General features: G+C 57.9%; 6 protein-coding genes across 13 annotated transcripts; 2 read left to right on the top strand and 4 right to left on the bottom strand.

The window, feature by feature from the left end:
- Positions 1-46,809: 46,809 nt before the first annotated feature.
- Positions 46,810-49,212, top strand: CCDC188 (coiled-coil domain containing 188; the record flags this gene model as incomplete). Its single annotated transcript, XM_079762311.1, has 9 exons — positions 46,810-47,343; positions 47,538-47,645; positions 47,805-47,909; positions 48,040-48,096; positions 48,186-48,245; positions 48,368-48,432; positions 48,623-48,671; positions 48,888-48,937; positions 49,026-49,212. The coding sequence occupies 9 exons, from the start codon at positions 46,810-46,812 to the stop codon at positions 49,210-49,212; spliced, it is 1,215 nt and encodes a 404-aa protein (XP_079618437.1).
- A 1,215-nt stretch (positions 49,213-50,427) lies between these two features.
- Positions 50,428-65,335, bottom strand: ZDHHC8 (zDHHC palmitoyltransferase 8). 2 transcript variants are annotated; one of them, XM_079762771.1, is made up of 11 exons: positions 65,077-65,335; positions 58,140-58,261; positions 57,810-57,967; positions 57,531-57,703; positions 57,255-57,357; positions 56,793-56,884; positions 56,483-56,624; positions 56,208-56,328; positions 56,025-56,134; positions 53,469-54,469; positions 50,428-50,668 (listed from the first exon to the last, which is right to left on the bottom strand). In XM_079762771.1, exons 1-11 carry the CDS (start codon positions 65,178-65,180, stop codon positions 50,443-50,445), a joined length of 2,352 nt encoding a protein of 783 aa, XP_079618897.1. In that variant the 5' UTR covers positions 65,181-65,335; the 3' UTR covers positions 50,428-50,442. The 2 variants fall into 2 exon arrangements, with proteins under 2 accessions (XP_079618897.1, XP_079618896.1); XM_079762770.1 differs by lacking the exon at positions 50,428-50,668 and adding an exon at positions 51,245-52,484 and having other exon boundaries at positions 65,077-65,334.
- A 3,427-nt stretch (positions 65,336-68,762) lies between these two features.
- RANBP1 (RAN binding protein 1) lies at positions 68,763-76,605 on the bottom strand. Its single transcript, XM_079762524.1, has 6 exons — positions 76,439-76,605; positions 75,053-75,189; positions 72,354-72,511; positions 70,417-70,545; positions 69,545-69,610; positions 68,763-69,018 (listed from the first exon to the last, which is right to left on the bottom strand). The coding sequence occupies exons 1-6, from the start codon at positions 76,451-76,453 to the stop codon at positions 68,897-68,899; spliced, it is 627 nt and encodes a 208-aa protein (XP_079618650.1). The 5' UTR covers positions 76,454-76,605; the 3' UTR covers positions 68,763-68,896.
- Positions 76,606-76,831: 226 nt separating this feature from the next.
- On the top strand, positions 76,832-83,306 carry TRMT2A (tRNA methyltransferase 2 homolog A). The gene is made up of 13 exons (XM_079762523.1): positions 76,832-77,264; positions 77,448-78,007; positions 78,266-78,374; positions 78,618-78,799; positions 79,002-79,116; positions 79,214-79,329; positions 79,405-79,516; positions 80,160-80,282; positions 80,469-80,544; positions 80,865-80,981; positions 81,138-81,234; positions 81,343-81,610; positions 83,098-83,306. Exons 1-12 carry the CDS (start codon positions 77,226-77,228, stop codon positions 81,572-81,574), a joined length of 1,878 nt encoding a protein of 625 aa, XP_079618649.1. The 5' UTR covers positions 76,832-77,225; the 3' UTR covers positions 81,575-81,610; positions 83,098-83,306.
- A 153-nt stretch (positions 83,307-83,459) lies between these two features.
- DGCR8 (DGCR8 microprocessor complex subunit) lies at positions 83,460-109,447 on the bottom strand. Of its 5 annotated transcripts, none has more exons than XM_079762520.1 (15): positions 109,312-109,445; positions 104,853-105,067; positions 103,443-104,440; positions 102,844-103,003; positions 100,313-100,455; positions 99,876-100,158; positions 96,666-96,863; positions 96,303-96,404; positions 95,457-95,555; positions 93,515-93,597; positions 88,610-88,710; positions 88,181-88,287; positions 86,886-87,013; positions 85,449-85,562; positions 83,460-84,486 (listed from the first exon to the last, which is right to left on the bottom strand). In XM_079762520.1, exons 3-15 carry the CDS (start codon positions 104,160-104,162, stop codon positions 84,403-84,405), a joined length of 2,322 nt encoding a protein of 773 aa, XP_079618646.1. In that variant the 5' UTR covers positions 104,163-104,440; positions 104,853-105,067; positions 109,312-109,445; the 3' UTR covers positions 83,460-84,402. The 5 variants fall into 5 exon arrangements, with proteins under 5 accessions (XP_079618646.1, XP_079618647.1, XP_079618645.1 ...); XM_079762521.1 differs by lacking the exon at positions 109,312-109,445 and adding an exon at positions 109,066-109,082; XM_079762519.1 differs by lacking the exon at positions 104,853-105,067 and having other exon boundaries at positions 109,312-109,447.
- A 7,016-nt stretch (positions 109,448-116,463) lies between these two features.
- Positions 116,464-135,688, bottom strand: TANGO2 (transport and golgi organization 2 homolog). 3 transcript variants are annotated; one of them, XM_079762436.1, is made up of 10 exons: positions 135,664-135,670; positions 130,595-130,671; positions 127,853-127,949; positions 127,205-127,293; positions 125,180-125,299; positions 124,484-124,598; positions 123,898-123,968; positions 120,885-121,038; positions 119,444-119,548; positions 116,464-117,524 (listed from the first exon to the last, which is right to left on the bottom strand). In XM_079762436.1, the coding sequence occupies exons 3-10, from the start codon at positions 127,906-127,908 to the stop codon at positions 117,404-117,406; spliced, it is 831 nt and encodes a 276-aa protein (XP_079618562.1). In that variant the 5' UTR covers positions 127,909-127,949; positions 130,595-130,671; positions 135,664-135,670; the 3' UTR covers positions 116,464-117,403. The 3 variants fall into 3 exon arrangements, with proteins under 3 accessions (XP_079618562.1, XP_079618561.1, XP_079618563.1); XM_079762435.1 differs by lacking the exon at positions 130,595-130,671 and having other exon boundaries at positions 135,664-135,688; XM_079762437.1 differs by lacking the exons at positions 130,595-130,671; positions 135,664-135,670 and adding an exon at positions 129,093-130,523.
- Between the last annotated feature and the right edge of the window lie 2,093 nt (positions 135,689-137,781).

Below are 137,781 nucleotides of genomic sequence, written 5' to 3'. Positions count from 1 at the left end.
ACAGAAGGTCCTGGATCCCCACATGAATGACTAGCCAGCAAGGGATAGCAACTCAAGGATGGACTGAGGCTAGCAGCCTGAAGGGGTGCGGTCTCCTCTCCCACATGGAGATTATGCCCCATTTAATGAGGGGAAACTGAGGCTTGGGAGTGGGAGGCCGGACCAAGGAGCCAAGGGTTACTGTGGGACCTCAGCAGGAACCGCTACTCAAACCTCCCAGTGAATGCCAGAAACCCTGGCGAGGTGCACGACCCTGGCGGGCTCCCTTCCCTGCGAAGATGAGGGTGCCTGAAGGTGGACTTAACGACAGGAAGTCCAGCAACGGCACACACATGACCCAGGTGGGGACTGGAGCTAAGCCCAGGAGGAGCAGGTGCTGGGGGGGCACCGGCTGGAGGGCAGCGTGGGCCCAGGTCGTCTGGCCCAGGTAGTGCGGTTGCTCCATGGACAAGGCGGGGTTTGCACCCAGCTCCCCAGACTCAGTTCCACGTGGTCCAGGACTCCCAGGGCCCCGGGACCAGCACGGCCCCTTCAGGCCCCAGGCCCCTGTGCATGGAGCCTTTGCACCGCCTCCCGTGTGGCAGAGCTGCCGGTACCGCACAGGCGATCGTGGTTCTGGCTAAGCGCCCCTGAGAGAAAGGCCCCTGGGACCACCCAAAGCCAAGCGATCCCGAGTCCCCGCAGTGCCCTAAAGAGACAGGAGCTGCAGGGCCAGGCCGGCCACCCCTCCTCATGCCGGCCCACAGCCTGTGCTCGACGGGCTTCCACACCTCAGCCCACCTCTCCTTATCTGGAGCCTGGGGGCGCAGCCTGGTGGTCGGCCACGGGACACGGGGGAGGCCCAGCCGAGGGTCCCACCCTGCCTCCCGGGGGCCAGGACCCACTGCAGGCCGTGCCCTTGGCGCTCGCCCATTCCCTGCAGAGCTGGCCATGCCCCCCAAAGTGGTGAGCCAGACAGCACCCTATTCTTTCCAGGTGCAAAACGCTGGAGCCGGCAGCCGCTCTCTCCTCCCGTTTCCTAAGAATTCTCAGCCTTGTGTTTGCAGATTGCCACGTGGGCCTTGCGCCCTCTCTGTCCCTTTTCGTCCCAGGCCTCCGGAGCAGAGTGGAGCTCACACCGCCTGGTGAGACCTCCGGAGGTCAAGCTCATGGCGCTTGCTATGCCCTAGGCCAGTGGTTCGGCAAACTCGTGAGTCAACAGAGCCAAATATCAACAGGACAGCGATGGAAATTTCTTTTTGAGAGCCAGATTTTTTAAACTTAAACTTCTTCCAACGCCCCTTCTTCAACATAGACTCGCCCAGGCCGTGGTATTTTGTGGAAGAGCCACACTCGAGGGGCCAAAGAGCCGCCTGTGGCTCGCGAGCCGCAGTTTGCCGACCACGACCCTCGGCAGCCAGTATTTCTTCCCAAGAAAATCTTCCTACTGGTCCTTGCCGTGACCTCAGGGTCAGACACCCTGGGAGGCCGGCCCTATGCCAGCTCGGGCGGTGACACCATGTGTCTCCCACCCCTGGAAACGAAGACGGAGTCTGCAGGTGACATTTGGCAGCAGAATCAAGTCCGGGAATGGTGATGGCAGCAGAGCCACCACGAGCCGTCTCAGCCCCTTCTCAAAGCAGCCACGGGTCAGGCTGCCAGGAGCGGTGCCAGGACCCCAACACACCTGGCTAACACCCCCTCAGCCTGGAGCCATCAGGCGCCCCACCTGATGCCTGTCCAACAGGCAAAGCCCCGTCCCAGGACCAACCCTGGGTCTCTGGCCGTGGTGCTGCCAGCCGATGTGGACACCGCCTAGGCCCAGCCACCGTGCCTGCCCCGGACACCCTGCCTCGTGGCTCCTGCCGGCCAGTGCCGGTGCTGCCTCAGTCACTCCCCACCGCCCCAGGCGACAGCGGCTCCCTGAGTGGCAGCAATTAGGGCCGTGGCTGCCAGAGCAGCCGCTCCCCCCAACGCATCTGACGTGGCAGTGGCTCCCCGGGGGCCGCTGCGCTCTGGCTGCGGCTGAGGCGCTTGGAATATGTTGCTTTCTGCTGTAAAAATGGAAACATCCCCAACGTGAGACACAAGCTGGCAAGGAGAACGCCACTGTGAAATTTCTCACCCCGAGGCGGACGGGCAGGCATGGGGCGGGGGCCGGGGGGAGGCGTGATGGGCAGAGATACCAGGCAAGAAAGGCTACACAGGGGAGCCAGGAACCAGGGGGTGCAGGAGCAAGACATGCACACGCCCAGCCCGACAACCCTGCTGGGAACACGGGTTCGGCCGTTCCTGCCTCGGTGGGCCGTTTTCCAAAAACACCAACTGAGCCAGCGCCTCCAGTTATCAACACCTACTGGGGCTGCTGGGATAGCTGTGAGGGAGGTGGGCCTGGGCATGCAGTTGGAGGGGAGGGGTCACCCAAATCAGAGAGAGTAGCTTCCCCGGGTCCAGAGGCCGGGGGGCGACCAGGTGTCTACAGTCCCGCTGCCAGGCGGGGTGTAAGGCCAGGGACGGCGTGTCTGTGTGGCCAGGAGTCTCTGAGTGGCACCAAGCCATCCTGCCAGGGGCTTCGGAACCAAACAGGCAAGGCAAGCACGCCGGACCTTGGCCCGTGTCCCCCAGACACTGCCAGGCTGGCGCGAGGCGCCCTCACGATTACCTGGCAGCACAGCCCCCCAGGGCTAAGCCTCTGGCTGTCTTGGTCAAGACCCTCCTTCCCAGCGCCCTCCCCGCAGCACTGCTCAGCCCCAGGCTCGGCGCCTCAGCCTCCATCGCCTCTGTGCTAACTACAGCGGCGCGGACACCCACCAGCTCCGCCAGCCAGCTCTGCTGTGAAACGCCCCCGGCCGGCCGGCTGTTCTCGCCCCAGATTCACAGGGAACACAGAGCGGTGCCCATTGCTCTGCTGACGGTGGACATTGGCCAGCGGAGGCCGGGATCACGGGGGCAGGCCCTGGGCCGTGTCCCCTGGGTGGCCTGGCCGGAAGCGCAGCCGCCTCTGCGGAGTGTCTGTCGTGGGAGTGCCCCCTGGCAAGCCCGCACTGTTGACACTTCCCCTGCAAGCTGCTGATCATCACGAGGCCGAGAGGAAGGCCAGGGGTGTGTCCTCCCGCCCCGGAGCCTGTGCCACCTCCCAGGCTGGTCATGGCCACCCTGCCGACGCGGATGGGCCAAGGGCTCCCCTCAGAGGGATCCTGGACTGTCACCCCATTCCAGACGAGGCATCGGAGCCTTAAGACTGCCTGGGGGCTCAGCCACATCTTCGGACCAACGCAGCTGTCCAAGTCATTCCTAGAAGCCGAGTCACGCAGATGTAAAAGCTGGACCCTCCCCACCACACACACACACACACACATTTGTACACTCACATATGTTGGCTAACACATGCTGACTCACATGCACACTCACATGCTCGTCATAAGTAAAAAACACTCGTGTGCACATATACACAGTCACTCATGCACATTCACCCACAACACACTGGCACACCCACAGGCTCACTCACATGCAGGCACGCACATCACGCCTGCACGCTTCTAGGCTTGTTCACTCACATGTTCTCACACACCCAAACATGCACGCTCACACAGGGGTACACTGGCATGCTCGCATGCACATACACCCTTGCACACGCGCATGTTCACGCTCATGTTCCCATGCACACACACAAGCACAGTCTGTCCTTCGGTTCTCACGCTGGCCCTTTGCACAGACCCCTCGCTGACATTCGGAGGCGGGTGTCCCACCTGTGGCTGCCGCCTCCCATGTGTCAGGGGAGCAACGTGGGCCCACCCGCTGCTCCAGACCTTCTCCCTGCACCGCAGTGACGCCATGTCTGCCCTCATCACCCACCGAGGCTCTGGGCCAACCAGTGAGCGGGCTGTGGGCAGTGACTTCTGAGGCCTGGCAGCCAGCCAGCATGTCTGCTCAGCTGCCCGCCTGCTCAGCGGCTGTGGAGACTGGGCCCATGGGGCTGGGCACTCTGGAGCCCTCCCTGGAACTGGGGCCCCAGGCAGGCGGGCGATGGGGAATGAGACAAGCAAGGACTTGGGCTCTGCCCTATGGGATTGTGGGGGAGGGGGGGCAGAAATAAGACAGCAAAGATGGAGACAAAGACCTCTTCTCACATGAACCTCACCCCTGAGACTTCTAAAGGCCTGGAAACATGTGATCCAGGGGACTTGTGGCAAGTGGCTGCGCTGGCCCGGGCAACAGAGGCCAGAAGGAGACAGTGGGCAGGGGGTTCTGTGCCAAGACAGGACAGGAGTCAAGGTCAACCTCCTGGGCCCAGACCCTGGGAGCCACACAGAGGGAGGTCTTCGGGTGACAGGGTGGAGTAGGAGCTGCACACAGACTTCTATCCCTGGGTGGCGCTGTAGGGTTCCAGGTGGCACTAGGGCTGCCCAGCCAGGGGGAGAGTCAGCACAGGCAGGTCTGGGGGCTGCGAGGGCCCAGGCCAGGGGGTGAGGGGCTAAGTGTGGGGAGAAGCTAGTTAACAGTGGAGAGCCGGAGGGCGCTGGAGGGCACTGCAGGCCGTGCCCCCGCTGTGGCAGCAGGAGAGTTGTCGGTCCGCATGGCCCCCCGTGCCTCTGGCTGCCGGCCTGACGTGACTTTGAGGGTGATGGCAGCTCTGAGACCCTCAGGGCCAGGTGCTGGCATGGAGGGATGGGCCCGGCAGGCCAGCTCCCCTGGGTGCCAGGCCACAACCCTGATCAAGGACGGAGGCACAGCCAGGAGGGTCTCCTGCTCCACCAGGGGCAGCCCGGGCCCTGCATGCGCCAGGCCGGAGCTGAGTGGCAGCTGAGCCTGCAAGACAGGTGGGGTGGGTGGGGGGGAGCAGTCAGGGCAAGGCCAAGCAGAGGAGGGAAAGGAGGCTGGGGGACGTGCCACTGGTTGGCTGTCAGCTCAAGATCCACCAAAGCAGCCATGCCTGGAGCGGGACTCCAGGAGGCAAGTGAGGGAGGCTGTACAGGGGAGGGGAGCTGAGCAGAGATGAGCATTCAGCAAGGCTGAGGCCGGCCTGACCCCAGGGGAGCCCAGCGTGTGAGCAGCATCCGGAGTTGTCGGCTCTGCGGCAGGGGCCAGCTCTTGTGCCCACACCAGTCAGAGGCTGCTGCGGGTCAGCCTGAGGAGAGCCCTGCCAGGCCTGAGCCCCCTGGCCAACCCCCCGCCCCCCAACACCGCCTGCTTGGCCCCTGCCCATACCTGAGTGGCCCTCAAGCATCTGGCCCTGAGCCAACAGGCTTGTTCATCGAGGTTGCACCAGGTTTGCTCAGCACCCAGGCCTCCCACAGCAGCCCACCTACAGCTTCAGGCCTTTCCCGGGGCCCGGGCTCCACCCAGCACGGCCCTGGCCACTCCCAGCGCATGGGGCCTGGTTCAAACTTGGATGTCCATGGGGGCTGCCCCACCCCCAGGCAGAGGCCCAGGCTTATGGTACAGCCTGGACGGGCAGGACCTTCCACCACCGGGAAGTTCTAGCTTTAATAAGGGGAGGTTTGGGGGTCTCAGGACAGCACCTCAGGACCACCCACACCTATGCTCCCAGGGCAGGAGTGGGAGAAGCTGACTCAGCTCTCGAGGGCTGGGCGGGGCAGGTGGAGTTTCTGGCTGGCGTGGCAGGTTGCCCTCATCCCCTGGGGGAGCCCTGGACCCAAGAGTGAGCTGAGGGAGCAATGGGGGGACACGGTCTCCCCATGTGCACAAAGGTGTGCCATGCTGCAGGGACGGAGGGAAGCAAGCCTGGACGGCATGACAGCCAACTGTGGTCCCCACAGCGGTAGGGAGCAGCCCGGGGGCCTGGACCTTCTTTCTTTCCGATTGTCACGACTCCCAGGCTATCTGGTTGTGAGGAGGGTCTCTGACCTGAGGAAGGGGCCCGGGCAGAGGCCACAACGCCAGCGGACCGTGCATTCAGAGCTGGGGCTGGGTCTAACGCCGTGGTCGGCAAACTGCGGCTCGCGAGCCACATGCGGCTCTTTGGCCCCTTGAGTGTGGCTCTTCCACAAAATACCACGGCCTGGGCGAGTCTTTTTTGAAGAAGTGGCGTTAGAAGAAGTGTAAGTTTAAAAAATTTGGCTCTCCAAAGAAATTTCAATCGTTGTACTGTTGATATTTGGCTCTGTTGACTAATGAGTTTGCCGACCACTGGTCTAACGCACTTCCCCCATTGCCTGGTGGGTCACACCCACAGCTCAGAGGCCAGAGCTGCTGGAGATGGCGTGGCCAGCCTGGTGGGGCCTCAGCTCCCACCTGGCTGGCATCATGGGCACCCGGTCTCCTGCCCGTCCTGGGCACTGGGCTGCTTGTCACTGCTGCCCTATCCCAGCCCAGCTCCTGCGGCCATCAGGTCACCTCAGCATGCCCTTTGCTCTCCCAACTCAGCGCTTCGGCTGCAGTCAGTCCATGGGGCCACCAGAGGCCACAGTCTGATTGGGTCACCTCTGCCGACAGCCAGGAGGGGCTGCCAGAGACCACCGGGCGGGTACACAGGAGCCCTCTCTCGCCCTGGGCGAGGGTCTGCAGCCTGTGGTTTAATGAGGGGCAAGGGGACTCTTGTTGTTTCTCTGCACCCCTAAGCCAACCTTGCGGGTCAGGTTGCCAAATGGAGGAGGAAACGGAGGCTCGGGCACACACCTGACAGGAACCAGCATCCTTGGCCAAGAGGTGGACAACAGGACTTCCTGGAGGGCCTGGGCCCAGGAATCCCAGCCATCGCCCGGGCTGGCTTGCTCCCTGTCACCAGGATTTTATTTGTGCCCCTTTTTTGGGGGGAGCTGTATGTATTAAGGGTGTCCAGTGATGAACTTAACCCCAGAGTCCCCAAGGCGGAGCCCCATCCAGGCCCCCAGGGACTCACCTGCCACCCTGGGCCTCTCTGGCCCCTCCCAGACTCCCAGGGTCAGGCTGACCTGGGCCTGTGGCACCGAGACCAGGCCCAGCACCGGGTCACCTGCCCTTCCTCAGCCAGTGCCCGCCAACACCACCCGTCACAGCTGCCAGGCCCAAGGTAGGGCACAGCAGACACCACACTCCGGCGGCTCGGAGCCCCAGACCAGGCATCCCGCAGCCCAGGGCTGCCTGTGGTGCCCAGCCTCACTTCCAGGCTCAAGCAGCTGGGACAAGGGAGTGTCCACCCTGCCTAACTCAAGCCACGCCTGCGCCCCAGCAGGAGAAGGGTGGCAGGCTGGGGTGGGACTGCAGGGCAGAGGGCACAGGAGAACGGCAGTGGGCGGAGGTGGTATGTTGGGGTCCCCCCCACACACCTGGTCTGGACTGTCATGGGGGCACAGGGATTGTCAAATGCATGCATGAATGAGTGAGTGATGAGCCACTGGCTCTCCCTGGGTTACATCAAGGCCACTGAGGCCCCACAGGGATGGGACTGGCCTGGCGTCCCACAGCCCTTGGTGGGGAGTGGGGGGACCTCATTGTCTGGAGGAGAAGGGACTCCACACAAGGTTCCTCCCGAAGGCTGGGCCGAAGCCTGACCTGCCTCTGCTCCCAGGGCCAGCCCTACGCGGGAGTTCTCACCTGACTGAGAGCAGCATTTAAGCGCCCAGGGAGAAAAAAATCAATTCTCCTGGTTCCACTTTAATCCATCCGTTCCATTTCTGATTCATTTCCCAGTGCCCAGGGTCGCCACTGAGCTGCAGTCCCCAGCGGAGATTAGCTGCCAGGTCAGGACAGCACAGGTGGCAGGGGCTGCCCCAGGTGCCCAGCTCCTCCCACACGTGTACAGTCCACGCATGCACAAGGCCACCCCAAAGCCCAGGGCCTGCCTGTCAGGGGCCACTCGCTCTCTCTAAGGTGTGAGTGACTAGCCCCCGGCCTCGCACGGGTGGGCCTGGAGAATAAGGGCCTGAGAAATGAGGGAATGCCCCTTGCTCTGCTCAAGGTGCTTTAGGGGTGCCACTCAGGGCGACTTCTAGGGTGCTGGGCCAGAGGGCCACTGAGGTGGGGCCTGGCTGTCCATCCTGTGTCTGACCAGGAACTGGACTCCAGGCCCCCCCACGGTGCTCCCGGCCTGGGTTGTGCACTGAACCCCGATAGGCATGAGGGGCTCACATGTGGCCTGGCAGAGGCACTGTGCTCCAGCCCCTCCCTGGCCCCCTCCACTCCACCCTGGGCCTTGAAGCCCCAGACAGAGTCCAGGAGTCTCAGGCAAAGATGCTGAGGGCAGAGTTGTGTGGCTGGATAAAGGAGAGGGGAGCCCCAGCAGAGAGGAGCTGCCCCAAGAAGGGGCAGGAGGAGCTGGGTCAGATGCTGAGCCCCTGCCGTGTACCCAGGGCATGTGGGCCTGTCCTGCTGCCTGCCTGGCAAACGCTTTCCCCAGTGGGCACTCCAGAGTGGCTTTGTCCCGGCCCCATCCAGCCACCAGATCCTGCTGACATGCTCACACAGGCCTGGACTCTGGATAGGGCTGGGCTCACTCAGCTCCCCTCCAGGGTCCAGGCAGAGCCCCCTGGCCCCTCCCCAGCATGCCTCTGGCCTGCCAGGCATGGTTGGCCCTCGGCTGACCTGAGCCCCACATCCCTGGCACACTCCATGGCTGTTGGTGGCCAGCCTGGGGCCGCGTTCAGACCCCAGCTCTGGCCCCACCTGCTGAGGGCCCTGCAGAGCCTCCGCTCCTTCACTGTGACCCGCTGACATTGTCGGGCCCGATTAAGCAGGTTGACTCGGCTATCGCTCTGGGTATCTCAGAGGAGCGAGCAGCGCTGGAGGGCGAGTGGCTTAGACAGCGGTCAATATTTGTGGAATTGAATTGAATCCGTCAACTGGAAGCTACACGTGTTTTGGTTAGTCTCACGGTCTCTGCCGCTGGCAGGCAAAACCCAGCAAGAGGGCTCCTGGAAGACCCCTGTCTACCAGGTTCCGCAGGCTGGAGGTGCGGGGACAGGGGGTTGGGCAGAGCGCTGAGGCCAGGGCTGGCAGCGAGGGACCAGGAGATCCAGGAGCCCTGGCATTGGGGTGGGGGAACCGGAAAGGAGGGAAGGCGGGCTCAGCTGGGGTCTCAGGCTGAGGGGCGTGTGCCCTGGCCGAGTGATGCTGAGGCCCCAAAATGCAGGCCCCACCCACACTCCTGGGTCCCTGCTGGTTCTTCAGGAAACGGGGTGCATTGGGCCTGGTCTCCCAGTGATCCATCCAGCTGCAGGGCCACATGGTGCACCTGCCAGTCATCATCCCCGACAGGCAGAGGGATGGACCGTGGGGACAAGGGGTGTGTGGCCCAGGGTGGGGCTGGGCCCCGGTCAGGGTGAGCCCTGGCCAGGCTGCAGCAGGCTCTGCCTCTGTGAGACCCTCATAGCTGCCCTCCTCCGTGGCCAGGCTTCTATGTCCGGGGAGGGGACTCACGAGGACCCGGGCCCAGGCCCCGCCCTTGCTGCCCCAGCCCTGGGTCCTCCTAGGATTGTCTGATCGCCGGCGCCGCCCACCTCCGATCCCCAAAACCCAAATTGGATTAGCTGTGTTTAGTAAGCGGCAAAGCTGCTTATATTTGAGCAAGAGCTCAGCAGATTATGCCGGGCCCAGGGAGTGCCCGGCGGTGTGAGGGGAGATTTGGAGGAGGAAAGCTGCACTAAACAAGTGTTAATTGGAAGCAAACTCGAGGGGATGATCCGCCGCGGCTCAGCCTTCCCCCGCCTGGTAAACGCCTTCCCGGGGGCACTCCGGGGGCCACAGGGAGCAGCCGCAGTCAGGGCTCCGGGACAGCCCACAGGAGAAGGGTGCGGTGCGAATACGGGGCAGCGTAGGTCACTTCAGGTACCTCCCTATGACAGTCACTTGCCCTTGAGCCTCTCAGGGGACCTGGGGGCCCAGGAGCATGAGGGTGGTGTGATATGTGTTTTATGACCGTGTCCATTCAGCACCTGGGACAGCCCAGAGCCAATGTCCAGGGACCCCGACCACAGGCCTGGCCTGGAGGGGACACTGAGTGTGTAACCCATGTCCTTGGCAGGGAGTGGCCCTCAGGCTGCTGGAGGGTGGGCAGGCAGAGAGGAGAAGAGAGAGCACAACGTGGGGGCAGGTGTATCCAGCAGGTGGGGGTGCGCCTTGGAGGGAGGTCGAGGCTGCCAGGAAAGGGGGTGCTCAGGGGTACAGAGCCCACCCCCATCCCTTCACCCTCCACTCGCCTCCCATGGCTCCCATGGCTGAGAACAGAGCCCAGAAGCCTGACGGGACCACCTCCAGCCACGGGGTTAGGGGGTGAGGAGCGGGTAGGCCAACCCTGGGGTCCTCCGAGCTCTGCTCCTGAAGACACGCGCCGAGGTGTCTGTGACCCCTGGGTCCCCGAGTCGCGTCGGGGTCCTCCATTCCTCTGGCTCACTTCCCGGCTCTCCGAGGTCATCCCGCCCCCAGACCCGGCTGCTTCCGCGGATCCCGGAGCACGAGAGCAAGCGAGGACCATCAATTATTTAGCTTCTGCCTCTCAGCCTCCGCTCCGTTAGTGCCTCATAAAGTTGGGGAGGATAAATCTCTCGCTTGCATCCGCCGCTGACAGGGGGCGGGCAGGTGCCGGGCGATGGCGGCCCCGGCCCTGGCCCCCCGGCCCTGAGCCAGCACGGAGCACCCAGGCGGCCTGCTCGCCTCTCTGCTATTAAATCCATAATTCAGGAGAGATGAAGCCGCTCCACGCATCCTGGTTCCACGATGAGCAGAGGACGGCCCACCAGTCCTAACGGCGAGGCTGTGGTGAGGGCGACGCTCCCAGCCGCACCCGGGCCGACTTCCCCGGGAGCCCAGGTTTCAGGAGCTGCGCTTACTTACGTCTGTGCCCAGTGGGAAGTTCCTGGCACCCCCCAACCCCGGAATCACGGAGCCCCTGCTGACAGGGGAGGACCCAGCGGGCCGGACAGCTGAGGAGCACAGCCCAGGACCTGCAGAGGCCAAGGAGGGGCAGGATGCCTTGGTGGACCAGCCACAACTTTCAGGAGAGAGCCATCCCCCTTTGTGGGGAGCTGTGGGGCCCGGGGGCAGCTGGGAGAGGACCAACATCTGCCCAGGTGCCCTGAAGTCTCACACCTCCAGCAAGGAACTTGTTGCAATAAAAATGAATGGTCAGTGAGGGTCCAGGTCAGCACCCCCGTCAACCCCCTCTCACTGCACAGCCTGGAAAGAGCTTGTTGATCCACTGAGTGAGTCTGCGTGCCCTCACCTCTGCAGGTCTTGAGGTGGCCCCTGCGGAAAGGGGAGAGTGGGCAATGGAGAGTCACAAGACGGGCAGGGGAGGGACCGAGGCCAGAACAGGACATACTCTCAGAGCCCTGCCCTCAGCAGAGCCACGCCCACCCTACAGACTCTCTGCCCAGGGGTCCCCTCTTAACCCCCTTGGGTGCCTGGCAATGCAGGGGCTCTACGAATCCTGGTGATTCCAGGCCAGTGGACCCAACTGCATGCAGCGCAGAGGGGCCTGGCCCGGCCCAGTGTGGGGAGTCGGGCAGCCGGATGGGGGCTCTGTGAGGAGCTGCCCCACTCCAGCTCCGGTCCCTGACTGCCTGCCCTCCCCCCACCCCACCCCCACCACCCATGGACCTCCACAGGGCAGGAGCTGAGATCCGGGTGACAGAGGCCAGAGGGACCACCAGTCCTTGCAATTAGCAGTAATGAGTTGACAGGAGCCCAGCACAGGCCACAGGTCAAGTGCTAGTGGAGGCTGATAATGAACTTGACAAGGCTAGGCAGTAGAACAGCCCCTCCTCTCTAGCCATGAATCCTCCGGATCCGCCCAGGAGCTGACAGGGCCAAATTTCAGCCATAAGGGATGAGGCTGCTGCACAGAGAAAGGCTGGGCCAGCAAGAGACACATGGAGCCAAGCTGGGGCCTCAAGACCACCACCCCCATCAGCCCCCAGCCCCAGGGGGTCTCCCTGCCTGCTCACTAGCTCCCTCTCAGAGGGCTATCCCTCCATTTTTCAGCGATCCCAGCTCACCCCGCCATGCTCTCCTGCAGCCCCCAACTCCAATTTCTTAGGAGGGAGGGAGGGAGAAACGGATCCCACGGGTCCTCTGGATCAGAGCGTGGGACCCAAAAATGTGGCTGGAGTATAAGGTGGCGCTGACAGAAAATGAACCAACACTGGTGAAAGGAACTGGATGTAAACAGAGGCAAACGCTGACCGAACTCCCCACGGGAAAGAACTTTCTGCGAGCGAAGGCAAGGATGAGCACACTTTGTGTAAACCTCAACTCTCAGGTGGCCGACCTGCAACCAGTCAATCAGCAATCAGTTCCAAAGACACCAGGCAGTTAAAAGTCAAGCGAGGAATAGGGGCAATTAATCTCATCAACGTAGCACGCGCCTCCACGAAGCCCAAACACCAAGAACGTGAGCACATTGCAGAGAAGGCAACACCTCGCCGGCATGAGAAATGAACCCGGGGCGTCCGCTTTCCCCAGCCCCAGCCCCACTCCCCTGCCCCTCCAGCCAGGCCCCACAGAAGTCCCTCATTTGCTGAGGAGGCGGGGAGGGGGGGCGGGGGTCAGTGGGCCAGGTTCTCAGTGTCCTGAACCTTCTCTGGGTTCTGTGCTGATGGCGTCTGACTCAGACGGGCAGACCCAGCTGAGTGGACTCAGGTGTGGCCACAATGTTTACTTGTAACGCAGACAAGGTGCGAACAGCTGCAACATCCAACGATGCAACGTGAAAATGCAGAACAGACGAGCACAGAGAGGCACCTGCGAACTTGGAAGAAAGGGTGCGTGCACACGGCAAGAATGGAAGGACATCAACTATCCTTCGTCACGGGAGGTCTCCATTATTTGGAATAAATCTATGAAATAGACAGACAGGAGGAAGGACTTCCTGGGGGAGGAAGCCCAGGACAAGAGCCCTTGGGCACCCTGGGAAAGCCCCAGCAATAATGTCAGCCTCTTCTGGGTGATGATGTGAGTCGCTGAGACCTTCCCAGGCTTGAGTCATCTCTGGGGACTAAAGGGACAGCCCTGATCCTAGATGAGGGGTAGCTCTGTGGGGTGGGGGGGGAGGGGATGGGGAGACAGATAGACAAGTGGGCAAGAGGATGGAGGGAGAATGAATGGGTGAGCAGACGGAAAAGTCTGATAGGTGGGTGGGTGAACAGATGGGTGGATGAATGGATAGATGGATGGATGGACTGGTGTGTGGATGGATAAGTGAGTGTGTGGGTGATGGATGGGTGAGTGGAGAGAGGGATGGATAGGTGGTTGTGTGGGAGGATGGCTGGGTGGCTGAATCAGTGGGTGGACAGGTGGATGAATAGAGGGGTAGGTGGGGACTTCTGAAGGGGGCTCCTGGTGTGTAAGCCATAGCTACGGACCTCCCCCCTCGTCTGACCCTTCCCCCTTTCCTGCCAGGAGCTGTGCGGGGCCTGGGAGCACACAACCCCTTTGCTGAGGCCTCTGCCTCGGCACCCCCAGAACAGCCCCTCGCCCCGGGGCTATGAGCCAACCCTCTGCCCAGAGCCCTGGGTCCCAGGTGGCCGCCCCTCCCCGCTGCCCACCTTCTGGGCCTGTGGTCGGCAAACTCATTAGTCAACAGAGCCAAATATCAACAGGACAACGGTTGAAATTTCTCTTGAGTTCCAAATTTTTTAAACTTGAACTTCTTTAACGCCACTTCTTCAAAATAGACTCGACCAGGCCGTGGTGTTTTGTGGAAGAGCCACACTCAAGGGGCCAAAGAGCCGCATGTGGCTCGAGAGCCGCAGTTTGCCGACCACGGTTCTGGGCTGTTCAGTGTTTAGGACAGGCCCCGGCATGGCCACCGTAAATACTTTCCCCTCCTGCAGCCAGTCCATCACCCATCAGTTCCAAAGTCCTTGGATCAGAACGTGGGGCCCAAAACAGTGGGCTGGAGGACACGGTGGTGCCGACAGAGAGGAACGGAAGCCGCCGCCGCCGGAGGGAACTGGATGGAGCAGAGGCAGCGGGTGTCTCCGGGGCCCAGCCTACGCGGCCGCGCGGCCCTGCCACTGAGCCGCAGCTGCAGCTGGCTCTGGATGCCGTCGGCTACATACATTGAACGTGAAGCATCGGATTACATGTTTGTTCAATAGCAATAAACTCCCAAAGTTTTATGGGGTCATAAAACCGCTGCCTCGGCTCCCACTTAGGCGGTGCGTAATGTGCGCAGGCCGGTTTCCCTGCTAATGGGGCGAGTGATTTGGGGCTATTAGCTAGAAACAGCGCATCTGCATCTCCCAAATCCTCAGAAAGCAGTCCCGCTGGATCACACCAGCCCCAGCCTTGAGGTTCGAGGGAAACAGAGTGAGCTGGAGACATGAGAAATGGTTGGGGGGCGGGGGACAGGCCAGGTGGCGGTGATGGAGCTGTGGGAAGCAGCCAGAGTGACCGTGAGCAGGCAGGGGTGCCTCCTGGAGTGTGCGTTTGGGGAGGGTGCCCTCTCTGTGTCCCAGGAGCCATGGGGAGGTGTTGCGAGGGGCAGAGATGGGAAAGGCAGCTTAGGAGGTGGTGAGCTCCCCATCTCAGGGGCATGCCACCAGCAGGACAGCCGGGGCCACAGAGAGAGCCCCGAGGGAGGCTGTCTTGTCAGGGTTCTTTGCTCTGGCCTAGACCCATAGCCACAGGGACAGACCTGCTGAGGTGCCCACAAGAGATGCCTAGACAGGCATGGGGATGGGGGAGGGGGGAGGCAGGCACCATTTGAGCTGGGAGCTTGGCACAGGCAGGGGCATAGAGGGGCCACTGGGTGCTACCTGTCAATGCCCCCTCCATCGTGGCCAGGTGAGGGTGAAGGATGGGTTTCTGCTGGAACCTTGGGTGGACCTGGCCCCTGGTGCGGGCCCCCTTGCTGTGTGGCCAGTACATTTACGTCCAGGCTCGTAGCAACACAGACGTTAGCGCATGGACGACTTTGCCCTGATCTTTGTAACTTTGCTATCGATCCAGGTCCTCGGAAACACATTGATTTTCCTGAATCAATATTTATTGCAGCTTCAAAGGATAGGGTTGGGGACCTGCAGGCTGATGAATGGGAGCAAAGCAGCCGGAGAGGGCAGAGCCTCAACGCCCCGCCCCCTGTCCCCCATCCCCCGCCCCCCACCACGCACACCTCAGCACAGGCCCTGCCCCATCCAGGGACAACCTGGCTCAGGCGCAGACACACCCTGACATTCCACATCCCAAGTGTCCTGTTCCCTGGGGTGAGGTGTTGCTAGGGGCAGAGATGGGAAAGGCAGCTTAGTAAGTGGCGAGCTGGTGTCCTGGGCGGGGGGTTCAACCTCTGTTGGCTTGTTTTGGTGAGTTTCCCAGGCAATCCAGGGTTCGTTTTCCCCAGTGGGACCCCCTCCCTTCTGGAATCCACTTTATGGGACAGCCCCAGGGGGCTCGGAGGCCCTGGGGGGGGGGAGGAGGACAGGCTCCCTGCAGCATCCCCGGATGCCGGTGCCAGGAGCACCTTCTGTCCACACGGGCACCTGGGCAGGCATCTACCTCAGCTCTGGGCCAGCAGTCGGCACGCCGGACAAGTAAGTGACGTGTCCACCCCGTGGAGTTTCCCGTTCCCTGGCAGAGGGCTGCGCTAGACCCGTGAGACTTTTTCAGGGGTGACCCTGGTGCCTAGTGAGCCCCGAGAAAGGCCAGCGTGGGAGGGGGCTTCCCTGGGCCATGAGGAGCGGGTGCAGGCTTCCTAACTGGCTGGGACAGGCCAGGGGCTCTGATTTTGAGCATTTGCCGATGACGAGGGTGTATACCTTCCCCCCACTTGGAGTTGGGGAGACTCCTCCAGCACAACACTGCGCGAGCAAACCTACCCCAGTGCGGCTGCTGCTGCTGCCTCCGGGAATGCCACGGCCTGGGACGCAGAGACGCTCCAGGGGCCCAGAGGGCCAGGAGGACAGGGCTCGGGGCCATCAGGGCGCTGGAGAGGCTTCAGGCCCCGGCCCTAAGGGCAACACGAAACCCGTTCCAGGAGGCTCCAGGCCCTGCTCACCGACGCGGAACCAAACAGAATGGGCGGCCGAGAAGCACAGGTGCACGTGAGGAGGCCAGGACTCAAAACACGTGCTCCCTCGCGGAGGGAAACCCTCCAGCCCGAGGTCAGCCCAGCTCAGTCCTGGGGGCCCAGGACCGAGGTCAGCTCAGCCCAGCTCAGTCCTGGGGGAGTGGGCCCATGGGGACCCAGGACCGAGGTCAGCCCAGCTCAGTCCTGGGGGCCCAGGACCAAGGTCAGCTCAGCCCAGCTCAGTCCTGGGGGAGTGGGCCCATGAGGGGCCCAGGACCGAGGTCAGCCCAGCTCAGTCCTGGGGAGAGTGGTCCCATGGGGAGCCCAGGACCGAGGTCAGCCCAGCTCAGTCCTAGGGACCCAGGACCGAGGTCAGCTCAGCCCAGCTCAGTCCTGGGGAGAGTGGTCCCATGGGGGGCCCAGGACCGAGGTCAGCTCAGCTCAGTCCTGGGGGCCCAGGACCGAGGTCAGCTCAGCCCAGCTCAGTCCTGGGGGGAGTGGTCCCATGGGGGGCCCAGGACCGAGGTCAGCCCAGCTCAGTCCTGGGGGCCCAGGACCGAGGTCAGCCCAGCTCAGTCCTGGCGGCCCAGGACCGAGGTCAGCTCAGCCCAGCTCAGTCCTGGGAGAGTGGTCTCTTGGGGGGCCCAGGACCGAGGTCAGCTCAGCCCAGCTCAGTCCTGGGGGAGTGGTCTCTTGGGGGGCCCAGGACCGAGGTCAGCCCAGCTCAGTCCTGGGGGAGTGGGCCCATGGGGGCCCAGGACCGAGGTCAGCTCAGCCCAGCTCAGTCCTGGGGGAGTGGTCTCTTGGGGGGCCCAGGACCGAGGTCAGCCCAGCTCAGTCCTGGGAGAGTGGTCTCTTGGGGGGCCCAGGACCGAGGTCAGCTCAGCCCAGCTCAGTCCTGGGGGAGTGGTCTCTTGGGGGGCCCAGGACCGAGGTCAGCCCAGCTCAGTCCTGGGGGAGTGGGCCCATGGGGGCCCAGGACCGAGGTCAGCTCAGCCCAGCTCAGTCCTGGGGGAGTGGTCTCTTGGGGGGCCCAGGACCGAGGTCAGCTCAGCCCAGCTCAGTCCTGGGGGAGTGGTCTCTTGGGGGGCCCAGGACCGAGGTCAGCCCAGCTCAGTCCTGGGGGAGTAGTCTCTTGGGGGGCCCAGGACCAAGGTCAGCCCAGCTCAGTCCTAGGGGAGTAGTCTCTTGGGGGGCCCAGTACCGAGGTCAGCCCAGCTCAGTCCTGGGGGAGTAGTCTCTTGGGGGGCCCAGGACCGAGGTCAGCCCAGCTCAGTCCTGGGGGAGTGGTCCCATGGGGGGCCCAGGACCGAGGTCAGCCCAGCTCAGTCCTGGGGGAGTGGTCCCATGGGGGGCCCAGGACCGAGGTCAGCCCAGCTCAGTCCTGGGGGGAGTGGGCCCTTGGGGGGTCCAGGCCCCAGGAGGCAGCTCATGAGGACCAGGAGATGGCACAGCCCCGACCCGTAGGGAGCACAGGGCCCGGGCAGGCAGGCCGCCCTGCAATGCCAGTGCTGCCACGTGTCCCCAGGGAGCTGCCCGCCCCCACAACTGGTTTATGGACTAAGAAACTGAGGCTGAGAGAGGTTGAAAACCCCGCCCAGGTCACCAGCAGGAGGCCTCGGAGCTGCCCCAGCAAGGATCGGGCACCTCCTGCGTGTACTTCCTAGCAGGCCAGGGGCGAGTGCTCGCTGCCCTCCGGGGCTGGCAGGGCCCGTGCTAGGGTTTTGGAAGGTGCTGGGGTAGGGGTGGGGGTGGGGAGCACACTGCTACCACTGGGAGAAGCTAGTGGGACCCGGAGCCATGTAGACCAGCCCCTCCTCCTGACCCTGGAGCCTGAGCTCAGGAATGTCTGGGCCCCGGGGAGAGGGGGGGAAGGGCCAGTGACAGGACATGTCCACCAGTCACAAGCTTTGTTTACGTGCCCCCCACACACACACACCAGTGATCACTTCCTGCTGAGGGGCCACCAACTACGCCTCTGGCGGGTCTGTCCTCCTTTTCTGTGGGCATCGATTTCTGTGTTTCCAACAGAGCCCGGAATGAATACCTGGCATTTGGTTGTTTGGGCAAAAACAGCATCAATGTTGTCTGTGGGGCGTCCAGGCCTCTGAGAGGCCTGTTCCCAGTGGGAGCCTGGACCACAGGCCTAGCACCTGACTGCACGGTCCCGGAGCAGGAGGAGGCAGGACCTGCCCTGCATGGGGTGGAGGATGGTGTGGTCTGGGTGTGGCAAGAGGAAGTGGATTGGGGGGTCTCGCTTGAGAGTCTGCAGTGGGAGTCACCCTCCACGTGGAGGGAAGTGGGCGTTGGGCTGGGGCTTGCTGCACGGGAAGCTGACAGGCCTGGGTTGTGCCCGGCTCTGTCACCGGCTCTTGGTCAGGCCCAGGAAGGTGACTTGATGACTCTCCTCAGTTTTCTCATCTGTACAATGGGAGGCTGAAGGCTGAGTGACCGGAGGCTATGGGCTCAGGACTCCCCGACCCACTGCCTGCGAGCATCATCCGGGCTCTGACAGCCCCACCCACCTCGGAGGCGACAGCTGGGTGCCCTGAGGCCAGAGCCCTGGCCTGGAGCTCTGTGCTCACTGAAGGGGCAGAGACAGGACTGGAACCCAGGACTGCAACTTCTGGTGCCCAGGGTCCTGAGCTGTCCCCTCAGTCCAAGGGTTTATACCCCCGAGAATGTCCATTCTAGACCCTGCTCATGTGACCTCCAGCCAGGCCATGTGACCTCCAGCCACAGGCAGAGTTTGCACGGGGGCCCCAGCCAGTCCACCCACCCCATTCACCCTCTCTACTCCACCCATCAGGAAAGGAGTCAGAACAGGGTGACGACACAAGTCCCAACACACTAGACTGAGGGGGGCACACAGCCCCTGAGATGCCCACCAGCCAGACACCCACACACCTGCTCTGGGCACAGCCACGTCAGCCCATTTTGGGGGGCAGAAAGGTCAGGGCCTGTTCCCTTACCAGGCCGTGCAGCCTCGGTTAAGGGGTGACACCCCGAGCCTCAGTTTACCCTCTGTGCAATGGCTGCCCCTTGTCATTGCCCATGTGGGTCCGTGGGAGGAAGACTCCGACCAAGCTGGGCTTTAGAAGCAGCCCGCTGCTGACTCATGGCACCCCAGACTTCCCCTGAGACACCCCATTTTCTGCCACCTTTCCAATGAATAAATATGCTGGAAGGTTAACTGGCAAAAAAAAACAAAACAAAAAAAAAGGCGCAGCTGGACACAGGTTCAAGGGCACAAGTGGTCCTGAGACCAGGGCGACCTTGGGAAGCCAGGGCTGGACAAGCATGGCCATGGCCACCTCTAGCAAGCGGGCAGCCAATAGCAGCCGTGGCTGAAGGACAGCAGCCAAGGGGGCCAAGCTGGTCTGGGCAGCAACAGAGGAGGTGTCCTCTCCCTGCTCCCCTCCCCCCACCCCGCCTGCGCGCCCCCAGCCCACACAACGCCCTGCCGAGGCCCACGTGCCACTCCATCCTGCGTCTGCCCACCTGCTTCACTATTGTTTACTGGAGAGTTTCCTTCAAATGGATTTTTCTTTTCTTTTTTTTTTTCTTTTTTTTTACTTAAGTGATTATATTTTGAAAGGAAATCTTACAGCACCACTGGAAATGGAAAACAAGCATTGAAGGAGGCAAATAGAAGGTATCCGTACAAACAATGAAAACAAAACATGTTCTAAAATCCCACGAGGCCCAGGACCTGCAGCGGCTGGAGCCCTCCCCGGCAGCATCGGCTCCGCAGAGCGGGGAGGGGCCCTGGTCCCAGTCACTCCTCAGTCACAAACCTGGTCCCGTCACATCTCAGAGGACAGGGCTCCCTCACCTACAGGGAGAGCACCCCGACCCGAGGGTCAGTGCAGCATTCATAGGGCATCTCCTGGGAGCCCTGTCAGGTGGGGACATGAAATGACAGAATCCCAACCCCAGTTCAGAGGTGACGTCTGAGAACAGGGACTTCCACCTCCTTCTGTTTGTCCCAGGCAGCTCCAGTCTCATTCCAATTCCCTGCACAGGGCCCCTGGGTAGAGCAGTAATACGGCAACCCTGCCTGGCGGCATCCACATGCAGGCTACCCCGGTCTGTTAGACTCCCTATAGCTCACATACTCAAGGCGCTGAGAAGTCCTGCAGGGAACCTCCCCACTTTGTCTAATGCAGGGTTTCCCCAGGGACCTTTCCTCCCCTGGCTCTCCCCTGGATCTGGAGAGGTCTTCAGGGTGGACAGACAGACAGGCAGCTCTCCTGGACCGATCACACCTGTCCCTGGTGAGTACGCTTACGAATCCAGCTTCACCCCAACAGTGAAATGATTCCCACCCAGGTGGTATCTTCTGCTCTTCCTACTGTGCCCAGCCACGCCACGGGCCGCACCGGGCCACCGTGGCTTCACTGATCCAGGCCGGGCGCTATAGCCTCGCTCAGCCCCGCCACCCCAGCCTAAGTGAAACCAGACGCCGCCGGGAGTCCCAAGGGCCACTCTAGTGGGCCATGGGTGGCCCCACAGCTCAATGCCAGCATCTCCTCCCTAAGCCCTCGCCCACCCCAAAAAGCCTCTTGTGGCCACGGTGGCAGCTCCATCCCATAATGCCAGCAGGGGACAGAGGCTGCATTCCCGTTGGGGGTGGGGTGGGGGGGTGGCCCTGGGGGCTGTGGAGGCCTGTCACCGAGGAGAACAAGACTCAGTCCAATGCGACTTAGTCACTGGCTCTGACATTCGCAGTTGGCATCTGCCGTGACGGCGCCGGGTGGCGAGGGGCCAGGGCGAGGGCGTGCGTGCTCCAGCAGGCGGTTTGTTCGCCTTCAGACTGGCCCCACGAGCCCCGTGACAGGCGCTCGCGGATGGGCGTCCGGGGTAGCCTGGCTGGTGGCTGGGATGGAGAGCCAACCTCAACCTCTTCCTCCAACGCCCGTCCCTGCCAATCCGGGGAGGCCGGGGGAGGCCTGGGCCGGGCCTGGCATGGCAAAGAGCTCCCTCCTCGACGCCCTACCAGGCCCCGAGGGGCCCCACACAGACCATGGACTCAAAGCCCCTTTTCCTGGCACACTCACGGTCTGGCCCTGAGGACAGCCTCACGTGTTCGCTCAGAGGGTGCTCAGAGGCTCCCGCCCGCGTGGCACTGCCAGCCCCCCACAAACAAGGACAGGAGGCAGAGGCTGGATTTGAACCCGGGGCCCTACCCCCGCACACTCAGGCCTGAAGGCCTTCTTCTGTGACACCTGAGGAGGCCACCTGGCAGGTGCCACAGGAGATGCTTGGGGTGAAGGCCCCAAAGGCTGGCCGGGCTGGCAAGGGCACCGGCGGGGCTGGGTCTCTGGCGGGCCTGGCCTGGCGGGCCTGGCATGGTGGGCCTGGCATGGTGGGCCTGGCCTGGCGGGCCTGGCATGGTGGGCCTGGCATGGTGGGCCTGGCCTGGCGGGCCTGGCATGGTGGGCCTGGTATGGTGAGCCTGGCATGGTGGGCCTGGCATGGTGAGCCTGGTATGGTGAGCCTGGCATGGTGGGCCGGGCATGGTGGGCCTGGCATGGTGGGCCTGGCCTGGCGGGCCTGGCATGGTGGGCCTGGCCTGGCGGGCCTGGCATGGCGGGCCTGGCATGGTGGGCCTGGCATGGTGGGCCTGGTATGGTGAGCCTGGCATGGTGGGCCTGGCATGGTGGGCCTGGCATGGTGAGCCTGGCATGGCGGGCCTGGCATGGTGGGTCTGGCATGGTGGGCCTGGCATGGTGAGCCTGGCATGGTGGGCCTGGCATGGTGGGCCTGGCATGGTGGGAGAGGCGCTGAAGGCAGCGAAGCTTTCTCTTCCCAGTGGTGGCGCTGGCAATGCTGTGGGGCCGGCCAGGTCCGCCCTGCCCTGTGCGCCGCCGCCAGGAACCGCCCCTCAGCAGACACAGGCGGGCAGGTGTGTCCCAGGGCTGCCTCTGCCGGCTCGCGGGCCACACGCAGCTGTGGGCACACACCCGGCCAGGGGAGCTGGGCTCCACGCAGGAGGGAACACAGGCGCCATGAGCCCATGTCCGGGGGGTCTCTGGGCGCAGCGCTTGAGGTCATGTGCACGGAAAAGCGGGGCCCAGACTCGAATGCAGCCGCCAGGCATCGGGGGGTTGTGGGGCCGGCCCAGCGAGACGGAAGGGAAGTCCACGCCCAAGAGCGGCAGGCCGGGGGTCGAACTTTCTAGTTTCTCTATCGTTTTCAGAATCATTATGATTTAATTTCCACACACACACACACACACACACACACACACACACACACAAAGTGCCTCTTTAATAGTTATGAAAATCAATGAAAAGTTAAGGCTGGACATGTCTGGAACCCTCTGCACTCCTGGGCCCAGCCCCACTGTGGGCTTCAAGCCTCAACCACAGGCCCCGAGCGTCCCCAGGCCCCTGGCCACCCCCAGACCTGGCTCCTCGGGGTTTGCCGGAAGCCTTGCTCCATGCCGGCTCGGGACAGCTGGTCTCACAGTGTGGGGGCACATATCCTGCCAAGAGCCATCTGTCCCCACTGTCCTTGCTGGGGACTTCAAAACAGCCACCTGTCCCTGCCTCGCCAGCCCTGAGTCCCCCGGGGCCAGGAGCCGCCCAGAGCCCTGCACAGAAAGATGAGGCCGGGCTGTGGACCCCGGGCCGCGCTCAGTGCGGCTCTGAGCCAGGCACTGCTCTGTGGAGACCTCGAGTCTGACTTTGGGCAGAGCCTGGACCAGCTTGGGAGGAGGGTGGGATGGGTGGACATTGCCCGAGATCTTGGACTCACCCCGGGCCTCCTCAAGACACACAGAGACAGAACAGGGAGGTACCTGCCAGTGGGTGTGGGTGCTCTGACCAGTTCAGGGCCACATGGGACAGACACAGGGCAGAGCTGAACCCATTTCAGGGTGGCCAGACCTGTGGGAGTAAAGAGTGACCGCTGTCAGACATCCCCAGGCCAGCCTGACCACCACGTCCAAGACAGATGCTCAGCTCAGGGGGCGAGCAGGTAGACTGAGGCACAGGTGGGGCCAGGGAGTGCAGGAAGCGTGTGAGCTGGGACTGGGCCCAGGGCAGCATGGGTACAACGTGTATGAGTTTGAACGATCCCACGTGGCCCGAGGGCCAAGAAGAGACAGGTCCAGATCCAGGGTAGAGACATGAGTCCAGGGAAGAGGGGACATGGTCACCTGGGTGGGTGACAACATGAAGCAACACCGAGAGGAATGAGAGGTGGAGACAAGGAACAGAGAGAAAAAGACAGAGGCGGGGGAGGTGTGGGGCCAGTGAAGCCCAGAGGAGGAGCTCAGGGGCCAGGGCCTGGGGAGGGAGCTGAGGTCTCAGGCTGAAAGGCGGCCACGCCCAGCCCCCCTCCCTCCTGCCCCGGAGCACAGCCTGTGTGATGACAACACTTGGATCCGGTCCTGCTCCTTGTCATTCAACTGTAGGGACAAAAGGAAACCTATTTCGGAACCACTGGCAAGGGAAGGGCCTCTCTCCAAGGAGGGCCAAGGCCTGGGGGCCGGCCGCTGGGGACCCTCAGCGAAGACAGGACCAGGGAGGCCGCCAGGAGGGACTCCGATGTGGGTGGCCAGAACACAGGAAGGTGGTGCCCACAGGGGACCTGAGCCCAGCAGTGTGGGCAGGAGGGGGCAGCCAGGCTGGGTTTTGCAAAAAAATGTGGCGGGTGGACCAAGTTGCAAGCGAGGGGTCTTTCCTGATGCCCCAGGCCCATGTCTTCCCCTGCCCGTCTGGGTCTCGCCCCCTGGCTCCTCCAGTTGTCTGATCACTGTGCTACCCGGTGCCTCCACCCCACAGCCCCCGCCTGAGCGTTTGTCTCCCGTCCCTCTGACCCCTCCCCCGCACAGGCCCTTCCACCGACCTCCTGGCCTCTCTGCCCCACCCATGACCCCCCGCGGCCCACAACTCCCTTGCCACAGCCCACTGTATGCCCATCACGGGGCTTGGTCCAGGCCCCGCCAACCAGTAACCCAAGTGCCTCCACCGGGCACCAGGCCTCCCCACCACTCTTCCAGCCTGACACCGTTCGTTCTCGGGGACCATGGTGGCGGCTGCCAGCAAGGGCCCCCAGGGAAATCAGTCGACGCCAATAAACCTCCCTCAGATACCCCACAGTCCCAGGTGCACCATCACTCTTCTGCATCGACCGCCCACCAGGGCTGCGAAGCTGGCCTGGACGGGCCTCTGTCCATCAGGGTTTCCCCTTGGGGGCTGGCCCCCTCCCCTCCCCGAGGGGCTCTCGAACCGCAGTGTCAGCCTGGCTCCGTCACTGAGGCCAAAGCCCGTTTCTAGCATCATCCGGTAGGAGCCGGGCAGTGGGGGTGGGGGTGGGGTGTACCCGCTGCCCCACAGCCTGACATCTCCAAGCAGGCTGGCCGCACCTCCTCAGCCAGCAGAACACGCTCCGTCAGAGGCTCCCGGCTCCCCGTGCCAACGTGGCTGCTCGGGCGTGGAAGGGAGAGGCCAGGCCGCCCGGGACCAGCACGTGCAGCCATGGGTGCTGTGGGGACCCTGGGGCTCATCTCCTCAGCACACCCACCCTGCGGAGGGCACGCTCCCGCCCCTGCTGAGTGTGGCAGGGTCGGCCGGCCTCCTGGCCCCAAGACCACCCCCACCCTCCTCCATGGCAAGCATCTGCTGTAGCTGGGGCAGGGGTGGGGCCTGGCCCTGGTCCTCCCCACACCCCTGCGCTGGAGGCCAGAGCAGCCCCTCCAGGGACCCCTGTGGCCCAGGAACCAAAGCCACGCCCACCACAGGAAGCTTCCGCAGCCGGTTTGGGAGAGGTGTGCCCAACGCCCATGCCTAGGACGGAAGAGCTGCCTTCCTTCCAGCTCTGGCTGTCTCCCCACCCCCACCCCCGCGCCCGCTACCCCCCACCTCCCCCACCCCATGACCCTCAAGGGAAGGGAGCAGAAGGGGCTCTTCCCAGGGAAGGACAAGAGGCTTTGGCCCCCCACATTAGACTCCTAACCACACCAGGGTCAGGACGGGGCCAGGTCTGCTGCCCTTGCCCTGGAGGACGGCTCTGCCCCCCGAGGGGTCCTCTGGGATCCGGGCACCCCACCCGCTAACACGCTGCCAGCCCCAAGCGTGAGCAGTTAGCGGCTGATTGATGGGTAATTGTTTTACCTCTGAACAGCCCAAGCCCCGTAATTTGGAGGCATAAATCCCAGCCTGGCGGGCTCGGCTGACGTGGAATGACACCCAGAATTAAATGGAAGCATCACAATTAACAGCCCATAAACGTGTTCAGAGCAGACCTGCCACCAGGCAAGCGCATCTCCACCTCCTCCGCGGGGTCCTGGGGACGGGTGGGCACCCCCACGTGGTCCGAGGAGCTGCCTGTCCCCTCTCTGCTCCTGAGTGTGCCAGGGCTCTCCATCCCCTCATCCCCCCAGAAGGGGTGAGCTCCCCTGGCTCCCTGGAGCCCCAGCAGACTGAGCCTAGCAGCCCCCAGCACCCCACTCGCCGGCATGACCAGGTCACCCCCTGCCCTCCCTGCCCCTGCCCCTGGCTTCCCAGACAAGCTCCCAGCCGCGGCCTAGGGTCAGGGTTCACCTTGGGGGACCCACACGAAGATGGCAGCACACTCTCCACATGTCTGAGGACTGACTAGTCCCTGTGTCACCCCTGAACTCACACTTCCCCCAAGCCTCCCCTGGGCCCATCCCTCAGACTGAGGGTCTGAGGCCGGTGGGAGGGGGCCTGGCCTCCCCGGCCTCGGCTTCCTCCTGTGGGGCTGCAAGCACCTCGCTGGTCAGGGTGCCCTGGCCCTGGACAAGAGGCGACGGAAGAGAAAACCCTCCCAGGCTCTCCGAAGCGTGAGCGCTGTCGATGAGCTAGCACAGTGGTCGGCAAACTCATTCGTCCACAGAGCCAAATACCAACAGGACAACGATGGAAATTTCCTTTGAGAGCCCAATTTTTTAAACTTAAACTTCTTCTAACGCCACTTCTTCAACATAGACTCGCCCAGGCCGTGGTATTTTGTGGAAGAGCCACACTCAAGGGGCCAAAGAGCCGCATGTGGCTCGCGAGCCGTGGTTTGCCGACCACGGAGCTAGAGGATGAGGCCTCGGGGGTTGGGGAGGGTGCCCCCAACACCCCCTGGGCCGGGAAACCCAACGGCCGAGTGTGTTCTTGGTCTCGGCGTTCCCCGTGCCCGTGTGCATGAGGATGGGCTGTGGTCTTGATGGAGGACGCTTGCCAGCGCACCATGGTGCCCAGATGGTGCCCAGGTGCCAGCCAGAGCGGAAGACTCTGTCTGTCAGGAGAGGGGCCGAGACCCCAGCCCAACCCCGTGTCTGAGGATGAAGCCTGAGGCACTGGAGGGGACCAGCCCAGCCAGTTCCAGCAGGCAGGCTAGCGGCCCCCAGGAGCCATGCTGACCTCTGCCCAGGGGACCCCGGCCCCACCAGGCCCATGAGACAGATGCCTCCTGGGCCTGTCCCAAGTCAAGCGGGGTCCCACCTGCCAGAGGGGGCTGGATGGGGCCCCAACACGTGGCCGGAGGTTTAACACCAAAAAACTCTTCCTGACGATGTAGAGCCCCCTTTAAGAATCCACTTCATAAAAGGCCACTTGCTTGGCATTGGGGGCAGTCAAATGGCTGCCATAACCTAATTGTCTCTGAGCTCGCTGCTTCGTAACTCAATGACTGTGATTCTATTTTCTTATTAATGTCATTGTTTTAAAGCGCCTCCCTCACCTGTTGGGCCTCGGGGTGCAGAGCAGAGGAGGGGCTCCCCAAGGCTTCCCCTGAATGGGCCCGTGAGTAGTTCCGCAGAGACTGGCTCCCCTAAAACTGCCACCCCAGTGGGGAGCTCACCGAGGGGGACGTGGGAGCAGGGTCTCAGGGACGGGAGAAGATCACCAGGCGAACGAGGGCCGAGCGTGCTCTGGGCAGGGGAGAGGCCTGGGCCAAGTCAAGGAGACACGAAGGTGGTGCCGAATGGAGGTTTGGTGAAGACCGGACGCTGGGGAGGGGGAGTCACGGGGGCAGTGCCGCCAACAGGGGGAGGGTGCCCTTGACCTTGGATGTGTCGCCCGTGAGCTGGTGGGGAGGGTTCATCCAGTGTCCCTGGGGGGCCCTGCAGCCAGAGGGTCCTGAGGGGGGTCCTGGAGGTAGCCGTGCCTGCCAGAGCCAGGGTGGGGGAGCCCCAGGCCGCCCTGGGCTCCGAGGCCCACAGACACCACCGCCCTCTCCCCGGGCCCCAGAGGGAGGGGACACCACATTAGAGATTCGGGGCAGGTCCGGCCTGCATGCTGCGTCGGAGAAATGCAACACAATTAATTAGCCCCTAAAAAAAAAAAAGCGTTTGAAGTGTTTATTGCAGGACAGAGCTGCTGGTTTTATAAGCAGAGAGGGAAATAAAGCGGTGGGGATGACAAGCCGGGAACAGCTGCACAGGGACCCGGAACCTAATTCATAATTCAGCAGACTAATCAGAGAACATCTTCTGCAGGCGCCGTAATGAAGGGACGTGAGGCTGCAACTGATGAGCCTGCTCCCCGCTGCGCCCGGCTTCCCTGCGCAGCCAGACCCCAGGCAGCCCCTGGGTCCGGCCCGGTCGCTCTGCCCCCAACCCTGGGCCACGGTGCCCTGTGTCAGCCTCTTGAGAGGCATTTTCTCAGCAGTGACCTTCGTTATGAGCCCATTTTCCAGGAGAGGAAACTGAGGCTCAGAAGGACAGGCTGTGCTGGGGCCACAGGAGCCCTGGTCCTCCAGCCCGGCGGGCAGAGCCCCTCTGGCCTCAGTGGGGTACCTCCCATAGGAAGGGAGCCTCTGGCTGGGAGCTCACGTGGATTGATGAGCCCTTGCCTTCCTCACAGGTGGGGGCAGAAGTGGGGAGAGACTAGATGGGGTGCAGCGTTTGGAGTCTGGCCGGGCGGCTATGCCCCAGGGTAGCAGGTAAGGGTGTGAACAGCACCTGGGAAGCAGGAGGGACCAGGCTTCTCCCCTGAGGGTGGGTTGGGGTGGGGCTGAGGCAGGCCGGGGGTTCTGGGGGTGGCTACCTCGGGTGATGGAACATAAAAATTCACACACGTTCTAGGAATCTCCCGGCTCCAAGAGGAGTCCAGTGTTCGCAGCAGCTGAGGGCCGTAAAAGGCACAGGATGAAATATCTGCACCAGCGATACAGGCCTGGTTTTCTTCTTCGCTGCCTCTGCCTCTCCCGGTGGGTTTGCTCTGCTCCCCCTCCACTCCCCACTGGGACCTTCCCCCCAAAGGATCTGCCTTCCCATCGGTGTGCCTGGCAAGATATGGGATCCAGAGAACGCAATCCACCCTGCTCTGAGCAGCTCATGACCTCCCCGGGCAGACGGACGGGGCCAACTAAACCTTGAACGGCCTTTGTCTTAAACACATAAAACCCACAAACAACATCAAAGTGGTTGGTGCCGGCAGAGGCAGGCACAGGTGCTGTGGGGCCCCCGTGGGGGAGCAGGGGCTCTGTGGAGTGGGCTGTGAGGCATCGGTAGGAGTTCGCCAGTGTGAGAATTGTCAGTCCTCGGCCTCTGAGCCACCTGGGGCTGGACGGGGTCCAAACTCAGGTTAGAAAGGGACCCCAGATTCAAACCCGGACCCCAATCCCATTGAATCTCCCCAGGGCTGGCCAGACTGGGATTCTTTCCAGGGATCCTGGCCCTTGGGCACAAGCTTCCAGCCCTTGGACCAGCGTTCCCTCCCCACAGGCTGCAAGAGGAGAGCAGAGGAATGGGAGAACTGGTGCCCAGTTACCTACCTGTACGGGCTGCCGGTAACGAACCAGCCCAGTGGCTCCTGTGTGCTCAGTGGGAGGGTCTGGAACTGGGCAGGGCTGAGGATCTGTTCCACGTGATGTCTGCAGGGGGCCCCCAGTGGCACTCGGTGCACACCCTGACTTTCACCAAGGCTCGCAGGCGGGGCTCAGGGGCGGCCCCTCCCCAAGGCGGTCAGACTCCCTACGTGACAGCGCAGGGCCAAGAGCAGCAGGCGGAAGCAATGGGCTCAGAAGACCTGGGCCCAGCCCGGCGCCACGGCCACCCAACGCTAATGACCAAAGGCGGCCCAGGTGGCTTGGGTCGAGGGCGGGATTAACCGTGTAACGGGTGGTCAAGGAGTGTGTGGCCATCGGCAGCGGCCTCCTGAGCCCCGCAGGCTGGGCCCGGCACAGTGTGCTGGAGACGGCAAAGGGGCGGACGCCCACCCAGACCCAGCAGGACCCCTGGAAAACAGGACCAACAGCCCTAGCCAGTTCGGCTCAGTGGATAGAGCATCAGCCCGTGGACTGAAGGGTCCTGGGTTCGATTCCTAGTCAAGGGCATGTGCCTCGGTTGCAGGCTCAATCCCCGGCCCTGGTCCAGGTGCGTGCGGAAGGCAACCAATTGATGTGTTTCTCTCTCTCTGTGTGTCTCTCCCCCTCCCTTCCACTCTCTCTAAAAATCAATGGAAAAATATCCTCAGGTGAGGAAAAACAAAAAAACAAGAAGAGAATGTAGGCCAACTGAAGTGCCCTAAAGTTCCAGGCAGATTTCCTCTTGGGGTCTTTTCCAGAAAAAAGGATAGGGAGTGACCCCAAGATTGTAGCTGAGCTACTTTATCTGAACACTGATGGGGATGAACCCCCGCCGCCCCCCCCCCCCAGGGGCTCCTCTGAGTAAATAAGAGGTGCAATAATCCTGGATTGACCACGCTCAGGAGGTGGGGCCACGGGGACCCTTGTGCAGGTGGGGTCTTGGTGCTCAAGTGGGGTGCTCAAAAGAGGGCTGGCTGCCTTCAGTGTCCCCTGGATGCGCCCCCCCTCAACCTGCTCCCTGGCAGCTATTTGTTGGGGACGCCTAGGGCCCAGACCATGTGGAGCCAGCATGTTGCTCATCCTCCCTGTGGGGCATATTCATTCCTCTTTGTCCCCCGCCCACTGCTCAGACATGGAGACCCACCTGCCTCAGGTCCCCCAGTTTGTACATGGCAGAAATGAGGACATGAACCCAGTGTCCCTGGCTCCAGAGTCATATTTTGGCCACAGGCTGGCCCCACCCATCCCCCTCATCAGGCCCCCAGAGCATGCACATCTGCTGTCCACACCCGCCACCTCCCACTCCTTCAACGCCCCTGGTCTGGGTCTTTGTCCCCCACGGAAGGAGGCTGTTCCTCTTGACCTTGACCCAGGACAGGCCCTCCTATGAGTCTCTCAGAGCCCTCGGACATTGGCCAACAGGGTCACTGTGTAAGGACCTGATTTGTGGGGGTCAGGCACCCCACTAGTGCTCTGGGCTGGCTGCAGTGTCACCACCTCCGAGTGGCCGGCAGGGAGCAGGACCCCTCCCAGGGCCCTCGGTGCGTGCACTCCCCGCTCCACGCCTGGCCTGTCCCAGGGGGCAGCTCCGCAGAGGCAATCTCGCTAAGCAAACACGCCCGGATTTGCTCTGCAAACAGCAGCTGCCGCTGCACCGCAGGGAGGAGCTCAGAAAGGAACCGAATGCACAGGGGTGCTGGGGCCCGGCCCATACGAGAGGGGACAGAGGGGGTGGCTCCCTGTTCCCCACAGACGCCAAGGCGTGGGGTGTCCCTAGGAGGAAGCACGGGCCCTGCTTCCATCTCCTCACACACACACTTCCCCAGCCCCTCAGGGGCGCCGAGCTGGACGGGGGACAGGAGGGCACGTGGCTATGTCCCTACAAGCTGGGGAGCAGGTACCACCACCAACCAGAGACCTGCCCTGGCCCCACCCCTGAGCCCACCCCACCACCGGCACAGCCACACCCCTCCTGAACACCACCCCTGGCCAGAGCCACTCCCACCTTCGGGGTCCCCCAGGCCCATGCATGGGGGAGCCTAGCCCAGAGGGAGGGCAGCACCCACGTGGTGACCTCCACGGAGCTCCCCAGAGGGGCCTTCTCTCTTGTCCACTCCACCCACTCCTCACCCCGCCAATTCCTCCGGGAATGGAACCAAGACTCAGGGGGCACCAGCAAGCCAGGCACGACCCCCTTGGCCCCTGGGACAGTGGGGCCATGAGGGTAAGAACCCACCCGTCCAGCCCGCCCCCCACCCCACCTCATGCCCTGGGGCTCCTCCTGGAACTGCTGGTCCCGAAGAACAACCGTGCTGCGCCCCCTGAGAACAAGGGGCTCCTCACTATCGCCCACCCACCCACCCAGGGGACCCCCAGCCCCACCAGAGGCCTCAGAGAGCACCCTAACCCCCAGGCAGAGCCCAAGGCAGGCCCACAGGAGGACAACAGGGAAAGGGACACCCAGTTCGGAGGTGACCGGGGCCTCACTTTCCTTTCTCCAATTTTATGCATTTTCTACTTTTTCTCACGTCATTGGAACAGGAGGCATCCATGGGGAGAATGCAGGCTCCCCGCTGGTGTGCGAGGATCTGGAGGCCCAGGGCTCACAGGAGGGGTGCATTCCCTCCAGACTGGGCCCCAAGTGCACGGCCCAGCAAAGCCCCCCACCCCCGGGCACCGGCTGGGTGCCCTCCCTGTGTGCAGCTGGCCGTCCCCGAGGCTGCACCAGCCTGGTTTTACTGCCACTGCAACAGTCACATCAACTTGCATCTAATGGGACATGCGGCTACTGGACCCGGAGCAATTCCAGTTTAGTTATTCGTCAGAAAGCGGGATGTTACAGTCACAAAAGGCTCGGCACAGGGCAGGCCAGCCGCGCCTTGCTGGGAAGGTGTGGTCCAGGTGCACAAGGGAGGCTGAGAGGACTGGGGACAGTGGGGGTCCCAAGTGTCCTCACATCCTCCACCCCCACCCGCCCCTCAGGCCCGCCCACCGAAGGACACTCCCTGACCTCCTGGCCACGCACCGCCCAGGGCTGGGCCTCTCTGCCGCCAGCGCCATGACTCACCACCACCTCCCTCCCTCATCTGAGCCCCCCTCATCTCCCCGACTCCCACTCCGCAGGCTGCTGCCTCTCCACCCACCACAGAGAATCACAAGAGGGCCTAGAGCTTCTGCACTGGTGGGAGGTGTTTTATGCAACTTTTTATTTTGAGGGCAGGAGAGTTAAAGACTTTATATGTGTTTCCCTAAGGAAACACATCCAACTACTGGTAGGTTAGGTGGCTTCCAACATGGCCCCAGTTACTCCTCCTCCACCTTAACTATCCCCTCGGATTCCCTCCGCGCTCGGCTTGCCCTGGGCACCTCACAAGTCAGGCTGCCCCTCAGCCCCAGGACAGGCTGACGACTCCAAGGCCAGACCAGGACCCACGGTTCTCTGGTGTAAGCCGCTTCTCCCAGCCCACACACAGAGTCACCTCCTTCCTCCCAGATGGTCTCCCTCTGTTGATGCGTCCTCCTTTCCATCCTCACGCCTCTGCGGAGGCTAAGTTGAGGGTCTGAACCGAGAGGGGCACAGAGGGGCACAGAGGTCCAGGTGTCTGATGCTGTTCACCAAACACCTGTTGCCCGCCAGGCCCCCAGGCTGAACCCAGGCCCCAAAACCTGTGAGTGAGAGGCGTTTCTATCAAGGCCATGGGACCCTTCTCTCCTGCACCCAATCAGGGGACCCCTCCCCCCGTGAGACTCAGCCAGGGGTCCCCACTGTAACAGCAAGAGGGCCCCACCACATAATGCTATCGGCCACCTGCACGGAACATCCACTGCGGCCCCCCGAGAGAGACACACCCTTTGTGGAAACCGTCCAGCCTCCCTCAGCCTCGGTTTCTGTGAGCTCCTGGGGCCCAGCCAGGAGGTGGCCACTGGGGGACGCCCGCGGGGGCGCGGCCGGGCTGTCCCTCCCGGAAGGATCTGGAAGCGGGTTCCGCACGTGGGCTGCTCTGGGCCGAGACAACGCTCGCCGCTCTAACATTGACGTTTCCCGTCATGATGATCATATTTTCCCCATCAGTCGAGACCCAAATCAATGGCTTTTGAATAATTGGAGATTGATTTTAATTAAGTCTGAGAACTTTTGTGAGCGTGCCTGATGGAGGACTCCTCTTTGCTGGCTGCAGAGGGGATGGTGTGAACTAGACCCCTTTCTACCTAACCCCAGAGGTGGGGTGTCCGTGGGCCCTGGCCTGGGACTCCCCCACTTTCCCCCCAGGTTCAACCATGTCCCCTCTCCCCCGCCCCCCAGAGTCAATGTGTCCTCTGCCCCTGCCAAGTCTGATTCTCAGCCTATGAGGCAGGATTGACCGGCGTAGAGGCCAGGCAGGGACAGGTCCCGCCCCAGTAGCCACTTCCCCATCTCGATCTTGGATGGTGCTGGGTCCCTCCTCTCCCTGGCCCCAGTGTCCTCATCTGTAAAATGGGGTAAGGATGCCCCCAATGCCCAGGCCCGCCCACAGGAAGCATTGCCACATTATTTCTCCTATCCCCTCACGGGATTGCCCTGAACATGTGGTCCAAGACTCCTTCTCCCCAAAACTGTCCTTTCACATCACCACCATCCCCAGGCCTCGGCCTCCGGGGTGTGGGCCGCCCCAGCACCGCCCTGACATCGCCCACCGACCAGATGACCGAGAGGCTCATGTGGGCTCCCTGTCCAGTCCCCACCAAGTTATCGTCTAGGCCAGGCCACCACCCCTGCCCGCCCCTGCACATGGCCCTGCACCCAGCCTCCCAGAGCCCCCTCACTCCTGGGGACCCCAGGCCTCACCAGCTGCCCAGCTGCCTCCCACCACCCACCAGCCCGCTGACAGGTTTAATGCCACAAAGGAGAGAAGGTCATTAGCAGGGATGTATTATTAATGAAGAGGCCTAATTAGGCAGACCAGTAAATTTCCTGGTCTCACCCTGAATCCCTGGTGATTAATGGGGGAGTAGTCCAGCCCCCAGCGGGTCTGCGAGGCTGCAGGCGGGGGATCCCTGGGTGCCCAGGACCGCCGCAGTGTTGTCCAGGTGCTGGGCAGGGGCTCAAGGACGATCAATGCCATGGTCTGGGGCCCCTGCTCCGCCCTGGACGCTGGTTGAGCCTGTGAGTCCCCACGCCCCACCTTCGGAAGGCAGTCACGGGAGCGCCCTCCCCGGCCTCTGGCCCCACCTGTGAGGAGCAGGCACCGACCGCAGCAAGTGTGTCTGAGGAATGATGGCTCATGGCCTTGGCCTTCTGCCCCCGGGAGCCTGCCCTGTCTCCCACTATGCACCCCTGCCCCTGCTGAGAAGGGAGAGGCCACCGAGGGACAAGGCCAGCTCAGCACACAGTGCCTCCCGTCTCCCTCACTCTGACCCCGAGCCCCATGGCGGCACTCGGCGTCCTCACAGAGACATGGAAGCAGTGGCCAGGGACACAACCAAGACCCCCAACCCAGGGGCCTGCCCTCAGGACTGGCTTGGGCCCCAAGGACCCCTGATAACAGGAACCTCAGCACCCCGTGACAGTGCCCAAACCCACTTTACAGATGAGGAAACTGAGGCCTGGGCTGGGCAGCCCCAATAACAGAGACTGGCTGCCTGGAAAGCCTGTTTTTTTTCCCTCCAGGCTCTGCTGGTTGGGGTGCATCTGGGAGCACTCCTCCCCGAGATCATCAGCCCCTCCTGGGCCAATGAAGGAGGCCAGGGGGAGGGGGATGACAGGAGTCAGGGAGGCTGGGCAGTGGGCAGAGCTGCCCACCCTACTGTGTGGTCCACTGGGTGCTCACATGGGTGGACAGCCAACTCCTATGCCAGGAAGGACATTTGCCGGGCACAGGAGGAGGGCGAGCAGGCACCATGGAGGAGCCTCGATGAGCAACCAGGCCCAGAGGCGCTGTGAGCCCGATACTGACCTCAGAGCCTCTGACCTCAGAACTGGGCACCGTGACAGGCTGACAGGCAGCGCTGGCCAAGGCGCTCCCAGGGCAGTGACCCCGACAGAAGTCCAGAGGGTCTGGGCCTGAGGGCCAGCACCAAGCCTCTCAGGGGCTCAGTTTACCCATCAAGGGGCGACGAGCGAGGTGGCACCCTCCAAGGTGGGAGGTAGGGTAATGGAAGCAGGGACCACCCCGGCTTGCCCATCACCCGTGGCGACCAGGTGCCCTGAGCAATGCAGGTTCCCTGCCCAGCCTCCCCGTGGCGCTGCCACCTCCTCTGCTTCGTCTCTCCAGACGCCACCTTTTCCTAAGTTTTTGCTTTGAAAAGCTTCAGACTCTCAACAAAGCCGGGACAGCAGTTTACGTGGCCATCTACCTGCTCCTGGCCCCCCATCAGGTGCCAGGCACCACTCTGTCCATCACTGCCGTGGGGCCGGCGGTCGGGGACAAGGTGGCTGTGAGGACTCTGGAAGCTGTGAGGACTCGGGGGAGGGGCATAAACAGGTGTCAGCTGGGTCTGGCCAGATGGGGCCAGGAACCAGGACCAGAAAAAACCGATTCATGTGAAGGGCAGCAGGTCCCCAAATCCTGCCCCTGCCAGGGCTCCTGGCATCTTCTGACCTACTGACCAGGGTTGGCCAAGTCCACAGACTCAGGGCAGCTGGTGCCAGGCCTCCTTGGCCTGGAATGGCCCTCTTTCTCTAACCTGTAGGTGAAGGCTTCACTGCTAAACTCATCAGACTGCAGGCCTAGAAATTTAGGGCAGCACGGAGCAACCACTCACACTTTAGTGAGAATTGATGGGTAGAGGCCAGATCCCAAGGCCATTACAGGGTAAATCGGAGGGTGTATGGGTGCTCCCAGCGGGGCTGCGGGCAGTAGGAGGACCAGGGACTGGCCCTCAGAGGCAGAACCCTGCCTACCAGCCCTGAGACCCAGGACACCTACAGGTAGAGCCGTGGTCAGCAAACTGCGGCTCGTGAGCCACATGCGGCTCTTTGGCCCCTTGAGTGTGGCTCTTCCACAAAATATCACGGCCTGGGCAAGTCTATTTTGAAGAAGTGGCATTAGAAGAAGATTAAGTTTAAAAAATTTGGCTCTCGCCGAAACCGGTTTGGCTCAGTGGATAGAGCGTCGGCCTGCGGACTGAAGGGTCCCAGGTTCGATTCCGGTCAAGGGCATGTATCTTGGTTGCGGGCACATCCCCAGTAGGGGGTGTGCAAGAGGCAGCTGATCGATGATTCTCTCTCATCAATGTTTCTAACTCTCTATCCCTCTCTCTTCCTCTCTGTAAAAAAAAATCAATAAAATATATTTTTTTAAAAATTTGGCTCTCAAAAGAAATTTCAATTGTTGTACTGTTGATATTTGGCTCTGTTGACTAATGAGTTTGCCGACCACTGGGATAGAGAGTCCTGGACCCACTGACCAATTCTATGGCTATTCCACATGCCCTCCTGCCCCCAGGAAGGAAGACAGGCTTTGCCTACCTGGCCAGTGGTTGGGCAAGACCCCCACCTCTCTGCAGGTGGGTGTGAGGTCCTCACCCTCCCCATGGAGAAAACACCTGCCCCTGGTGTGCAGATCCTGGACATGGGCAGCCCAGGGGGCCCCAGAGTCATGCCCCAGCCTAGATGACTTGGCCACCCCCCAGCACCAAGGTGCCCGAACTGTGCTGGGCATCAGCAATTTTGATGGTTTTTCATTTAACTTTCTCTTTATCACAATTATGTTGAAAACTATTAAGCGTAGTTGTTAATCATTAAGTAATTATTATCTGCGCTTATATTAATTATCTGGCCATCGGAGTGTCACGAAGATTTAAGATTTTTCATTGTTAACTAGAGGCGCGGTGCATGAAAATTCGTGCACTCGGGGTGATGGGGGGCGCGGTCCCTCAGCCCACCCTGCACCCTCTTGCAGACCAGGAGACCTCGAGGGATGTCCAACAGACGACTTAGGCCCTGCCCCCCAGCACCCTGCCACCACTGGTCACCGCTGCCCCCCAACCCCTGATCGTCATCCCCTCCCTTTGCCCACTGGTACCCGCCTTGGCTGGCCTGGCACCACCCACTCACCAGCCCCTCCCCCCGCCGTTCAGTCAATTTGCATATTAGGCTTTTATTATATAGGATATTTCCCAAACACAAGGGCGTTTAATGCACTCCATATATTCTCTCCTGCCCGGGGTGAGTCAGGGACAATCCCCTAGGTCCGTGGTCGGCAAACTGAGGCTCGCGAGCCACATGCGGCTCTTTGGCCCCTTGAGTGTGGCTCTTCCACAAAATACCACGGCCTGGGCGAGTCTATTTTGAAGAAGTGGCGTTAGAAGAAGTTTAAGTTTAAAAAATTTGGCTCTCAAAAGAAATTTCAGCCCTAAACAGTTTGGCTCAGTGGATAGAGCATCGGCCTGCGGACTCAAGGGTCCCGGGTTCGATTCCAGTCAAGGGCATGTACCTTGGTTGCGGGCACATCCCCAGTAGAAGGTGTGCAGGAGGCAGCTGATCAATGTTTCTCTCCATCGATGTTTCTAACTCTCTCTCCCTCTCCCTTCTTCTCTGTAAAAAATCAATAAAATATATTTTAAAAAAAAGAAATTTCAATCGTTGTACTGTTGATATTTGGCTCTGTTGGCTAATGAGTTTGCCGACCACTGCCCTAGGGCCTCAGAAGGGGCCCCACCCCAGCCATTTGACCTTGGGCTCGGACCTGGGCGTTTGTTTGAAGTGGCTGGGTAAGTGTCAACCAAGAAGAGCCTGCCACTGGGCGAGGTGGCCAGAGCATGGCTGTGCCAGTCTCCTGCCTCTGAGCCTCTGAGCTCAGCTGTGAGATGGGGGTGGTGGATGCTCTCTGCACAGCAGGCCAGGAAGGGCCATAGGACACTGCCAGGGAGCAGGGGCCAGGGCCCAGGGTCGACAGGGTGGCCTTACCGCGTCAGCTTGCTGAGAGTATCGAGAAGTGAGCTGGGAGCTCGCACCCACCGTGGTGCTGGGTCGCTGGTGTCGCCTAATGTTCCCCACAGTGCCAGCTGTGGCCCACTGAGGGGTCCGAGCCCCCGTCAGCCACAGGCACTGCTTCCCTGTCCTCACAGCTGCCTGTGCACACCAGGAGAGGCTCCCGGTGGCCCTCCTGTGTCAATGGTCACAGGCTGGAAGCCAGAGCTCCTGAGGACACTGGAGACTCCGTGGGGCCGAGTGGTCAGTGAGGCCTGAGGAGCCCAGAGCTGGACGCTGGGGTTTACTTAGGGACAGCAGGGCCATTGGTGGGCACCTGCTATGTGGAGAGCACCTGGCAGTGTTCCCAATGCCATTCTCCCAGCTGGCCTTGGTGCCAGGGTGTACCCCAACCTGTGGGGCTCAGAGAGGCTGGCAGGTGTAAGGCTGGGTGTGGACATTAGAGTTGAATGTGGACATTGGAGGGAGCCACCCGCCTAGTCTGGTGTTTGGGGCCCTACAGGGAGCTGGAGAGAGGGTTGGGTCATGCCCAAGGCCCCAGGCACACTCATGGGGGAACAGCCCTACCAGGCAATGCCAAAGATTTGATCATAGTGACAGCGATGGAGGTGGTGTTGAAGGTGGCGATGATGGTGGTGGTGATAAAGGTGGTAATTGTGGAGGTGGTGGGGGGGGGGTGGGGTTGGGAGGAGGTGGAGGTGGTAGTTGTAGAGGTAGAGGTGATGATGGTAGTAATAGAGGTGATGCTGGTGGAGATGGTGGTAACAGTGGTGGTGGTAATGGAGGTGGTGGTGGAGTTAGTAGAGGTGGAGATGGTGGTGATGATGGTGGTAGAGGTGGTGGTGGTAGAGGTGATGATGGTGGTGGTGGTAGAAGAGGTGGTGGTGGTGGTGGTGGAGGTGGAGGTGATGATGGTGGTGGTAGAGGTGGTGGTGGTAGAGGTGATGATGGTGGTGGTGGTAGAAGAGGTGGAGGTGGTGGTGGTGGTGGTGGTGGAGGTAGTGATGGTGGTAGTGGTGGTGGAGGTGGTGGTAATGGAGATGATCATGATGGTGGTAATGGTAATGATGGTAATGGTGGTTATGTGACAATAGTGACAATAAAAACTATTTTCCAGAACCCAGAGTTTTCCAGAGAAGCAACATCTTTGCTGCCCTTCCCTGCCTGGTGGGCTGTCCTGCCTGGTGGGTGGTCCCTGCCTGGTGGGTGGTGCCTGGGAGGCAAGAAGAGAGAGAGGTTTAACCAGGCCTGACAGGACAGCGTTATATCTTAAACTCACAGAGAACATTTAATCTTAGTTAAAAATAAGTAAGTCCAATTATTGGAAAGGGAAAAAATAGCCTAGTATTTACTGTAAGTGAGTTGAAGGTGATTCCTTAGAAAAGTGCCTTTAAGGTTCTGGGCACCACCCCTCCTGTCAGGATCACGGCTGCAGCCTGCTGGGACAGAACAGGGAGGGGTAACCCTACTTCCCTGCCGGGGGTGGACCCCATTATGTTCCCCAGGGCAGTGCCCGCCTCCTCCCTGGCCCAGCCCCCAACTGCTGGTCAGGCCCGGCCCTCACCCCTAGATGCCAGGCCGCAGTCACAATCCAGCCCCTGGCAGGAGGGGGTGGTTCTGAGTACCCCCAGGCCCTTTTTTTTTTTTTTAATATATTTTATTGATTTTTACAGAGAGGAAGGGAGAGGGATAGAGAGCTAGAAACATCGATGAGAGAGAAACATCGATCAGCTGCCTCCTGCACACCTCCCACTGGGGATGTGCCCGCAACCAATGTACGTGCCCTTGGCTGGAATCGAACCTGGGACCTTTCAGTCTGCAGGCTGACGCTCTATCCACTGAGCCAAACCGGTTTGGGCATCCCCCAGGCCCTTGACTCACCTGCTTTGTTACTCACCTGCTGTGTGACCCCAGACAAGCCTTTTGCCTCTATGAACCTGTGTCCTTACCTGGAAAATGGGTGATTAGGCAGCTGCCTGCCCCGCGCCCCCACTCCGGGGGGGAGGGGGGAAGGGGTGCCCGTGTTGATGGTCTGCGTCCCTATGGTGGGAGGTAGGGAGCTGCTGGCCTGTGACAACAACCTGTGTGTGTGTGTGTGTGTGTGTGTGTGTGTGTAGATGGTGGGGGCTCCCCTGCCTTCCCTCCACAGACTTCAACCAGCCTAAGGGGTTCACTGTGAACACCTCCTCCCAGGCCCCCAGGCCCCCAGGCCCATTCTAAGAACCCTGAGCTCCAAAGCCCCTTGGAGTAGGGGGCACCACACAGGCCTGCTGGAGGCGGGGGCTGCTCCTGCCCAGCTGGCTGGACCCTGGGCACCTCAGAATCAGGTAGAAAAGAGATTTCATGGGCGGCAGAGCCAGATCTGAGGCCAAGAGCCCAGCTCAGCCCAAGACCCCAGCCCCTGCCACAAGAGAGGAGAGACCCTGCCTGAGTCTGCTGATTGAAGGCCTCTGGGTGCTGATCCCAGGAAGAACTCCCCACCCCCCACACAGGCTGAGGGCTTCCTTCTGCCCCCCCCACCGCCCTCCCTGTGACTCAGCCAGGCTAGACCCTCCTTCCCCTCCTTCCCTTGAGGCTTCCTCTCCCTCCCTAGCCCCTGGTTGTGTAGAGTCACCCCCCGCCCCCCAAGAATCTCATCGCCAGGGTCTGATGAGGTTAGATGGCCTGGCAGTGACCCCAGCCCCGACTTCCAGGCCCAGAGGTCCCGACAGAGCCCCCACGTGCTTGCAAGCCCCGGGTGATGAGCTGCAAGGATCTGCCGCCGTAATCAGCATGAAACGTGCCCCTTCGCCGGGAGGAAAATCCCATCTCTGAAATCCGCGTCCCAGTACCAGTTCAATTTCACCCTCGGGGCCATAAAACCCTTTTCCAATCACCTGTGCTGTTGGCTGCCAGCACCGTTAATTCTGGGGACGTTATTTAGAGCCAAGACACCGCCTAGCGGGGGGGGGGGGGGGGGGGGGGAATTAGGTCCGAACCCCAAACCCCATAAGGAGCTCCCCCTCTGTTCACCACAGAGGCCTCTGGAGACAGACTATGCCCAGCCCAGGGCACTGGGCAGGGAAGTGGGCGTCCTGGCAGCCACACAGTCGCTTCATCTCTCCCCACCCAGCCAGCAGGGCCCCAGGTGGGCCCATCTTGGCTGGGAACGCTGAGGCCAGGCAGCTCAGCCCCCGGCAGACACAGGCCCCGGCAGACACAGCCCCCGTCCTCCTCCTGATTCTCATCAATCCCCTGATTACCGAGGATAACCGTGAAAACATGTCATTGAATCTCCAAGAAACTACCATTTTTATACCTTGCACCCAGTTCCTGAGATAAATTAACCATCTCCCTTGTAAGGCGGCACTCAGGGCGCATCAGCGAGGGGTGTCTGCCCTTGATCAGCTTCTCGGGGCGTCACTAAGAGGAATGCCTCCCGCCTTCCGTAGACACCTGCGGATCCCGAAGCCCTGAGCAGGCTGGGTCTGCCTGAGAGGAGCTCCATCAGCCGCACCTGGGGGGGGGGGGGGGGGGGCAGCAGGCTCCTTTGCTGGGTAGCTGGTTGATGGTGTGGGTGGGAGCCAGCTGGCATCCTAGCCCAGGCGCCCCAGAAAGCCAGGCCTGAGGCCAGACGGAGGGCCAGTAGTGACCAGGCCTGGTGGGAAGGGAGCGGGAATTAACCCCTGCCCCCACTCCTGTTGGCCAAAGCTGACTCCAGGGAGCCAACTGGCCAGCGGGAGGTCTCAGGGCGTCTCAGGGTCGGGCACTGAGAGGCTCTGTGGGAGCTGCTGCCCTGCAGGCAGGGAGCGGGAGGGGGTGACCAGCTGTTTGGCCAGTTTGTAAGCTAGTTGGTTGGTGGGTGTGCTGGTCGGAGTTAGCGAGGGGGGGAATTGTCGTGCCTCTTGCTGGGTGGGCTGGTGGGTAACCTTGGGACTGGGTGGACGCTGACCCAGGCTGTGGTCTGAATTCGCTGCAAGGGTTCGCAGGCGGCACTCGGCTGACCCACCTTCACACAAAGGACCCGGCAGTGAAACCCCCTCACACCAGCTGCCCACTGACCAACAAGACAACATGGGGCCAGCCAGCCCTGAGCCCCAGCCCCTTGGGAGGGGGCGGGCAAGGGCCCCTGAGGGGTGCCAGTGTACGTCCCAGTGTGAACAGTGGGGTGAGAGTAACAAGCCAACCACAGATCCAATTTGGGTGGGAGCTTCTCCCCCACCCCCAGCACTGTTCCTACCTTGTTGGAAGCTCCAGTCCGGGTGGAGCCACCCCTGGCTCCTCCTCCATCCCCGGGGGACTGTCAGGGGCGCTCGGTCCAGCGCAGTCTGCAGCCAGAATGCGGGGTTGTGGCGCCATCTGGTGGTGAATCCTAGAACCCACACCGTGGCCTCCCCACAGAGGGCGAGGGCACGCAGGCCTGATGGCCCGAGCTCATTGGTTCCAAGGGATACTAGGACACTAGCCGCCTGTGGCCACTCAAGGTCTCTGCCCCTCACCTGGCACCCAGTCTCTCATTCATCCCCTTTGGGCCTGATTCCTGGGTGCAGGGACGGGCCCCAGGAGCTCATAGCCCAGCACTGTCCACTCCCAGCAAGAGCTGGTTTGGGCCGGAGAGTGAAGAGCGAGGTGGGCGGGCATCCTGGATTCTGGACCCAGTGAGGGTCTGGTCAGGTGACCCTGGCACTGACCATCAGCCACTCCAGCCACGCTGGCTCCCCAGGCACCACTGTCTGTCTAGCAGGGACAGATGAGCATAGGGATGCTGAGAAGTGGGTGCACCTACCTGGCTGGGATCCTCTGGGGAAGGGGGGGGGTGTCTCTGGGCCCATGCAGGGGTGGGCACGTCCAGTCACCCATCCGGCAGCACAGGAGCCTTGGCAGCCCCCGGCACGGCCACCTTCCCGGCCTGGAGTCCCCGGCGCCCCAGCTGCTGGTAATTTATTGGTGCTGTGTGTCCCTGGGAGGATTTCCCTGGCATTCCTATTATCTCCCTGATTCTTAAATAAAAAATGAGCCGCGGTCTTCAGAGAGTCACCCAGGAAGGGAAAACAAATGGCCTGCCGTGGCCCGTGCCCCGGGAGCCGATCAGCCACACCGGGGACGGGGCAGACACCGGAGCACGACCTCAGCCTCAGCCTCGGAAATGGGGCCACCCTGGGTGCCCCTCATAGCACAGCTCTTGACCTTCCTCTGACCTTCACCTGCACCACCACCCCCCCCCACCTCCAGGGCCCGCCCAGCCAGTTCTCCATCCTGCAGGGCTGCCCCCACAGGCTGGGAAGGGGAGCCACCAGCACTCAGAGAACAAGGAGTGTGCCTGCCCTCTGGCCCTGGGATGGGGTGTCACTCCCCAGCTGCCCATCCTCCTGGCTGAGTGAGCTGGGGGCACCTGGGAGGCCCAGCCACAGGTCACCCACCGTGTGTTACACTCAGCGCAAAGGACAACTCGTCCCCTGGCCCTGGCAGGGGGTTGAGGGTCAGGAATAACCTGAAGGCCCAGGTAAGGGGGAACCCCAGCCCGGGTGGCTCCAGGGAGCCTGGGGGGCTCAGGGACACACAGGGGGGCTCTGAGGACTAGAGGCGGGGGATCTGGGCCAGGAGCCCAGGTTTGGAGGCCCGGAGACGGGACTTTTCCTGAGGGGCTGCGGCTGGCCCAGCGATCCCGAGTACCATCTGCTCCAAGCCCATTTCTCAGCTTCGGAAATGAGCGTGGGGCGTTGAATGTCGAGGCCACAGTGAATCCAGGCAGGTGTGCTTCGCTCACGGCAGGAAGGGGGTGGGCCTCCTGTCCCTCTTCCCTGGCCCAAGCCCTGCTTAAGAGCTCCAGGCTCCCAGAGGGCCACTGGGTGTCACAGCAATGGCCACTGGCATGCAGGGTAAAGCACTGCCTGGCAATGGCTGGGGGGGGGGGGGCGCGCATGGCCTGGTGCTCCCCGCCCTGTGCATTGCATTCCACCCGTGGCCAGCAATTCTGCCTGCATAGGACCCCATCCTGGAGCTACCCCCATGCAGGACCCCCATGATTTTCTGGGTGCTTTGCATACATTAGAGTATCTGTCCCCATTCTTGGAAATGCCACCACGGCTATGGACCCCCAGCACCCTCTCCCTCTGAGAGCCCCAACTCCCTATCCCTTGGGGCATTCTCCAGCTTAGGGCCACACGGAGGAGGTAGGAAGGAAGGACTCAGGGAAGTGGGGTCCTCAGGGGTGGGCCTGAGCCTCCAGCACTCGGGGACACAGCCTGACAAAGGTGTGGGTGTACCAGGCAGCGCGGAGTTTGCGGGCCAGGGCGGGAGGATCCCCAGGGTCACGGGCAGAGGGAGGCTGCAATGGGTGGGGCCGAGGCGCCTGTGTCATCCAGGAGCCCCAGGCATCTCCTCAAACCCGCCTGAGATTGCCCTGCTTTGGGCCTCTCAGCTGGGCCTATGCCCCAGGGGAGACAGGAGGCACCCCCTTCTCCCCCCACACACCCCACCCCCAGGTTGCCTGTGTTACCGCTGCTGTTACTATAGGGTCCGTGAGGACCAGTCTCCATGAGGACCGCCTCTCTCCCCATGGGCCTTCCAGGCACTACTGGCATCTGGCGGGCCCAGGGGCACTCCACCCGCTCCAGCACACCAGCCACCCAGGGCTTTGGCCCACCCCCTGCCATGGCTGCCTCACCTCAGGTGTCGACCAGGAGGCCTTCCTTGGCCCCCACTTCCAGTTTCCCCGAAGGGGTGCTCTGAGCTGAGGACAGCCTGAGACCCATGAGATTCTAGAAGAACGGCAAGGCCAAGGCCAGGGGAGGGCCCAGAGGCTCCTTCCGCTCTGGGTGGCTGAGCAGACCCCGGGACAGCAGTTCCGAGGGCAGCTGGTGCCTGAACTTGGCTCCAGGCCCATACTTCCCAGCTCACCCCCTTTCCTCCCCTTCCCCCACCCCTCTCCTGCCAGAGCCTGCTGTTGAGGGCTGCAGAGGTCACCCTGCCCTGGAGACACACACGGCAGGGACTCCTGAGGCCGGGCCCACATGTGCCAGCCAGTCACGGCCAGTGGACTGTGCACGTGCCTCCTCTGTTGGGGAGCAGCCCACACCGGGGTCCCTGCAGTGTGTCCACCCGCCTGCCCGGCAAAGGGACAGGAGAGAGGCACCTTCAGACGAGGGAAGTGGAGGCTGACTTCGCAGGGCGGCCTGGGTGTGGATGAGGCAGGGCAGGAACAGGGGGCTGCTTAGGGGGCAGCGTGGAGTGACCACCCAACACCTCTGAGGGGTAGCGGGTGACACACGACTGCCCGGGCACACCCGCCAAGCCTCCCCACTCCACACGCAGAGCTAACTGCAGCGAGCAGACATCTGCCCACCGTCGGAGGCCTGCCTTCCAGGGGCCTGAGTGAGGCGCCAGCCCGCTCTTTCCTACCTCCCTGCACAGGGGTGGGCCAGCCAGGCGTTGGAGGACAGCGTCTAATAGGAAGGCCTACGAACGAATAGAAAAGAATGAACTGCAGAGAGAAAAAGAAAGAATGAAGGGAATAAAAGGTCCCCCCTTCCCCCAAACCCACTTCATTCCTAAAATAGAACAAGACGCTCTGAAAAAAAAGGACAGGGGCTCTCAGAGAACAATGGAGAGGCATCGTCAACTTAGACCCGGATTGCTGGAATTTAAAAGCCCAGCAGCCAAGCCCGCTGCTCAGGCAGCGCCGAGGACCACGGGCCCCCCTCGAACTCCTGTGGGAAAACGCCCAGCAAATATGAGGTCAGAGAACGATGCTCTCAGACCCAAGCGGAGCCTCCTAACCTATCAGGCCATTCCCAGCCATCGTGGCTAAAACAAGTAGTTTAGCCCAGGGCTCGGCGCGCTGGCCGCCCATGGGGCCATTCTTCGAGGGCCCCCTGGGCTCCCAGTTGAGATGACAGAGCCTCTCTCCCCATGACGACGACGATGCCATAGCAAGGCCTCCCCCACGCCAGAGGGTCCCCAGAGCAGCAAGAGGTCAAGGCCCAACACACAAGCGTTCAACTGCCAATACGTTAAGAACTTACTGGCTCCCGGCTGGCGTGGCTCAGTGGTTCAGCGTCGACCGATGAACCAGGAGGTCACGGTTCGATTCCCGGTCAGGGCACATGCCCAGGTTTCGGGCTCGAGCCCCAGTGTGGGCCGTGCAGGAGGCAGCCGATCAATGATTCTCTCTCATCATTGATGTTTCTCTCTCTCTCTCTCTCTCTCCCCCCCCCCCACTCCATTCCTCTCTGAAATCAATAAAAATATACTTTTTAAAAACAACAACCAAAAAACACCATTGGCCCAGTGGTTCCCGGGCTGGTCCCGAGTCCAGGGTGAGGAGAGAACCCTGTCTCTTGATGTGACGTGGGCAGAGACAGGTGACAGAGGGCCAGGCACAGAGAGGAGGGATCTGTGGCTGCTGCTACTGCACAGGGACTGGAGTTTCCTCTGATCCTCCTTCCTGAGGGTGTTACCTGAGGATGCACTTCCCTGAAACGAGGGAGGGCGCGGAGAAAGAGGTCCAGCAAACAGGGCCCAGGTGGGGTGGGGGAGGCGCGGCACACAGATGGCGTGATGGAACCTTGGAGAGAGGGCGGAGAACCAACCGGGGGCCTGATGGGGCTCCACCATTGGACACGTGCTCCCCAGTGGCTACAGGACCCCGTTAAAGTAAATGTTCGATGCATTACTTTATTTAAAGTAAATAAAACCTAAAAATAAAATAAAACAAAACCTGGCGATGTGTTAGGTAAAAAAAAGCCAGGCTGTGGGATGATCTATTCTGCGTGGGGAGGGAGGAGAGGTCACGGTGCCACCCGTGGGGGACATGCAGCCGGTCCCGGGAGGATCTGGCCAACCAGCCCAGCCTCGTGGGGGCGGGGGCAGCAGGGAGGACTGAGGTGTGAAGGAGGATCGCACCAGACACCTCGCTTGTTGTTGGATTTTGTTTTAACCATGTGTCTGCAGTGTGTTCTACGTTTTAAGAACATAGCCCGGGGGTGGGGGGGTGAGGATGCAGAAGGGGTGGCTAGAGGTGGGCACTTCAGGGACAGGGATACGTGGTGGGAGGGGCCTTGCCCCGCCCATTATGACCTCCCTGGTTGTGTCCAGGCCTTTGTGACAAAGGCCCTGAGGCGGACCTGCGAGCTGTGACAGCTGGAGGGCCCTCAGTCAGAGGGTGGTAGGTCTGGCCAGGCCAGAGCCTGGACCTGGGGTCAGGAAGGGGTCATAGGGAAGTATGGAGGGACCGAAAACCCTGGGACCCTGTGGCCACTCCCACCCCCAATGCTCCCAACCCTCAACTTCGAGCAGCCATGGAGGATGCCACGAGCCACCCTGCCAGGGGTTTGTGAGGTGGCCCTGCCTGGTGCCTCTCAGCTCCTCTCACTCAGTGGAGTCTTCCGGAACTTTCCCAGCCCCGGGGGCAGGGGGCGGCGGGCCCAGCGTAGGCAGCGAAGGACCCGGGGGCTTTATCGCCAGCGAAGAGGGAGAGATGCCAAGACAGAGACCACGAGACCCAGCAGGGGCGAGGCAAGGACCGATGGAAGCAGGGCTGGAGTGGGGCTGGCCCCTGCACTCAGGAAGGGAGCAGGAGTCCTCCAGGCAGGGGGGAGCCCCCAGCTCAGGGCCCAGATCCTTCCCGTGCCAGCACCTGTCACCGGGGGCAGGGACCCCAGCCCCACCCAGGCCAGCCTCCTCCCAGCACCAGAGCGGGCCCCTGGGGCCTGCAGAACAGTCCTTCCTACAGCTGGAGCAGGAGAACCAGAAGCTGGTGAGTGAGGCGCCAGCCAGGGCCGCGGGCCTGGCCCCCAGGCTTGGCACCTGTCTGTGCAAGGAGCTCACCGCTGTCCCTGGACCTCCTAAGCCCCAGGCCCTGCAGCCCCTGCCCCAGCCCTGGCTGCCTCCGTCCCCTGCCCAAGAAATAGCTGTGACGGGCAGCCCCACCTCTCTGCCTCCCACCCCCAGAAAAGACAGAACCAGGACCTTCGAGAGCAGCTGGGGGCCCTGCTGGGACCAGGGCAGCAGTTCCTGCCCCTGTGCCCGGAGCACTCGAGTTGCACGGCCCTGACCTGGGTGAGTACCTGGCGGCAGCAAGGACCCAGCAGGACGTTGGCTCCTGTCAGGACTGACCCTGCGACGCCACGCCCCACACCCTCCACTCCGGATCCCACGTAGGCCCTGACCACAGAGGCTGCCCACAGCCTCGAGGCTGACCCCGGGCTCTTCCCGCAGCCCCGTGAGCAGGCTGGCACCAGGCCCCTGGAGGACAGGGCACCTTTGCAGCTGCTGCGGCGGGAGCTGTGCCGGGGCGAGGAGTCCTTCGTGCAGCAGTCCCAGGTGGGCACCTGGAACGGGCCCGGGGGTGGGGGGGAAGCGGGTCCTTCGTGCAGCCGTCCCAGGTGGGCGGAGGAGGAGGAAGCTGCCCGCCGATGGCCCTGCCCACGCCCATCCTGTGCTCCTCCCCCAGAATGAGCTGCAGCAGATCCGACTGTCCTTTGAGAGGAAGAAGATGGCCATTACCGAGGTGCCCGCCTGGCCAGGGTGGGAGGGGTGCTGGGGGACCCACGTTGTAGGGCACATCCTTGGGGCCTGACCTAGCCTTCCCCCCACCAGGTGTGGGATGGTGTGGCCGAGGTACACATGGCCCTGAACAACCAGGCCACGGGGCTCCAGGTAGGTCCCCGAAGAGCGATACCTAGAGGAGAGGGGAGGCAGGAAATGAGTGGGTGAGGGGAGGGGGGGAGGCAGGGCGAAGGGTCAGGGGTGGAGGACTCTTGACCCCCTCTGACCCCTAGAACCTCAAGAAGGACATCCGGGGCGTGCTAGACCAGATGGAAGACATTCAGCTGGAGATTCTGGGGTGATGTGTGTGGTCAGGGGCTGGTGGGGGGTGGGTGGGCGTGGCTAACTGAGCTGGGATGGTGCTGGCGTCCTGCTCAGGATGGAATGAGCCAGTCCCCAACCCCGCCCCGGTTCCGTGGCACCAGACCAGGGGTGGTGCCAGGCTGGTGTAGGGAGTGCCCATGGCCCTGACTGTACGCCTCCCCCAGGGATCGCGCCCAGTGCCGCACCCAGGCAAGGAAGGACCTGTGCTTAACAGTAAGCCCCACCCCTCTCCCAATTTCCCACCCGGAAGGCCCTAACTGGGAGGGGGAGGGGGAGGGGGAGGGGGTGGGAGCCCCACCAGGAGCCACGTGGTCAGATTCACCGGGGAGACATGGCTGCAGGTGCCCATCCTGGGCATGGGGAGCAGAAACACACAGCACCCAGATCCCACAGGGAAGGGCAGGCTCTGACTAGCTGCTCCCCCCGCAGAAGGCGCTGCCCCAGCTGGGATGCTCCGAGGGCTTCCGCGGCCAGCTCTGGTAGGTGGTGCGTGCGTGCGTGGGCAGAGTCCAGTCCCCCGGGGCTGCCCTACGGGTGCCCCTGCCCCCTGACCACCGCCGCCCGCAGGCTGCTGGCCCTGAGGCTGCTGCTGGGCGCCCTGCTGGCCTGCACCGCCGCCTACGTGTACGTGGTGGACCCCACACCCTTCGAGGGGCTGGTGCCGCCCCTGCTGAGCCGCGCCGCCGTCTGGAAGCTCCGGGCCCTGCTGAGCCCGTTCCTGCGCCTCGAGGTGGACGACTTCCTGCCCTTCTAGGCTGGAGGCCCAGAGGCCCCGGTGCGGAGGCGGCCAGGCGGCCAGCACGGCCCCGGGTGCCCAGCGGCCGAGCCCGCCCCTGCCCACAGCACTGCCGTGCACACCGTCCTGCCAGGAGCCTCGGAGAAGGGAGGCGGCGGGGTCTGTCCTGAGGGGCTGGGCCTGCGGCCGGACATACAGTGGTGACACACACAGCGTCTGAGCTTGTCTCCATGGAGATGGGGGGAACCTGACTGCATCCTGAAGCTAATCTGCAAAAGTGGGGGTCCCTCAGGGTGGCAACCCCACCTCGGCCTTCGTGCCCCACCTGCCTGCTGGCTGGCAGCCCCTCCACAGCAAGCCCCCAGCCTGCCCCCGGCACCAAGAGGGCCCTGAACAGAGGGTGTGACCAGGAGGGTCTCCACTGAGTGAGGACTGGGCATCCCCAGGCCTCCACCCTCGTCGGGGGTCGGGTTCTCAGCCTGAACCTCATACCTCCCACATAACGTCAGTCCCTGTCCAGTAGACTCCCCCACGCTCCCCACACCCACCTGGCCACCACCGCCCGCCCCACTCCTGTGCCCTCCTCAACCCAGGGTCCCTGTCCAGTCCAGCCTCCTGGCACTGCCCAAGGCTCAGAGGACAGGGGAGCCACGTTGGTGGACAGAGCTGTGGAGGTAAACACCAAACCTTTTATTTAGGGCATTGAGTTGGGGCAGGGAATACCTTCTAGAACGGTAGGAGCTCTGTGGCTTGCTCGCCCCCAAGTGGGAGAGGCAGAGCTGTTGCTGAAGCAGGGAAAGGGGCCGAGCGCCCCAGCGTCCAGCTCAGAGCGGAGGAGTGGAGACCGCGGGCAGGGCTGGGCTCCTCCCGTCCGGGCAGGGCCTGGACGGCTCGGCAGGCTGGTGGCTCCAGGACATTAAGGCATCTGCACTGGGTTCAGGGAGGGGCGAGTGGGGGCAACCTGAGACCCCCCCCACCCCAGCCTTACACAGAGGCCTGGGCTTCCTGGGGAGGAAGTGGCGTCTAAAGTGCTTGGTCGAGCAGGGAGGTCAGGTGATGGCGTGACACCCTAGGAAGGCCGTGCTGGTTCCAGCAGCTCCAGGGCCCCCACCTGGGGTGCTGGACCCCCTGCAGCAGATGGGAACTTCCTGAGGTGGGCGGGCACATGGTCACGGACCCCGGTGGGCGGGGAAGTCAGTCAAGGTTTGGCCCTTCCGCCCACACCCCCGGGGTCCGTGGCCGCCTGGCCTACTTGGCGCCCCGCTCGGGCCCCGAGAGGCCGGGGAAAAGGCTGGAGGCAGCCATGTGCAGGCGGCACACAGCTCCTCGGGGCAGCACCCCAGCAGCTGGGCTCCAGGGGACCTGCAGCAGTGGGCGGTCCTCAGGGAGGCCAAGGTGGCACAGGTGCAGGCCGGGGGGCACCCTGGACAGGCCACGACGCCCCCATCCATGGCTATAAGTGCCGATCCGCCCCCTGCGGGCCGCAGCGTCCCATGAGAGAGAAGCAGAAAGGTGGAGGTCAGCGTGAGGCTGACTGGTGCAGGGGTCCAAGGTCTGGGGTACCCCCCCACAGGGGGCCAACCCCTGCCTCCCCATCTCTGAGTCCTGAAAAGCTCCCACCCCACACATTTAACAGGCAGAGGTGGGGGGCCCAGTAAATGCAGCTGCAGGTCACGGCAACAGCCACCATCAGGGCCCCCAGGCCAGCGGGTGGCCCCGTATACACCCCCTCCTCCATCTCCTGCGAGCCCTTGGGTTCCTGGGGGGCCCCGGGGGCAGCTGCAGCCCCAGTCTTTCTCCAAAAGCCCTGTTACTGCCAGGAATGACGCAGACCCAGGGGAGCCGCACGCTCGTCAGCCAAAGACCCGTGGGCCAGCCCCCACCTCCCAGGCTTCCAACTCCGCTTAAGTCAGCAGAAATGCCCACACGGAACATCCGATCCCACACTGCCGGCCTCCGCCTCTCCCGGAGCCTGGTCGGCTCTCCCCCCACCCCCAGAGCCCCTGAGTATCAGCAACAGCCCTGGCCTTGCTCAAGGAAAGGATCAAAATGACTCTTTTTCTTTTTTTAATAAAATTATAGATATATAGATGTAGATATAAAAACATAAAACAGACACAACGCAAGCAAACGCTGCTGTGTGCTTACTCTCAGGCCCCTGGCGCCAGGCAGAGCTCTGACCCCCTCCCCGTGTGCTTCCCACGCAGACGCCGGGGCTCTGGCGCCCCGGACGCTGCATGCCTTGGGGTAGGGCATCTCGTTTGGCGGGGAAGGGACTCCTGGTCTCAGAGGCCCCTGTCGCAGCGTCCGGCCCGTGCCCGCTCCCACCTGCCCCCGGTGCCACCACAAGAGCATAAAGCAGAGGTTAAGGCTTCAATGACAGCGAGTTTCCCGGCAGTGGGGCGGCGGGGGCCCCGAGCTGTAACACAGGGGGCGCGGCATGGCAGCTCAGCGCGCAGACACGGGGACACGCCCGCCAGCTGGGCGAGACGGGACACATGGAGCCAGGACCCCCACCCACAGCTGGCAGTCTGTCCGTCTGTCCATCCACCTGTCTGTCAAAACCCAGAGGAGCCCTGGCGTCGGGTGGCTGTGGGCCAAGGCCTGGCCTCCCCGCAGACGAGGCGGCCTCGCCACACTACAAGTTTCCCGCGGGTCCCTGAAAGGCAGCAGGTCAGGGTCAGCCAGGCGGGGGGGCCCTCCGTCCGGGGGACGGCCCGGGGCCCAGGCCCCTCTGTCCGTTTCTGAGCCACAGTGACCCTTCTACAAAGGGACTGGGTGGGGGCGGGCCTGGTGGCCATCGCGGGGACATGGGTGCAGTCCACACAGATGCGGTCCGTGACCCTCAAGGCCCAGCCCGTGGGCGCCAGGGCACCAACCCAGGGCCTGCAGCTGGCGGCCCTGGGCCTGGCCGCACCCTGGTGAGCAGGTAAGTGGATGGACAGGTGGAGAACGAGGGACAGACTCGTGGAGGCGTGGTTCTCTCTCCTGCTGATGCGTCCACACCTGCTGGGCCTCCTCCTCTGTCAGGGCAGAGAAGTCGGGGGGGGGGGGGGGCGGCCGCTGGGGGGGGGTCCTGGTCCCCGTGGTGCCACAGCGGATGGGTGGCTGTCACTCCTCACACGGAGATCTCGTACGTGGTCCCACCCACGCCAGACACCTTCTTAACGAGTGTGTGCCGGGCAGGGCTGGCGGAGGGCCCCGGGGGGCCGGCGGCAGGTCCCAGGCGGGCCAGGCCCGGGGACTGCCCGTTAAGCTTACTCGGGGGGTTCTTCAGCTGAGGGTGGTCCCTGCATCAAAGCAAACACATACATGCAGACACACGGTGAACAAGGACCGACCATGGCAGGACAGAGGCCGGTGAGGCCACGGGACAGACGATGCAGACGAAGGCTGGGCGGCCCTGCCTCTGAGCTCAGAAGGTGCCGCCCACAAAACGAGTGGCCACACCGAGCCTGGAGGGGGAGGACCGTGCTGTCACAGGACGGACAGACATCAGAACAGCTGTCACACCCCCAGGACCCTTAGTCCTCCTACTGGCAAGACCACACGCCTGGGGCGGCCAGGCGGACACCACCAGCCAAGCCCCTGGTTCTGCCGGTCCTGGTGCCTGAGCTGGGGAGCCCAGTGATGCCTGTGCGGCCCCTCCCCTGTTGCCTCCTGGGAAAACGAGGGGCTGCCCTCCCGCCCCAAAGCCTGCCCAGCAATGACCTCGCTGCCCAGTCATGAGGGCAGGAGGCCCTCCCTCCTTCAGCTGCCATCCCTGCCTCTGCAGCTGCCACCTGCTGGACCCGTTACACCCACAACAAGACTCCCTGCCTGGCCTGTGCTCAAGGCGGTGGGTGACACCCCGAAGATGCTGCTATGTCCCGTGGGGGCCTGGGCCAGCCTGCCCTTCTGGGCCCAGGTCCCCATCTCTGAGCAGGGAGCTGTGTGCCCACCCTCCTCCCAGGCGCTGTGTGCTGCAGGGTGCTGTGCCCCAGGCTCAGCCTCCTGAGCAGGGACAGTACCACCATCTCCTGAGGAAGAAGGTCTGGGGGACCCCGGGCACATTCTGGGGGGAATGTGGAGCTTTAGGCTAAGGTGCGAATCGTGCCACACCCTGGGACGTGCCAGGATGTCCTTGGAGGGGCACAGCCCCTCAGGCAGGGAAGGTCCACCCCACAGGTGGCCCCAGGCCTTCGGGACAACCCACACTTGCTCAGCCAAGAGGTCCCGCAGCCAGCCAGACACCTGCCCCCTGCCAGGAAGCCTGCCGCGTCCCCAGCACCCACCTCTGCACGGCCAGTGAGGGCGGTGGTTCCGGGAGGTCCGAGTGGATGAAGGCAACGGCTTTGGGGCCCATGTAGGAGGGCGAGCGGGGAGTGCTGGGCGGGGAGGGGGGGCCCTGGCGCAGGGGAGACCGGTGGGAGCCACTCCCCGGCCGGGGTCCCGGGGCGTTGTTGTTGACCAGGTCTGCCTGCAGGGAGGAGGAGGAGGTCCTCGGCGCCCGGCTCACTGCGCTCGACAACGAGGACATGGACGTCTGCAGGGCGGGGTTGCGGGCGCCTCCGAAGCCGGGTCCGGCCACCAGGTCGTCTCTGGAGCCGTAGCGCAGCACAGGGCCTCGGGCGCCCTCGGACAGCACGCTGGCCTGCTGCAGGCTGTAGGAGCTGGGGGCGTCGTAGACGCCCGAGTCGCCGAAGAGCGAGTCGGCCTGAGAGCGCAGCAGCCGCTCCCGCTCCTCCCTATCCTTGCGCTCCTGGATGGAGGCCATGATGGTCCTGGACAGGTTGTCGTAGCGCACAGGCGAGGGCTCCCTGGGCCGGGGGCCCAGCACGGGGCTGAAGCTGCGGGGTGGGGGCCGCGGGGGGTCACCCGCAGCCCCAGGGTGCAGGTAGGGCGAGCGGTAGCCGGCCACGCCGGCCGAGGGGTGGGCGGGGCACGCATGGCCACCGGGCGAGGCGGGGTTCAGCAGGCTGTCGTAGGACAGGCTGCCGTTGCGGTTGGGCAGCGCGTGGGGGGCGAAGATGCTGCGGTGGGGCGTCGGGGGCCCACCCTCAGAGCGCAGGGGCTGGAGGGCCATGTGGTCCCCGCCCCGCCGGCCTGCCGCCTTGAGGCTCAGGGACCGCAGGGCCCCGGAGAAGGTGTCGGCGGCGCTGAGCGGCGGGGAAGGCGAGTAGGCGGTGTGCAGACCGCCAGGGGTGTAGTCAGGCAGGTCCAGGCTGGGCTCCGACGTGAAGTCCAGGCTGTGGATGCTGTCCTCCCCCAGAGTCAGGGAGTCAGGGCCGGAGACCTGCAGGGAGAGAGGGTGCACGCCTGCCACTGCCCACCCGCCACGCCCCACCTGGTCACCGGATGCTCTGTGCCCACGTGGAGGCTGCAAACTTGGTGACAAGCTGTCCCAGGAGCTCGCCATCCCCTGGCCACACCACCTGCTCCTTGTCCACCGGAGAAGGAAGTGGGGGGGCAGGGTGAAGCAGAGCAGCAGCCCCAGGTGGTATCTCCCAGGGAAGGGTGTGCACACTGCCCCAGCGCGGATTCCCGGGGAGGGGGTGGGGGCGTGCAGGGACGGCCTCAGCAGCTGGACCTTGAGGAGACGTCATAACCACACAGGGACCAGCGCCCTCTCCTGGGCACCCCACCTTCTGAGTGTCGGGGCACAACAGGGCCACAACCGGCCACTACAGACACCCCGGGCAGTGTCCTTGCAGCCCACCCAGCTCAGGGGACCGCCACACCGACAGGGTCTTGGTGATTCGAGGCTCAGGCTGGGGACAAGAACCTGCAAAACCTCAAAGCACAGAGCCCAGCTGGCGTGTCTCAGGGGTGGAGCGTCGACCTATGAACCTATGAACCAGAAGGTCGGGGCTCAGTTCCCGGTCAGGGCACATGCCTGGGTTGCGGGCTCAACCCCCAGTAGGGGGGCGTGCAGAAGGCAGCCCGATCAATGATTCCCTCTCATCATTGATGTTTCTAGCTCTCTCTCCCTTTCCTTCCCTCTCTGAAATCAATAAAAAATATATATATATTTAAAAACAAAAACAGAAGGGGCATGGGTGGGGACAAATGTGACCTCAGGGGGACACCCCCAGGCCCCCTGTCAGAGCCAAGGCAATCCCAAGAAGGAGGTGCCTGGATGAGGGTCTCTAAAGCCCACCCCTACCCCCAAGCAGGGCCACTGCACACTGGCCAGAGAGGCTCGGAGTCGTTGCCGAGACCTGTGGGCCCCGAGAAGAGGGGCTTCCTGAGTGGGTCCCTGGGATGTAGACCCTTCCCCAGAATCTGCCCAATCCCTCCGCCTTCCATTCTCGGCAATGACCGCTCCTGGGGACACACGCAGGCCGAGGGGTGCTGGTCCAGCCACAGGGCTGCCTCTCCACGGCTGTGAAGGAGGGCGGCCAGCCTGGGAACGCTTGGGGAATTCCTGGGAATTCCTGGCGGTCCAGGGCCGCCGATGGCTCCACAGTGAGCACGGAATGCTTATAACTTGGGCAAATAATGTGCTTTCTCAAACAATCGCAGATTCTTCTGAAGGCTTCCCGTGGGCCTTACCGAGTGACTAATGGTGCAATTTTCCTGGCATCCTGGCACATACTGCTCCTGGGGGCAGCCGCCTACCAGGCCAGCAGGCAGCGCCGGCCCAGGGAGTAGGGCCAGGACCGCCTGCGCCAGCCCCTCCCAGGACACCCCGCTCCGCTCCCGTCCACTGGCCCTCGCTGGGATCTCTACAAAGTGGGAGCCTGCCGACACCCTCCATGCCCCCGGCAGGGCCCCCCAGGGGGTGAGGCCTCTGGGGGGTGGGGTCGCCGGGGCAGGGCCTCAGGGTAGGTAGGGCCGGGTTTCCTCACCTGCTCGCCTGGTCCACAGAAAGGCGCTTTGGGGCCCGTGGGAAAGGCCGGCCGGAACTTGTACATGGCGGGCGTCGGGGGGCTGGTCCTCTGTGCCGACAGGGCGCTCTCTGGGGGAAACGGACCGCCGTCAGGCCGGGGTCCATCCACGCCCCTCCCCTCGTGAGGCCAGCCCCACCTCACCAGCACTGCCTGGGCGTGGGGTCTGCCGGTCACCGCCAAACGTGCCAGCCTCCGACTTGGGGGGCAGTGGCGGCCCCAGGTCCAGGGGCTTCTCGTCCAGCCGGTCCAGGCTGCCCTTGGACTGGGAGGGGGCATGGTCAGTGGTGGGTAGAGTGTGGGCCAGGGCTTCTCTGGGGCCCTGGGACGTAGATCCTTCCCCAGAATCTGCCCAGTTCCTCCGCCTTCCATTCTTCCAGGCCCCTCACCCCATCTCCTACCCACCCTAGGGCCCCCACCTTGCTTCGGCCCAGGCCAGCCTTCAGCCCATTGTCACTAAGCTTGACCTTGAGCGGGGGAGCTCGATCCAGGAGTTCGGGCCGAAGGAAGGGTGGCTTCAGGCGAGCGGCGAGCGGCAGCCGGGGCGCCTCCACCACATACCTGCACCGGGGAAGAGGGGCAGTGGCGAGGCCGACCCAGTCCGAACGCACACCGAGGGCAGGGCCAGCCCCACCTGCCAAGGGCAGAAGTAGACCAGGCTTAGGGTCTGCAGCTGCCCCACCCTGAGCCCGGGCAGGGGCCCCCCTCGACACCCCACCCAGGCCTCACCGGGGAGCCAGGGGGCTGCACAGCACGTGCTCCACGTTCCCATAGCAGCCTCGGGTGAAAGGATTCACGCCCCCACGAAACTTCCCCGTCACCTGTGGACAAGGGACCCTTCAGCCAGCGTGGCGACCCAGGGCCCAGCCCACCGAGGGCAGAGGGACAGCTGGGGTTCCTCCCGGGTGGTTGGTCAGGGTCAGCCCAGTGGTAGCCCCACCCAGGTCACCCCAGCTTGTCCCTGCAGGGAGCTGTGGGATTTCCGCGCCCCGAGTCACTGGTGGCTGCAGCGGCAGAGTCCCACCCACCTGGGTACGCTGGGCCAGAGCCCCCCCCACCTACACGGGCCCCCTGAGTGCGTGCCCCTGCAGCCTTGCCCTGACCCCCCAGGGTCCCAGTGCAGCCGTGACCCTCTCAGCATCGGGGACCCCATCCCTGTCACAGCACGGCCCCCCCCCCAAGGGTCTGTACCTGCTCGTTGGTAGTGCGCCCCCGCGTGACCAGCACCACGTGGAAGCCCGTGAGGCCGATGACAGGGATGAAGAAGAGGCCGGCCACGCACATGACGGCCATGCTGGCCCGTTAAGGCCAACGGCCAAGGGCGAGGACCCAGAGCAGGTGCCTGTGGACAAACTGCCCACCCCACCCAGAAGGGGCAGCCCACCCCCTGGGGGTTCCCCGAGTCTCCGTTTCCCCTGAGGAACGTGCCCCCAGCCCACGCTGCCTCCGCGGCCGGGACAAGGATACGTGATGGTGGTGTGGGCAGCTCCCAGCCCCTCGGCGTGGTTCAGCACGTAGACCAGGCCGAAGGCGACGACGCCCACCATGTGGGCGCTGAGTGACAGCAGGAACAGGAAGAAGTAGCGGTAGTTGCGGCGCCCGATGCAGTTGTTGACCCAGGGGCAGTGGTGGTCAAAGTCCTGGGCAGGAGCAGCACGTCAGGGTGAACGGCGGGCGGGGGGGGGGGGGGGGGGCAGGGAGGACGACACGGTAGGAGGGGAATGGATGGGATGGCGGGGCGGTCACCTCTACGCAGTTGTCGCAGACGCTGCAGTGGGAGCAGCGCGGTGGGCGGTAGAAGTGGCAGGTGGCACACCACTTCATGCGGACCTGAATGCCCCGCACATCCACGTTCTTGTACAGCGGGGCCCGGAAGTCGTCCTCCTTGTCCTCGTCCTCATCCGCTGGGGGCCAGAGCCGAGGGTGGTGGCGGGAGAGTGACTTCCCTGGCAGGAGAGCCCCTCCCCGACCTCTGCCAGCCCACCCGTCAGGAACCCCCCCCAAGACTCTCCCCGGGTCAGCCACTCACACTCTAGTGGAAGAGAGCAGATGACCTGCCCCAGCACAAGGTCCTACCTCGGGGGAAGACGCCAGGGTCCATGAAGGTGGCCATGCTGAAGTTGGCCAGGACGAAGAGGAAGATGATGCCATTGTAGACGGGAACGGCTGGGGACACGGCACGTGTCAACCACGGGCACCTGTGGGGCACAGCAGGGCAGGGCTGGGCCTGGGAGTGCGGCAGGCGGGTGAGGAGGGGACTTGGGGGCAGAGACATTAGGTATGTACACGCACGTACAGGCCTTCAGGGCCGCTGTTGACGCTCAGCATGGCAGTCAGGAAGGCCATGCTGCTGTGGGTCCGGGCAGACCCCGGCCCACCTGCCTGCTGCTCCTTTGCTCAACCATCGGGCTATGCACACTGTGCATGGTGCACGGACTCCGTGTGCCAACTCTAACCCCAGCAAGCCCCCTGGTAGCTGTTGGGAGTTTAACTCACAGTTGAGAGAAAACTGAGGTTCAAAGAGGCCCATGGGCCTGGGGTGGCCCGACTTAGGAGGGGTGACCAGAGCCCACCCATGTCCTCCCACCGTCCCCAGCATCTTTCCTAGGCTCCCCGGAGGGAAACGAGCCCTTTCTGTCCATGCACCATGACCCACCAGGTAGCTCAGGCCACCTCCATCCTCACCTAGACCTGTCCCAGCCCAGCGGGGCCCCTGAGCATGGAGACCCTCGGGTGTGAGGAGCCCCAATTCTCAGCCAGTAAACGCAGAGTGGAGCTATCCCTGCTCTTCCCTGAGGGGCGCAGGCTCAGAGTCTGGGCCACCTGGCAGCGCCTTCTTTTCAGTAGGTCACCTTCCTCTCCACGTGACCATGCAGAACACGGGGAGACTCTAGAAAAGGATGACGCCCCCACCCCTTCGAAATCGTTCACCACTTGGCTCCAAGGCTGCCCCCTCTTCCAGGAAGCCTTCCCAGACTCCTGCTGCCCTGTAAGGGTCATGCATACCTCCCTGATGGGGTACTCTGCCACAGACAGATTCTTCCTCGGCTCTCCCGGGGCCTAGCCAGAGCCCCCGCCAGTCCCTGGGCACATGGCCTCTGGCCCCTGCCCCAACTCACAGTGGGTCCCTGAGTCCCCTCCCTCAGCACCCACAAAGCCCCTCTGGCCTCAGGCTTCCCCATCTCTCCCATGGTCCCTGGCTGCTGTGACAAGCAAGGACATTCAGGGGGTTTGCTCCCTTCCCAGTCCCGAGGCTCACTGTGAAGTCGGGGGCGGGGCACGGGGGATCCCCACAGCAGCCCTGACTATGAGCCCTGCCTGTCACCCGGCGCGTACAGGCCACACTGGCGCACCCACGCCTGATTTGGCCAGAGGCCAGCCCCGCCACCCCGGCAACCACCTCCATAGCAGCAGAACTTCGCTATTTTTAGTGGAAGGCAAGCAGCTATTTAAAGATTCCCTTCCCACAGCAGCACGCCCGGCACCCGGAGCCTGAGCTACCTCTTCCCCTTCTCCAGGACCCACCACTGGAGGTGGATGCACAGCCTGAGGACGGGGTTCCCTCAGCCAGGAGGGCCTCCCTCCGCCACCCCTTTCCCGGGCGGCCCGGAGCACCCCCCAGCAGACACCTTCCATGCCTTCCACACTCCCCACCCCTGCATGCTGAAGCCTCGCGTACAGACAGTGCTCAGTGTGACCCAGTCCCATTCAGCAGGACAGCAGTGGGCCCCTGAGGCCTGGTCTGCCCAGCAAGGCGGGGGTGGGGGCTCAGGCCCAAATGCCAGAGGGGATGGGCTTTGTCAAGCATGCCTGGCCCCGACGGAGAAGTGGAGCACTGTGGACCCCAAACGGGGGGTTTGAACTAGCTCCCCAGGGGAAGGGCTGGCCACGTCATCTGCCAAAATGACAATGTTCCGCTTGTTTAAAAAGTATGAAGAGGTTCAAGACGGTGAAAGCGTTAAAGCCAATATGGGCCCTCGTGCACCTGAACAGCCCGAGGCCCCTGGAGGCAGCCTGGTCTGGGAAAGGAAGAGGCCGAGGGAGGGAGCCCAGGATGCCCTGGGGCGGCTGAGGACGGGAGCTGTGCAGACATGGGGCGCAGCAGGCAGGTGGGCCCTGACGGCAGGACACATGGGGGAGACTGGAGAGTGAGCCCCGCCCACCACTGTGTCCGGGTTTGGCTGATGAATACCCGAGACCCACTGCCTACCTGCCCTGCGCAGGGACCACACACTCCACCCTCCAGCTGGAGGGGGTGTGGGGGGGCTACTCGCCTGTCCTTCCCATTTTACAGATAAGGAGCAGGTATCGGAGGGCTGACACATGCCCAAGGCCTTGGGGCAAGTCTGCGTCAGAGCTGGGATTCAAGCCACTACATAGGCTGAACCCGCCCCCCCCCCCCCGGGCAGCCCCCACCCCCATGCTGACCAGAGCTCCCACGGACCTGGGCAGCCTGTACTGCTCTGTCCTCCTTGAGCCTTGATGAACCCAGGCCACATGGGCTGGACAGTGGCCCTGACTAGATGCCTGAGACTGGGGGAGGGGTGTAACTGGGCAGCATTGGGGCCAGGTTTGGAAATCTGCACTGCGATGGGCCAACGCTTACACTGAGGTGCTGGGCGGTCTCTGCCCACTGTGGGTACCACCCACCCACTGCCTGGGCCGCACGTACCCAGGAGGGCGCAGGCCTTAGTTGGTGCTGGGTAGGCTGGGGAGGGGTGCAGGTCCTCTGACTGGGACCTGAGCCACTGCCCACTCCGCCTCCCACCTCCATCCCCCCAGAATGATTCAGACCCAAAGATTAGGCACTCCCATACAATCCTGTCCCCGTCCCCCCACCCCCGTCCTCCCCCAGGTGGCCTTCACCCACCAGGAAATGCCTTAAGCGGAGCTCAGGCTGGGCTCACGCTTAAGGGGTATGGCTCACTGGCCAATGCTGCCAAGGCCTGGAACTCAGCCACCTCGGGAAACATGTGGGCTAAGGGGGGAAAGATGAAAGAGCCCGTGCAAACACATGCACAGACATATGCATGTACCCATGTGAACACGCAGGGACAGATGCATGCACACGTGTGCAGAACACACACAGTCACATAAACATGCTCCACTTGAGACATGCATGTGTGGGTACATAAGTGCACGCTGTACAAGCATGCACAGAGACACGTGCACACGTAATTGTACACAAAAGGCATGCATGTGTGAACACACGTGAGCATGTATTCAACATGCAACACACATGCACACGCACACTTGTGCACAAACTGGCACACCTGCATGGATACACATACATGGCCACATAGGCACACCTGCATAAACACAGGCGTATGCACTTGTGAACACACGTTTCTCCTCCCACTGACCCCAGCCCCATCCAATCAGGGCTGGGCTGCCTCTGGGCTGCCTCTTACTGCCCTTCCACCTCTCTGTGCTCTGTGACCAGGTAAGCATAGGGACGTGTGAGGACACACAAGCTCTGGGCAGGACCTGACAGGCAGCACTGCTCAGCCCACCCTGAGTCTGTCCTAAGCTCCAGGAGGGCCCCTCTGCCCACAGGGAAGTAACCCCACCCCCACCCAGGGGATAGTGCACTACAGGCTCGCCCTGCTGGGCAAGGGGCTGGCCACGCCCTGCTGGCTACAGCTGAGCTTGGGGCCAGAGTGAGACCAGGGGTAGGGGCGAACGAGCTGAAGCTCTGAGCCCCCCTCTCTGACCAGCCCCTGCCTCTCCAGCGCTAGGGCCACACACCCCTGCTAGGAGCCCCGCCCCCCATGTCGAGGCCCCAGGTCCTGCCAAGGCCAACAGGGAGACACCACCCAAGGGGCGTGGGAGGTTATGCAGGGGCAACATGTGCACCAAGGTTCAGTGTGGACTGAAATTTTTAACTCGGACGTTTTCATTAAAACTGCGATCGCCATTAACAGTCTGTGTTCACGCACATGGATACCCAGCACCGGAGGGTCTGTGGCCACTCTGCCCTCATCAGGCCAGGAAAGGCCTCTGGCCAGGGGCGCCCACCCATCTGATCCCTACAGAGAGGGAAACTGAGGCTCGGCGGGCCAGGGATACCCCAGGCCACATGCAGCAAGTCCTGGCAAGGGGCTCACACCAAGTCCCCCCTCCCCATGCAGCCCCTGCCAGCAGCCCTGTCCACCAGGACCCACCATGGTCTCTCCTGGTCCTGGGCTGGCCCTCCCACTGTCTTAGGCTGGGCCTTGCTGCCTGTCTGGGCCTCTGAGCATGGGGAGGGCTCAGCCCTACCCTGGGAACCAGCCCCCGACATCCCGGAAGTCAACCCACTGGCCCCCGGCATAGGCAAGATGGCCCAGCCCAGCCCCAGGCATTGGTCTTCTGCCAAGCAGCCCAGCCCTCTGATCTTCACAGGGTCCCCGTCATTCTGCAAAGTGGCTCTGGGAAGAGTCAGGGGCAGGGGCAAAAGCCCGGGCCCCCCCACACCCCCTCACACCTGTCCCAGCCTGGCACTGAGCCAGGGCGAAGAGCTTCTGGGGCGCAGGGGGACACCACTGCACCGGGAACCCAGGAAGGCTTCCTGGAAGAGAAGGACCTCTGGGAGCCTGCCCTGTGAGGTGCTCCCCATTCTCAGAGGAGGGATACCCCAACCTCCTGGCATATTTTCCAGGCCACAGACTGTCCTAGCAACCCTGTCCCAGCCCGAATGTACTGCCGGTCCCAGCCCCCTCAGTGAGCTGGTCTTGGTCCTCCAGGCGCCCGTTCCTCACCTTGCATGACACCAGGAGCTGCTGCCTGTGCGGACCTGCCCTAAAGGGGCATCTCATGTTTACTGCGTGCAGAGCGGGGGCCTGGGGCCCTCAGCATCCAGGGAAGTCCAAGGATCAAAGGCAGAGAAGACAACCCTGCGGGCCTGAGGGTGGGGAGAGGGCACAGGAAAGCTGCTCCCTCCCTGCACGTGTCTGAGTCTGGGGCAGGCCTGGGCAGAAACTGGGCAGAAGCACGGGTCCTGGGGCGATGAAAGGCTAGTCCTGAGAAGGGGACCGCCTGGACCCCTGCTTGCCCAGAACTGGCATACTGTGCCAGCATTAATGGGCCAGGCCTGTCCCACAGAGCCCCTTTTCTCAGGAACCCAGGGCAGGGGCAGGCCAGGGTTCGTTCGGTCCAAACAATGTGGCCTCGGGGTTGGGCGACGGGGGAGCCCGGTCCTGGGGATGAGCGAGGCTCCCTTCGCTAGATGGTCACTCCACCTGAACCCCGACAAGTGCCCCCGGGTCCCCATCCTGCCACAGGGACACACCGCCATACACAGGGCAGGATGCAGGCACCACCTGCGGTACCCCAAAGGAACCCTGCACCTCCTCCTAGCGCGATGTCCCTGAATCCAGACCCCCATCTGTGAGAACAGAGGAAGACCTGGCATGGGGCAGGGTGCAAAGGGTGCAGCAGCCTTGGAGCCTACTGCTTGGGGGTGGGTCAAGTTCACAGGACAGGGCGTAAGAGCCCTCTGAAATCACCACCTCAGGACAGGCGCTCTTCGGCAAGGCCAGGTGAGCCTACAGAAAGAGACAAGGGCTCTCTGGGGTGAGGTCAAGTTCAATTTCTTCTTAAATGTTTTTTTTTTTTTCTGCATTTCACAAGTTCTCAATAGAGAACACGTATTACTTTGAAAGTTGGGAGGAGAAAGAAATGCTAAAGTGCACTTAGGAAATGAGAAACTGAGATGGTCAAGCAGAGACCCCCCTCAAACCCTTCACCCTGACCCCAGAGCCAGGACTGCGCTGGGCCCCACCCCTGCAGGAGACCCAGCAGGACTCGCCCTCCCCCCCCCCCCCCGCCTTTTCCGGTGTCTGCTGCCCACCTGCCCCTCTCCTCTCTGCCCCACAGTCAGCAGCTTCTGAGTGACAAGAATCCGCCTGCTCACCAAAGCCAGAAATAAGCCCGTCCACACAGGCCTTTTTTAAACACGCTCTTGGCAGCCTGTGGCACCTACCCAGCTCCAGAGTCCAGGTAGAGGGCTCTCCCGCCTCCAGACACCCAGCGCAGACTCGCCGAACACCAGGCAGCCACGCTCGTTCTTGCTAATGTGAAAGGGTGCCAGGCCGGCCCCTGCCCACCCTGCCTCAGAGTCACTCTCTCTCGGGGGCTGACCTGCCGCTGAACAGAGGTCCCCCTGCTTCAGGCCCCCAGGTTGCTTTGGTCACCAGAGCTGTCTCTAAGCCTGGGACAAGCGGAAGGGGGTGGTCACGGACCCGCATGGCTGAAGTCTGGAGCCCCCAATCCCTCCTGTGCCAGAGGAGACCTGGGGGTTGGGGGCCGGGCATGACCATGGGGAGGGAGCTGCCCCACTCTGACCTGTGAGCCAGCCTGTGTCTAAAGCTGCAAAAGCCCAGAGCCCTGCCTGCTTTCTGCCTCAAGGGCTCCAAAGCCCGCCGTGGCCAGTGTCCCTGGGTGTGGCCTGGCCTGGGCCCTCCAGCTGTGATCACTAGGCTTTCCTGTGAAGGTCAAGGAAGGGAGGAGGGTACTGCCACGCCAGTGTCACTGGGGGCTGTGGGGCAGGCACGTGGCAGACGGGCTAGACCACACCTACTCAGGAACAACTTGGCTCTGGCCCCTGGCCGGACAGCCAGGAGAGGGGGGCCTAAGAGACATCCTCAGCTCCTTGCAGGAAGGGCTGGTGGCTCTGGGCAGCCCACGTCCCCTCCTGAAGCCCGTGGGGAGGGAAGGGCGGCAACCACACCCTGGGCAGCCACCGCACACACTCTCCTGTCCAGGCCCAGGGGCTCGCACCCAGGGCCTGCCTGGCACACTCACTGGGTGTCCACTAGGCACTCGTGTCCCCACACACAGGACTCACCTTTTCCTGGTGCCCAGGAGAGGCACATTCACGGCCTCAGCCCAAGGTGGGGGCTCACGTTGCCCGAACCCCTGGTGCCAGCCCTGCCCTGCCCTGCCCAGCCCTCTGTGCCCGGTCCCTGCCCCTGGTCCCTGCCCCTCCGGCCGGGCTGTGGCCCCTGCGCCCCCGGCGACGCGGCGGACTCACGTGAACACGAAGAACAGGGTGCTGGAGCCGACCAACAGCGCGGCGGCAGTAGCCACGGGGATGTACTTGGCGGGTTTGAGGCGCGTCCCGGGGCTGCGGGGCATCCTGGGCGCCGCGCCGCCGCATCCCTCCCCGGGGCCTGACGGGCGGGGCCGGCGGGGTCGTGCCGGGGTCGGCGGGGCGGGTTGGACGCGGCGCAGGACCCGCGGCGGCGGCGGCAGCGGCGACGGAGGAGGAAATCCCACCCCAGGGGCGGAGCGGCGGCGGCGCACTGATGTCAGCGCGCCCCTTAAGGTGGACCGGGAGGCGGGGGGCGCGGGGCGGGGCGGGGCCACAGATCCCAGAGGACGCTCCGCCCCACCACGCCCTCTTTAAGATGCTGGCTGCGGGAGCCCCCCCAAAGCCTGGGACTCCCCAGCTCCCGCCCCGGGCCCTGCGCGGCGCTCAGGACCCTCAGAGAGCGGGCCTCTCCTCGCCTTGGTGCCCCCGTCTGGCGAGTGCCAGCGGCTCTCTGAAGCCACACAGCCGAAGCACACCTGCAAAGCCATGCCCACCAGCCGGACACGGTAGAGGACACCGGGCATCCTGTTTCCAGTCCGCGGGACCCTCCCCGGCCTCTGCAGACCTCTCCCTAAACACCCCAGAGCAGCGTGTCCCTGCGGGCAGGCGCATGCCCCTGCTCCATGCCATTCTCGATAGCGCCAGACCCGTCTCATCTGGAGCTCCCCCCAGAGGGGGTCAGTTGTGACCCTGCACGGGCACCTGGGTTGTTTATCCCCTTCCCACCCCTCAGCCCTCGGGCCACTTGGCTGGAGGAGCACAGCTAGCGGACAGCGTAAGGGCAGGGGGAGCTGGTCCCCTGCCTCCTGGCCCAAGCTGCAGGCTTGGAGTGTGGGTGGGTAAAAGGCCCGGGGCCAGGCGAGTCCCTCGGCCTCCCGAGGCAGGGTGGAGCACCCCTCAGGAAGCCCCGGGCGCTCTGCCCCAGCGTGGGATAGGCCCACGGTCAGGCCCACCTCCGGCAGGAAATCCCCCCGCCCCTGCCGACGCCGCTTAAGGTGGACCAGCGGCCTCGCAGAGCCGGCGCGGGGTGGGCGGGACCATCTGGGGAGCGAGAGCAGCGCCTCTGGGAGGTTGGGACCTCGATCAAGCTCCAAGGCCTCCCCAGTGAGCACCAAGTGCCTCTGTCCGTGGCACTGCGACCATCTCCTCCGGCCACGCGGACACAGGCCCGGTGGCTCCCTGGCCAACCAACAGGCCCCTCCACGCCGGTAGGTGGGCCTTCTTAAGGCCCCAGCCCCAAAGGCCGCAGGCTGCTATTAAGGAACCCTGGATGGGGGCCAGACCTCAGCGTTAATGCAGCTTGACAGCAGATATGGTGATGTGCTTTCTCCCACATCCAGTTGTAGCCTCTGCCCACTCCGAGAGGCCCAGCCCGTGGGGGACTAGCTCTATGATAGGGTCTGGGGAGTGGGGTGGGTTCAAGGTGCAGAGATGGACAAAGGACAGCCCCCACCTGGAGCAGACCCCCCTCAAGCCTAGCTGAGATGCCATAGCCCTACAGGCCTAATACAAACAGGCCCCCAGGGCAGGGGGCACCACTCCAGCCAAACCCTGCCCCACCACTTCACCCTTGTTCTTGCCCTTCTGCAGCCCTGTACAGGGAATGCGCCCCCCCTCCCCCGCAACCTCTGGTAACAGGGCCTGGACGTAGGCCCACACATCAAGAGGCTCCTCCCGACTCACCCACTGCACCCAAAGCAGGGCCCTGCTTTGTGTAGGGGTGCCAGGACAGCCGAGAGCTGTGGAGTGCCAAATGCTGGTCATAGGAAGAAAGGCCTCTCGTGTCTCTTTGCTGAGGTCCCTGCAGAGGGGGTCCTGGGTGGGGCAGACCCAGTGAGGCCACAGCCCAGAAATACTCTACCCAAGGAGTTAAGATCCCAGGGAAAGGGAAGTGCAGCAGCTTTCCTAACCCCCCTTCCCACCCGCAGGAATGAAAAAATTGTAGGTCATCTCCTAGCTCTTCTGCCCCAATATTGTTAGCACCTCAATTCTGGCTTATCATCACCTGTGCCACACTGGCTGGGGGCAGGGAGTGAGGGGGGCTAAAGGAGCCCCTATTGGCGTCCTTGCTCGTACTCGCATGTCTCCCTTTGCAGCGCCTTCTGTAGTGTTAACAGCCGCATCTTTAAATGCACCCTGGTCACAGCACCACTCTCCTCCAGCAATTGAGGCCTTCCCCGCTTGAGATACATCTCCTCGCCCAAGAAGTCAGCCTGGGGTTTTACATCAGGTGGAGTTAGCTTTCTTTGGAGCCCAAAACAGGAACATCCATTCTGTGCGGAAAGGCATGTCTGACCACCTTTCCCGAAGGTCCAGGCCCTGGGACCTTTCACATAATGCACCCAACAGAGGCCTCTAGGGAGGGGGCAGCTGCCCTTCCCAGCATCACATTCCAGTTCCAGGAGTGGGGCACCCGGTCAGTGTCCTTCCTTGGCTGGGAAAAACCACTGCACCAACACTGGCCTGTGCCCTGAGGCCTAAGGCCACCAGGACACGACAGAGCTGGCCAACCAAGTCTTCAGTTTTAAAACAAGAGTGGCTTCCTTTGGCGGTGCATCCCTCAGAGTGACCACGGACAGTTTAGACTGGACAAACATCACAGGACACACAGGCCCACCTAGACTTAGCCACACTGGAAAGCACCTCAGGTAGGTAGGTGTTAATGTCAAACAGCCCCAGGCGGCATGAGCATATCCACTCTGGGTGGGCACAAATTTGCTCCTCCCCTGATGGAGGGTGGGAAGGCCACAGCTCCTGGGAGGCCTGGTTATTTGCCAGGAACATACCGTCCCAGGTAAGACCATGTGTTTTCAAAAGCCTGCCGGCACACTAAAAATCCTCCCTTACACAGGATGATTTTACAGAGGTAGCCCATCTACAAGACAAACCCCCAAATGGCACTAACCCATTTGCATTCTTGAAAGCATCCTTTTATTTAAAGCCATTGCAGATGTCCATAATTCCACCCAGATGGATGCCGGGAACAAGTGGACGATGGGATGGTTTTCTCTGACGATGGCGGTGGGGCCAAGGCCTGCCAAGGCACTGCAACAGACTGGATTGGGTGCTATGGGACGGGACTATCCCTGGCTGAGGGCCGACTAGAGACAGCCTTAGCCGAAGCCTGGAGACCTGCTTGGCCTCCTTGTACCACAGCCAAGGAATCTGGTGATCTTCCTTTCTCTTCCCCGAAGGCGAAAGAAGAAAAAACCCTATCTACTCCTCACCACCTGGCAAAGGCACATGCGGCCTTCAGGAGGCAGTACCCAGCACTGGTCTCCCTCAGCCCAGTTGCCCCACTAGTACCAGCTCAGACATACCACAGCCCCAACAGTGGCCCAAAGTCCAGGACAGAACAAGTGTAACGAGCAGGGTCAGACCCAGAGTGCCACCCAACACCCTGGAGCCAGCAGGAACCCACACAGCTGCCAGGACAGGGCCGGCGCACACAATCCTGCCCTCCGTGAAGGTTTCGAATGAGTTGTTTATTCACTATGTTTGATGACTATAAATAAGTGTTTCCACTATGGAAAAGAAAGTTAGCACAGTACATTTTCATGACTGGGGAATGGATTTTTCTGGTCATCTTCGATAGGGCAAAAACTTCAAAAAAAAAAAAAAAAACCACCTGAATGTTGGAATTCAGTTCTTTATATAAAGTCCCTTGTAAAAACAAAACAGAATAAAAACAAACCGAAAAGATGGGGCAGGGCAAATTTTTTAAAAAAGGAAAAAGGAACAGAAAACAAGGGCAGAGGACTTATTGCTTCTCCTCAGCTTTCTCCTTGGTCTCCTCCTCTTCGGACTCCTTGCTCTCCTCCACCGTAAGAGCTTCTAGCTTTTCAGCCACTTTCTCGGCATTATCGTTTTTGCCCAATCCTCCTGGAACACGGGGGAACACAGTAAGAAAAGAGAAGCGCCATTCTCCCCAGCCCACGCTGGAGCGAGATGCACCTGCCGAGCCTGACACACTCCCCACAGGACAGGCTGCTGTTCTATCGCATGCCTCCAGTCACCCAAACACACACACACACACACACCTGGGACCTCAGTCAGTCTGCTCAGTTGTGTCTGGTCACTGGCTATGGCAGCCATTATCAGGCCCTGAATAAGCAAATGGCCGTGAGGACCTCTCAAAGTCCATTCAGCCTCTGTAGGGCTCCAGTCAGACACTGTGACCTGCCCAAGTGCAGTGAGGCCAGGCCAGTGAGCATGCACTGGGGCCTGGATGGCCAGCTCACTCCCCAGAAAGCACCATGTCCCCAGGCAGCTGCATCACCCTAGACAGGGCAAGGTGGTCGCAGTCCCTGGAATGTTTCTGTGGCAGACAGAAAAAGCACCCGCCTGGGACTGCAGCCGGGTGCAGAGTGAGTCTGCAAGGAGGCCCCGTCCACGAACACCGTGTTACCTTTCTTTTCTCTCTCTTCGATCTCTTTCCTGCATTCTTCAAACTTTGTCTTGAATTTCTGTGCATCTGCAGAAAGAAGAGACTTACTTCCTCAGAACCCTGAGAAGGGAAGGGGACAGTCCAGCAAGTGTGAGGAGCCAGGACTCGTCAAGGGCCTGTGCCACGGCCATTCGGACAAGGTGGGCCATCTAACATGACCCTGGATGCACTTTTGCCCAGACTGGGCAGTGACTGTTTCTTAGGTCCCGCCCGAGGCTAGTGGCTATGCTGAGCTATCGTCTTCCATCTGACTCTGTAACAACTGGGCACAGCCGCAGTGTGGTGGCCTCATGCAACCAAGGGCCAGGGCCTCCGCCCAGGTACTCTGCTCTCCACTCATGCTGACGTAGCTGCTGGATAGGCCCCGTTCTTAGGGCAGAAGTGAGGTCCACTCACACCAAGAGTGAGCTACTGGGCCGCTGAGCTCCAGCACCCACCCAACTTCTGCAGGGCCCACTGGGCACAGCTTTGACAACCTGGGCTGAAAAGACACCCAAGCAGGGGAGAGATGAGCCTAAGCCTGTGGATCTTAGCACAGCCCCTGCTGGCACCCAGGTGATGGTGAAGGGAAACCCGCTGGTGCAGCCTCCTTTGAGGTTAAGAGGGAAAGGCAGTGCTCCTGGACTCAAGGGTATCTGGCTTGACTGCACTTAGATCCCTTCCTTGAGGGCCCACCAGATAGCAAGGTAGTAACAACTCCCACCACAGCTTCCCAATTACCATCAATTCTCCCTGAAAAGCAATAGTGTTTCTGTTTGCAATGAAACTGCTACACTGTAACACAGGCGGCAGCACTCAGGCCCGCCCAGAGGCCCGCCCCCCCTCCTGCTTACTTTCAGCATTGAGGAAGCGGATGGCCAGCAGCTCCGGCTTGGGGCGCTCATCAGCAAAGTCGGCATGGGTGTTCCAGACCCAGGCACGGTCACTGCCTGCGTTTGGCTTCAGCTCCATCATTGGCGTGACTGGAGGAGAAGCGCCATGAGGAAAATGCCCACTGCCACAGAGCCAACTTACCACCCCGGCCACGCCACTCCAGGACTGCAGTTCTGGCTGCCAACCCCAGGTCCCATTTTGGGCAAAACAGGGATGATTCGGGGCAATCTGGAATTTACCCAAACCTCTTTTAAAATGCCCCATGTTCACTTAAAACCAGGAACACCCTAAATCAGGGAACAGGGTGGCCCTGCTCCCTGACCATGAGGTACCTTGGTGAGGATCTCCAATCCCAGTGCAGTCAAGGGCTCCAGAGCCAATGCAGCTGATCACACCCTGCCCCTTGGTGCAGGCTCCAGACCCAGGAGAGACATGGGCACAATGACAAGCAGACCAGCCCTTCCTGGGGACCGGACCCTTTGGAAGGTGGGGGTCATCAGAGGGCCAAAAGCTGAGAAGTGGGACGATCACCCAGAATGGTGCAGTCAGAATCACAACCAATCTCAGCCATATACTGCCAAGGGAGGCCAGCGGGGAGGTGCAAGGCTACCGGAAGTGGGCACGATGAGCCTTGTGACATGGTCACATGTCATGGAAGACATAGTCATGGCCTGGAATGAGCAAACCTGCCCCATCTCCACAGGCTCCATATAGATCCAAGGGAGACTAGCTGTTCTGAAAGAAAAGCACCCCCAGTGCCATGCCCAGCAGTCTACCAGCAGCAGAGGCTTCCAGGGATGTGGGATAGGCCATGCCCAGCCCTGGGCAACACATCACCATCATCACCCAGACGAGTGGTGAGCCTGTGTGCCTCGCAGGGCATGCACAGCCTCCTCCCACCATCAACCGCCGGGTCCATCGAGGGCCTATGGTGTGCACCAGGCCCAGGACTCACCTGCAACTCACACAGAAGTGACCTAGCAACCTGGCAAGGCTCTAAAAATAGCACAAGTGTCAGGAAGACCCCCGAGGAGGCACTTCAAATTGGGCTGATGGGCAATGACAGGGAAGAGCGGACAGGCTGGGACGTGGAGACTGGCACACAGAGGCCAAATGGGCCCGAAGCAACTGTGGTACAAGGAGGACCCCCCCCCACATCACCCTCGAGGGCCACTGCACTCTGGTTCCTGACAGCAGTCACCCTGTGAGCAAAGGGCCCCTGCGCTGTCAGGAACACGTCACACCAGAAACGCACACGGCCCTGGACCGGAAACGGAGTCCAGGACACGCTGACTTCAGTCACCTCTTCACAGGCCAGGCCTCGGGTGGCTAATCCTGAAAACCCCACCGCAACTGAGCCCAGCGCTAACGTCACACCTGCCTAGGGGCTTCCACCCGCCTCACCCACTCCTGTGAAGCTTCACGGGCTCCTAAGGGTGAGGACAATCCCATGTCCACCCCGTTCCAATCCCATGTCCTCCCCAGGGAACACCATGTGGGGACAGAACACACCAACGGGTGGGAAGGCTGCCGCCCAGGCACTTCACACACAGAGGCACGTGAGCACACACACAAACGCACTCACACGCCCTTAGGCCGAGCCTGGTTCCGAGGCCACACTGGGGCTCTGCCTCCATCCCGCTTGGTCCCACCTGCCCAGTCTCCACACCCCCGTGGGCTATAAGCTTCTCTGCAGGTCTGCTCTGAGTTCTGAGGCACGTTGGGAAACCTCATTTCCTAGTTTAAATTAAAAGAAAACACACACTGTAAACGTGCACTCGCGGAACGGCACACTCCTGGGTCCCAGCGCAGCCCTGAAGCAGGCTGCCCGCAGGTTGGAAGCTGCCCCGATGCAGTGCCGGGGCCCAGAATGAAAACACACCCGAGAGGCACCTACTATAGTGGTTGGCGCAGATCTTCAAGGTCTTGTCCCTCCTCATGAGGAGGCGGATGGTCCCTTTTTCCTTATGCTTCAGGAGCTTGACGTCGCCGGTGCCTCGCTCCTTCCATTCTGGGAGATCGTTCTCTGAAGCAAATCGAAACAGCTTTGCCCGCCTTCAAGAAAAGCCATTAAGTGAGAGCTTAGATACACAGGAAAGGTACCAGACAAAAGGTACCAACCTTTTGATGGAAAAAGCACTTCTTTTCTGGGTGTTAAACAAACAGCTGTATCTGATGTCTCAACGTACACCTGTTCCTTTCTTTGCACTACAAGAACTACAAACCAAAATGTCACCAAAAGAGCAAAAAAGCAAACTCCAGTTTTAACATGATGATAAGAAAGAATAAAAGATTTCTACAGTCACATCGTTTTCTTTTCCTTTTTTTTAAATTTTTTTTTTCCAGAGAGGGAGAGATAAAGAGATAGAAACATCAATGATGAGAGAATCATTGATTGGCTTCCCTCCTGCACGCCCCCTACAGGTGAGGGGGGCGGGAGGGGGGTATCAAGCCCTCAACCCAGGCATGTGCCCTTGGCCAGAATCGAACCTGGGATCCTTTAGTCCACAGGCCCATGCTCTATCCACTGAGCCAAACCGACTAGGGCCAGTCACGACGTTTTCTAACAGAAAGACCTGACTCATCAGCAAAATAGCTCACCTGAGTCTCCTGAGCATGTCTGTGAACACGGTACAGGACTTCCTGGTGACCCGTGGGGCCACAGGGCCAGCATGGAGGCAGACGGAGGCCAAGGACCCCTGCCTTCCACAGAGCCAACCTCTCCCTCAGCTGTGAGATGCCCCCTGTGCTTCCCCAGCCCCCACCAGGCCACCAGGCTCTGGCCCAACACCCTGACTTCCTGCCAAGAACGGTACCTCACTGGGCCCAGGCAAGGCCACCACCCCAGCCCTGAGCCCAGCAGTCCTCCTTAGGGCTCAGGCCAACACCCTCCCATCACCAACCACACCTGCCCCTTCTGCTTCCCCACAGGATCCCAACTCTGTTATTCCCTTTTCTGCAGAAATTCTGCTCTCTCCCTAAAACTCAATTCTGTTAAGGGAGACCATGTTCTCACAAGGATGCCCCCAGGGCTTTGACCTAGAGCCCTCAGAGCCACATACCAAGGCCAGACTTACTGGCCTCACTTCCCCCAGAACGGGCCTGTGTCTAGGACACCAAGAGCACCTCCCGCCCCCACAGGGACAAGGAGGTGACAGTACCAGCACCACCAGCAGACCTCACTCCTGGCTGCAGCATCATTTCTGGGCAGAGCAGAGACTTGGAGAACCACCTTCTGAAATCAAAGGGGCACATCCATCTCTTCTTTCCTGCAGCAGCCCCTGAACATCGGATGAACAGATGACTCCAACACAGTGTGACTGTGGGGGAGAGGGCTAAGGGGCTTGCCTGGCTCAAGGGTCCAAGCAGCCTCGATTGCCTGCCTCATTAGGCTTTTATTGGAATTTTTATCTTTAGATACAGTCAGTAGGGTGAGTAATCTTGGGAGGATACGTGTGTTTACACTGTCCTCTAGGCAAGGGCATCCAGGGATTAAGCATAAGGATTTGAGAAAACGCCCGGGGGTCTGCATAAGCACAGACTTGTTTGGGAAGGTCAAGGAATAATTAGAGGCACCACCTTCAACACTCCCCTAAGTCGGAATTCCGATAAACAGGGCAGACGGCCCTCCACACACTCCCCTGTTATCAGAATGTCCTCCTTACAAACTTCCCAACTGAGTCTCTTGTGCTCCCCAACACTTTCCCAGGTCCTTGGGAGTTGTGGGGAGCTGGTCTCCCCAAGCTCCCTTCCTTAAACGGATGGGTCCCAGGGTTGGTGACTGCCTCCGCTCCCCTGCCACCACCCAAAGCAAAGCACTCAAACCATAACCCAGAATCTTGGATAGGTTTGGGGAGGGGGGAGAGGGAGGAGTTCCACAAACTTGGACTAGGGACAACTACACCCCATTCTCATTAACTTGTAGCATTTCCTGCAATTCTGAGCATACCCAATAGGCCACAGGTCAGACATCTCAACAACACATTGCTAGTTAGGCACTGCTTCAAAACAACACTAACCCCCCCTCCCCCCCCCCCCCCCGCCTCCAGAAACTACGCCTTGTAGCTTCTCACTTAGGGTACCAAGAAGCACATTCAGAGTAACTTTTAAAAAGTAACCTCAGTTACTGTAACACTTCCCATTTTCGTTTGTAATTCCAGACATTGTTTTGTGCATTAAACACAATGAATCAAGGATTCACAAGCTTCAGAATGCTCAAGTCCATGTGCAAAATAATAATAATAATAATAAAAGATAGTAATAATAGTAGACTCCTTGCTCAACCCAGGGAAAAGGGCTGTGGGAGTCGGCAGGACATGGGGAGATGCACCTTTGTGGATAGAGGAACAGCCACAGGACACCAGGGAATGCCTGTGCCCTCCACAGCACTGGCCACAGAGCAGCAGGGGTACCCAGTAATAAACGCTGTAAGAAGTGGATTGCAATAGCAGCCTTGATTAGTCATCACACAATCCCAGGCCCTTTCTTCAGCCTCGGTCCAATTATAGGTCAAGCCAAGGCCTGGGCACCCATAATAAGCACAAATTCCGTCTTAAACAAAAGATATCTACTTCTGTAACAGCATCAGTTACTTACATTTTGAAAAGTTCCTCTTCATCTTCTTCCAGGGTTTTAATTTCTTGCTCAGGAAGAGAAACTATAGGCTCAAACTGAGGGTCGTGGTTGGATTCGTCTGCATTCTCGGTGGAGGTATCATGGTCCTCATGGGTGTCCTATGGAGGGAGGTGTGGAGAGTTGACTGATGGCCTGCAAGCCAGGGCTCACCAGTGTCCAAAGTGGGCAGCCCCACCAGTGAATGGCCTCACCACAAAGCAAGAGATTACGCCTACAGCCTTTCACACTAGGAAAGGTTTGCATGTCGGCCCAGCACATGGTGAGACTCGCTGGGCTTCGGCACCCTCCCCTAGATGCATCAATCACATCTGACCGGGGCTCCTAAAACTCAGCCACCTACTAAACAAGTGGCCTGGGAGAAAGCGCCCCCTTTCTTTGAGCCTCAGTGTCCTCGTCTGTAAAATGCAGATACTGATATCGCCAAGTTTAGATTAAAGGGCACAATGATGGACTGAAGAGGACAGTGTGACAAGTAAAGCAAAAAGCAACCCGTTGAGTTTGTACCGGTTGAGAAAAATGTGTGCTCTTGCCTCCTAGACGAAAAAGTTGGGACTGCCAGCTTTTACAAGGAATTCACAGTTCTGTCAGAAACTTTATCTTGGTTCGGAAATTAAAGTCAAAAGAGCCATAAAATTCTGGTCCACTTGAGATAGGACACAAAGGATCGTATCTTAGGTACAGAACACGCGGCTCTGATCCACAAAACTGTAAGAAACCCGGACACTTCATGAACAGATTGAAGCCGAGAAAGAAAAGATAAGCCTTTGCTGCTTTCCTTGGTCGGGCAGCACTGCGGCTCTGCCGCGGCCAGCTCCGCAAAGCCGACAGCCGCTGCCAACAAAGCCGCCCCCACCCTGGGTCCGCACGTCCAGGACCCCCCCCCCTCCCCCGGACCGCGAGCGCTTCCGCCGCAGAGGCCTGTGGCCGTTCGAGGTTAGGCCAGAATGAATGAAGTGCTGCGTAGACCACAGAGGGAGGGATGCACGACCTCGGTGGCAAGCCCGCATGTGGGCCGAGCCGGAGGAAACCGGCCTGCGTCCTAGGAGAGCGGTGAAGTGAACACGAGACCAATTAAGATTGGGCGGTGGGGCCGCCCCAAGGTCGCGTGGACACCCGCAGACCCCGGGCCCGAGCCCGCAACCCCAGGCCCCGCGCATCCTGGCTCCGAATGTCTCGAGACCCCAGGCCGCAGTCCCCACAGCCCGACCCCGCGCCACGGCGACCCGCAAGCGCCAAGATCGCAGGCCAGCGGGGGTTGGCGACAACGGCGCGGGCCGCCCACGTGGCCGCCGGTAGCGGCCTCGGGCCCCAGGCCCCCGCCCATTACCCCCCCAGGCCCAGCCGCACCTTGGCGGCCGCCATGGCGGCGCGGCGGCGGCGGCGGAGCGGCTGGCTTGGTCGTTGCTGGCTCCGGGGCCTCTCGGCGGCTACTCGTAGCTCTTTCACTCCGCGTCTGGCGCCGGCGCCTCCCGCCCGCCCGCTCTTCCCTCCGCCCAGCGACCCGAACCCTGACCCCTGACCCCGGAGGCGGGAAACGCGCCGCGATTCAAAACCAGTGCAGCTTTATTGGCTCAGGCGACGGACATTATCATTGTCCGGCCCGCCCCGTGCTTCCCGCCAAAACGCCCGCGGCGCATGCCCGGCCCTCCCGGCAGCCCAGAGAGCGTGCGCTCCCGACGGCCCTCGCGCGCACTTCCGCCCCTCGGCCGCGCGCGGTCTTGGGCTCAAGAAAGCGGGAGCCAGACGCTGGAGTCGGTGCTGGCGCGTGGCGATGACGTAGCCGGAAGCCAGGATGATGGAGGCGCACCGCCTAGTCTGCATGCGCTAGCCGACTGGACAGCGGCTGGCGAGGCGAGCCACTGGCGCGAGCCCCTGGCCGGCGGGCGGTGCACCCTATTCCCGAGACCGGGACCTGAGCCCCGAGGGTTGGAGCCCCGCCCTCGGGTCGGAGCTGGGAGGCGGCCTCAGGGTGCCAAACCCGCGCTCTGCGAGCTTCCCGTGCGCCAGGCCCAGGGTGAGGCGGTGGAGACGGCCCCTCAATCCAGGCAGCAGGACGGACTGTCCGGACGATGACTGACAAGCTCGACCACGAAGCAAAGTGAAGGGAGATCCCGGCTAGAGACGCGGGGCGGCGATGGCAGACTTCATGAAAGGAGATGGAGATGGGGGCGCGGTGGGAAACCACTGGGGATGGGGGTGTGAGATGGGAGAGAAGGGATTGGAGGGTGAGGATGATAGAAAGGGTGGGGCTGGGTGTAGGAAGCACTAAATGGAGGTCTAGATGTGAGGCGATGAAGCCTGGACGTTCAGGACCCAGAGTCCACCCCTCATCCAGCCCATGCCTGTCTCCACACAGGGCCCTGGGCCAATGGATGGCTGCAGCCAGGACAGCAGCAATGCCCTGGGCATCTCTGCAGCGCCAGTCCCCCACGAGAAGGAGGAGGAAGAAGAAGGAGCTGGGACAGCTGCAAAGTCAGGCCCTCAGCCAGGGCTCTACAGCTACATCAGGGACGACTTGTTCACTTCAGAGATCTTCAAATTGGAGCTGCAGAACGTGCCACGCCACGCCAGTTTCAGTGATGTCCGACGCTTTCTGGGCCGCTTTGGCCTGCAGCCCCATAAGACCAAACTCTTCGGCCAACCTCCTTGCGCTTTTGTGACATTCCGCTGTGCCGCTGAGCGGGACAAGGCCTTGCGCGTACTGCATGGTGCCCTCTGGAAGGGCCGCCCTCTCAGCGTGCGTCTGGCCAGGCCCAAGGCTGATCCCATGGCCAGGAAGAGGCAGCGTGAGGATGAGGGTGAGCCTCCAGCCACATGTGTGGCTGATGTAGTGACCCCTCTTTGGACGGTGCCCTATGATGAGCAGCTTGACAGGAAGCGGCTGGAGTGTGAACAGGTGCTGCAGAAGCTTGCCAAGTGAGTGTGAACAGTCACCCCCCTTGACACCGGAGCTCTGTTCAGCTCCATGCTTGGTCAGACCTACCTGTGCTCTGTACAGACCTCCTTGGCATCTGCACAGACTCTTGGGGAGCTAGCCAGTAAGACCCCTGTGTTACCAGTGGGGATAATGAGGTACAAAGTGAGGGTCTTAGGCACCGAGGTGTTTGGAGAGTAGTTGGAGATGGTTTGGGGGCAGCGGGCTGAGTCTAACCCTGGTCCCACCTCACTCTGCAGGGAAATTGGGAGCACCAACCGTGCCCTGCTGCCCTGGCTGCTCTCACAGAGGCACAAGCACAACAAAGCCTGCTGCCCACTGGAGGGGGTCAGACCGTCACCCCAGCAGGTCAAGCCCACAAACCTTTACCCCATGCTCCTAAAGAAAACTGTCCTCACCCACCCCTCTTGCTTTGCATTTACTACTCATGTTGGTCACTAGACTGCTAGCTGGATTGCCACACCCTCTGGGGAGCTGGGGCTTCTCACACATTGCCCTCTCCCACTCACTGTGGTTCCCTCCATGAACAAGTGGTGGGCTGCCAGGTTAAGGTCCGCTTTGTCTCTCTGCCTCCCTCTGCTCACCTTGCAGACGGAGTATCGAAACAAGTGTGAGTTTCTGGTGGGCATCGGAGTGGATGGAGAGGACAACACTGTTGGCTGCCGGCTAGGAAAGTACAAGGGCGGGACATGTGCTGTGGCGGCCCCCTTTGACACTGTGCACATCCCTGAGGCCACCAAGCAGGTGGTGAAGGCCTTTCAAGAGTTTATCCGGTGAGGGTTTGCAGCAGGGAGAAGGTTCCAGAATGTTCTGTATTATAGCAGAGAGCCTGAGTCCTGCTGGGGAAAGGTGGGGGTGAGGGTCCTATGATTGTGGTGGCCTGGTGAGTGTGGCTAAAGGAGAGAGCAGGAAGGTTGCTTGCCCAGTTCTGGTCAGGAGATGTTGGGGACTCAGGGCTGCTTATCGCTCCTACAGGTCTACTCCGTACTCGGCATACGACCCAGAGACATACTCAGGCCACTGGAAGCAGCTGACCGTGCGCACCAGCCGCCGTGGCCAAGCCATGGCCATTGCCTACTTCCATCCTCAGGTCTCAGGCTGGGTGGCCCTGCTGGGTGAAGGTGTCCCAGCCACAGTGGGTTGCATGCAACACAGCCTCACAGGGCCTTTTCTACTGTTTCCTCCAGAAACTGAGCCCCGAGGAGCTGGCAGGGCTGAAGGCCTCCTTAGCGCAGCACTTCACAGTGGGGCCAGGCAAGGCCAGCGGGGTGACCTGCCTCTACTTCGTGAAGGAGGGACAGCGGTGAGGAGCCTGGATGAGAGGGTGGGATGAATCCTTTCGAGGGCTAGCAACACTGACTGGCCTCACCACCCACAGAAAGACTCCCAGCCAAGAGGGCCTGCCCCTGGAGCACGTAGCTGGGGACCAGTACATCCATGAAGATCTGCTGGGGTTGACCTTCCAGATTTCCCCTCATGCCTTCTTCCAGGTAGCCAAGTGCCCTGGGGATCATAAAGACACACGGAGGGAGGCCTGATGTGATGCCAGGACATAATTGGGACAGTGGGCTAGAGTAGGTGACAAGTGTTAGCCTGCAGAAGTTTGGGGGAGAGCATTCAGGCAGGGGAGCCAAAGAGCTGCGAGGTAGTAAATTTCACTAACTAGACCTTTGTGATAACCCTGCTGGTTAAGATCCGCTGTCTCTCTGCCTCCCTCACATGTAGGGAGTGAATCGGGGTGGTGCCAGGGCTCTGGTGAGAGTTCTGAAGTCTTCTGTGCCTGACGTTATGGGGGATGGTCCCACACACCCATCACTCAGAAGTTCCTAAGTTAGGGATGTGGGGGGTCAGCATCAAGTTGCTTTAAAGTCAGGGCCCTGAGTGAGGTAGCCCAACATCTTGTAGATGGAGGAGCAGTTGGACCACTAGCTCTGGGGTGCTTCAACAATTAGAGGTGGGGAAGGGGTGGGATCAGGCCTAGAAAAAAGATGAGTGAGCCAGGGACTGGCCACAGGCCTTAGAGAGGGGAGTTCCCTGGGGGATGCAGGTACTTGGTGGGGCACTGCAGTGGGGAGGCAAACTTGGGCAGTGGGGCTGCTTTTACATTCTGGGTCATGCTGGCCCACCCTCCAGGTGAACACCCCAGCTGCTGAGGTCCTCTACACAGTCATCCAGGACTGGGCCCAGCTGGACATGGAGAGCACAGTGCTGGACGTGTGCTGTGGCACTGGCACCATCGGCCTGGCCCTGGCCCGGGTGAGCCTTTCCACCCACCCCAGCTGAGGATGCCCTCTCCTCACCCAACCCTCCTGCTATCACCACTTTGTGACCCCCTAGCCTGTCCCAAATCCTCTTCTCCTCCCAATGCCTCCTGCTACTCTCCACCCCAAGCCCCTGGGGAGGTGCAGGGCACCCTCAGCCTGTACCCTCTCCTTGATTCAGAAGGTAAAGAGAGTTGTGGGGATTGAGCTGTGCCAGGAAGCTGTGGAGGATGCCCGGGTGAATGCCAACAACAATGGTGAGAGCCAGTGTACCACACAGTGGGCAGTCCCCACCGCTATATACCTCAGCACCACACCTAGAATCCATTACATGGCTTAGGGTGGGGACAGGGGGGACACGTGACAGAAACTGCAGAAGGCACAACAGGACCCCTAGTGTGCACCCACAATGCCTGCCTGGGGCTGCCCGATAGGGAAGGAGGGTGAGCAAGCTCCCTGGCCAGTCAGTTTTCCTAAGGCATCTCTGGTCAGGGCCTTCAGGACACACCAGGCAGCTCAGCGGGCCCAGTGTGGCGGAGCATCCTGGATCCCAACGGGCTTGCTGTACCATCTGCAGAGTTGAGCAACGTCGAGTTCCACTGCGGGAGGGCCGAGGACCTGGTGCCTGCCCTGGTGAGCAAACTGGCCTCCCAGCAGCTTGTTGCCATCCTGGACCCACCCCGCGCCGGCCTACGTGAGTGAACCTCCATTTGGGGGTGGTACAGGGAATGGAGGACAGTGGCGTCTGGGTGGACCACCAGGCTGTGCAGCCTCAGGCCTGATGTCCACATCCATTGGGCTACCCCTTCTTTGAGGTGGGAACCTTCCCTTAAGGAGTCTACCTCCTCAGATTCCAAAGTGATCCTGGCCATCCGCAGAGCTGAGAACCTCAAGCGGCTCCTGTACGTCTCCTGCAACCCCCGGGCGGCCATGGGCAACTTTGTAGAGTGAGTTAAGGTGGGGGCTTGGGGTGGAATGGGGCCAGCCCCCAGCCCCATGCCTCCCACAGGAGCCCAGCCATGTGACTAACCTGGACTACTCCCTTCCCACCGTAGCCTCTGCAGAGCCCCGTCTAATCGGGTGAAAGGCACCCCCTTCCGGCCAGTCAAAGCTGTGGCTGTGGACCTGTTCCCGCAGACCCCGCATTGCGAGATGCTCATCTTATTCGAGAGGGTGGAGCACCCCAATGGCACAGAGACCCTGGAGCCCAAGGACCCACCAGCTCAGCACTCATCTGGGCCCCCAGATGACACCCAGCAGGAATCTGGGTCCTCCCCTCCTTCCTAGGCCCTGGAGCAGTGGAAACCAGCCTTTCCAGAACAGGTCTAATTGGCATCACAGGGGTAGAAACCAAGTGGCTCCTCAAATCCTTGCCTCACCCCAAAACACTGAGGTAGTGCTTCCAACAGGACACAAGACCCAGCTGTCCTGCCTAGGGCCTTCCCATTACTGTGGGTTACAGGCTCTTGCACCCTGCACACAGGTACACACACTCATTCTTTTTGGACCACAAGGGCCAGAATAAACAACTGCTAAACTACTGATGTTTCTGTGATGAGAACCCAGAGCTTTGGTATACAGGGGTTCTGCCCCCTCACTGCAGTGCAAAGGGACGGAGGTAAGAGGGCACCTTGGGGATAGGTCTAAGCCGGAGCCTCCGACTCTGCTAGCACCCTGCCAGCCCTGCGTACAGCCAATAGACCCAGCTGTGTTGGGGCAGTTCTCCCAGCTCCTCCGAACAGCAGGGCTTGGTGTTTTATGCTTAACTCCAAGGAAAAGCAGATTCAAATTTCAAAGGCCAAGTGTAGAGGGTGGAAGGGGGCATGGAGAGCACAGGGCAAGGGACTGGCCTTGCCTGTCTAGCGCCACCCCCGCTTCCCTGCACCAAAGGGAGGACCCTCAATTTTGTTCCACCCCCAAGTGAGCCCTGAAGAAGCTGGGCTGGGATGCTGCTCAGCTACTATGGGGAGCAGCTGTGTCCAGGCAAATGCCCTAGGCTCGCTGGGGATTGCTCCAGAGAGGTTCTGGCAAACTGAGGGTCCACAAGACCTCTCCCACAGCTGGAAAAAAACACCAGTCAGAACCTTTGGACAGTTTTGTTTTATGTGTCCAAACAATCAAGGCTCACTGTTACAGCCACGGCCCAGCCACCATCTAGGAAGTATATGATGCACAGAGGTGGCATCAGCAGAGGCTCTCCTTGCCCTCTACCCCCACAGCACAGCTGTGCACACAACACGCACACCACACATGGGACAGAGAAAGGATGTGGTGGGGCCACAGAGGCTCACCCACTTCTAGGAACACGTGCACAAAGCTTTGGTTCATAATGGCGCATCTGGCTGTTTTAAGGGCAAACCGTCACAGTCAATTATTCATTGCTGCAGACAGGAAGCAAGACAGAAGCAAGAGTATAATTACAGCAACAATCTTGATTGAGGATTCTGTTTTATAAAGGTCAACACAGAAGCTAACCTTGGTCACATGGGTGCTGAGGGAGGGATACACTGGGTGGCCTACAAGGCCAACATTGTCTTCCCGGAAGCAGACACCACCAATTGTCTTCCTGGAAACAAAACACCATCCACAGGGGATGTGGTGGACAGGCACACCCAAAGAACGTAACAATGCAACCCAGTGCTGGGCTCCTGTATCTGGCAGTGCACCATGAGTGTGGCAACCTGAAGAGGTGCTGGGAACAGGAAACCAATGGCTAACCACCACTACCTTACATGTGGGGACAAGCAAGGGCCCCTCACACCCCCTGGGACTCAGGACAGGGTCACATCTAACCCTGCACCTGTCCACAGGGGCCACCTGGAGAGCACAGGCTGCTGGTCAGAGGAGTGAGCTGGTTACCAGACCTGGCTGCACAGGGCGGCTGCCTTGGAAATCCAGTGAAGCTACCATCCATGTGCTTGCACCAAATCTGGAGAGGAGTGCCAGTTTGTGATCAAGAATGGATTGCACTAAGGGTCCTTGTTCCCTCTTCTTAAATAAACCCACGTGCTAAAATTCATTAATTGTTTATATCTGCTACATGATTCCAAATCTATCTTCTACACACTGTAAAAGTTTCTTTCCAAATGCTAAAATATCATAAAAGCTTTAAAAACTGAAGGGTGGACAGAGGGATTTGACTGTGCAAAAATCTTTAGTAAAAAGTTGCCAAAGGCCAGTGAAGGCAACCATCCTAGGTATCTAAGGTGTGTTTTTAGGGCATTAAGACTTAGTCAGAAGGCCCTGACCGGGTGGATAGCTCAGTTTGTCAGAGCATCATCCGGATATGATATGCCAAGTTTGTGGGTTTGATCCCTGGTCAGGGCACATACATGAATCAACCAATGAATGCATAAATAAGTAGAACAACAAATTGATTGTTTTTCTCTCTCAAATCAATAAAAAATATTTAATTTTTAAAAGACTTGGAAAAATGGATCACAACCCAGCTCAGGGCTTGGGGAACAAGCCAGGCAGAAACACACTGGCTGAAAAATAATCACCTTGATGATTTACCTGCTATCTCTGAAAAATAGTTCTGATACTAAAATTGTGTTTATTTTAAACCGAAAAGGTCTGAAATACTCTTTCCTGTTATAACATTTTCAGAAAAAAAGGGAAAACACAGGAGGCAGGAAAGGGGATGGTGTGCCAACATGCGCCTTCTGACCAGGTCCCTGCAGTGGCCTGCAGGAGCCCTAGGCACAGGGCGCCATAGCACTCGGCCATCACTTCTCATTTCATCTGTCATCCAACTATCATTTCTTGTCAGTGCATGTTACATACTAAAATTCATGAAAATATTCGTAAAACCAGTCTGCAGCAAATCTGTAAAAGCATAGGTCATCTCCAAGCTCAGCTTCCACCTGCACAGGCAGGATGAGCTGATGCTTGAACACGTCCACTCAGACCTGTGGGTGGCCCACAAGGAAACGGTATAGTAGAATGTGGCCCTGGCTGTCCCCATACACTGGAGCCCCACCCCTCTGGCCCCAGCCTCAGACATGTGGCTGCAGGGGAGGAACTTAGATTGGAGATGAGAGGCTGCAGAGTGAGCAGTGCATGGTCTTCCTGGCAACAGAGCTGGCAGCCCCCATGCCTGGTCCACCACCTCCTCACACGTCCACAGTGCACAGAGGCTCGCCACCAGGCTGAGCAGATGCCACAATAGACATCTTGGGCTTCTTTCGCGTCTCCTCCTAGAAAAACAATGAAGGTCAGAGATGCCAGTGAGGTGGGAACATGTTGCAGCCCAGCTTTAGGCAAGAGGTACCAGAGGGAGATGGGTGGGTGGGGAGTGAGCCCAACACTGGTGCCAGGCAGCCTCTGGAGCAGGAGGGCACCCGTGCTTTGCGATTTCAGGCTGGAAAGAATAAAGACCTGAGGAGTGGGCCGGTCAGGGGCCTGGATGGGAGGATAACCCTGGACACCATCAGAGTACATATTCCCTGGGTATCAGGACACAGTCAAAAATGAAGAGCCAAGGAGGTTACAGCCACCAGGGATACGCCCCTAGTGGGTCTCTCGCCTCACCCCTACCTGAGGGCAGCAGTGAGGCATCCCCTGGACCCAAAAGGTCCACAAAGACAACAGACACGTCCTTCAGGGTTTATACAGGCCCAGGCTGATACCACAGCTGAAAAGATCTGAGCCCAGAGGCCCCCTGAATGGGTGGCTTTAGAAACTGCATGGGGACTGAGCCCTACCTGCGTTCTGTGAAACATACTCCTTCCTCAGAACTGCTAAGGACTCCAAGAGGAAGAAGTCCAGGATGGCAGCCTGTCACCCAAAAGGACCCTGAGTGTGTGGGGGGAGGGGGCAGAGGGCTGGCCAGTGCACCTCCCTGCCCTCAAACAGCCAGCACTGGAAGTCAGTGTACAAGAGGCTGGGCCCTTCACAACCACTATCAAGCCAGGGCTGCCAGCTCTCTAACTTAATTATATAAAATAGGGATTTAGCATAAGTATCAAGAATGCTGAAGCTCAAGGAAAAGCAAATCTAATCTGGATGGCTTTTCAGGTGCCTGGGCACTGCCAGTGATGGGTTCCTATGGGACAGCTTCCACCTCCCCTCCCCCCCGCAGTAGCCATAGTGTGACACATCTTGGTACCCTCCCCTGCCTTGGGGGCAAGGGGATGGAGGAGCCATGGCCTGTGCTCACCCTCTCCTCGGCGAGCCTCTTCATCTCCTCTTGCAGCTTGCTCAGGATGTGCAGGTTCGGCTTGTTCTTCTTGGCATACTGCTGCAGCTCGATCACACTCTTGTCTGAGGTCTCCTGGGGAGCACAGTGCCTCCATCTCAGGTCTGCCCTGGACCCCACACCAGCTGCCCCACCCTCAACCTGTGCAGAGAACATTGTGCTGCCCCCCACTGCCCCATCCTCAGTGGACAGAAAGCCACAACCTGCTCTGGGAAAAAAGCACCCTGGTACCCAGCTGTTTCTACCCCTGTCCAGACCCAAGGAAGCTAGACACTGCCTTAGATAATAGCAGTCAGCCAGACTTGCTGTGCCCAGAACACTCTGACTGAAGTGGTACCTAGGCTGGGAGGCCATCAATTGACTTTCAGTGCAAGATCCAACTGTCCTAAGCCCCTCCATCTCTCAGGACAACTACTGTATCTGGGGTGCCAGACCCCACCTGTCTTCCAAAAGCCGCATGCTGGGCTGTTCCCAGGCTTGACCCCTCGCCCTCCAGCTTAGGAAAGGTTCCCACCCATGGGCCAAAGTGGGCTTTCCCTCCTTCAACCTTAGCCCGAGAGGATACACAGAAGGCAGGCATATATAAAAGGCAAGGTAAGTTTCATGTGCACTGCATCCAAGTTTTCTCAAAAACACATATCCTGGGGATCCTCTAAGCAAGTTGGGGACCCTTCACCTCCCTCACCCTGCCTATCATGCCCAGAGCAAGAGCATCTTCAGGGATGGTCTGAGGGTCTACCTTGTGATCTTTGGATCACAAGGTAGACCCTCAGACTGTAGTCCCCAACTCTACACTGACCATCACCTGTAGTCCCCAACTCTACACTGACCATCCCTCTACTTACTGGGGTGCTGATAACCCAGAGCGTTTCTATAAACATCAGGGGAGAAATTAAAAATGTAAACACTCACCTCCTAGTACTTCCCTCCACCCAACAAAGCATCTGTCATCCAATTATCTGCGATCTACCTAAAGGTATTGGTTTAAATCTCAAGATCTTGGCAAAAGTAGCAGAAACAAATGACACACAGGCTGTTGAATTAATTAAAGCTCAGTAACTGTGCTCATAGCCAAGAGAGCTGCCCTTGCATGCTCACTCTCCCTCAGCCACTGTGTGGCCTCAAATTAGCATAAGGCCTCCCATCACTAGACTAAGGTCTCAGGGCTGGCAGCACTCACATCTGCACTTCTGCTGCTCTAGTCTCCTCCCCACACTGCCGGAGCCAGGCCCAGTCCCCTTGGGCAGGATGACCCACCCCAACAAAGTCACAGAAAGAGCCCAGCAGAGAACCCAAGAAAGGTAGCCATGAACAAGAGCAGAGCTGCTTGACTCTATCCCTGTGACAGTGGGACCCCAAGCATGTACTCCAAGGTACATGGGAGAAAAGTCCCGTTACCTGTTTGACCATCTTGCTGCTTTCACGGCCATACATGCGTAGTAAAGACCCCCAGTTCTTGACATGTGGGTGCAGGAGCTGAAGGATTTTCTGAGAGGCTAACTGCTTCCCAACTCTCTTATTTTTACCTGTGAAGAGGGGAAGGATACGCAGAGAGGGGGTCACAAACATCCAGCTATCCATAATAGTCACCTTGCCTAAAAAGGAGCTCATCTGCCCCCGCCCCCCGCCCCCGCGAGCTGAGAGCACATTCTACAGGAAGCCGATGAGAAGTGCTCCACCAACCAAGCTGAGCACAAGCACCTCACCAATTCCAGACCAGGACCCACCCCATCTCACTTCACAGAACAGCCCATCAGAGGCTCTAGGTCAGCACATGATCAAGCACACAGTTTAAGAGTCCTTCCTCCCACCACAACCCCATATTTCCAGACACACTATCAAGCAGCAATGAGGTGTCATGAAGCATGTGGCCTCAGGTTCCTTGGAGGAGGCAAAGGAGGAGGGTTTTCCCCGAAGGCCCAGGCCAGCCACACTTTCAGACAGGGCTTCCCAGCTTGGAGGAGAGAATCCTGGCACCAGGATTCCTCTTCTATTTCAAGCTCCACCCACCTGCTTAGCAGCACTTCTCAGTGGGACCGGTGTCTGCTGGAGTACAAGGCACACCAGGTCTCAACGTGGTTCTGAATTTTCCCAGGGTCAACTTGTGCACTACCTTCTAATTTATACAGCATTTGTTTTGTGTATATAGTAATAACACAAATTTTTCTTTTAAAATAAAGTTATATTTTAAAAGGCAGTCATTTCAAAACTCACATTAGGTCAAGAGCACAGGTAGTGCACACAGACCAGAAGGCAGAGGGGCAGCACACACCCAGCACAGGAATGCAGAACATAGCAGGGTGGAGACTCTGCTGCTGTTTGAGCAGCATCGACCACAGGGACCAAGAACTGTAGGGGGCAGAGATGGCAAGAGGGGAACACATGGCCTAACCAGAATGACCAGTCCTAGCCCAGGAGAGAGAAGACAGAGACAGCATAGACAGGACTACCAAAGTCGAGCCTCAGGCTGACTGTGTTTTAGATGTTGACGTGAGATGCTGGTGGAGAAAACTGGAGGCAGCCGGTTCCCACAGCTGGAGCTCGGGAGCAACAGTAGGGCAGTGACTGGGGACCAAGGCAAAGGAGCTCAAACTCCCAGAGAGACCACAGGTCGGGGTGGCAGCAAGGCAACATCCCCCAGTGGTCATCTGCCAGCATGGTGGGGGGCAAGGAGGAGAAGATGGGGTCCTTACACCAGCCGCGCACTGTGTGCTTGCCGCACGCCATGACATATTCACTCTTCTGGTTTTTACCAGGAACCACTTCAAACTTGATGGATGTGTCACCCATTCCATGGTTTCTAAGAAAAAACAAAGACAACAGGTGACATCAGCTGAGGAGGAGGAAACAGTTGCTTCCAGAAAGTTAAGGGCTCTCTCAAGACAATGCCAACCCTTTTCCCAAAACTGCTTCTCAGCTGGAGAGTGAGGTTCTCCAAGTACACCCAACCTGATCCCATGGGGCTCTCTGATGGACCGCCAGGCAGAAGCTTCTGTGCACGCAGGGAACAGGCTCTCGGGCCTTAGCAATGCTTTTTGAGTCAGGATCAACAGCCAGTAAGGATGTTGGGCACCCAAACAGAAGCCCCCGACCAGACTTAGGACGGGAAACTCCCACCCTACCTTTTAAGGCACTCGTGGAGGATCTGATAGGGAGACAACAGTCCGGCCTTGCTGGTCAACTCGTAGACCCGCGAGTCCTCGATACTGATGTGGTTAAAATACTACAAAACAAAGCAGCCACTCCTAAGTACTGGCCTGGCAGAGCTGCTCCCCATGCTGTCTGCTTCCCCCAGAGGCTTACTGTCCTCCTTATTACCTCACAGAGCACCTCGCACCCCCCACTTCACTGCCCAGCTGGCCCTCTTGAGACAAGGACGAGTAGCTGCCCCACACCAGGCTGGAGAGAGGGCATGGGTGGGGTGAAAGACCCTGGTGCAGTGAGAACCTGGGCTGCATAGCTAGCCAGCCCGCATAGCCTTTTCTGAACCTGAATCTTCAGACTTCACATAATTAGTCTGAAATCTAAAGATAAATAACCTTTGGAGAAAAACATGAACATCATCATAAGTGAGATTATAGAAAAGAGAAGGTAAGCAAAGCAAAAGCTGCACTCTAATTCTCCCCGAAGGCTACAAAGTGCCAGGTCGGGCTCTAGTCATAAGCACAAATGTCGTCCTGGATTGTAAAGTGATCACTGCGACCAAAGAATAGAAAGGTTAAAGAAGGGTTAACAAGAAACCACTTAACCAATCAAGGAAAAAAGGAAAGTTCTGCACAACAGAGACAGGAGCCGCCCCCTGGTGAATGGATGCCACTCAGGAGCAAGGCTCACTTCCCCAGTGGGGGCTGTGTCAGTCTCCTGGGGCTGCCAAAACCAAGTACCACAAACTGGGTGGCTTAAAACAACAGAAATTAACTTTCTCTCACTTCTGGAGGCCGGAAGTCAAGGTGTCAGCAGGCCCCTGCTCCTCTGAAGCCTCCCAAGGCAGAGCCTTCCTTGACTTTTCCAGCTTCTGGTGGCTTGTGGAAGCATAACTCCCATCTCCACGTGGCGTTCTCCCCATCTCCCTCCCCTCTGCTCTGAGCAGGGAGGTGGGGTTCCTCTACCTCCACTTCCTTCAGTGAGGAGACAGGCTCACTGTGACTGAGTAGAGGAAAGGAAGGCACTGTTTCTGAAGAGTATTGTTGATTCTGTGAACAGGAAATCCTCTTGCTATCATCTGGCTATTTGTTTTCTCACAGGTCCCCACAAGACGCCTCCATCTCAAGTGCCCATATCATTGTGGATCAGTTTCCAGGAAAAGTTACTCACCAAGATGTAAGGCTCTGGGGCCATCCTTAATGGCTGGTCAGGCAGCCAACACATCAGCAATGTCTGGTTTTCTCATTCAGCCTGTGAGGACTAACTTTCTAACCAGTAGTCAGCACCTGGGCTATGGACCTGTAATGAGGCTGAGCAGGTGGAGAACTTACGAACCCTACAGCTCCAGGTTCCTCCTGACAGAGCTAAAGCCAACACACACACACACACACACACACACACACACACACACACACACACGCAAGCCCACGCTAAGAAGCCCCAAAATACCCAACAGCCTCTGCCAAAGGTCAACACCACAATTACCAAGTAGCCATGGCCACATGTTACTGATGGTTAACCTGCCAGGGGAGTGTAGGTACTCTCAACTCAAGAAAGCAAAGGCAAAGGGCAGAAGTGACCCAATGAGAAGAGCAAGAGTCCAGGTGACTGGCCCAACGGACAGTGAAGAACCATGAGAACCCAAGAACACCACAGATAACCCAAGACCCATAAGTTTAAAAATTTAGATAAAACAGACCAATCCCTGAAAAATGCAAACTACCTGCATTGCCCTATTCCAGCGATTTTCAACCTTTTTCATCTCATGGAATACATAAGCTAATGACTAAAATTCTGTGTCACTCCAAAAATATATTTTTTGCCAAATTAAAAAAAAAAGTATGATTTTAATTCATTCACACTGGAGGGTTATTGTTGTATTGTTGTATGGCTGTTGTCATTTTTTTATTTGACAATCTATGGGAAAAGAAGTCAGTGCCCCTGACTAAATAATCAGGTACTGCATGTTTTAAAAATTCTTGCAGCATACTGTTTGAAAATTGCTGCCCTATTCTATTTCAGAAATTGAATTTGTAGCTAAAAACTTTTCCTCGAAGAAAACTCCAGGTGCAAATGGCTTCATTAGTGGTGACTACCAAACATTTAAGAGGGAAAAATGACACTGATTCTATAGAGATTCTTTCAAAAAATCTGAGGAGGGAACAATTGCCAACTCACTTTATGATGCTGAGCAGTAGTACCCTGATATTAACACCAGACCATGAACGTACCAGAAATTAAACTAAAATCCCTCACAAACCAGGTGTAAAAATCCTAAACAGTATTAGCAAATTGAAACCATTAACATAAAAAAAATGTATATCACACCCAAGTAGGACTTATCATAGGAATGCATTTTTAAATTTTAATTCTCACCCAAGGACACGCTTTTTCCTTTGATTCTAGAGAGAGAAGAAGAGAAAAACAACAATCGACTGCCTCCCACATGCATCCCAACCTGGATAGATGACCTGACGGGGAATCAAACCTGCGGCCCCTTGGTGCATGGGACAATGCTCCAACCAACTGAGCCACACAAGCCTGGGCCCAGGAATGCATTTTTTAAAAAATCAATTAACATAATCCACTATATTAACAAAGAAAACCTTATAATGTTAACAAATACAGAAAAGGCATTTGACAAAATCCAACACCCTTTCATGATAAAAACACTCAACAAAGAAGAAATAGAAGAGACCTTCCTTGATCTGATGAAATGACCTGACAGCTAACATCATACTCATTGGCAAGAGGTTAGATACTTCCCCTAAGATCAGGTACAAGACAAGGGTGTCCACACTCCCTACTGCTACTCAGCACTGTACTCAAAATTATAGCCAAAATAATAAGACAAGAAAAAGAAATATCAATGAGTTACATAACCTACATCAAATTTAAAAATTTCCAGAAAGATACAATGTCCCAAAACTAGCTCAAGAAGGAATAAAAAAATCTGAATAGATGTATAACAAGTAAAAAGATTGAACTAGTAATTAAATAACTTCAAAGAAAAGTCTAGGCCCCAGTGGTTTCACAGGTAAATTCTCTCAAATGTTTAAAAAATTAATACCAATCCTTCACAAACTATTCCACACAATGGAAGAGGAACACTTTCCAATTCATTCTTTGAGGCCAGTATTACCCCATACCAATACTAGACAAAAACATACAGGAAAACTACAGATCAGTATCCCTTCTAAATAAATATAGCTACAAAAAGTCCTCAATAAAATACTAGCAAGCCAAATCCAGCGATACATAAAAATACGGTAATTATACATTGCCCTGGCTAGTGTTGCTCACTGGTTAGAGTGTTGACCAGTGCAACAAAGGGTCATGGGTTCAATTTCCCGTCAAGGACACGTACCTGGTTGCAGGTTCGTTCCCGCCCCTAGTTGGAGCATATTAGGGAAGCAACCTGTCAATGTGTCTCTCCCACATCGATGTTTCTCTCCCCCCACCTCCCCTGTCCCCACTTCCCTTCTAATCTCTCTAAAAAAATCAATGGAAAAAATATCCTCAGGTGAGGATTAACAACAAAAAAAGATACATCATGACCAGTGGGATTTATCCCAGGAATGCAAAGTTGGTTTAACATTCAAAATCAGCCCAGCCGAAACCGGTTTGGCTCAGTGGATAGAGCATCAGCCTGCGGACTGAAAGGTCCCAGGTTCGATTCCGGTCAAAGGCATGTACCTTGGTTGCGGGCACATCTCCAGTGGGGGATGTGCAGGAGGCAGCTGATCGATGTTTCTCTCTCATTGATGTTTCTAGCTCTCTATCCCTCTCCCTTCCTCTCTGTAAAAAAACAATAAAATATATTTTTAAAAAAACAGCCCAGCCGGAGTGGCTCAGTTGGATGAGCACTGTCCTGTGCAACAAAAGGTTGCCGGTTCAGTTCCCAATTAGGGCACATACCTGGTTGCAGGTTTAATCCCCTATTGGGGCATGTCTGGATGTTTAAAAATAAATAAAATATAACAGCTTAAAAAAAACCATTCAAATATCAATGTAATACATCACCATATTATTAAAGTAAAAGACAAAAGACACACAATCTTCTCAATAGACACAGAAAAACTATCTGAGAAAATCCAACATCTATTCCTGGTAAAAATTCTTAGCAAGCCAGGAGTAGAAGTAAACATTCTCAATCTAATAAGATCCACAAGTAACACAGCATGTTAAGTGAAAGAAGCCAGTCACAACGGACCGCATAAGTGATTTCATTCCTATGAAAATATCCAGAATTGGCAAATCCAGAGATAGCAACTGGCAAATCCAGAGACAGCAAGTATATTAGTGGCTTCTAATTAGTGTTGAGGGCTAGGGAATGGGGAGAATTGGGAATCATTGCTAAAAATTTTTAAGGTTAGGTTGTTGTGATGATTATATACAAAAAGCCACTGAACTGTAGTTTAAAAGGATAAAATTCATGGCATATAAATTATGTATCAATAAAGTTCTTTGTTTCAAACTCTTCAGAGTTTGAAAAAGCCCTTGTTACAAATCACATTAACAGATTTACCAAAAAAAAAGTTCACAAGTAGTTTTACATGGTTCTTAATATAAGACTAATTTAACTTTTGTAGACCCTGCCTCAAAGGTTCATTCCCACCACAGATCTACTATAAGGAGAGAGCTGATTTACTTCCAAATACATTTATTGCTCACAAGCAACTTCCTGCTACCAATTACAAGACACAGGGGACAAAAATGACATTTCTTTCCTGTGCTTGCACAAAGATAAGCAAGTTTCCCCTTTTATAAAATATAAACAAACAATATCACCTTGAATGATTATATCATTGAGCACACCCTGCACTGACAGGGCAGGCTGAGTTGAGAACTGCAGTTCCAAACAGGACAGTCATGACACTCACCTCAAGCTCTTCACTGTCTTTGGGCTTCTCCTCAGAAGTCTGTTTAACAAAATCAGGGATGAGGATTTCCAGCGTAGCTCGAGCTATGAAAAGAGAAATCTTGAGGATGAGGTTTAGGCCCAGCCTGCTTTCCAGCTGCAGAGCAAGCTTCACACTGGCTCCTCTGCAGGACCAGGGACCTCACGACTCAGGGGAGCAAGGGCCCTAGGGAGCAGCAGCACTTTTAGAGACAGAGACAGCACACCCTAAGAAAAGCAGGCAGTGAGAGGCAATTTGGCCCTGAGGCACTTGTAGCAAGTTAGGGAGAGATGTGCATGTCAGAGGATTCATGTGACATGGAGGCAAATGGCTCAGCAGAACCTGGACCAAGTAGGGAGAACTGCAAACTGAGTAAGCTACATGTGTGTGGCAGGGAGAAGCAGCCAGACCAGATGGATTCTCTGGAAAAACCGTCTGCAGGACAGAGCACAGGGATGACTCCATGTTGAGCATAGGTGCCAAATGAGCAAGGCTGCCACTCACCAATGGCATGGGAATGTGGGGCACTGAGGGAGGGGGGAGGGATGTGTGACAGTCTGGTCCTGTAGGGTTATAGTACTAGCAAGACATCCAAGTGCAGGTGTCTAAAGAGAAGCTAGGGTCTGGGCAGAAAAAGTGGGTCCCCGCTCATGGGGAGGAGTGCAGCAGGGTTCTGCCACCAGAATGTCTCCACCCCCCATGCTGGGCCTTGCTCTATGTTAACTGCTCCATGACTTCGGTAACACCCAGCCTGTTGAGCTGAAAAAGTCTTTTGGGCCCAGCCGGTATGGCTCAGTGGTTGAGCATCAACCCAAGGGCTCATGCAGGAGGCAACCAATCCATGTGTTTCTCTCACATGGATAGTTCTGTCTTTCCGTCTTTCTTCCATTCTCTCTAAAATCAATGGGAAAATATCCTTGGTTGAGGATTTAAAAAAAGAAAAAGTCTTTTGACAGAATTTCTCAAAAATGGACAACAGGCCTTCCTAGAGAACGGGGCGCACTGTATGAGCCCAGCACAGCCTCACAGAAGAAGGACAGACAGTAATGTATTATTCCAATTGTATTCAGCATACACCATCGAAAGAAAGCAACACCAAGGGAAACGCTAAGTCCCATGAGCCAAAACACTTAAACTGACCCGAGACCTAGTGAGACTTGAACAAAACTGACATACGTCACATTCTGTGAAGGGCAGAGCTGCTCTAGAAGACAATGGGAATGGTAGAAACCTCAAGAATCGGCCATTGGGTACCAGAGTCTGGGGTGCACCAACACCTACCCTGCAATGTGGTCCACTCCTAAGAGGCCAAATAGCCCTGAGCTGGGGCAAATGGCTTCTGGAAAAGAATGCCAACAACTACTAGTGCCGAGCACAAAAGTGAACAGCACATACACGGTCAAAAAGAGCAATGGGTTTTAACCAGAAAAAAAGCTTTCCCCTGGATCTACTGTGTTCAGTGAGTGGTAGTCCCAAATGTGCAGTTTGAAGGACTCAGGAAATCGTCCTCACAAATGTCAAAACCACTCAAAGAGAATGCCAATAGCATGCTGACTCACCTGTTTCTCATTTCCTAGCATGCCCACATTTTGCTCCATTTAAATACAAACCCACCCTACAGCATGTGCCTAGTGCAGCCCAGTCAGCTCTGTGAGTAGGGAGGAAAAGGGTGGGAGATTTCAGCCTGGCTGCCAACGAGTTAAGAAGGGACTTTCTACTTTTATTTCTCAGGTTTTACTTTCTATGTCTGAATCTTTCCCAATGAGCACATAATTTTTAAAAATCAAAATAGATAATTACAGAAATAAAATGGATTTTCCCCAACCACACCACTCCCACCCCTGTTGCTCAGCCCTCCCCAACCAAGAGGAGGAGCAAACACAGTGGGTAGCATGGGGCTCTGACATCTAAGCAGGCACATTACCAGCTTTATTCTTCGCAAGTTTTTTGCTGCTTGCAGTTCCAGATCCATAGGTCACACCATCAATGGTCACCGAGGCGCCAAAAGGCTCACTTGGATTCTCTTAAAATTAAAATTACTGTTTTAAAACACACTTGCCAAGACATTAAAAGCCAGCGTGCACACGCACACACACACACACACACACACACAATGTGCTCACACCAGCAGACAAGATGGGGCCAAGACTGCTGCTGGAAGACAGAGACCTGAGGACTCCCTGAGGCATGAGATGGGGCTGAGATGGTCAGCAGGCAGAGAACACACCAGGAAAATTTCAAGGAAGGGGAACCACGGGATAGTGAGCTGGAGGTCAGAGGCAGAACCTCGAGGAACAGGGACCAATGTCTGTGAAAGACTGAGTGCTGTGAGGGGCAGGGATGCACAGATGTAGTGAGCCACAGAAACATGAAAAGCAATGAGTAATTCCTAGGTTCTGGCTTCCAAGGGGAAGAAAAATTGGTTTTCAAGGACGTGACAAGGATGGACAGGAGACAGCTAATGGGAAGGGCAGGCCTGAAGCTCCTTCATCCACCTCGGGGAACCTGGAGACAGTGGGAGGCCTTCCTCAAAGAGCAAGAAACAAAGGAAGAAGAGGGAGGGTGGAGTGTGAACAATAAAAGGGGAAGCAGAAACAGTAACCCTTAGTCTGGACACATTCCCATAAAAATGAACTGCCTATCTGCAATATCCTTCTCCTTGTCCTTCCCTTTCATTTCTATCCCAACTAACAGCCAGTTCCCATCTCCCCAGCCATGATCAAAGTGAGGTGTGTGACTTCAGTACTGAGACGAGGAAGGTCAAACTTACCACATTCAAAGAAATTATAAACCGGGCGGACCTTGAGGACACGCTGCATGTACTCGTGCAGGATGCAGACCTCGGATTTCCCATTGGGGTTAATGACAAATTCTGTGACAAGAAGGACCATCTCAACAACAGTGCGAGGACCCTACTACAAGCTAGCACTCGGAACCTGGCACCATCCAAGTTACCAAGTCATTGAATTAGAGGCTCACTGCCATGAATGTGTTGGAATTCTGCATTCATAGGGTAAACATAAGCTTTCAATTAAAATGCAACTCACACACAAGGTATCCATTTTAAGAACATCAAATGAAAAATAACAATATAACCAGTCTGCCAATGTTACAATTTACAAGCCCCACTCACCTTTCTTGGTGGGTGCATCTTGCACAGATAGAGTAATGAGCTTCTGATTGGCCGGCAGGATGGGCCTCTCAGACTCCGCCTGTTTCCGTTTCATTTCTCGGTTAAACTGCCGCCGCTCGGCCCAAGTTCTGAATTTCTTTACAGTAACTTGCTCAAAGTCAAAACGCTTCTCCAGGTAGCTCCGAAATTCTTCAAGATCTATGTAAGATTTACCAGCGAACCATATTACTAATTGTCAATGTACGTCGTTTCCTCTGTCCAGTGAATTGGACAGTGATGGGCTGCCACCAGACAGATCCCACCACGCAGTACCCACTGCTCTTTCCGTGTTCCTTTTGAAGGGCATGGAAAGCAAAGAATGGGGTCCCTTCAAGCAGCCAGCTCAAATTATTCTGAAAGGTCCTTATGAACAAACTCCTGGGATGTTCTTTTAGTTAATTTGGAGTAAGAACAAGGATTTTTTAAAAAAGAAAGCTTTAAAAAAAAAATCAGATGGCCTTCAGAGCCCATCAAAACAGGTACCTAACTGCCAACAGCAGGCAGGGGAGCCTTGCACCCACTGCCCATCTTGCTTGCTCTCCCCTCCAGCCACGCTGGCAGCCTCCAAATTCAGTGACACACCCAGGCAGCTTAGGCCTGGATACTCAACATGCCTCTCCCCACTTGGTCCCTGGCTCAGCCCCACAGCTCATGCAGGTGCCTTGCCGCAGCTGAGTACTCTACCCACCCACCCCCGCACCATTCAATGAAGTTTCCAGGGGCCTCCCACTTTTACTGTTACACCTACTATTATCCCCTTCTCCCCTGGACTTCCTAGAGGTTCCCAGCAGCCTCAATAGTTTCCTGCCTGCCTCCTAGCACTCAAGTATACCATGGCTCATGCCCAGACCTAAGAGCAATGCCAGCAGAAGGTGGAGAGAGGAGTTCCGTGTAGGAAGATTGAGATGTACACTGAGATGTAGCTTTTTAAAACAAAAGGCTACAAAAAACATACTTGCACCTACTTAATTATAAACTGAAACTAGTACTTCTTTGCATACGAATGCAGAGAAGTGAGTCTGGAAGTACCAGTGGTCACCTCTCACAGGAGAATGAGGTTAGAAGTGGGAGGGAGGTGTTTTAGAAAAACAGAAACACAATCATTTACACGTGCATAAAAGATAGTACAAAAAAAATAAAGCACTGTCTCAAAGGGAGAGCTCCCTTCCAGCTAGGTCCCAGAGAAAAGCCTTGACACGCCCACAGAAGACAAAGGAAGCCGGCTTGCATGAGGGAGGAAGGCAACACCAGACAGACAGGTTGAGGGGAGACTGAGATCCATCCATCGGGGGAACCCGGGGACCACTGAGACTCTGCCTTTCCCCAGATGTCCAAGGCTCTAACCAGCATGCTGTTTCTCCCCCATCCCCCAGAAGCCATCTCCCTAGCTCTTCTAAGGCTCCTTACATGGAATAGTTATGGGACAAGCCAGGCAGCAATACACACAATCAGAAATCCTAAAAAGGCAAAGTCCTCTTTGAAAAAGATTCAACCCAACCAGTGTGGCTCAGTGGTTGAGCGTCGACCCATGAACCAGGTCATGGTTCAATTCCAAGTCAGGGCACATGCCTGGGTTGTGGGTTCAATCCCCAGTAGGGGGCATGCAGGAGACAGCCAATCAATGATTCTCCCTCATCATTGATATTTCTATCCCTTTCTCCCTCTCCTTTCCTCTCTCTGAAATCAATTCAAAAAACATCAAAAGCCCTAACTGGTTTTGCACAGTAGGTAGAGCGTCAGCCTGCAGACTAAAGGGTCCCAGGTTCGATTCCAGTCAAGGGCACATGCCTGGGTTGCAGGCACAATCCCCAGTAGGGCAAGTGCAGGAGGCAGCTGATCAATGATTTTCTCTTATCATTGATGTTTCTCTCTCTCCCGCTCCCTTCCTCTCTGAAATCAGTAAAAATAAAAAATAAATACATCAAAAAAAATGGGCTAAACAGTTTGCCATGACTAAAGAGACAACTAAGACTTGAATGGGTAGCCCAGCTCAAGTGGCTCACTTGGTTGAGTGTTGTCCTGTGCATCAAAGGGTTGTGGGTTCAAACCCCAGTCAGGGCACGTACCAATTGATGTTTCTCTCCCTCCCTCCCCACCTTCTCTCTCTAAGCATGTCCTCAGGTGAGGATTAAAAGTAATAATACAAGTCCAACCGGTGTTGCTCAGTGGTTAAGCATCGACCTATGAACCAGGAGGTCATGGTTCAATTCCTGGTCGGGGTACATGCTCAGGTTTTGGGCTCCATCCGTGTGGGGCCTTCAAGAGGCAACAGAGCAATGATTCTCTCTCATCATTGATGTTTCTATCTCTCTCTCCCTCTCTGAAATTAATCCAAAATAATAAAAGGCTAATACGCAAATCAACTGAACGGCAGAACGACCAGTCACTATGACGCACACTGACCACCAGAGGGCAGACACTCAATGCAGGAGCTGCCCCCTAGTGGTCAGTGCACTCCCACAGGGAGAGCGCCTCTCCCGTGAGCCTAAGCTGTCAGTCAGAGATCCCCCGAGGGCTCAGGCCAGGCTGAGGGACCCCTCCCCCCTCCCGAGTACATGAATTTTGTGCACCAGGCCTCTAGTAAAAATGTATCTTTTAAAAAGTAATAATAAAAATTTGTTTTAATTAAAATGTTAAAATTTGAATGGGTGAAACTAAGCTAAAAGACAGAAGAGATAGTGAAAAACACCAACACACGCCCACAATTGCAGGATTTAAGTGTGAAATGCCCACAGAATAGTGACAGTTTCCCAACAATGGGTCCGTGGATTGAAGCAGCCCGTTCTGAGTACATAAAAGATAAATCAAAACGCCACATCGAATACATCCTACTAAAAAAAGCAAAACTTCAGGAAAGAACATAGAAGTGACTAGAGAAAAAGGTCAGCCTGCACTAATAGCCATCTCCATGAGAGCACTGGCCACATGGGCCCTACAGAGCCCAGGAGCAGGGGCCTGGAGTGGGCCCTAGGCAGGTTCTCCAAAGAACAGGGAGATGGGCCTTTCCAGACATGTTGTGGGTAGACAGAGGTCCCCAGCAGTCCCTTCCTCACAGACATAACTAAGAACAGATGGTCTTCAGCAGAAGGAAGGGGACTCCACAGAATGTAGTGGCAGCCCCGCAGATAGTACAAGGCAGCGAAACGGAAAGAATTCACTCTGGAAACTTACCAACTGATTCGTCTTTGCACACCTCAACTTTGGCCTTCACCTGCCCCAGGGCCCCAGGGGCAGCCTCAGCCCCCAATGGGTCCTTCTCATCTGGGGGCCCCGTGTCGGCCCCCATGGAGTCAGGCTCTTCCAGGGGAAACTCCAGCTCTGCAGATCGACTGAGGGGCTTGACAGGGGACACCTCCCCACTAGGGGAAAGCTCACTGTTTTGCTCCCTTTCCTCGTTGTCCTTCATTTTCTTGTAATGCAGACAGGGGATGCTACTCAGAGGAGGATCATGTTTCTGTGGATAGTAAAATTGTAATCGATTATAAGGATAACCCCAAAAGTCTGAATTCCGATGTCTTTCACCTGCCTCAGCTTGGCTATGATGCAATGTGTGCACATTCTTATCTGCGAATTTGCAAGACTAAATTCAGGACTGATGCATCCCATACCCGTATGCTTCCCGTTCCCAAGAAGTACGGCCTGGACCAGGTGACCACCCGAGACTCTCTGTGTAGGTACACGGGGACTCCGGAGTTATGGAATGTCATGATCCACCCATCAGGCAATGGTTCTGTAGGTGGGCGGCCACGACCTGCATAGAAGAACATCCTACAATCACTTGAAAAACACAAAAACTGTTGGGATTTTTTTTTTTAATTATGACATAAGGCAGGTAAAAACAGTAAAATGGACCAAATATTGAAAAGAACCTCTAGAACTAAGCAAGTAGGGAAGTGCCCCATCTCCAGACAGAGCCTATCCCAGCCCTGTCCGTTGCTTGGCACCTCCCAGCACCTCCTGGACAGCTGGTGTCAGGACAGCGCCTGGAAGGGAGTATTGCAGGTCAGAAGTGCACAAACCCTATCAGGCACTCTCCCTGATGAGCCAGGCCAAAGAGCTGCCTTACATCAAATGAAATACAAACCAAGCACAATATGGGACCACAGGTGCATCCAGGCCACTCATTTATAACAATGAGTGGTCATAAAGTTGCACCGGCTGTCTGAAGAGCTCACATGCTGCTCATATGCAGTCTGTAAGCAGGAGGAGCAAGCTACAACTCCTGGGCGGGAGGCACCACTGCCAACCAGGCTGCTAGATGGAGAAGAATGCAGAGGGAAAGCCAGTGCCCAAGCAGGTAGGTAGAGTGGCCAGGCATACTGCTAGCCTGTGCACTGCTCAGGACGGACACAACTTTACCTGCTCAGAATGAGGCTGCTGAAACCACAGAAAGAGCACAAAGCAAACCTGCCAGAGGCACCAAGGTGAACACTGCCCCTCAACCCATTCTCAGAAGCTGAGACCCAAGTTCATCTCCGTCTGCAATCAGTGAACCTAACCTATTCCAACCACTAGTCAACATGGGCAGACACACACCTGCCCACCACTGACACATCCACTACATAGCCAGAGGAGACTGCATACAACCTACCCCTCAATTTCCTCCCATCACACCTCATCACCTTCTGTACCATGCACCTCAGACTAAGGTGTCACCTGTCTGCCCACCTGAGTCCCCATGCATCTCTTCCGCCCCTCTGCTGTCCAAATGCCCAGCCCTACATCTCCACCTGAACACTCAGAGGTGCCGTCAGGACAGAAACTGACAGACTCCTCTCAGACTGGCACTGCATTGGCAAAGCAGCGGCGCGAACAAAACTCTGGACGTCGCTGAAACCGGTTTGGCTCAGTGGATAGAGCGTCGGCCTGCGGACTCAAGGGTCCCAGGTTCGATTCCGGTCAAGGGCATGTACCTTGGTTGCGGGCACATCCCCAGTAGGGGGTGTGCAAGAGGCAGCTGATCGATGTTTCTCTCTCATCGATGTTTCTAACTCTCTATCCCTCTCTCTTCCTCTCTGTCAAAAATCAATAAAATATATTTTAAAAAAACAATTAAAAAAAACCTCTGGACGTCTCCCTACTGCTCTCCACCCTGTCCTCAAATCCAAGTGTAAATCCTACTGCCTGCACCTTTAGAACAGCTCCACCTGTACACCAGGAGCTCCCACCCTGCCTATCTGAAATACACGTGCCATGCTGCAGCCACAGGAGCTGTACTTTTAGATAAAAATTGTGTAACAATATCTGTCTGCTTTTTTTCTCCCTCCAGCTACAAAGATCCATTTTTTTCCCAAGTTATCAGCATCCTTTTAATCTTTAAAAATACAACATATTTCTAAATCTGTTTTAAAAACCAGCCGTGGCCGGGGTATCTAAGTGGTTAGAGCATCATCTCGCACACCAAAGGGTCCCGGGGTTTGATTCAGCGTCAAGGGTTTCAGGTTTGCCCCTCACCCCATGTCCGAGCGAGTGCAGGAGGCAACCAGTGGATGTGTCTCTCTCATATTGATGTTTCTCACTCTCTCTTCCCCCTTCCCTCCCTCCCTTTCTATTCTCTCTGAAAAATGATGGAAAAAATATCCTAGGGTGAGAATTAAATATAAACAAAAAAAACCCCACAAATTAGATTTAGCATTTTTATTGAGAGCAATTATGCCACAATAAGATTTATTCTACCATGTTTTGTTTTGTTTTGTACAACTGCTTGCTTCTAATGACTTCTCCCGAGAGCAACAGAGTCTAGAACTTGGACCATGACTTTCACCTACCACCATGCTGAGCACCCACCTCTGGCCTCGACCTCCACACACACTGGTTGCCTGTCTTGTCATCTCCCAGAACACACCAATGTCCCCTCCTCAGGGGTCCACTCCCCACCCCATCAGAAGTCCCTTCTCAGTTCCTCTGCAAGACACTAGCTTCTCTGTGGTTTCCACAGCACACACCACGATCTGCACCTGGGTGGTAGTGCTTCTGGGTGCGTCCTTGTTTCTTGTCCGTTTCCCCTTCATCGATTTGAGGGCAAGACAAGATTATCTTGCCCTCAAAAGCATGCCGAGACTGTCATCTGGTATCCAAAAACCACTCAAACCTGCTCTTCGCTGCCCTGCAAACACTCACTACTTTTTACCCAACTTACTTTTGAGCACTGTTTTAATCTTGGTCATCATTGGCTGCACACTTGTCTCTCCATCCGATGGATGGTCGCTGTCTCCTCCATATTTCTCATCCACTCTCCTCTTTTTGGGAGCACAAAGGCCCTCTTCCAACAGAGCATCAACGTCGTTGTCAAAATCATCCTGCAAAACATACTGTTCAGACACTACAGCCCCGGCACCTACAGTCCTGCACCACAGGCAAGTTTAACAACACTAGTGAGAACGGACACAGAAATGAGGCACTCTCGATGGGACCTAGATGTGCCTTTATGGTGCATGATCATCTGAAAAACAAACGGGACAAAAAAAAACACACTGAAGCCAAAAGGCTTGGTCCAGGTACACACACCATCAGGGAGCACATCTCAGCAGCACTTTCCAACTCAGGTTGGTAAAAGGCTGATGTGTCAGCCAAACTTTTCATTAGTTTAAAAATGTGCACTCTTTATAGCTATCCCTTTTCCACCTCATATGAACTTTATTTCCTCTGCAACATCAGCTTACAAAAGATGCTGCTGTTCCCAAACACCTCTCTTTGGGTTTTGTTAAGAGGACTCCAAAGGAGAGGTCACCGACATACCTCGTAGGAGAAATTCAAGGCCTCTTCATCCACTCTGTCTCTTTGCACGATTGCTTTAGCCGTGAACCCGCCTGCTCCTTCTTCATCTAGCTCCAAATTGTCAGTAAAATCTTCTAACTCATCGAGCACTGCATACTCCACTCTCTTTTCCTGATCCAGATCATTCTCCTCATCCTTCTTATCAGCACTCTCACCCCCTATGCCTACCCCATTACCAACACTCCCGCCAAAGGGACAAGCATGCATGTCTCCACTGACAGGGCTAAGGGCCAGACTGCACTCGGCGCGAGCATCGCGCTCCACTCCTGTGTACAGCACCTTCCTGTCCTTACTCCTGCAGCTCTCGGTAAAGCTCACACTAATCTTTACATCCTTAAGCAACTTAAGGTCAGGGGAGAACTTCCGGACCGCAGGTGCGTGCCGGGCGGTGCGCGGGCTGTAGCCACTACAGTTCGGGTCTATGAGGAGACGGGCTTTAGAGAAGGATCCTTTGGAGAGAAGAGAAGCTCCGTAGAAGTTGAGTGGGTCCTCAGCAGGGGGTTCGGCCTGTCCATCACCACCAGAGCCAACGTCCATTACCTCTGCATCACTGGACGTTTGCAGGGGAGGTGGTGGAGACTGTTCACGGGGCAGCGCTTGGAGGGGGCAAGCACGTTTCTCCATCACCACTTCTCCTGCGGGCTCACGCGGGAGAGGAGAGGGACTCTCATATGTCTCCATAGTAAAAGTGTTTAAGACTATTTTAAAAGACCAGTTTTTAAAAACCTTACATAAATCTATACTGCTAACATGCACAAGTCCGTCGAGACCCGGTGCCGTCCTGCCCGCGCTGCACACACTGGCGGCTTAGTCAAGCTGGCCACATTGCTCTTTTCATTAATGTAGACAGCTTTTAGAACCACTGCCTCAATTATTGGAAATCACAATGCACTCAGCTTAAATGACTGACGACTAAGCGAGTCTGTCTTCATGCCGAAGTGGCACCTTTCTTCTTCTACCTGCAAAGAGATTTAAAAACATCGTCACAAATGACAGAAACCTTCCGCTTCCCTGGTACCAAGAGTCAAGTGCTTTTAACAGTATAGCAAAAAAAAAAAATACTGCCTAAGAGAACCTTTTAAGCTTTATAACAAACTACCTTTACTTTATGTCTTTAAAACCTAAATGATAGTAAGCCCAAAGTTAAATATTTTATTAATTGTCCACTGCAGTTCCTATTTCAGAAGCATAAAAACAGTATTTAATCTTAAGGCTCAAAAGGATTAAAAAAACATCTACACTAAACTGCACCGCAGCATTCTAACTCAGTTTATTAGGTAAGCAAGCACGTGGTGTAAGGCTGCCCTTTCCAGAGCACACATAAGGTGTGTGGCCTCCCTCCGGCCTTCAGAGCAACATCAATCTACTCACCTGCTAGGGCTGGGTCAGTCAGAGGGTGAGCGCGAGACCCTCAGCTCAACTCTGCAGCACTAGGGCCTCAGAGGTACGGCCGGGCGCTCTGCTACCCTGGAACCCCAGGGCTCTCCTGGGCCCACAAGGTGGCACGTGGACCGGGACAGTGATGCAGCGTGCTGAAGTCGCCAGAGGTGGCGTGGTTCTGTTCCCAGTAGAGGAAGGGGTGGTGGCTGTGGGAAGGGAGCCAGGCCAGGGTTGGTGGGGCAGCTGCAGGAGACAGCTGGAGCCAAGGCACAGGGAGTTCTAGGTACCATCTGGAGCCTGGCTCCATGCTGGGGGCAATGAGGAGCCACACAGGGTGAGTTGACTCTCATGCCACAGTTTAATCCTTATTTGAGAAAAGAGGCTAACCACTGCACCAGGCACAGTCCCTGTGCCCAAGGGGTAGGAGTCCTCTAGGCCAGAGGGCCAAGGCGTGAAAGAAGAACAGGAGCCTTCAGGAACAGTGAAGACACCATACTAACCACTCTGCTGACTGGGTAGAGGTGGAGAGCACAAACAAGAGGGAACTGAAAGCAAATGAGGCTTTCCCTGGAGGGACGCATGTGTTTCAGCATTCGGGCAGGAGCCCTGTCCAACAGGTGCTGAGGTCACCGCTCTGGAACTAACTGGTCCTGAGAATACGGGCCAGAACATTCGAGAGGTGGTAGTCGTCAAAGCCACAGAAGAAAGGCTGCCCAGAGAGGGAACACAGACCAAGAACAAGGTTGAGGACGCAGCTCTGAGACGCTTCACTCCAGAGGAAGCATGACAAAAGGACTGGTATAAGGCTGAGAAGGCAGCTCAGAGGGGCAATCCAAAACCCAGAGGTCTGCAGGAGGCCTGAGCATCAGAGCAAAGCACATGCAGGCGCATACACCGTGCAGACAGACACACACATAAATATGCCATGCACAGGGTGCAGATACGCACATGCATGCCTATATATACAGGGCAGCATGACTGGTTGCATAGACAGGAATCAGCAGACATCACATGTTTAAAAAGTTTGTGGTGAAGGGACAGAGTATGGTGGTTGTATTTTGAAGGTGGCACAACATAAACACCAGAGACTTGTTTAATCAAGTCTTTGAACAAATACTGGCTGTCTACTCTGAGGAAGGCACTACCAAAGAGACAAGGAAGGTTCCCACCACCTGGACACAGTTGGAAGGGCAATGATCACCATTGCTGTCACTCTATTTCCAAGATTCTAAGATGTCCTTACTGTTGTGGTTTCAATGGTAATTTAACACAATACCTCCCCAGAGATGTGTCTGTCAAAGGTGCTAAGGATGAAGGAAATGCAACACATAGAGATAAGGACAGATAGACTGAACTGCAAGTAAACACTGAGGAGGCTGCAACCAGAGGCACCAGGAACACTGATTAGAGTAAGACCAGTTTCCTGGCAACCAAGAAAGATCATTTTAAGAGAAGGACAAGCAGGTCAGCATGCCCAGTGCTACAGAACACAGATCAGACCAGGACCAAAACCCTCAGAACCTGGCAGGTCTCTGTCCAGACTTGAGCTAGGGCCAAATGTGACTCTTGAGGAGGGAAAAAAAAAACTAAAATGAAGAAGACATAAGGAGATGGGGGGATTGAGGACAAATGGCTATAGGAGAGGGAATGCCTACTACCATATTAAAAGGCTAAGAAGCAGCCATGTAGAAGCACAAAGCCAAGATGTCAATGATAATAACTGAAGGAGGCCTTGAAGAGGTGCGTAGGGTGAGGTTGGAGAGCTGTGGAGAGAAAATGTGTGCTCCTTGGAAGATCAGGAAAACCTGCCCAGCCCAAGGAGGCAGCAGCTCAAGGCGCAAAGCCCCACAGTGGGGCAGTTCTGAACAAGTTCCTTACTTTCCCTCGGCAAGCTTTCACTACTCATTCAACAAGTGTTTGCCGAACACCTTCAATGTGGCACACACACTATCCTAGATGCTGAGGACACCAGACAGACAAAACCCTGCCCCACAGAGCTCACGTTTTAGCAGGAGATGGTCAAGTAACAACTAAGAAAAACTGATAAGTGCTCAAGAGAAAATAAAGCAAGGAATTGAGAAAGAGAAGGCAGCTTCAGAAAGAATGGACAGTAAAGACCTCACAGCCATTGTCCATCTGAAGGGAAGGAGAGTGTCAGGTGGGTAGTGGGAGTGTGAGGACGGGACATTCCAAGCACACAAAGAACAAGGCCCTGGGGTAGGAGTGTGGTGTAGCAGGTGAGAGCAGTGTGCTGAGGGGAAATGAGAGGAGGCCAAGTCTGTGAGCGCAAGCAAGACCAGGACTCTGGCTCTTATCTTTGAGATGGGCCACTGGACAGGAAAGTCCAAGCAGTGAGGTCACATGATCCAAGGACAGCAGTGGCAGCCAATTCTCAGCTGGACCCTTTTCTAAGCCTTTCATGAACTTATATTCACCAGTGCTCACACAGCACTGAGAAAGGTTAAGCAACTTGCTCAAGGTCACACAGCTAGAAAGTGGCGGAGCTGTTTTACCACCCAAACAAGCTGGCTCCAATAACTGCCTCAGTTTTACATTACCTTGCAATGTAAAAGAATCATGAGGAGAGGGGCAAGGGTGAGAACAAAAAGAAGAATTAAGAGGCTTATTACCAAACTTAAACAGGAGGCGATGATAAATGGTCCTGAAGGTTGTATGGAGGCCTGAGAAGAATCCAGGTGGCTCCAAACTCAAGAACAGAGCTGTCATGAACTGAGGTGGTGAAGGCAGCATGAAGTGTGTTTTGGTGTAAAGATCGGGTGTTTAGCCCTAACCAGTTTGGCTCAGTGGATAGAGCATCAGCCTGCGGACTGAAGGGTCCCAGGTTCGATTCCAGTCAAGGGCATGTACCTTGGTTGCAGGCACATCCCCAGTGGGGGGTGTGCAGGAGGCAACTGATCGATGTTTCTAGCTCTCTATCCTTCTCCCTTCCTCTCTGTGAAAAATCAATAAAATATATATTTTTTTAAAAAAAAGATCGGGTGTTTAAGTTTGCACATGGCTACTTAGCATCAAAGTAACCCAGAGAGATGTGGAAGAGGCAGCCAGAAAGCTGAGGCTGCAGCTCAGATGGCAGGCTGGGGCTGGAGATGGAGATGTCAAGGAGAGATGGCATTAAAGCCAGGAGGCTGGATGAGATCACCACGGAGGGGAGGGCAACTACAAAACAGGCCATGACTGGGCAAACCAGTCAGATGTTTGCTACCCCCAAGGCCATGGTTAAACTATAAAACAACATTGGGGAACTGTCCCACACAGTGCCTGACCACGGAGAACTCAAAGGATGGTTCATCCTGCCGCGGGCCTCACCACTGCTTCCGCTGCTTGAACACATGCAAATCGTGCTTGCCAAGTGGACAGTAAGCCAGCAGCAGACTTAAAGCAGGCTTCCCCGAATCCCTGACACGGGGATAAAACCAACACACTTGGACAGCACCCTCCGCTTACTGGGCTGGCATGGAGGCACAGCTGTGATAAGTTACAAATGCCGTGGCTGCTGCCTTTAGGTCAAGCCTCTCCTGCTGCGGCTTCCCGCCCAACCCAGCAGCAGTATGACCTCATCCATTCCTTTTGTCATCCTCCAATGGGCCTCATCCTGTACTCACAGGCAGCACCACCGACTGACCATTCACTCCCTCTGGTGAGCGAAGGCCCGTGAGGGGGTTGCCCATAGCCCGGTGACGGAGAAGTCCATTCTGCTGCCAGGAAACGGCGGGTCCCGTCCTAGTGGTTGGCCTCCCAGTCACCAGCACTAGACTGGACTGCCGAGCATCGAGCATCGGGTAACAAGGTACATGCAAGCATGCAACAACGGTAAATCAAATTCCTACCATGAGCAACCCAAGTCCGTGAGATACTTGACAGATATCACTGTCAACAGGTTGCCACCCTGACATTTATTTCTACCACGATCATTGTTATAATAAAACCACATCCAGAGTATCTGTGTGATACTCAATCCATGAGTATTAAGTGGAGAAAAAGACTTGGGCGACTTCTCAGATTTCCCGCAGGGTCCTAAGCAAGCACTACCATGTTCATACCTTTCCCGCCTGAAAGCAATGCTAAGGCTTCGGGCCCACAGGGTGAGGGGTTTCTTTACACTCGGACTGTTAACCCGGGAGGAGAGCGACCGACCTCGGCGCCACCTGGTCCCGGGGCCCGCCCCCCAACCGCAGAAACTCACCGTCCCACTCCCCCGCCGTGCGGGACCCAGCCCCACGCTCTCCCAGGCCCTCGTCCCTAATACTTCACAAAGGCCAAGACTCCGCGTGGCCAGGCCCGCCTCACGCTCGCTCACCCGCCCCGCCCCGCCCCGCCCCTCCGTGCCTCCCGGCCCGCGGCCCACCGCCCTAGAGAGTTAAGGGCGCACCCTCGCGCAGGCCGCAGCGCCCGCCCGGCCCGCGGGGCGCCCTTCGCGCCCAGCACCTACCTATGGCGCCCGCGGCCTGCCCGAGCTGCCCGCAGCCCGACCACAATAGGGAGACCCTCACGGCCCAGCCGCCGCCGCCAACCAGAAAGGCCACCCAGGCTCTCCCCGGTCGGCGGGACCCGCCTGCCGCGCGGGCGAGCGGAGGGCGGGCCTTGGCGGTGCGCGGCCAATCCCTGGGCGCGGCCTCCCCGCATTGGGGAATCCGCCGAGCGGGCTGTGGAGGCCGCCAATCGGCGGCGTAGGGCTCTGGAGGCCTCGGCGTGCAGCCCAATAGCGCAGCTGCGTGGGCGGGACCAGAAACTGAGGCCGCGGCCGCGCTAACCGTCGCAGCCCGGGCGGGGCTTGCCGCGCGGAGGGCGATCGCCGCGAGGAGCGCCGGGAACGGGGCGCGCGGGGAATGCCGGGAACAGAGGAGCGCGGGGAACGCCGGGAATGGGGGGCTTGGGGCGGGTTACGGGGGATGCCGGGAATCCGGGAGCTCGGGAACGCCGGGAGTTGAGGGCGCTTGGGTGGTCTCAGGGCTCCGTCCGAGTGTCCACACAGAAATTTTCCAATTAAAATCACTAAATGTAATCATTAGAGATAAAAGGACAAGTATACTCAATTGTCTGGCAGTTTTCCATTTGCCAATACTGTATCAGGAGCCTCAAGAAAGGGAGGATACAGTATAGAAAATGAAAGGACCGTTCTTCCTTAGACCAGAGTTCCAGTAAATAAATGTAGAAGGAATGATGGAAATAGAAAGTAACCCACTTGGCAGACAGCACTTTAACTGCTTCAGACAAAATTCATGGATGCTAAAAAAAAAGGTGGGCAAGCCTTGACTGATTTAGCTCAGTGGATAGAGCGTCTGGCCATGGACTAAAAGGTCCCGGGTTTGATTCTGGTGGAGCGCATGTACCTTGGTTGCAGGCTCGATCCCCAGTAGGGGGCATACAGGAGGCAGCTGATTGATGTTTCTCTCTCATAGATGTTTCTAACTCTATTCCTCTCCTTTCCTCTCTGTAAAAAAATCAATTAAATTATTTTTTAAAAGGTGGGCAAAAGTATGAGAAGCTGTTGGTGGGGTGTGTTTTACAGAGGTGCAGGTTCTTTCCCAATTGCAAAGGGAAAATAGTAACTTTGCAGTGGAAAAACCTGAGAGACACCACCTTAACAAAGTGATCAAAGTTACCAGCAAATGTATACACATCCAAACTTATCAAGTTATACACTGTAAGAATGTGTTGCTTGTACATTAATTAGCCTATATAATAAAGTAATATGCAAATTGACCACCACCCCAACACACAAGATGGCTGCCCCCATGTGGTCAAAGATGGCCGCCCCCATGTGGACACAAGATGGCAGCCACAAGATGGCCTGCAGGGGAGGGCAGTTGGGGGAGCCCAGGCCTGCAGGGGAGGACAGTTGGGGGCAATCAGGCCAGCAGGGGAGGACAGTTGGGGGGGGAACCAAGCCTGAAGGGGAGGACAGTTGGGGGGGGACCAGGCCTGCAGGGGAGGGCAGTTGGGGGGGGGGGGGGAACCAGGCCTGCAGGGGAGGGCAGTTGGGGGGCCCAGGCCTGCAGGGGAAGGCAGTTGGGGGGGACCAGGCCTGCAGGGGACGGCAGTTAGGGGCAACCAGGCTGGCAAGGGAGGGCAGTTAGGGGTGACCAGGCAGGCAGGAAGGGCAGTTAGGGGTGACCAGGCTGGCAGGGGAGGATAGTTAGGGGCAATCAGGCCGGCCGGGGAGCAGTTAGGGGGTGATCAGCTGGCAGGCAGAAGCGGTTAGTGGCAATCAGGTAGGCATGTAGTCGAGTGGTTGGGAGCCAGCAGTCCTGGATTGTGAGAGGGATCGGCAGTCGGATATCCCCCAAGGGGTCCAAGATTGAAGAGGGTGCAGGCTGGGCTGAGGAACACCCCCCCCCCGCCGTGCACGAATTTCATGCACCGGGCCTCTAGTACCCAAATAAAACTGAAGGGGGAAAGAAGCACCAGAAAAGGGAAAAATTGTGTGCCTCCTGAGGACATGTATCACTTGGTATTTCTGCCCAAAAGGCTAACCCTGAATGTAATCATGAAAAAAAATCAGACAACCCAACTGAGAGATATTCTACCAAAAAACTGGCTGGTACTTTTCTAAAGTATCAAGATCATGGAAGTCAAAGACTAAGGAACCATCTTTGATTAAAGGAGACACAACATAAAAATAAAAAATAAAAAGGAGACACAACAAATTGCGATGTGGGCTCTGAATCAGAGATTGGAAGCTGGATTAGGAAAGGGATATTAGTGGAGCAATTGGTAAAATTCAAATAAAGTCTGTAGATCAGTTAATAATATTTATCAATGCTAATTTCCTGGTTGTAATCATTTTATTGTAGTTAGGTAAGGTGTTAACATTTGGGGGAAGTGGATGAACGATATTGTAATTCTTTGTTCTGTTAACATAAAACACACACACACTCAAACCTGTGAGTAATTTAAGCCAAACTGTTGACAATTGCCGAGAAGCAAAACCTCAATGTATTGGTATAATGCTCCGGAGAATGGCAGGTTTTTACCTTGTTTTTATAAACTACCATCAAAAGAGGAGCCATAAGTGGGTTACAGTACTTGAAATCCATTGGTGATAGATTAGGGAGGTGGGAAAAAGCAAAGTAGTGGGGGAGGAGCCTCTGAGATTGGATAAAAAGTGAAATGATGGACACATGCTTCTTTTACATAGATGGGTACAGAATAGGTAACAGTCAACAATTAACATGATAACAATAACAATGAGAGGATTTGTGGTCTCCCCTGGTGCCATTTTTGGGCCTCGAGGGGTCCTGAAAAAGGGAATTTACAAGTTACCCAGACATTTCACAGGTATGTTATTTTAGATGCAGAAAGACAATAGGCTCAATAAAGATCAGAAGTTTATCTTTGTCAGGGGAAATACTGGCCTAGGAAATGACTACCTACTATAAACTGCTTTTAGTTAAATTTTTAATTTCAGACCATCCTTGTTGTTACTTTTGGTCTTAGAATTTGCAAAACCGCCATGCAGGCCTTTCCTGAACTAGTCAGGTTAGCATGTGGCCTTTTTTTTTTTCCATCCATAGTTCTATTTTTTGAAGTTTGTAGCAAATTGAAATTCCTTCAATAGAAAGGTTAATAAAAGTGGGGAGAGAGAATATTGCAGGTGAAGAAACAGGAAGTCTACACCAGTCCCTTTCCTCCCTTCCTGCCCCCTCCCATCCACCTAGCTGCCAGCACCAGGCACCTCACAGTGGGCATTGAGCTTCATGAGATTCTGGTTCCTGGACTTGGTCAGCTGCTGACCTTGGCCCAGTGCAGTCAGGGCCCATGGGACTCTTGCCACACCACCATTCAGCCTTAGTCATCTCTACACATTTTATTGCTTGGTGAATTGAGCAATAAACCCCACCTGCCCCAGTTAGACTTGAGACCTCATACTTGCACCCTATAGCCAGTTTTCCACAAGGCCAGGGACCAACTGGGTGATGGACAAGGACCCTCACCACCAGCCCTCTCCTGGCTCCAGCCTCAGAGTCGCAAAGATTGAAGCCTGGACTCTGGAACTCCAGCCCAAGCGGGGATAGTCAACTTCCCTCTGGGATTGTTTTCACCTCAGCCTGGCCACCCATGAGCCAGGTCTCTGCTGAAGAGCCTGGATGATGCCATCGGCTGGCACCTTAACCAAGTGATCATGGTCACCAGCAAATGTAAACACATCCAAACTGTGAACCGTGAGAAGAAAGAAAAAAAAAAAAAAGATATCTACTAAGAAGGGCTCCTGGTAGCTAACTGGGCTCAAATCTTAAAAAAAAAAAAAAAAAAACAGTCTAGCAGCCATTTCTGCACATGAGCCTGTCACACAATGCACTTCACAGAGAAGCGGCTACTAAACTCCCTTCCTGCACTGTGTTTTTGCAGGCTTTATGAAGGAGTTCGGAGAATCCTATTTCAACCAATAGGGCTGAGGCTTTCCCTGTCCTATTGGAGCTGTGAAGTTCCAACCAATCAGAGTGGCTCTACTCTAACCAATCAGGACTGCGTTTGGGACCAACCAAACTGCACAGTTTAGAGTCCTTGCATGAGGACAGACCAATGTGGGGACCAGGAGCAGGGACTTCTGTCCTTATAAGCCAACTCCCTTCTGGCTCAGAGAGCACACTTTCCCTTTTCGTCAAAGACTGAAGACTTTCCCTGGCTGAGCAGAAACACTGGAGATGTCTTGCAGGGCACAGCAGAGCATCTTGCAGGACAGAGCAGAGCTGTCCAGTTGGAGAGGGGCCTGGCCCCAGAGCTGCCCTACAGCTGTGCTGTTTTCCCAGCCACACTGTGTCACAATTTAGCTGTTTTGCACTGAATAAAGTTTCCTTGTCACCACACCCCAAATTGGGAATGCCTGTTGGCATTGAATTAGCACCAATGACCATCGGTTGACAAAAATTGTCAAAAGATGGGGTGTCGCCCTAACTGGTTTGGTTCAGTGGATAGAGCGTCGGCCTGCGGACGGAAGGGTCCCAGGTTCGATTTCAGTCAAGGGCATGTACCTTGGTTGCGGGCACATCCCCGGTAGGAGGTGTGCAGGAGGCAGCTGATCGATGTTTCTCTCTCATCAATGTTTCTAACTCTCTATCCTTCTCCCTTCCTCTCTGTAAAAAGTCAATAAAATATATTTTTTTTAAAAAAAGGAAAAAAAAAAGATGGGGTGTCATGGACAGTCTCTGCAGACCTGCCAGGACAAAGCTGAAGGTCAGGCTGCATTCCTGAGCTGGTCATGCTTGCTAATAGACTTGCCTCTGCATCAGTCAGCTCCACACCTCTAGCCTCCATGTCAGCATATCTCAACTTGGCTGTCTTGGAGCCAGAGAGTAGGAGAAGCTCATCTGAGAAAGGGATGAATTCCCCCCTTCACCCAGGAGAAGAAGACCCCTGTTGGGGAACTCAGGGCTCAAATGCATCTGGTGGCAAGCAGAGAGGACTGGCGAAGCCATGCCAACATCAGGCCCAGGACTTCCTGGACGGTATGCCCAAAGTGCTTCTAGAAGGCATCAGATTCCTATGGTCCTTGTACCCTTCTAACAGTACAGGGGTCTCACTAAAAGGCACTCAATAAATGGAGGCTTGAGCAACATCAGCACTCTATCCTTGATTCAAGGCATTGGGATATAGCAGTAGGCAAGAGAGGAAAGGTCCTAACTTCCTGGAGCTCTCCTGACAGGGAAACACATGAACAATCAAAATACATGGTATGTCAGACAGTGCTAACTGATACAGAGAAAGACAGAGCAGGGAGCAAGGCAGAGACAATGGCAAATTTAGATGGGATGCCCCTCCAAAAAAAAACACTTTAGCAAAGGTCTACAGAATGTGATGGAGAGTGCAGTTGGGATATTTGGAAGAGGAGTTATGTAGGCGGAGGAGACAGTGAATGCAAAGGCCCTGGGGCAGGGGCTGTGCAGAAAACGGGGCCATAGCAGTGGCAGGGGCTTGATTCAGCGAGGTGGAGGTGGGAGGGGTGCCAACAGCAGGATGAGACCAGTGTGGGAGGACACGGTGGGCCTACAGGGGCAGGCACACACCTTGTCCTCTTGATGCTCTTTCCTAGCCTCATGGCTCTGTCTCCCATTTGCTCTGGGGACTGAGGGACTGTTAAAGTGCATATCTAAGCCTTGGTTGTCTCATCTGTCAAGTGAAGGTCACAATTATATTATTTTGCGAGGACTGCCATGACAAAGTACCACAAATGAGTGGCTTCAACAACAGAAATGTATTCTCTCATGGTTCTGAAGGCCTGAAGTCTAAGGTCAAGGTGACAGCAGGGCCACGCGCCCTCTAATGGTGCCGGGAAAGGATCTGTTCCAGGCCTTTCTCCGAGCTTCTGGTAATTTCTTGGTGTGTGGCAGCATAGTCATCGTCTTCATAGGGCGTCCTCCTGTGTGTATGTCCAAATTTCCCCTTTTTTATAAGGACATCAGTCATATTTGCTTAGGGCCCACCTTAATGGCCTCACTTGATCTTGATTACCTCTAATACGGTCCCATTCTGAGGTCCTGGGGTTAGGCTTACAGCATATCTTTTGGGGGCACAAAATTCAACCCCTAACAATCACAGAATTACACCTTGAGCTGCCTCTTCCTCCGGGGACCCAGGCTACTGGGGAGCCCTGACCAGGCTAGACACAGAGGAGTCCATGACACAGGTGGGAAGTTTCCCCTTGATGCCCACCCCTGGGGCAGAGGTGAATACCTTTGGAGGCTCTTCAGTGGCTCTGCACCCAGCCCGGTGGTGCCCCACGAGGGTGGGCATGCCTGGCTAGGGTGGATGCTGGTGTGGGCATTGGTCCACGCTGTGGGGCAGCCTGCTGAGGCAGATAAAGGGTGTCGGCACTAGCAGTGCCTGAGCTGGAAAGCCTGGGTCATCTGGCTCAGCCAGACACTGCAGGGACTTGGGGCCAGTTTCCTCTCGGGCCTGGGGGCATGGGCTGTGTCACCTATGCAAGCCCCCTCCGAGCCTGGCTCTGCTCAAGCACTTTTCTTCTGAGTTCACAGTGAGCCAAGGAGGGCATCAGACCCCTGAGGGCTGAGGAGGAAGGAATGAGCAGCCCAGTCGGGCCTGATGCATGTCCACACCCCATAAGCTCTCGTTTCTCTGCAAAGGCCAAGTTGGGGGTCGGCTACGGAGGCAGGGGGAAGCCTGGGTCCTGGCATTGGACATGTGAGACCCCCTTATGCTTGGCCCCAGATGGGGATAGGAACTCCCGAGTGCTTGCCCAAAACCCTGGTCCTGGGGTTGAGACAGACTCCATTCCCCTCTTACCTTGAAACCCACTCCACAGTCCACACCAAGTGCAGGTCTGACCACACTGCTCCCTCAGGGGGTTCTCGGGGGCTGCCCACTGAACCTGGATAAATCCCTGGCTCCTCGGCTTAGCTCAGGAGGCCTGTCACTGGCACCTACTATATCCCATATACACAGGCTCTCTCGCACCCCGGCATCAGCCCAAGGACCTGCATAGTGCTCTCCTTACCGCGAGCAAAGGAGAAAGTGGAAAGAGCCCTGTATTAGCATCTACGCCGAGCCCCTGCAGGCTGGAGAGCAGCAGCCACCAACCCCTCGCATACAACAGCTCCATTTGACCCCATCACACAAGGTAAGCACGTGGAATGCATGGACTCACCATAGCCTCAGAGTTTTATTGTCAACATCTCACATTCAAGTACAGATTCCTGTGAAGTTTGATTTGCCTAAGGAGGAGGGATGGGCCGGGGCTGGCTGTGTCCCCTCGCTGAGATGGGCCTGCCCAGAACCTACAACCAGTGGGTAGGCAGGGCCTGACAGGCTGCTGGGTGCCCAGCACACACAGGACTCCAGTCACAGGACAGTCCCATGCACACGGGGCCACTGGACCCACCAACCAGACTGTGCTTCTGTTATGAGAGAAGGTTTTCCTTCGTTCTTCCTCATTCCTCATTCCAAATGTGGCCTGTTTGTCCTCCAAGAGCAGGTCTGGTTGTCAGGAACTGGACTATGTCCAGGAGAGAAGGGGACACTTCTAGACAAAGGTTTTTTGATCAAAGCCAAAGACCCACTGGCCAGAAGTGAGTGTGGGTGTGAGAGGCACGCCTCTGCCTGTCTGGCACAAGCGCATGTGTGTGTATGCCTGGGAGCGTGTGTGTGTTCCAGCATGTGTGCACACATCTATTGCTTGTGCCTGTGACTGTGTGTGCCTGTGTGTGTGTGTGCCCCATGGATGTACATGTGTGCCTGTACACCTGTACGCATGTATGTAAGCATGTGCCTTGCGTGGGTGTCTCTATGCGTGGGGAGGGGGCAGGGCCAGGTGCATTCACACATGCACGGCACACCTGGACCTGCCCCTGACCTGGCTGTGGGACTCTTGCCACTCCCGTTGGCGTAAGGATGGACTTGGAGCTGGATACGGGGACACAGACAGATCACACACAAATCAGAGGGCCCTGGTCCTGAGGGATGCTGGCCAAGTCACACACAGGCAGTGCATGTGCTGTGGAAGGTTCCCATCCGGTCCTCAAGGCAGGGCCTTACAGGAGCCCGCTGGCTGCACTCAGGGGTCGGTCTTAGCTCTGCAGCCTAAACTCGTGGGTCCTGGTCTCCCAGCGGGAAGGGTCTTTGTCTAGCATGCTGCGCTCTGTGAAGGTCACATGCCCATCCACGTCCACGAGGATGACCGTGTTGGTTCTGAAAGAGAGCACAGGGCCCATATTCAGCCCGCTGCCCTCAGCCCCTGCCCGCCTGTCAGAGCCCCAACTGGGGTCAGCTCTGAGGCAGAAGGGGCAAGTCCACCACACCTGGGGCCTGTGCTGGGCACTCAGCACGGCTAGAGGCAGGTCACAAATGAGCAGCAGCCTTGGGAAGAAGAGTGACCCTCCGGGGTGGCTGGGCACTGAGCCTGGTGGGGCCTGGAGCTGCCTGGCTGACCCCCCAGGACGAAGCTTGATGACTCCTGTTGCCTCCACTCTGACACACCTCCAGCCTTCCCTGCCCACCCTCTGTGGAACAAGTTCCAACCAGCCACCACTCTCACCAGGGTGAGCCCCGGGCTCTCAGGCAATGGCCCAGCACAACTGTGGACATTCGGCCACACTCAGCTCTTCCAAGTGGTCAACCTGTCAACTATTTGGGGACCAGGCCTCTTCACCTAGAAAACTCCTGTGTGCCCTCCCTCGCCCCCCCCCCCCCCACTACCCTGTTCCAAATGCTCTGGCCCTCCCCACAGTCAAGGTGGGACCCAGCAGCCAAGTGACAGGGAGTAGACCTGGCAATCTGCCTCACATGCCAAGTACACATGAGCACATGGTTTAGCAAAAAATAATAATAATAATAAGCCTATGATGGAGGAGGGCTTGAGGGAAATATGCCCCTGCCAAGGAAAAAGCCGCCCAGCCAGAAAGAATGCCATTCAGGCGTGCAACCCTCCTGGGGCCTGGGGGCTTAAGTGCCGGGCATTCACACCATCCACTCCCCCAGCCGGAGGGCTTGAAACGGTCATTTCCTGGGGGGCAGAAGACTCAGAGGGGCCTGCCACTCTCTCGGTAAGCTGGTCACCAGGACTTCACACGCCCATTTCCCTGCCTGACGCCCTCAGCATCAGCAGAGCCTCAGCCATGTCACCATAGCAAGGTTGGCCCACATCCTCCTGGGAGGCAGCAATAACCCAACCTCTCCCACCTGCGGGGAAAGGAGGGGCTTGGCTCACTCAATCTCAAACCTGAATCCAAAAAACAGGTATACGTGTGACATCACCCTGACATTAGTCAGTACTGGTCACGGCCTGAACGCCTCTTCCCTGAGTCCTTGGTACCCATGGGCCCCCAAGGGCACGGCCCATCCACCACAGTCACTGCAGGTCCCCAGCCTGACACAAGGCTGGTGCCCCTGGGGCCTGCTGCCAGCTGAGCCTGGGCAGATGTGGCTTGCACATGAGGCTGTGCTCCACCTCCAGGCCAGGGAGCCAGGCACGTGGCAGCAGCACTCCTAACGCATCTGGCTAGACCCCAACCTACCCTCCTCTGTGCATCCCAGCCACCTCTAAGTGCAGCATGTGGGCTGCCCTCTGATGATGGAGCCACGTGGGCAGGCCAGGACTCCCAGCCTCACACCCAGGAGGGAGGAAGACAAGAAAGGATTTCAGATACCCATGCCAACAGCTTCTCCCTCCTGGACATTATCATCTTGCGGCTGAGACCTTTTCACCTTCCCTGGGATACGGCAACATCCCAGGCTGAGGTGACCGAATCCCGACCCTGGTCATGCAGCGAACATAGAAGGCCCAGGGACACAGGCAAGTGAAGGGAAGAGCCAGACAGTGGGACCTCCAGGCTGACAGGGGTTTGCCCAATGCCATCTTGGCCCCCTTGTGGCTGTGTAAGAGGGTAGGGGGCAGCCTAGGACCCCCTCTTGGGAAGCAATGGCAGCCTCAGGGGCCTTGTGCCTGGTCTGCAGCACCCCTGGGAGCTGGCATCTGCTCACCCCACAGCCCCCCCAAGCTGAAATGGCATCCACTTCTAGATCAGGCAGAGGCTCTGGGGTCCACAGAGCTCGGGGAAGGCCAGGTTCCCGGTGAGACAGGACCAGATGCACCCAGCAGCCCGCCGTACCTGGTGCCGTAGCCTGGGCAGCGCACGCACACAGCCGCATACTTGCTCAGAATGGGCTGCACGTACTCCCTGCCCTGGTCCTCGATGGCCGGGTCTGGCAACTGCCTGGAAGGACAAAGGTGGGGTCACCTCCCCCACTCCCCACCCCCACTGCCCACCCGCAGCCTTGTAATGCCTGAGGAGCTCGCCAGCCTTGGAAGGTCTATTTTGTGCACTTTTCTGCTCAAAGGCTCAAATCGTGGTCAAGACTTTCACTTGGGACTCCGTGGCTGGGCCTAGGCGACCAGACACCGGTTACTGGGACAGCGCCCCCTGCCAGGGCCACCAGCAGCTTTCCCAGGACCCAGGACCCAGGACCCAGGACCCAGGACTCAAGACTCCGAGGACGTGAGCACTTATGAGCTCAGTGCTAGGAAGGCTCTGCTGGACCTGAAAATGCCTGGGGTCTGTTGGGTCAGAGCTGTGCAGGGTCCTCTGCAGGGGGACAGAAGCCACCCTGGGAGCAAGCGTGCCTCCTCCTCTCAGTGGGGCCTGGATCCGTGGGGGCGCTGCGGGCAGGGGCCAGGCTGAGAGATGCAGTCACCGGGCCACATATGCTCCTGCTTATGCCAAGAGGTGCCCTATGGGCATCTCTCTACATGACAGGAGCCCACTCAAGCCCTGCAGCTTGCTGGCCACCACAGCTGTCAATAAAAGCAGCCAGGGCCTGTCAGGGGCCAGCAGGGATGACAGGCAGTGACCAGGCCGGCCCAGGCAGGGCTTCCCGGAGGGGTCGGCTGTGCTGAGGCTGTGCCCTGGTTCATGGTTCAAAGAGGAGAGGGAGGGGGAGCCGGGGCAGAAAGGGGGGCTGTAGGGGAGAGGAGCGAGAGGCAGGCTGTGGGCGGCTCTTCTAAGAGACCATGGGCATCTGGGCAGGATACTGGCCTGGCCTGAGTGGGGTAGAGGAGGGATGTGTGGGCTGTGTTGCTGCATGGGAGGAAGGTAGCGTGGCCAGCACCTTGACACACACCCCTATCCCCACTGGGATGGCTGAAATACGCCACTCCATGCAGAGACCTCTGAAGTGCCTCAGGGAAGTTGGGCTGGAGACAGCTTCTCCCCAGGTAAAATCTGGGTGGGCCTCTACGCCACAGCTCCTGGGTGCAAACAGAGGGGAGCCTCCAGCTCCTGTGAGCACCACCCAAGCCCACATCAAGCTCTGAGAGCACCGAGCTTCCCAGCACCCTAGCCCACGACTGCCCCGTCTCCCATCCTCAAAGGCCCCCGTCGGAAACCTTACCTGTCCACAGGGACAGGAGGGAGGGGGCAGAGGACAGCGTGTCAGCATATCCGTCAGGTTCTCCTTCAGCTGAGGAGCTGGCCCCAGTCACCTCCACGGGCCTCACAGGGCCGGAGTGATGGGGAGACACTCTGCTCACCCCAGCAGGACCCACCCACTCACGCCTCCTCGTTGTTGAGCACGTCCAGAAGCTGGGCCACGAGGACATCCTTAGGGAGTGCCTGGCTCCGCTCCACAGCCTCCAGGAAGAGCCGCTTCCCAAAGCACAGCTTCCTCCAAGGCGTATCCAGTAGCGCATTGCTCAGCCCATAGGTCCCTGCAGGGAGGGGTCAGTCCACCAGTGCAAAGGCCCCACTGTCTGAATTTAGGGTAAGCTCCCACCCACCTACCCAGCACCAGGCAAGGTGCCAGGATACAGCTGGGGGGCACTGAGGCCAGGCCGCCCCACATGCCAGCATCTTCTCTATGGGTATTCCCAACCATCTGCATGGCAAGAGGTGGAAAACTCAGCATGGTAGGGCACCAAGAGGAGACTGCAAGGTACAGAGGCCAAATGGCCTTGACAACAAGGAATGAACAACCTGAAATCCAACTGGGCAAAGGAAACGGGGAACCACCTCCCCATCTCACTCTCATCCCTCCCTAAGCTAGGAAAAGGCTTCAATGTGTGGGTCCACCTGAGCAGGTCAAGGGTGGGGAAATCACGACCAGAGGCCAGGAGGGTGACTGCCCCAAATCGGTCCTGGCTTAGATCAGCAGGTAGAGAACCCACCACATCACGACAGCTCCACCTCGTGGGCACGGGCAGGGCCTCCTCTACATGCTGGCAGGGACCCTGGCTGGGGGAGCCTTAAGGTCTTGACACAAGTTTCTCAGAACAAGTTCTCGGTGGTTAATAGAAGGCATATCACACACACACACACACACACACACACACACACACACACACACACACACAGGGTTTCTCATGGAGAGAGAGAGGGGGGGGGGCATGGCCTTGAGGTGGAGAGGCTACAGCAGGTAGCAGGGGTAGTGGAGCTCAGAGTCATGCATCCTGAAAGACACACTGAGGACGGGGAGTCACCACCCTCTCCAGCTACCAGACTTTCCAGGCAAGATCTTGACTAAGTATGGCATGACTTACCTAGGCCATGTTCAGCAACTTCCAAGGAAGACAGCCCTGGCTTTGCCAGGCCCCCATAGCCATGCCACTAGCCAAGAGTACCACTTGTGCTTTATCTATCAGGAGTGACGGGAAAGGCCACTCATCAGTGGTACTGGGCATCTGGGCAGCCACATTCAGAGAAGGGAGTGGAACCCCTACCTCACACCATATACAAAAATCAATTCAAAATGTCCTAAAGACCTAAATGTAAAAGCTAAAACTCTTAGAAGAAAGTATAGGGGAAAAGCTACACAACCTTAGATTAGGCAATGATTTCTTAGCTATGATACCAAAAGCACACACACAAAAAAAAAAAGAAAAGAAAAGAAAAGAAAAAATATAAAATGGACATCATCAATTTACAATAATGCACTTTAAAACTTTCTTGATCAACAAGAAAGTAAAAAGAAAACTCACAGAAGGGTAGACCATTTTTGTAAATTATGTATCTGATAAGGGACTAGAAGCTACAATATATAATGAACTTCAACTTAATAATAAAAATACAAACAATCCAATTCAAGATCTGAATAGACATTTCTTCAAAGAAGATATAAAAACGACTATCAAGCACACGAAAAGCTGCTCAATATCATTAGCCAACAGGAACATGCAACTCAAAACCACAATGAGACACCACTTCACACCCACGAGGACGGCTGTAATTAAAAAAACACACAAATAGACAATGACAACTTTTGGCGAGGATGTGAAGAACCTGGAACTTCGTAGACTGGTGGGAATGTGAAATGGTGTAGCTGCTTTGGAAAACAGTTGGCAGTTTCTCAAAAGATTAAATAGTTACTTTATGACCCAGCAATTCCACTCCTAAGTATATACCCAAGAGAAATGGAAAACATGTGTCCACACAAAAACTTGCAACAAATGTTCCTAGCTGCATTATCCACAATAGCCAAAAGGTCGAAAAAAAACCACAAAAAACCCAAATGTCCATCAAGGGATGAAGAGAGAAATAAAATGTAGGATATACATGCAATGGAATATAACTCAGCCATAAAAAGGAATTAAACCTAATTCATGCTACAACATGGATGAATCCTGAAAGCATGCTAAGTGAGAACAGGAAAAGCCACAGAGACAGGAAGTAGATTGGTGGTTGCCAGGGGCTGGGGAAGAGGAGGAAGGGAGCAACTACTAATAGGTATGGTTTCTTTTTGAGGTGATGGAAATGTTGAATAGCAGTGATACTGACAGCTGCACAACTTTGTGAACATATGAAAATCCACTCAATGGTACACTTAAATGGGGGAACTGTGACATGTGGGTTATATCTCAAAGAAACTGTTATTAAAAAGACAGTGACATGGACCAGGCGAGGGCAGGCTCGGGGATGAAACAATAGGATGTAGGTGAAAAGAATTTCCTCCAACCAACAATCCAGCAAAAACCACGCATCTCTAGTCACAGAGTCGCTAGCACTGAGAACTGAGGGCATCACAGAGACGGTTTCCAGATGCTTCCACAAAGGCCTCTGGGCCAATGCGTAGAATTTGGGGGTGAGAGGGGGTGGCACTCTCTGTCCTTTTTTTTTTAAATATATTTTATTGATTTTTTACAGAGAGGAAGAGAGAGGGATAGAGAGTCAGAAACATCAATGAGAGAGAAACATCGATCAGCTGCCTCCTGCACACCCCCTACCGGGGATGTGCCCACAACCAAGGCACATGCCCCTGACCGGAATCGAACCCGGGACCCTTGAGTCCGCAGGCCGACGCTCTATCCACTGAGCCAAACCAGTTTCGGCCACTCTCTGTCCTTTTGTGCCAGCCTTTTAGTTTCCCGTTTTCCCAGGGCAGGCCCAGGCTCAGCGCTGGGGGGAGGCGGCCTAAGCTGAAGGCAGCCTGTCATGTAGGCCATAAGGTACACAAACAGCCAAAAAGCAGTTCCAGGAGAGAAATATGACCGGGACCTGGTCTCTGAAAAGTACAGAGGTGTCCCCACAGGAGCAGCGCCCACCCTGTCACCACCCACCAGAGCAGGCAGGCTCACCTGGCGCCAGGACAATGGGTTCGGGTTCCCCCTGGTTTCCGTAGTAGCAGAAGACATCTCCCTTCTCTGTGCTGTGAACAGGAGGGCGGAGAGGGTCGTACAGGGGCCACGGATCGTGCAGACCCCCGCTGCCTGGCAATCTCCACAGCCCTATCCCCAGGGGGTCCCAGAGAGCAGTGCACGTGAGGCATGGTCCCAACCCAGGGGGCTCCTCGGCCATGGGGAGAGGACCCGGGGGCCGAGGGGCGGGTGTCGGCCGGGGGCATGGCCTGTACTAGGAGAGCCCTGCAGTCATGCTCCAGTTCCCCGGTGGCAGGAGCTAACAGCCCTCACACCGTCACAGGGAGCCCCTCTGCGAAGCTCTGCTTCCCAAGTCCCCACGGCAATGGGTCTGGGAGGGGCTCAGCCCTCAGGACGCTCACCAAGCCGACTCCGAGAGGCTGCCACAGATGCCACGGCACCCGAGCTGAGCAGCGGGGCAGGCACCCTACTCCCTGCTGAGTCCAGTCCCAGTCCTGTGGGGGCACCCAGTGGGCTGCCACCCCCCCACACTCCCCCCCGGCCCCCCGGCCCGCAGCAGACTCACCTCAGGTCGGCTGCTAAGAGGTTGAAGCCGTTGTACAGGTGACCCTCTGTGGAGACCTTCTTCAAGTAGGAAAAACTGTCCATGTCTGTGGTCAGAAAGTGGGTCACCAGTTCACCTGTGAGCAGGGGACAGACGTGGCTGAGGCAGCAGGCTTAGCCCCCTCCCTGGGGGAGAAGGACGGCCCCGCGTGGGCCGGCTGCACCTCACCGACCCCACAGCCAAGGAGGTCGACATAGAGGACTCTGCTTTTATTGGTTAAAAAAGAAAAGTTTTCCTCCATTATGCCCCCATATGGAAGTCCAGCATGAGGGGGAAAGTCTTTGGTAGGGACAACGTGTGTCCCTGCAACTATCCTCCCACGGGCATCTGCTCTGCAAACACTGAACAGGTGGGGACAAGGACACACAGCCAGAGTGACACATGGCCTGGGGACAAGTCTGAAGCACATTCCCCGGGAGACGTGAAAGGTCATTGTCATGGGTGTCATGTGGGCCAGACTAAGGGTGGTGCCCACAGTGACTGCCAGCCAGCGGGCTACAGGACCCAGGAAACATGCCCTCTTCCCCGTTCTAGCTCCTCCTCCTGTCTCTGCACATGCCCAAGGAAGCCCCCACCCCAAGGCCCACCCCCCAGGCCAGCCCCTGCTCCCCTAAGCTAGCCCCCAGCCCCCCCGCCCCTGCCCCCGCCCCATGGTACCTCGGCCCCTGGCATCTGGGTCCTGCCGCGGCTGCAGGTAGTTGGTGAGCGCTGCCAGCTTCCCACGAGTGCTGATGCCCAGCCACGTGCCTCCTTCCTTGCCTTCCTCCATGTCGAGCCCTGGACAGACGCCAGCATCACCACCAGCAGTACCCACCCCCTCCCTGCGTCCTGGCAGTCGAACCTCATCCCACAGCCCTGGAACAGGGGATGTGACTCCACAGGGCGGGGCAGCAGGACACTGGAAAGATGCCCTCCCCATGCTCCACCCCGCAGGCCAACTGATGCCAACAGCATCCTGGAGCTCGGGTTGGCACTGGGCCCGGAGCAGAGCCCCAGGTCCATCACAGAACCTCATCCTGCATCTGGTGCAAGGGTGGCTGGCTGTCCTCCTCTGGCAGAAAGCGCAGGACCCTCACAGCGAGAGCTTCATGGGGAGCCCAGTGCACATCCAGGCCTGCAGCGCACCCACCCACCGCCTGTGCCGTTGACTTTGGTGTGTTTGCCCCTAAGCTGCGTGCAGCAGCCACTGGGCCCACCTAGCACTGTGCTGCAGCTAGGCCACCCTTCCACTGGGCAGGGGCTCCTTATCAGCATGCCAGGGGCCTCCTCCAAATCACTACAAAGGACGAACAATTTGGAGTGGCTGGAGCTTCCCAGCCAGGACTGGCACTGATTCAGGGGCAGGGTGCTGGCCCAGGTACCAGGGTAGGATGGGGCCCAGCTGGCCAGGATGGCCCAGGCAGTCTAACCTTTCATCCAAACCTCATCTACAGAAATCCTGGAGAGGTGCCTCCTGCCCCTCTACCCCAAGGCAACAGCCCCTCACCCCACTCATCCCGACAAGCCCCCCTCAACACACACACACACACACACACACACACACACACACTTCAGCCTCCCTGCGTGCAGCAGCAACACACACAGCCTGCCCTATCCCATAGACCCCTTCTGTTCTATCCTAGCCCAAGATGGCCGGGACCCAGCCTCTCCTCCCTCTTGCACTCAGTCATCCTGAGTCCCCACTCACAGCCTCTCGGCAGCTTTCCCCACCACCTCCGAGACCTCCTGCCCAGGACAGCACCCTGCCCTGGTCCCCCCCCACTCCTGTGCTCCTGTCACACCGCACCAGGACGGTCTAGCAGTGCTTCCCTCGCACCACTGCCCAACCATCGTCTGCACAGAAAGCTCCATAGCTGAGCTTTCAGACGCTGCAGGCGGAGCAGAGCACACGCTGCCTCCCTGGGCCCGCGAGGCCACCTGCCCAGCACACTGGGCACCCTGTCACCGTGTCAACTCTGCCAGGCTCCCTTGTGCTTGCCTGGCACCTGGCTCCCAGGCAGAGGGACTCCTGGCCTAGCCAACACCTGTCTGCGTGCCCTCCAAGTAAACCCCTGCCCACCCCATGGGCGGGAACTGCTCCCTGTCCGAGTGGCTCCGGGAGGCTGTCGGCTGGGTGGGCAGGGGACCTGGCTGTCACCTTCATTTCTCCTCCACAGGAACCCCTCATGAGGCTCCCACCCAAAGGTGCCCCAACCAAACCTCTGCTCCCCAAATTCAGACCAGCTCTCACTGGAACAAGGGTGCTTGTATGTAAACAGAAACGTGTGCAGAGATAAGCACATGTGTGTGCGCATACATATGCGCACACGTACACACACACGTGCACACACAACTATGATGCTGCACAGAGTGACAGAGGGTGGACTTGCACCTCATACCAATACAACTGCATGTCCACAGGGAACATGTGGATCCAAATAAAACCAACTTATCCTTCCAGCTACTTCTTCTGGGGATCCACAACGCATGAAGCCACGGGGACAGTGCGGGGTGGACAATTCCAGGGCTGGTCAGCCCAACCCTGTCCCGGGACCGAGACTTTGGAGCCCACCCCATTAGACCCACGAGTGTCCACTTATTCATTCCGAATTTACACAGGGAAGCAGCACCATAACTGCTAGAACCGTTGGGGGCTGGCGCTTCCTGCCACGCTGTGGCCACCCACCACGAGTGAAGACTCACCACTGAGGATCTCGTTGTTGCTGCCCCAGAAGTCTGCCACCTTGGACGGTCGGTGGTAGAACTCATCCCTGTTGGATGCCAGGATGAGCCTGAAGAAGAAAGCACAACTGAAACTCTCAGGTCAAAACAGAGAAGCCACACTTTTCTCTCTCTCGTTAACCAAGAAAATTTGCCTCAGTAACAACATGGGCAAGTCCCAAAGAGAACAGGAACCCGCACCCTGACTATATTCCCCAGACCTCTTCCGGCAACACAGACCAGCCAGTGCAAGTGGGGCTCCCGCACCCCAATTCTGCTGCCCCCTGGTCCTCTGTCAGCCCACGGGGATGTGCCGCTGCCTGGACCCACTTCACTCCTCCGTCCTGCCCACACAGTCAACTTTAGAGGCTGAGTCTCAGTATATTTGTACAATTTGTACATCGACTCAGGGTCTTTACGGCCAACAGGTATTCCCTCCAGCACCCACGCTGAGGGACCACTGTCTGAGAGGCACTGCCGGGCCTGTGCGGCTCGTCCCTGGGCCGCCCTCTCCCCTCCTGGGCAGCAGCAGCAGCATGCCTCTCCTGCTTGGGTCACCTGCATGGGTCCTGTGGACTGTGGGGCACCCGAGGCTGAGCGGACGATGGCAGACTCAGAGTGAGGGGTTACCTGTACGCATTTTTGGAAACAGGGCGAGGATCGAACTTAAAGAAGATGATGCACATGGGTCCCTGAGGGTGGCTTTGCTCACACAGGGTTACACAGTCTGTGGAAAAAGGGGGGAAAAATGATTTGAGTAACCAGCAGACAACAGAACCACCGTCCCAAACCTGCAATGGTCTTTGGACAGAACCAGCTCTGTACTGCCCCTGGCCTTCCCTAGACACGCCAGTCATGTGCCCAACGGCATGACGCTCATCAGCACTGCACAGCCATCTCCCTGCCAGCACCCCATGGGCAGGTGGACGGGCAGCAGGGGCTACAGCCACGGAGTACAGAAGAGACAAGGGGGGCCAAGGCCCAAGGCTGTCACCACAAACACAACCTCAGCTGAGAGCCACTCTGAGGCAGCCTAGCTCCTGGGGCTTCCTTGTGGACAATGCCAGGGTGTTCCCACCACTCCACTCTCTTCTGCTCACTGGTCTGGCTGGGGTGGGAGGTGGGAGCGGGGGTGGGGGGGCAGGAGGGAAGGACTGACTCCACTACTATCTCCACTGGTTCCCACAAGCCCTGGAGGGACCCCCAGGACTTGGCCCCCTATTCCTCCTGGCCCCTTCAGGCGTGGGCAAAGGCGAGGGCCTCAGGGGAGCTACCTTTGCCCTCAGTAAAGCCTGTAGCTGTGCAGGTGAGGTGTCGCCATGGTGACTAGCAGAAGTGCAAGGTGCTAGCAGTGGTTCTCAACCTTTCTAACGCCGCGACCCTTTAATCCAGTTCCTCATGTTGTGGTGACCCCCAACCATAAAATTATTTTCGTTGCTACTTCATAACTGTAATTTTGCTACTGTTAATGAATCGTAATGTAAATATCTGTGTTTTCCGATCCCACAGGTTGAGAAGCGCTAGCAGGGTCGCCTAAGACCATCGGAAAACAGAGATATTTACATTACGATTCATAACAGTAGCAAAATTACAGTTATGAAGTAGCAACGAAAATAATTTTATGGTTGGGGGTCACCACAACATGAGGAACTGGATTAAAGGGTCTCGGCATTAGAAAGGTTGAGAACCACTGTGCTAGGGGATGTACACCATAGGAGATGGGCTGCTGGCCACCAGCCTGAGCTGACAGGAGCGGGCTGGGTTCCCACCCGTGGGCACCCTGACCATCCCAATATTTGTGGGCAGCCTGATGGAACCAACAGTCTTGGTAAAAGCTCAAAATGCTTGAGAGAATGTGAAAACATCTTACCAGCAGCCAAGAGCTAGCTGGTCATGTAGAACTTAGCCAACATCTTGGAGAACGGAGGAATCCAGAGATGGGAAAAACAGAGCTTGGGGCATGCCTGCCCTGGGGCACTGACTCATCTGGGCAAACCTGGCTCTGGTGACCCTGGGAGTGAGGGACAGAAGACAAAACCCAGGACTGCCTCAAGACGGACCTCGTAGGAAACCCCCCCCAAGGGAAGCTGGAACCCTGAGGAGCAACGTTCAGAGGGCGAGGGTGGGCTATATCCTCAGCCGGCAGGGGCGGCCTACAAGGGAGGAAGTCCTTGAGAAGCTCCGAGAGCGGAGCCAGGGCCACACCAGGGGTCCAGGAACCCTCAAGCCACGACCTGGTTTGAGGAGTCCCACACGGGCCGTGCCCCTGGGCACCTAGCAAACCAAAGTTCTCATCTTCACCCCAGACCTCCAAGAAGTCTCCCAAATAATTTCTAGGACAAAGCAGTACACAGTCAGAAAGAACCGCCTAACAGAGCAAAGCACCAAGCACAAGAACCAGCAAAAAGAGATCCCCCCCACGCCTCGTCAGCTAACCACACCCTGACTGCAGCAAAAAGGGAGCTTGGGAATATCCACAGAGAAAAAGGGGTTCACAAAGCACCAGACAGAACTTTCCCAAGTGGGAGGCATAGATGACCACGAACTACAACTCAGCAGTGGACTGAAGAGCAGGTTAGACACAGCTTATGATATGAGTCAGCAGAATCATCCAGGACATAGTGCAGGGAGACAGGAAGCATGCTGGGCCTCCCAGGACCCCAGGTGTCCCCGCCCACCAGGTACAGCTGTCAGGGTTCCTAGCATTGCCACCGGATCATGGTCCCACACAGAAGACACAAGTCTCCTCACCCCAGAGGGGCCGGTCTCTCTCAGGCATCAGAATGCCCCCAAGCAAGGCCGGCTGGTGGTGTCTGTGGCGCCCAGGCTGCCACAGTCAGTGGGAGGAGCCCTGCCAGTCCATCCCTGCTGAAATCCCACGGGCCCAGAGCCCCACGGGGACAAAGGGCTATTCCGAAGGCTGTTTCACTAAGGATGTGCCACTCCGGACTGTCAGAGGAGGAGGCCATCATGTCTGCCTGGACCTACCGTGTCCCTCCCTGAGCTGCACGCCTGGCCACTAGGTGAGGCCACTGATGCTCACAGGCCATATAGAGACTCGGCCGCAGGACCCCGCTGTCCTAGCTGGCCCAAGTGAGTGGCGGGTCAGCCTTCAGATGGAGCAGGGAGGGTTCTGTGGTCTAAGGAAAGGCCACCCATGGGTCTCCAGGCAGCCTCGTGCCAGAGGTGTGGGCACAGAGCGCAGGGCTGCAGCCTCGACGAAAACGCAGTCATTGGGAGGGAAGGACCAGAGGAAAGCCAGCCCCTGGGGAGGGGACCATCAGGAACTGCCTTTCTCTCCAATCCCTCGCCCCCCCACTCAGCCAGGCCCGCGGCCCACAGGCCCCTCCCCTTCCTGGCTTCACTTCCCACCTGCAGCTGGGGCGGATCCACGCGTGTAGAGCAGGGCTAGCGCTTCCCACGTGCACCGGGAGTCCCTGGGTTCACCTCTGAAGTGGGAAGCAAAAGGAAAACACCCTCTTCAAACTAAAGCCAAGAGCTTCCCACCCTGTCTGAGTGGAAGTCTTCCCAGCTCACAGCGCGACGAATCTGGCTTTGCCCTGGTCTCGCCACCTGGTAATTCGGAAGCACAGGAAGGATGGGGTCGCAGATTTGGCGCTGGTGCTGGCTACAAAGCACAGAAGCTTTCTAGGCACTCACAGCCCATCTGCTGATAGCGCTTTTGAGAGTTCTCCTGGCCTGCCGCGTCCTGCTGCTCACTCCCTGCCTCTGAATCACCCCCTCCAGCTGGCGCCTCCTTCCTCCTCTCCTGCCTCAAGGAGGACCCACAGGGCCATTTCCAACAGCCACATGGGGCCAGGTAAACTGCCTCTGTCAGAAGGCTCAGGCTCTTCAATGAGTCAAGCTTCAAACCTGGCTCGGTGTGGCATCTCACAAGAGCACAGTGAGGAAATGACAGGCAGGCAGGCCTGGCCAAGTCAGGTCAGAGTAATATGCCAAGGGATGCAGCGATGACTGCAGTGGCTCAGGCGAGGGCCACGGGGAACATAACCGGGCACCGTGATGGACTGGTCCACAGCCCGCTGACCAACAGTGAGGATCTGCTTCCCTGCTCCCCACCCCGCCCCCGCTACCCCCAGCACCTAGCACAGACAGGTGGGTGAAAGGCAAGGTGAGCCATCAACCTCATGGAGGCCACTGGGAGAGGAGGCGAGAGGGGCCGAAGGGCCACCGACAGGGCCTCGTTGTCACTGCCAGCCCGGATGGAGAAGGACCCAGCAGGGGGACTGGCAGACCTCAGCACCGCTGGGGGTGGTCCAGTCCCTACCTGGCTGCCCGCCTCACCATGCGGGGCGGCTAACAGCATAACGCATTGACTGCTGCCACGCACCGGGGCCTACCAGCACCACCTCCTGCAGCGTTTGCACCAAGGGCCTCTCCCTCCCCCTTCCCCCCAGCACGCCTATCCTCTCACACCCGAGGCAGGCTCACTGGCCCAGCCTCTCAGTACCCAAGCCCAAGGCTCCACACCTCCTGCTGGCACAACCAGCAGCTCCTGGGGGCCAGCGGGGTCTGTGGTTGTGGTTCCCACTCCCGGGTCGCCCAGGAACACACTCTCATCTGGAAAATGTCCAACTATGCACAGCCAGCAAAAGCCCCATCTCCGGTCAGCTGTGTGCTTTCACATCTTTCTCAGCCAAGTATGATGTACAGGGTTTTCTCACAGGTGGGATTTCATTGCCCATCTTCCCCATGACTGGCTGTGCAGGAGATTGGGCAGGCGCAGACCTAGCCCTGGCTCACATTGCCTCAAAACAGGGACCACGCACTGCTGGGCTGCTGCGACTTCTGCACAACAACAAGCTGACACCAAAGTCACACCAGGTGTGGACGGGGCCAGAGGGGTGAAGGGGACCTGCTCCCTGATGGGGATCACTTCCCTTTAGCAACTAAAAAGGCAAACAGGGCATCTGGTCGGTGGGGAGATACTAGGTCAGAATGTAGCAATAAACGGCAGGGACGCACGCCGGTGAATGACGAGGTATTTTTGCCACAACACAGAGCCAGGGGGGCGAGACACTCAGGAAAGTGAATCTCCCGGTTCACATCAAATCAGCATAAAAAAAAAAAAAATCAGGCCCTAGCCAGTTTGGCTCAGTGGATAGAGTGTTGGCCTGCGGACTGAAGGGGCCCTCCGGGTTTGATTCCGGTCAAGGGCACATGCCCGGGTTGCAGTCTTGATCCCCAGTAGGGGGCATGCAGGAGGCAGCTGATCAATGATTCTCTCTTATCATTGATGTTTATCTCTCTCTCTTCCTCTCCCTTCCTCTCTGAGATCAATAAAAATATTTTTTAAAATCAGTGTCCTGCTCCAGCTGGTTTGGTCCAGTAGATACAGCGTCATTCTGCAGACTGAGGGGTCCCGGGTTGGATTCCAGCCAAGAGCACATGCCCAGGTTGTGGGCTCGGTCCCCAGTGGGGGGCATGTAGGGGGCAGTCCATCGGTGACTCTCTCTCATCATTAATGTTTCTATCTCTCTATCCTTCTCCCTTCCTCTCTGAAGTCAATAAAAATATTTTAAAAAAAAATCAGTGTCCTACCCAGCTGAACATGCTAAGGCTCTGGACAGAGGTTAACTGGTCCCTGGAGTCAGGTCCAATTTCATTACGCCAAGCACTTTACACACTTGGGAATACATTTTTAGGTCTAGCCAGCCTGTCTGTCTAGTCTTGAGGAGCCGTGCAGAGGATGGGATCGCTCAGGCTTCACACATGATGGCTGCAGAGCCAGGCACCTCCTCCCTGCCCTGTAACAGCTCCCAGGGGCAGAGCTGGAAAGCACAGGCTCGCTGCTCTTTTCACATGCACATGCCGCCTGAAGTCCTCCTAGCGGTTGCCAGCAGAAGAGGTAAACACACATGGGAACACAGTGTCGCTGTTCCCGGGCCTTGGCTCAGAAAGCCCTGACGTCTGGAAATATTCTAAGCAGCCGGCCCGCTGCAATGCTCCACCCTCCTCACCACTCAGGGACGGAGGACTCCTCGATCTACACTTTTGTCGTTTTGCCCGTGAAGTGGCGTTTCACCGTGACAAATGTTCTACAGTGATCCTCTCTCCTAAGAGATTTGAGATGTTTTAGGAGCACTGATTCAGCCTCACACCACGTGTCATTGTCCCCTCACAGTTCAAAGAGCAGCACAAAGGAGGGACAAAGGTGAGCACTGAGGAATGCTCCAGTCATGAGGTGGCCCCTGCACCTCGGCCTCTCCTGCGGGAACACTCGCTTCCCCACAGCAAGCCAGGCCTCACAGTGGGCCCTGTGGCCTTCATGGTTAACACAGGAGGAAGGGGCCACCTTCCCCACCAACCCTTCAAAAGAGGACGAAAGCAAGCACTTAGAGTTGGCATGGTCCTGAAGACCCCAATAGATGAACCCATGTAGAAGCCGTCACCAGGAGATGGGGGTCGGTTTTTTACTTTCAAGTGTGCATATATTATTTTGCAACCTAAAAAGAAAGTTGAGCCCTGCTCAGTGGTTGAGTATCAACCTATGAACCAGGAGGTCACGGTTTGATTCCCGGCCAAGGGCACATGCCCGGGTTGGAGGCTCGATCCCCAGTGTGGGGCATGCAGGAGGCAGCCGATCAATGATTCTCTCTCATCATGGATGTTTCTATCTCTCTCTCCCTCTCCCTTCCTCTCTGAAATCAATAAAAAATATATTTAAATAAATAAATAAGTAGAGAGTTGATAGAGAAAGGAAAAAGCTGCATTGGTAATATGAAAGGGCAGCTCAGTAGTTCTGGGGTGACCTATTTTCATAGAACCCATCATCAAATCCCATGGTCCAGACCAACAAACGCCAGGCTCTGCAGTGCTGTCTTCACGTGCCGAACGAAATGTTAGCAAAGGATGGACTCTGTTCTTGAACTGGAGTATCAGTGTCAACGTAGCCCCACTTCTAGAAGCCTCCCAGTTTCCCTGCCCCGGGGCTGTTTCTCTCCAGACAGGCTCTGGGGTCCCCTCATCTCTTCACAGAGGTCCTCAGCGGCACCACCTGCAGTGCCCTCGGAGAGCCTGCCCTTTCTTACAGAGGCCAGGTCCGAGAACACGGCACGCGGCTGCACCCATGGGCAAACAACCAAAATGATAGTCATCAAATGGCTGGGCCGCCGAACAGAGGGGCTGGCCTGTTGCCTTCGTTCAGGGAAGGACTATCATCACCACACGCTGGAGCAGGCAGTGGCCTGGTTTGAAGGTCCTGCAGTCTGTGGACACACATCAGAACATGAAGCTGCAGGACTGGGGTAAATAGTCAGGGCCCTGAGGGTGGGAGCCCCAGAGCAAACCACCCTGTCCCACGGGAACGCTGGGATCCTGGAGAAGAGGGTTGGAGGGGGACAGAGGCTCTGCTGTGTCCACCTGCCTACACAACACAGCCATCCTCTCCAGTTGTCACCTGACAGGTCACGTGATGCGGGAAGGCTCCTGGGAGAGAGACTCAGAAGGAGCAGCGGCACTAGGAGCCAGCCCCGACTCCATGTGACCTTGGGAACACCATTTGCCTCTCAGCCTGAGTTTTCTTCGTTGTGGTCAATGAACACTTGCCCCCAAAGGTTGCCCAGAGGACCATCAAACAAGTGTGAGAAAGCACTTTCAAAGCACTACCAGCTGGAGACACCTCTTACAGCTGCCACCACATCACATCTGCCTCACAGAAGAGGGTGCCGAGCCCAAACAGCAGCAGCAAAGCAGTGGTCAGCAGGTCTGGAGCAGGACAAGCCAGGCCTGTACCCAGCATGTGATATATCCGCTGGAGGATGAGAGCCCGAGGCTCCGGGACCTGTCCAAGGGCAGAAGGTTCCCTCTAGCTGTGGCCCAGAAGGCAGCCAGGAAGCATGGAAGGTGCTAGGGTGGGGAAAGGGGTCAGGCCTCGCCCTGGGTGCAGCTCTACCCAGCTCCCACCCCTGATGACCTGGGGGAGGGTCTGACCACCAGAGCCATCCCAGGAAGGCCTTGTCCAGGCGAAAGGATAACCCAGCATTTGCTGCCTACTCAGACATGCATCAGCTGTCACCCTGCTGGCCCCGCAGCGGGACGCAAGGAGGCAGCAGCGTGACTCAGGGCTCCGTAGCTGACCAACACCGTGACCACGCAACTCCCAGCACGGACAGTCTCTCTTCCCTGCAGCGGGACCAGCCCTGCCTGCCAGCAGCCCCCGCATCCCATCCTGGCGGGGATCCCTAGAGAAACGCCTTTCAGTTACGCGCGGGGCCCTTCGTCAGCCGGGGTTGGTTTGGTCTCCCCGGATCTGCCCGCTTGATTTCCACTCCACGCCTCAGGAAGGGGAAACTGAAGCAGGACAGGGAGGTACGACCCCGCCCCTCTGCACCCGCGCATCCAGAGCCCAGCGCCCGGAGCCCAGGCCCGCCCCGCGGGGAGCTGAGTCCGCCAGCCCAGGCAGCCAGCCGCGCACTCACCGCCTCCGCCGCTGCCGACTTCCGGGTGCCGCGCCCGCGCGCCGCCGCCACCGCCCAGGTCCCGCCTCTGACACCATTTGCGCGCTCGCCATTGGGTTGTCTGGTGAGGGGCGGGGCAGTGCGCTACGCCCTGGGGTACGGTTGGCTATCTGCGCTGTCGCTCCGGGACTGCAGCCTCCCGGCGCCCCGCCCCCAGAGCTGCGCCAAGCCTCAGGTCTGCGCGGTGTCTGGGGATCTGTGATCTCCACGGCCTCCCAGCCTTCTACGCATCCCGGTCCTGGGGACGCCCGCGGGAGTTCGCAGCTGCTTGCAGCCGCCCCCGAGCTCATGCCCGCGAGGACCCGTGGAGCCGCGGCCTGAGCTCCAGAAGCTTATGGGCTACCTATCCACCCGAAGGCTCGGTGGAAGCACTACAGGGATGCTCACTTCCGGACCCGCCCCCTTAGGCTGGGTCCTTGGCGTCCTCTTCCCCACCCCCACCCCCAGGTCCATCCATTGTGGGCCCTGGACCTGGCCATCCTCTCCACTGCAATCCTGATACCCTGACATCCCTGCCATGTTCAGGACAGACCCTGGACTGGGCATCCCAGCACCATCCAGCCACCATAGCCGATGAGCCCACCCTGGAGGCTGTTCTGCAGGTCCAGGTCCCAAGGATGAAGGGCTAGCCCAGCCTGATCTGTACTAGGTGAGCCAGTGAGCAAAAGGCCAGGAAAGAGCACTGAATGGGGCCTTCCCAACTGGACAAAAGCAGTCACTGGGCTCCCTAGCCCCACTGCCTGGGGCACCTGAGTGTAAGGAAAGTGGAGAATCAGAGGCCTAGGGCAGCTTGCTCCAAATGGGCACTCAGCAAACTATGACAAGAATGGCACTTATATTAAGGATAATAACAATGTGCTAAACACTCTAAACCTAGTGTTTCAGTACACAGCTTTCATTCATCCCATTTTACAGATGCAGACACCAGGACTCAGAGCAGTCACGTCGCTTGCTTGAAGTTTAAAAAAGGTGGTAAGTGGCAGTGGCTAGATCAGCTCCACAGCCCAGCATTGAAGATCTAGGCGCCTTGATCCTGACTCAGCACTGACGCCCTGTGGAAAACTGGAACTCAGAGAGGGGAAGGGTCTGGCTGATAATCAGCAAAGGCAAGGGACAAAGCCAAACCTACATGGCATCCCCTAAGATCCATTGCACCCCACTCTTTTGCCATCTCATTTATGTTCCTCCCGGAACCCTGCAAAAGCCCTTGGCAGACATGGGAACTGAGGACTTCAGATGCCCAAGGACATAGTCTTCCTTCCTGTCCTGTCACCACTGACTCCAGTCTGGATGGCATTTGGTGTTAGGGAGCAGGCAAGGCCAATGAGATGGGTCAAGGTGGACATCTGAGCCCTGAAGTCTCAGGGCTGCAAAGGGGCTCACTACCACCCCACTTCTAATTACACAAATCCCTGGACAGGGAGCTCACTACCTTATGTGGCCATGCTTTTGGTGTCTGCACATCTGCAACTGCTGGAAAGCTCTTCCTGACATCTATCTGAGACCTTTTCCTCCCTGTAGTTTTCCTCATGTGCCCCCGGGATGTCATTCAGAGCTGGCCAGTGGCTGAGAAGAGAGAGTGGGAGAGAGGAGACTTGTGGCACGTGAACTCAGCCCTGTGGCAGTGAACGAGTGGTGGAGTCCATCTCTCCTTCTCTCTGACTTTCTCACCCCCACCTGCAGCTTGGGTCATGGTGGGCCCACTACTGGATAGTGACCAAGTCCTCTTGGAACTGTGGGTGCCCACCCTGATCCTCTGTATGTGCTGGTGATCTAGTTCAGGGGTAGATGGGTCTTTGCAACCCTGTCAAGAATTAAGGGGGGCCCTAACTGGTTTGGCTCAGTGGATAGAACATCGGCCTGCGGACTGAAGGGTCCCAGGTTCAATTCCAGTCAAGGACATGTACCTTGGTTGCGGGCACATCCCCAGTAGGGGGTGTGCAGGAGGCAGCTGATTGATGTTTCTCTCTCATCGATGTTTCTAATTCTCTATCCCTCTCCCTTCCTCTCTGTAAAAAATCAATAAAATATATTTTTTTAAAAAGAATTAAGGGGGAGAGAGGTGACTGCTTGGGCTGG

The sequence above is a fragment of the Cnephaeus nilssonii genome, assembly GCF_951640355.1.
Source record: "Cnephaeus nilssonii genome assembly, chromosome: 22".
Classification (NCBI taxonomy): domain Eukaryota; kingdom Metazoa; phylum Chordata; class Mammalia; order Chiroptera; family Vespertilionidae; genus Cnephaeus; species Cnephaeus nilssonii.
Note: the sequence above shows the minus strand (reverse complement) of the source record. Positions and strands in the feature narration are given on the sequence as shown.

Coding starts and splice junctions, on each gene's coding strand:
- RANBP1 (XM_079762524.1), bottom strand. Junction 70,546..72,353: donor GATCTGCGCCAACCACTATA/GTAGGTGCCTCT, acceptor CTTCTCCTCCAG/TCACGCCAATGATGGAGCTG. Junction 69,019..69,544: donor CGAAGAGAGAGAAAAGAAAG/GTAACACGGTGT, acceptor CCCGTGTTCCAG/GAGGATTGGGCAAAAACGAT.
- TANGO2 (XM_079762435.1), bottom strand. CDS start 127,908: ATGTGCATCATCTTCTTTAAGTTCGATCCTCGCCCTGTTTCCAAAAAT. Junction 123,969..124,483: donor CTCTTAGCAGCCGACCTGAG/GTGAGTCTGCTG, acceptor TCCTGTTCACAG/CACAGAGAAGGGAGATGTCT. Junction 117,525..119,443: donor TGCCCAGGCTACGGCACCAG/GTACGGCGGGCT, acceptor GCTCTCTTTCAG/AACCAACACGGTCATCCTCG.
- DGCR8 (XM_079762519.1), bottom strand. CDS start 104,162: ATGGAGACATATGAGAGTCCCTCTCCTCTCCCGCGTGAGCCCGCAGGA. Junction 96,405..96,665: donor AGATGCACCCACCAAGAAAG/GTGAGTGGGGCT, acceptor TTCTTGTCACAG/AATTTGTCATTAACCCCAAT. Junction 95,556..96,302: donor TTATAATTTCTTTGAATGTG/GTAAGTTTGACC, acceptor TTTAATTTTAAG/AGAATCCAAGTGAGCCTTTT.
- TRMT2A (XM_079762523.1), top strand. CDS start 77,226: ATGGCAGACTTCATGAAAGGAGATGGAGATGGGGGCGCG. Junction 78,375..78,617: donor TCAGACCGTCACCCCAGCAG/GTCAAGCCCACA, acceptor CTCACCTTGCAG/ACGGAGTATCGAAACAAGTG. Junction 81,235..81,342: donor GCCATGGGCAACTTTGTAGA/GTGAGTTAAGGT, acceptor TTCCCACCGTAG/CCTCTGCAGAGCCCCGTCTA.
- ZDHHC8 (XM_079762771.1), bottom strand. CDS start 65,180: ATGCCCCGCAGCCCCGGGACGCGCCTCAAACCCGCCAAGTACATCCCC. Junction 57,968..58,139: donor CCCTGGCGTCTTCCCCCGAG/GTAGGACCTTGT, acceptor TCTGGCCCCCAG/CGGATGAGGACGAGGACAAG. Junction 50,669..53,468: donor CCCTCACTGGCCGTGCAGAG/GTGGGTGCTGGG, acceptor TGCGGCCCGCAG/GGGGCGGATCGGCACTTATA.